Source organism: Uloborus diversus, chromosome 6 (assembly GCF_026930045.1).
Source record: "Uloborus diversus isolate 005 chromosome 6, Udiv.v.3.1, whole genome shotgun sequence".
Classification (NCBI taxonomy): Eukaryota; Metazoa; Arthropoda; class Arachnida; order Araneae; family Uloboridae; genus Uloborus; species Uloborus diversus.
The window spans coordinates 101,214,415-101,358,593 of NC_072736.1; the positions used below are offsets into that span (position 1 = coordinate 101,214,415).

A 144,179-nucleotide genomic window follows, 5' to 3' on the forward strand; every position below is an offset into this window, starting at 1 on the left:
CAGTTTTTGCTCTACTGCCCATCTGGTATAATAACCATATAAACAATATAGTTTCCCAAATATTTACCGGAACAAATTGGTAATACTTGCATAGTTGTTCACTTTATTAACCATACTTGATTGAATGGCTCTGAAGGCTATTTCAAATTCTGCATGTTAAAATATCTAACAAAATCTTTACTTCAAATCAGATTCAAAAGAGTTCATGAGAAGTGTAATTAAAATATTATTTGAACATATATTTGTTTTATTACAGGAGGTCAATCTATGAACATGCCACAATGTTACGAAAACATACCTTTAAGAAATTATCATTCTTGCCTAAAAAGAAAACAAAAGAAAATATAAATGAATTTGCTGCTGACAAATTTAAGTTTTCTTTGTCAAAGGTCACAGTCATTTTTAAAGCATTGTTTTTAAGTTTCTGAAATTTTCTTTTTTATCTTTTCGCACTTCTTTGCCTGCATCAACCGAAAATAGAAACTACTAAAATAAAACTAAAACAGAGTGAGAAACAAATGAATCTTACTGGGTTTCATCTTCACCACAGTCGTAGTATAAGAGCAGTGAAACTATATTTACAGCATTAGTACGAATCGTCGAATTTTTAAGTATGCAGTGCAGCAGCGAATCCTAAATTTGTTTCAGTGCAAGTCGGTTTTTTTCGTCAACCATTTCAGTTAAATTTTCAGGGAAATAAATAACTAAATAAATAGTAAAAAAAAAAATTTGTTTCTGGCGAGGGAAAGTTTTTTGTTATCAAAGATTGCAAACGGGTTTTGAAATATAGTTTTTATTAGTTTATTATTATTTTTTTAATTTCTTTTTTCTTTTTAGAATTTCTATGTTCTATAGTTGATTGCTCCATGTTCCTAAAAATTGCAAATTTTTCAAACATTTTGATTTTTTTTATATTTGTGTATTGATGAAAATAGCATGCAGAAAAAAAAACAAAAAAAAACGTAATATTTTAAATGTTATACCATAATACATATAGCAGTTATCAGAACATAAACTATTCATGAATTAAGAAATGTGTAATTGTAATGATAAATTTAAAAACATGTTTAAAAATGTAATATAAAAAAAAATCTGGTTGATTGACAGCAGACTAAATAAACTGTCAAAAATTATTCTAAACTAATTCTTATGGTATAAGTTATTCTTAAGTTATATTTGATTTACAGAATAATCAATCACAATTTTCGTATCAAAGCATTTTTAGTTAATTCTTTGTGAGGTATGTTCAATATATGCAAACGGGATCATACTCCACCGCAGCAACACGAGATCGCATTACCTAAAACGCCCACTTGACATATAAAACAAATTATAATGTGTCACTCTGCATTGCAAAATTAATGAAAAATCTTTCTTTCTCGGAAAAAAAGCTATAGGTTTATTTCTATTTATTTTGCCACAGCATAAGTTAAAAAATTTCTTGAAAAACTCTATTCCTTACGGAAGATAAAATCTTGTATGTTTGAGCGATTAATTTGGGATTGTGTTTCATATTTTACAGAAACATTAAGCAATTTGATCACTCACACACTCTGGTCCGGCGGAAAAGAATTCGCGTGTCTTATGGTTGAATACCGCGGTATAATCGATTTTGTTTGAGCAGAGGTATTGATGTATTTGTTTTTACGAGATTTCATTCCCATGAGCTAGACATAAACATAAAAGTCAAAAGCTTGCACAGGTTTTTATTCATTCTTACTTCTTTTGTTAACAAATAAGTGAAATTGATCGATATCATCTAGGTAAATAAATAAAAAAAATTCTTTTCCTTTTCTTGTTTTCTCGTTTATCAATTTTCTTTCTTTATAACATAAAAAACAATTGAGGTGATAACACACAGCCAATCACAGAAGATATACCAATTAGATCCTCCAAAGAGCCAATCAGAATCGTTTATACATATCTGTTTTTTAGTCGTTCTAAAAACAAAAATGAATAATTTGCAATTATATATATTTTTTTGTCAATGAAGTTCACAAATCAATTTCAAATCTGAACTTAAGCAAATAAAGAATGATATATTTTGGCATGTGAAACTTTACAAATGTATTTTTGAAGTTGTGCTCCATTCAAGTAAGGCCAGGTGAGGGAAAGTGGGTTTAAAATCAAAGTTTTTTTAAGAAAAGACCCTAAAATCAGATGATTAAATTTATTTAAGGAAATTTTTGAAGCATTTTATATATATTTGATTCATGTAGATTAAGTATGAAGTAGAACCATTTAATACTGTCAGATTGTTAATGCTCACTGATACATTTAAAAGTTTATGTTTTAATAGCTTCACTTTCCCTTATGATAGGGAAAAGTGGCACTAGTTCAGAAATTAGTGCATATTTATACAAAAATGTGCAGTACAGTGAAATTTGTATACCTTGCTTACATTTAAAGGTACAAATCCACAGAAAAATAATGTTTACCTTCTATTTAATTAAAAGAAATATTGTGCCCAGTTATGTACCATTAATTATCAATCAGATGAGAAAATACTAGAAAATTCTAGAAAAAGCTGCAGTTTTACATGATGTTCAAAACTCGCCAAATGTTGCCAAGTTTGGCAAAATTTGGGGATTTTCGCCAAATGTGGCCCAAAAATAAATAGCCAATCAGGCGCTAGCTTGCCAATTTCTCACCAACTCCTTAGACTCCGATGTTAAACTGATAGTAAAGTGGAGAAAATAGCAAGCAAGTGAAGTTTTGTAAAAGAATTAACAGAATAAACGCCGAATATATCAAGATAATAAAAAAATTAAGCACATAAAGGTTTAAAAATAGTATGTTTACAAAATGTTACATTATGATACAATCAGTTTACATTTTCACACAAACTCTTATCTTAGACTCCGATGTCCCTATTTAGGAATGGACTGTGCCAGTGACACTTAGAGAAATAATACTGACGATATTATAATTTATGTGGGAAAAGGAAACACTACTTTTATGAAATTGAAAAAGATCCAATGTCGTGGTGTCCAAAAAGTAGTTAAGACATTTTTGACAAAAATTAAAGTTAACTTATATATTGTCATAACTGCAAACAACAAATATCAATGTCACTTAAAGTACTCTATACAAACAAGAGTCAATCATTCATTGAGCGATTATTACAAAATTAAATGAATTATTAATGAGTCATTGAAAATACTTATCAAGATTTAACTTGAGATTATAGACACCGTGTATTTATTCAAAAAGAACTAATTAAAATTATTTCTATGATGAGACCAGAATTCAAAGATTAAATTATGAGTTAATACAACTATTACCAGGTGTGAGAAACATTCATTCCATTCCTCGACAGGGGAATGACAAAAAATCAAAGGACATTTTTTACTATTTTTTTTAAATAGTTCAAACCAGTTTATTTTTCTATTTTACAACATTGCATAACACTTGTTAAGAGTTAAACAACAATTTCTGTACAAATATGCATATCCTGAATAGAGCTGATTTTGCTTTAAGGTGGAGGTAGGGACACACAGGGGAATGACATTTATCATGTCAGTGTTTGTTTTAACTTATTTTACAAACATAAAAACATGTTGTTAAAGCATTCTAGCGTCAGTTTTATTTCTATACCAAGGACAAGAATTTACTAATGAGAATTATACACTTTGAGTGGTTTTATGTTTATCTGATCCTTAGATGTTATGCTACAAGTCTATACTAAAATTAAGAGCTTTTGCCAAGAATAATGATGCTAGTCGAAAGTTTATCAGCAGCTGACTCTTACATTCCACGTGCAACGAACCTATAAAAACAGTTTGTAAGCATTTAACTTGGTTACAGTTTTCTTAAACTAAAACAAAAATATTTTCCATAATCTCAATATGCATCTCAAGAAAAAAAAGGAAAATAATAATGAATAAATAAAAAAACAAGAATTAACTAAATAGCTTAATCAGAAAAGAGAAAATGTTTTTTTTTCAATCTAGACCCATTTTACCCCATGTGGCCACTTTCTTTGATCTGACTCAAATCAATTAAAAAGCCTTTTTGGGTCATTCCACAACAAATCGATCAAAAAAGTAAGATCTTCAAGCTGACCTCTTCTGATTTTTCTAAAATTTCATACAGAGATAGTGTTTGGTAATAGAAGTAGAAACCCAAATTTTTAAATTTTTAATACAAATATTCTTTGATTGGGGTTATTACAAAAAGTCGAATTTTGGTAAACGGAGTAGCTTTTGAACACACTTAACTTTTCTTCTAATTGCACTATGCAAAAACTAAATAGAATGCTACAAGTAATAGAGTGCTTTTAGAACTGTCTTTACCTTAACATGTGATTGCGTTGCAGTTTTAGACTGTTGTAAGCAAAAGCGACGCAAACTTTTAATTTTTATGCGGTCAGAAATTCTTAATTTTCTGAATGAAAATTAAATTTCGCCGAATAATCATACAGCAGACAAAGTTTGTTGAATAAGGACACTTTTGGAAGCTCATATTGGCCTCCGGTGACCTTCCATCGGGGCGCACCTTGTTGTAATCCTTTTCGTCTGTCATAACATTGTGTGCGTGAAGACTTGAGACCAGTTTTTACTCAAGTGCAGAAACTGGAAGGAGACATGAAATTGCAGAAGCAGAAAGCAACCTAGCAAAGCATTGTCAAGAAGAAGTATATAACTGTTTTTAAGTCAAGTTTGACTTCATGGATAACTTGTATAATTATTTTATGTAATATACTCATTGTACATCATATTGAATGAATTTTTCATTTTTCAAATTTTGGGTTATCAGCATGATCATGATACTTTTGGCCATACATATTTGACTTTCAATTGATGGCAATTGATTTTTGGCCACTCAGAGTAACGTTGAGGTTTTAATTATGCATGATCCCAGTGTTGTCCCAACATGAAACTTGGCACAAATAAAGAAAAAATAAAAGTTTATACAAAATATATTTTTTCAGATTTTTAAAATTATAACTTCTGGAAATACTCAAGGTCAAAGGTCAATTCAAATAACTTTCAAAATGAAAAATTGTTAAATTATGCATGATCCCAGTGTTGTCCGAACATGAGACTTGGCACAAATAAAGAAAATAATAGTGTATACAAAATATATTTTTCAGATTTTTAAAATTATAACTTTTGGAAATACTTAAGGTCAAACGTCAATTCAAATAGCCTTCAAAATGAAAAATTGTATTTTTGTATCATGTAATATATCAGTTTAAAGATCTTAATGTAAACTTTCAAAAGAAAAAAAAATCAAGTTTCTAACTTTATTTGTTCCTGAGGTGTGGTCAGGCAAATATGAACTATTGGAGCAAAACATTAAAATTTCGACCCCTTATATCTAACAAAACTACAACAGTTAGAGGGTCAAAATTTGATTTTTTTAATACCACTTAGTAAATGGGTATGAGCCTGCAAAATATTGTTATAATCTGTGTGCACTCACTTTTTAGGTGTGTGAGTTGTCATGGAATGACCCTTTTTGAGATGTATGGTTATTTTAGAAGAAGTATTCATTAATTCTGAGATAATGATAAAGATAGTCTATGGAATGAATAACGTAGCAATTCAAGGATGTGGTGAGCAAAAAGCTCAGCCTCTAGTTTTGGAAAATTTAATTAGTGTACACTCATTTTTTAAAATTAATTCGAAAGTTTTCTTGTTGCTACTTTCTTATTTGTTACCAAATTTGAATCATTAAAATGAAACTTTTCTAAAGCTATGAAACGCAGAAATGAAGCTAAGGGAATGTAACACAAAAATAAACAGGAAGTTCGGTCTTAAACTAAACAAGACAACTTTCCCGTACCAACATCGGCTTTCTAGTACTAGATCAATATTTTCTTAGTTGGCTAAAATTGCAAAGTCTGTTATCGATACTATTTTCAATATTTAAAGCTGATTTATAAAATTTAAATATACCTCTCTCATTTGAAAAAAATAAAAAGGAAAATATCTGACGATGTTTAATGACCTTTTCGTAAAAAATAGTAACGTTGCTTTCTATTCGGTTCACTTTAGATTCAGCTATTTTGTCTAAAATTCAAGCATACAGTTTCGAGAGAGGCAAATTGACGAATAGCATCACAATACTTCTATCCTCTATAATAACACAAGGAATACTTCAATGTAGGAAAACAATTTCAACAATTTCAAAAATAAGTTCGGAGTTGCAGAATGATGCAATAAGCTGCGTAAAATATTGTTTTTTTGTTCTTTTTTTTGTAAAATAAAGAGATATATTTTAAAACCATCTTGAATTGGGAATAACTCTAGTAGTTTGCTTCTAAGTCAAGCATAATTAAAAAAAAAACTGAAGTGATGCCACGTTAACGGAGATCGCTAAAAGTTATCTTAAATAACGTCATCAAAATCATTTTGACAAATAATGCGTTTTATAGTACTAAGCATGATCACTGCAAAAGGCACTTTGGCAGTATGTTAAATTGAAAAGACCAATCTCGTAACAACTTGTTCATTTATCTGATATAAGAAACAAAAGAAAAAATACTTTTAAAATTTTTCCTTTTTGCCGTGAACTTGGGCTAAAATTGTTTTGTTTGTTTTAAACAGTGCTAGGATGAAAAAATAAGTAATCATAATGGAAACGACACTGGAAGGAAAAGAAATAATGCACAGAAAATCATTTTTTAATTTAGCATGCTTACCAATTCGATAGTTGAAGTGGAGAAAATCTAGTTTCTCCAAATTTATAAACAACTTTGGTGGATTTATAAAATCGTGTTTTGTAACATACATTTTCACCATTGTTATCGAAAATTTAAATCTTGTTTTGCTCTTAATTACGAATTTCGTCTTTTGCTTCCTTATATTAAAGAAGGAAAAGTCTAAAAAGGGGTTGTCCACAATAACGTCCCGCTTTGAGAGGGGGGAAGTTCATGAAATTGGAGGGAGTTTGGGACAAGAGGGAGGGGGTAACAAGAAATGTGACACCACACATTTTTTATTTGAATATGGTTACAAAAAATAGCGCCATATTTGTCACGGGGGGGGGGAGCGGGTAGCTTGAAGTGTGACACTTTGGGACAAAGTGGAGGAGGGGTAACATTTTTTGAAAAAAAAAAGTGTGACATGTATGGACGACCCCAAAGTGAAAAACCAATTGAGAAGCAAAGGGATGTTGTGGACCTTTTAAAGGTTAGAGTTAAAGCGCGTGAAAAGTTCAAACCGTAAGCATAAGTTTTTATTGTTCATGGGTGAAACAAACTGTGCATGAGTGAAATATATTAATACTGCGGGTGATCAAATGTTCATGAGTACTCATGATGTATAGCAGCGCCTTCCTGAGCTACCCTTACCAGCTTTTGCCCCTAAAAAGATGAGAGTTTTTCCTAACAGCTGCACAATGGTTGGAGGCGAACCTAACATGGCAGCTTTGTGAAAGCTACGCAGATCCTAATCACAGCATTACGATGTTGTCAGGTTAGGATTTTTCTAACCGTAGTCATTAAGAAATTTTAAGTTTTGGTTCATTTATTAGCCTTCTACTTATAATTGCTTGAATTGCGTCTTTGCTAAGTAAATGAGCAAATAGTTGTGCATTTACACCCCTCCCGCCAAATAATAACTCTAATTGCAGCCTAACCGAAGAGCAAGATGAAAGCAAAAAAAAGGGATTTGATTGTAATTATAATTTAGAAAATGTTATGATATTAATTTAATTGAAAATTATAGGTCATTGAATAACAAACAAAAAATATTATTACAAAAGAAATTAGGAATCTCGGGGGCCATGAAGAATAAATTCCCTCCCAAAAATTAATCATTATTTAAATATTTTGTGAAAGAAAGATTTTCAGAAAAAATATTGCAAAGTATATTTTGCGAATGTTGCAAAAAAGTTGAAAAAGCGTTCTAATGTATATTTGCTCATTTTTTAAATTTAAACTACTTTTAAATGAACTTTTCCTAATGTAAAAGAATGAATATATTTCTTAGGTTTAACAACATTAGCATACATGTTTAACAATACACGATTTAGAAAATTTCTGGAAACGTTGAACACTAATATTTTTACCTATTAGTCTTAGTTATTCAATATAACTTTTATATAAATTTTATAGCATAAAATAATTTAAAAAGCGTTTTTTCAAATGCTTTTTGAACAAGCCCTAAATAATTTACACCGTAACAGCATCGATAAAAAAAATGTTCATATGTATAAATATTTAAAACATAGTCCTTTTAAAAGTTAAATAACTGTGAAAGCACTTTTTTTTGCTAGGCTTTCGCGATTTTCGTAAGCCCGTCATAATCACGAAAATTTAAACTCGTAAATATTTTTTCGTAGCGTATTTTTCAGCTTTCGATTCTGTTCATACGAAATTCGGGAAACTTTCAACTTGCAAATCACCGATATCTTCATCTTCACGAAAATTTCGGCTCGAGAAACTAACTGCTTTTACAGCAACAGCAAAATAGGGAGCATTAGCAAAATAGGTAACATTAGCAAAAAATATTTCTTTTCAAATCATTAAGAAAGTTAACAAATATATATTTTCTTCAAGTAAGGTCAGCGGTGTGGAACCTATCGCGTCATTTTCCATATCCCAGCCCGTCATAATCACGACAGTTTAAACTCGTAAGTAATTTTTCCTAGCGTATTTTTCAGCTTTCGATTCTATTCATACTAAATTCGCGAAATTTTCAACTTGCGAAATCATCGATACCTTCTTCTTTGCGAAAATAACTGCTTTTACAGCATTTCCAAAATAGGCAACATTAGCAAAGAAAAATCTCTTTAAATTACTGTTAAGAAAAGTAAACAAGCAAGTTCTCAAAATAATAGGTATTTTCTTCAAGTAAGGTCGGCCGTGTCGAGTCTATAGTATCTTCATATTCCAGCCCGTCATAATCACGAAAGTTTAAAGTCGTAAGTATTTTTTCGTAGCGTAGTTTTCAGCTTTCGATTCTGTTCATACAAAATTCTCGAAAGTTTCAACTTGCGAAATCACCGATAACTTTCATCTTCGTGAAAATAACTGCTTTTACAGCATTTCCAAAATAGGCAACATTAGCAAAGAAAAATCTCTTTAAATTACTGTTAAGAAAAGTAAACAAGCAAGTTCTCAAAATAATAGATATTTTCTTCAAGTAAGGTCGGCCGTGTCGAGTCTATAGTATCTTCATATTCCAGCCCGTCATAATCACGAAAGTTTAAAGGCGTAAGTATTTTTTCGTAGCGTATTTTTCAGCTTTCGATTCTGTTCATATTTGCGAAAGTTTCAACTTGTGAAATCACCGATAACCTTCATCTTCGTGAAAATAACTGCTTTTACAGCATTTCCAAAATAGGCAACATTAGCAAAAAAAAAAAAAAAATTAAATTACTATTACGAAAGTTAAACAAGCAACTTCTCAAAATAATAGGTATTTTCTTCAAGTAAGGACGTTGGTGTGGAATCTATCGTGTTATTCTTCATATTCCAGCCCGTCATAATCACGAAAGTTTAAACTCGTAAATATTTTTTCGTAGCGTATTTTTCAGCTTTCGATTCCATTCATACAAAATTTGCAAAATTTTCAACTTGCAAAATCAGCGATATCTCCATCTTCGCGAAATAACTGCTTTTACAGCATTACCAAAATAGGCAGCATTAGCAAAAAATATTTCTTTTTAAATTATTAAGAAAGTTAAACAAGCAACTTCTCCTAATAATAGGCATTTTCTTCAAGTAAAGTCGGCGGTGTAGAACCTATCGTGTTATTCTTCATATTCCAGTGCGTGAGTGGGAAAAATTGAACAGATGCCGCTGAGAGAATTTTTCCCACAGATTGTCTGTTTGAGGAAAATTTTGGACAGCTACTTCTGTGTTCGAAAGAGCTTATTCTCACGTCTTACGTTCTCAGCATTAATTATGGTGTTATGAGTTTGGAATATTAAAAACCTCTACAACTACGTTTTAGTTTGGAACTGTTTCTCTTCAAGTCACCAAAATCAATCATGCAGTGTTCGTTTCTTGTCTTAGCAAACGAATATGATGGATTAGAATGGCGTTATGTAATTATGTTTACTTTGTAGTTTATTCGAGGAATTAACGATTCGCAGAACCAGAGTGTCCGAAATAATGGATCGATTTTTATCGCAAGTTAGAAGCGAATACGGAAATTTCGGGATGTTGAACATTACAGGATAGCAGAAATTTTATCATAGAAATTCACCATCGACTATATTTTTGCTTGTTGTTGATGAAATGTCACATAAAATTTCACCATTCATAAGTGACAATTTTTTTTCTTTTCATTTTACTCAGACTATTTTTTAACTTACTTTCTATGTCACAACATCAGTGTTTTGCTTCCGGTTGCCAAAAAAGAATAGAAAGAAGAAAATAATAGTAATAATTAAGTTTACATAGTTCCGCTTTTTAAATCTGTCCCAAAAAGCAATGAAAAGTAATAGTTATTTTAAAACTAAAATTTTGTTATTAAATTTAACAAATTAATTTCAAAACTGAACTTGAGAAAGAATATATTTGTAAATTTTGGGCATTTTAAACTTTTTAAATAATGTAGGTTTTTGAGTTTTCTTTTATTCATGTCACGTCATCAGTTTAAAATCGTTTTTAAAACACTTTTTTTTTTGTCGCTATACTTGTTCAAAATTACTGTTAAAATCGAACATACAAACTAGCAATATTTGGAGCAAAAAGTGGTAAATAGAATACATTCTCTCTTTATGCGCAACACATTTATTAAAACTAAAGTCTGTACCGTTTTTTAAAATAAAAATAGGTATCAGGTAAATATGTTTCAAATTTCGAACAGTTTCACCTCAAATAAATTTCAAAGCGGAAAAGCTCTAAAATAATGTGTGCGAGTGTGTATGTGTTTTTTTTTAATTCTAAAGACAATTTCTATAAGCTTGGTTAAGAGTATGAAAAGTATGAAATGAAATAAGCATACGATTTCTTGATTACAGCACTCTAAAATTGCTATTAACCTTAATATCTTTATATTTTAGTAAATTCTAAAGCAGCCAATAAGTATTAAATTAAAGACTTTTAGAGAAGAGCTAGGCGGTATATAGCCTTGTACGTGTAGTTTTTACCATACTGTCTTTATTTCTTCTTCTTTCAATCTTTAATTTCATTTTATTGGCAGCTTTAGAATTATCCGGAGTAAAAGAAGATAAGATTAATGGTATAAATGAAGATGTTACAATTTTTAAGTGTTGCAATCAAGAAATCATATCCTTATTTTATTTCGTACTTTTTAGTGCAAACCAAGCTTATAGAAATGGCCTTTTTAATTAAAAAATTTTTTTTTGCACTTTATTAACAGAGTTTATCACACTTTCTCTGTACTGTTAGTTCGAGACCAAGATTTTCAACGCTGTCAAAAGCAAAAATGAATATATATATATATATATATATATATATATATATATATATATATATATATATATATATATATATATATATATATATATATATATATATATATATATATATATACATATATATATATATATATATACATATACATATATATATATATATATATAATATATATATGTATATATATATATATATATATATATATATATATATATATATATATATATATACATATATATATATATATATATATATATATATATATATATATATATATATATATATATATATATATTAGGATGGTCCTTATGGTCCTTATTTTTGAAGTTGTAAGATATTTTACACGACGCCCCCTCATCATTTTGTTCCATTATACAAATAAATGATCCATGCAAAATTTTAAGTCAATCCATGAATATTAACACGTGCCCCTAGGGCCCCCTTTTTTGAGTTTCGAAGAAAAAATTGCGGATTTTCTCATATTTATGTAAAAATAATTCTAACGTTTTATATTTAAAGTAATTTTGAACTTCAATAGATGTTGCTACTTCCAGACCAACCATTCTCTCACTTTCATTCTGTAAAATTTTACAAATTACATAGGGTACATGTACACCAATGGCCCTGGGACAGGCATACCGTTATTCGCGCTCGTTTCAAACCAAGCGGCAGGGGAACATTTCTCTCCACCAAGATGGACACAAGGGATTCTAAAGGTCATTAATGAACGGCCTAGGCCATTAATGAATGATGTTTGACAGCAACAAATTGCCTCCTCCAGGCTTTGGGGGTGTTGATTTAGAAAATTTTCTGTGTATGTAATAGGTGTGGCATATCGGGTCACTAGGTTTCCATGCTATAAATATAAGTAATGACAATTATATTTTAATTCGCTGTTCTTTAGTTATATACTTAAATGTTTATGCATTCTTATAATTTAAATTTTGAAAATTCCTCGATTACCCTACAATAAAAATAAACTCTATTTTCCATATCTAAAATATAAATTAAAAAAAATCCACATCGGAATTATGTAAAAATCTATACTTTAAACTGTCTTCTATTTCAGTACATAGTCCTTTATTATCATCAAATTCCTCTTGCAATTCACAAGATTTAGAAACCGAAATGGATACCTATCCTACACGGTAAAAACGATTCAGAAACGTTCCTGGAAAATAATGGGCAGCTGATGTGCCCAATTTCTTCCAGTAACATATCTTGGAAAAACCAGGAACGCTTTCCGCTAAAAGTCAGTAACCTTTCTGAAATTAACCTTGAAACTTCATGAAGACGTGCAAAATCTGCCCTGTTAAAGCGAGTCATATATCTAGAACCTTCTAGAAAAATTAAATAGATTTAGTGTAATTGATTAGAACTTTCCTAATTTAGCAAGAAGGCTCTATAAAAATCAGAGCGAACTATGGCCAAAGCTACGCAAGAAGGAACCAAGCATATCTCTTGCCTGCAATTCCTGCCTTGCAAAGCTGTAGCTATCCATTGACATTTTCGCTCTTATTGGGAGCTTAGTCAACCTGGACAGGCCGTAAGCATCCTTAGGCCGATACACTTAATAAACACTCTCATTCAATCTTTAAACTGGTTGCTAAACATACTCTCCACAACAGTGAAAAGTCTGCACGCGTGCAACTTGTAGCGATTCAGGAAACTTTTTTGTGATAATACTTGTTTTTACGAGGAAATAGGTGAAAACGTGTGAAATCTCGAGACGTTCCACGGAAATAACCAGTAACGTTTCGGAATTTTTTTTACAGTGTAACCTGTTGAACCTTTTTTTCTATATCTGGTTTACCACAACGCAAAAAAGCTTGACAACTATTGATATCTGCAAACATTTCATCTATGTTAGACAAATGCCATATTAGGGACAAAGATGCTGCTCATTTTTTAACAGCCTATGTAGATGCGGTAAATTTAATCCAAATAACCTAATGATCAATCGTACATCCCATAAGAGAGCAAGAGAAAATCTTCGAGAGGTAAAATCAGATTTCGTGAATTTAAATTTAGATTTTTAGTTATTTCCTGGGATACAAAGCTGCATCCAGATGTAACTAGAAAAAAATGCCGATAGGCTTACCATGATAGCTTCAGGTCCCAAAGTTGAACAGCTACTCAGAATTTCTGAGATATGATATCTTAGATGATTGCTCTTTATTGCTAACTGTTCAAGCTGTAGTGTTTTATACAGCGGCTTACAATACAGGCCGTATAAATTGTGCATGTAATTTTTTAGAGCAAAAGCTGACGGTGATATATTGCATTTGTATTTTTATCATCATGCGCTTGAAATCGTACTGCAGAGTGTCTTTAAATAAGTTCTTGCCCTTCTTAGTTCTAGACTCGATATTCCATTATTTAAGCGCTTCAAAATTCAAAAACTACACTTACCACTTAATTTCTAAAAGAAGAATTTGATGACATATTATTCTTCGTAGAAAGCGGAATTAAGAAATATTACAGAGAATTCTCATAACGTGTAATAATATTTCTTCGTGAAGTCCTCCCTCCTACAGCGATATGTTTTCGGCAACCTGGAGCTTATCTGTGAGCAAGATGGGTGGCAAAAGGAATTTATTGTTTGAATATTTATATATTTAGGAAACAATTTAAATTGACCTTACAGGAAGAGAATGCCCGTGAATGCTGTTTTACAGTTAAATTTTGTTTGAAGATATAGTTTTTCGCAGTAACCCATTCTAGGCCTTTTAAATTAATATAAAGCCTAGGGTCTAAAAAACCTGCAGCGTACAAAATGATGACAAACATGCAGCAGAAGCAGTGATTGAAAAATTCCTAAATCACTTATGGTACTTAGGGGATGAACTAGTAGCTTTGCCCGTATTGGATGAGGGAATTAACTTTGAAGATTGGAAAAGATTACTTCAAAAAAGTACTTGCTGAATAGAAAGACGTGTCTGATGACTGTATAAAAAAATTTCAGATAACAGAAGATAATTTGGAATACTTTCTTAGTAAAGATCTTCTTCTTTATAGAATCAATTACAAGTCAATAAAACTGTTTGATAAGTTACAAACACCAAAAGATGTTTTCCTATTTGATCCTGATTTATGGCAAAATGAAGGGAGCTATTTAAAGGGAAGAGATATCGTTAAAATGCTGAGAGTTGTGAATGATACAACTGAAAGAGGAGCACAATTAATCAAGGAATTTCACAATCAATTTACCAAATATGAGTCACAAAAGCAATTTAGTATTTTTTAGACAGTCTATGACTATCGGGAGAAAAAATGCACACGATTGATATACATTGAGAAAAGAGTACGATTTAAGGTAAAGTTTCTATTGCACTATTTCATTCTTATTCAATGTAAAATCTTTAGTCGATATGAAGTAATTAAAAAAATGAATTTTAGCGCTACCTCGCTGTAAAAATATTTTGCAAACATAGAAGAAAGATGTACGATGTCTGAAGTTAAAACTCGAAGATTTGTGAGAAAATTATCAAAAGTGTTAAAGTTCAACGGCCTAGGGGCACGTGTTATTATAGACCGATCGAGTTCAAATTTTGCACCGATTACTTTTTATTATAGTGTCACAAAACTAGGGGAACACACTTGTTGAATTCCGAAATTTTTTTCCCATATAAATAAGGACCCCCTAATATATATATATATATATATATATATATATATATATATATTGTACTGCCTATGCAGGAGCTGCACATTCGATAGCAAATATTTGATGTATTTATTGTTTCGTTCTTGCTATCATAATTGAAACTTATTATTTAAGTACCTATATTTTTTAAAATTCTATGAACAACCGGAGATCCGGATAAACGGACTTCGGATAAGCAAGGTTCTACTGTTATTATGAAGTTAATTGCCAAATAAAAATTAACAAACTTAATTCAAAGGGTAAAATTGTGGATTGTGAATTTTTGCAGCTTTTCCAAACCGAGTAGACCCCGTTCCCGAGGCTCTCCTTGATTCAATTTAAAAGCTCATCATTTTAAAAGCTTTTTTTCTTCACCATATAGCTTTCGTTTAATGTAAAATTAAAAGTCAGCTCAATCCAACAATTAATTGAAAAATTCACGAGTTCTCCGTTTTGCCACTTAACCTGACGACTCACAGGAATGAACCCGAAAACGAAGAGTAGTCCATTATTGTTACGACTACTTTATTATCTTGATTAAGTTTCAAAAGCCATAGCATTCTGAGAACGTCGCCATTTCCCGAATTGGTTTCCGCGTCTGACCATTTCGTGAGCGGGAATCACCTGCGTGCGTGGGCGGAATAATTCCTTCGAACGCCGAAGGGGAACGAGAATAAATATTCCTTATTCACAACTAGACGTCGACTTCAATCACAGATCTGGAGATAAATGTCATTGAGGAGCATGCGCGTGAATCTTGTATCCGATTCGAGTGGTACGTCTGGCTTCAATTTTTATGACAAGTTTAGTGAGTTTTATATCTTTGTTTTGTAACTGCAAGTGATTTTTGGGTTCAGTTTTTTTAGATAGTGGATGGGAGTACAGTGAAACCTGTGCAAGTTGATCACTTGCGGTGCAGTTCTTAAGTATTATAATTAGACAGTTGGTCAAGTTGCAGAGGCATGTTATTGTATGATATAGGACTAAAACTGTACTTGAACCAAAGAGGTCAATATGGATAGATGGTCAACTTACAAAGGTTGATATATATGATATACTACTAATTCTGTTCAGGGCTGGAATTGACTGAGCTGGCGGTGTATTTCACGTACTAATTCTGTACCTGAGAAAAGAGGCCAGTTTAGATAGATGGTCAACTTACAAAGGTTGATCTGTATGATATAGGACTAGTTCTGTATCTGACAAAAGAGGCCAATTTAGATGGATGGCCAACTTACAAAGGTTGATATGTATGATGTAGGATTAGTTCTGTACCTGACAAAAGATTTTAATTTAGATAGATGGTCAGCTCTGTGGTTGATCTGTATGATACAGGACTGATCCTTTACCCGATAGAAGAGATTAATTTAGATAGATGGTCAACTTACAGCGGTGGTGAACTTGGCAGGTGTTACTGACCAGTGAAGTTTATTCATATAAGCTAGTAGTTGGATTGGTTCCAAAATTCTCTTCAAACTGTTGCCATGATCTACCTTAGTATTGTTGGTACTCAGATAATTGCAAGAATCAGTTGTTTTATGCATACGCTGCTTGCAAATTTAGAAACGACCAACGATGCTTTACAAACAAAACTTGTTTTGGCAATATTCGATTTTAGCAATCCCAGTTTTCTTTTCTTTTCAATTGTTTTTGAAGTAGGTTCGGCCGAAGACGAATGACTGTAAGCAAGAGTGAACTATAGATTTGCAACTTAGAACTTTCAGAAACTATTTTGTGAACTGTTAGATGATGTATATAATGGTAAATGTTAAGTTAATGCCAATGCATAACAATTTCTATTTGGTAATAAACTTATGAAAATTTGTACACGTAATGAGGAAAATATGTATGCATACACTTTTATAATATATTCAGCAGCGTAACTTCAAATTTTCGGCCCACCCACAAAATCTGGCTTTGGGCCCAAGGGCTGCACGGGGGGGGGGGAGGGACACCTGTTGGCCCGGACCCGAGCCTGAAGGGGGCCCAATATTTTTAAAACTTGCGGTGAAATATAGGGGCAAACAATATGGAATGGGGCCCGGAAAAGTCATTTCTGACGGGTCTCAAAATTTCTGTGCACGCCCTGTTTGGGCCCCCCTACTAAAAATCGTATTAATCTATATTTGTAGTACAATTTTTCAAGTTTCTCGGGCTCACAATTTATTTTCAAACACACATAAACACACACACACACACACACACACACACACACATACATATATATATGTATATATAGAGAGAGAGATAAGGGGGGGGGGAGGGTTACTGAGTTTTTAGTTTACAAAGGAATCATTTTATTAGAGGCAGAAATCTGGAGAATTCGCCACAATGAGGAGAAAAAATATGAATTTAATTGTAAATATAATACTTGTACAAAAATATGGGATCGGGGGGAGTTTCTAAAATTTTAGTTTAGCAAACGGAATTTTAGACTATATTTCGAATAGTGAAGGTTCAGGGCTCTTCGTCTTAAATTTTTCGAATTTGAAGTTTTAAAAGCGTGACTGTAAGTCTTCGTTTGTAACATAATGGAAAGGGGTCAGTGACTCTCTTGCAATTATAATTGAAGTTCGAAAAACGCAACTTTAGAAGATCTTTGATGTTGAAACAACTACGCTCGGGGTTTATCCCCGGAAGTTATTCTAAATTGAACTTTTAAGAATGCAATAAGCCCCCTTGAAGAAATGGTGAGATTCGAAACTCTACCTAAAGGAATGTTTTTTAAATTTTCCAAAATAGCAATTTAGGAGGATGGAAGGCTTGGGTGTCTTATCCGTAAATTTTACGGAAGTTTTTACACTCATAATTGTGTAATACCTTTGGGGAAGGAGTTAGGGATTCTTCCGGAAATCTCAACATATTAAAGTTCCAAAAACGTAATTCTGGACAAATCTTGGTTAATTTAATGAAACGGTGTTGGGGGCACTGCCCCAGGAATTTTTATCAATGGAAATTCTAAAAATGCAGTTGTAGGTCACTTTTGAAGACGTTAGAAGAAGGGATTAAATTGGGGAGACTTTGGCCAAGAAATATTTCTATTTGGAACTCATGAAAATGCAAGTGTAGGCCACCTTTGATGACGTTAGAAGAAAGGATTAAATTGGGGACTCTGCCCCAGAATTTTTGAGATCGAAGTTCCAAAAACGCAATATTAAAAATAGGGAAAGTTTTGGGACCTTCTTTGAATTTTTCGAAACTGAAATATTTAAAATGTGATTGCTTGCTACACATTGCTGTTACATTTTTGGCTCTTCAATTTCGGAAAATTTCGGGGCTAAGTTCCATACCCTTTCATTCCTTGCCCTTACAACATCGAAAGTTTTACAAAAGTGCGCTTTTAGGATGTTATATAAAGGAAAGGGGGTGAAAGAGAAATACTTCAGGAATTTTTTGATATTGAAGCTCCCAAAACGCAATTTTAGATGATCTTCGATAATTAAAAAAAAAAAAAAAAACAATGGTTCGGAGGCTCTACCGCGGATGCAAATTTTCAAAATTGAACTCCAGACATTGAATTGCCTTTGATGACCTGACAAGAAAAATACACTGTAAAAAAATTCCGAAACGTTACTGGTTATTTCTTTGGAACGTCTCGGGATTTCACACGTTTTTACCTATTTCCCCGTAAAAACAAGCATCTTCACAAAAAAGTTTCCTGAATCGCTACAAGTTGCACGCGTGCAGACTTTTCACTGTTGTGGGAAATACATTTAGCAACCAGTTTAAAGATTGAATGAGCGTGTTTATTAAGTGTATCGATCTAAGATTGCTTATGACCTGTCCGGATTGACTAAGCTCCAAGGCGAGCGAAAAAGTCAATGGATAGCTACAACATTGCAGGCAGGAGATATGCTGGGTTCCTTCTTGCATAGCTGTGGTCACTCTGCCCTTTATGGAGCCTTCTTGGTAAATCAGGAAGGTTCCAATCAATAACAATAAACATACTTAATTTTTCTGGAAGGTTCTAGAGACATGGCTGGCTTCAACGGGGGAGATTGTGCACTTCTTCAGAAAGTTTTAAGATTAATTTCAGAAAGGTTACTGACTTTTAGCGGAAAACGTTCCTGGTTTTTCCAAGATAAGTTACTGGAAGAAATTGGGCACATCAGCTGCCTATTATTTTCCAGGAACGTTTCTGAATCGTTTTTACAGTGTAAGGTTCCGGGGCTCTTTCCCGGGATTTTTTTCAAATCATAGTTTTAAAGCCCCAAATTTTAGGCGATTTTCGTTGATATTGGAACGACAGAGGGTTCGAGTCCCTCCCCCGAATTTTTTTCTAAATGAAAGCCCTAGAAAAGTAAACGTGGATCATATTCAAATATGATAAAAAGAAGGTTTTCAGAACTCTCCCCGGAATTTTTTTACTCTTGCTCCGAAAATTCAATTTCAGACGATGATATTATAGCCCTACGGGGCCCCAAAACCAATATAAGCTTTTCAAACCAGTTGAACTTATAGAAAAAATTAATAAAATTGAATAAAAACAAAACTCAAAAATTTTTGTGCCTCTTCCGACTCCCCCTCCCCACCTACCCAATCCAGATCTTACACAAAAAACTTCTTTTGGCTGTCTTTTTCGGGACCCCTTACGGTTACGGTCAGGACTTTTTCCTTCTTTTTCAGGGATTTTGCCTTCTTTCCGCTCTTTACTCCGTGCCGTGCCAAGGTTTGGTTTTCGCACATTGAAGGTGAGGGGTGGGCCCCCTTTTTTCATAGGCCGTACTGGTCGTGGTCAAGGGCTCCTGCTATTTGGGAGTTCAATATTAGTTTAAACTGTTTTAGCAATTGGTAAAAATTGTAATGTTTGGCTACAAGAGAGAACCGAAAAAAATGTCTGGCCTGTGGCCCCCGATATCTCAATCGGGGGCCCACGACGATAAGTTCTGGGGTTCTAGGGGACCCAGAACCAATATTAGCTTTTCATACTAAGTTTGATTTACGGAATTTTTTTTATAATATTGAATAAAAACAAAGCTCAAAAATTTTCTAGTCCCTTCCGATTTCGGGACCCTCCGCGTTGCAGTGTCGTGCGGTACGTAGTTACGTCAGTGAATTTATTAACCATGGTGGTTTTTCGTATTACGTAAAATCCTCCAAAATGGAAATTATTTCTATGATCCTCAAATTGCCCTTGAATTTGGCAAAAGGTCTCCAAACATATGGTTAGAAATACATTCACCTTACTAAAATATGGGACGCACGCTCTTTTTAACACTGGTAAATATTAAAAAATGATTTATTTTTTTAGAATTACGTTCGCATGGCTCGATGTGGAATAGGGATCTACATACAATGGACTAATAAACGGAAAATCGCAATTTTTGAACTTACGTCAGTCTCGCTCTGAGATACAGATATTTGAAAAAGGAAATGTGTATCCATAAATTTCTAGGAATGTTGAAAACCTCTTTCAACACATTAGACACATACCAAATAAATAAATACTTTCATTCTAAAAATTGAAAATATAATCGAGAGCGTTAAACAAACAAACTGTGTAAAACACTGAGGCCACTGTATTTACGTTAAAAGGAACACCTTTTGAGTGCAAAAAAATTAGTTTATGAGTCAAAAGGGACTCTGCGTAAGCGACGAGAAGGAGCAATTAAAATATTAAACAGTTGAAATCGAGTTATAACCAAGGTACCAGTAAGAAAGTTAGAAAACATTCGAAAGATACTTATAAGATGTTCCCATCAATTTTTCTGAGGTTATACTCCCCGTAATCAGCTATGCACAATGTGTGTGCGATCATATACATGATATGTCATAATATGAAACTTTTTGAGGCTTGACTGTATACGCTATATGTCTAAAAAATGTTTGAGGGTATACGGCGTATATGAAATGTACCCTTTGGGAACAGCACTGCTCTTATACAGTTAGCTCTTAAGGTTATATTTCACAGGTGCATAATAAAACTGCATTTATTATTATTTTTTCCTTTTTTCCTATAAAAACGAATTTTAATAATTTGTTTTCTATAAATATTTAAATCATCAGTTTCAATGAATAGATATATCTGACTTAATGATCGATAACACACTTCACTTCTTTACTAGCTTTTACATGAACTAAAAGAAATAATGAATCTCTTTTCCCAGAAAAATCACGAAATGCGACATACTTTTCCGGGACTAAGAGAAGAGAAATAAACTGTCCCGAATCCAATTCTCCATGACTTCGATCGGTGTGAATATCGACCACTAGGGGGCAGCAGGTGCGTGGAGTCCAACGATCGCAGACATTACCATTAGCGATTTCCGCGAACTCGGGGAACAATCGCTGCTTTTTGAGGATGGAATGGAAGAGGAATTTCGAGAGAACAAAATTATTCCAAATGGTTATTCGACTATCAAGTCTCCCCTCGATATAAAGAATAAGCATTCGATTGGGATATAAAAGCAAAACTCTGGACGACAGAATTTTCAAATGGGTTGAGTCCTCACTCATGGAATGCGATGAGAATAGCATTTCATAAGCTTGGCATTCATTTGCACTTCAGAAAATGTCATATTAAGCGAGTCACTGGAAGTTTTGGATTGTAGTTAATCTTAGATCTCCAATTCAAATGTACTTATCTAAATGAAATGAATGAATACTTTTGCGCAACAAATCAACGGTAGGAAAACACAAGCTTGAAAATGCATAAATTAACAACAGGTTGCTGCTATTTTATGTTGGGCAATTTTAATGTTGTGTTTTCCTGCTATTAAATTATCTCTACATAGTATAAAATGAAATCTCCAAAAAGCGTCTGTTTGTTTAAACGCGCAAAACTCGAGAAGTATACGGCCGATTTCGCTGAAATTTTCACAGTATCTTTCCTTCAGCACCGAAAAGGTTTACAGACCGGTTCAAAAAAAAAAAGATGAGTAGTTCTTTTTTTATTCCAATTTAGGCATAATTTTCACATAAATTCATAAATATCGGGATGAAAAATTACTTGCATATATTAATATTACATTTCGTTGGAAAGGGTAGAATTTTCTGCGTTTTACGCAATTTGTTTCAATGCTCTAACTTAATTACGGCCGTAGTTATTTGCGTTTTTAGCTCGAATTTTTTAAGGCTTAGCTGAAATTTAGACACTACTTTCTTCCTTGAATCTATCAATAAAAAGTGAAGGAATTGTCCCACAGTTTTTTTTCTGGAGCCATTGGAAAAAGTGATATTGTTTACTCCAGATCCATCTTGACCTTTAGTCGAAAAACTAAGCTTCTATCTCGAAAGGAAAAAAAATACAAGCCTTTTTTAATCAAGTTCAGAAAATCTCATTTCCATTCAAAGTGTTAACCATTTTCTTTCGCATTTTAATTCCGTAAACTTATTTTATTTTGTGTTTCCATAGTTACGCTCTTTAAATCCATCTTTTTCGATTTAATTTCTGAAAAATATTTTAATATCTGTCGTCATTGTTTGGGAGGGAAATGTTGTACGATGTTTTTATTTATTTATTTATTTATTTATTTAGTTATTTATAAATTAATTTATTTATTTAAGCCTGATTGTTGAACATACGTCATTTGACGCAATTTTGATCTTCAAGGTGGACAGGGCAAAGCCGGGCAACGCAGGTAGTATTTGTTAAAACTATCAAACAAATTTAGTTTTCATTGCTTAGTAACATTTTAATCTGAGACCACATCGAAGATAAGGAAGAAAGTTTTGAGACCGCAAAGTAAATGTGGTTTTAGAATCCTACGTTTTGGTTATTTCTAACTCTAAAAAGTGCCATATCAGAATATTAATGGAAATAAACTTTTACACGTGAGCATTAGTGAAATCCCATTAAAACGAATAGCGACGCCACGAAATATCCGTTACAACGAACAAAACGTTTGGTCTCGTTTCAGATCTCGCTAAGATAATGTATAAGGAATCTCATTATAAAGAAAGGAAGTTTTTCGAAAATTCGGTACAACGAAATGTTTTTCTCAAGATCAGTTTGAATATTTTTTACTTGATACTGTTTTCGGAAATTGAAAAATGACGTCAACTTTTCTTATGGTCAGTATATGTGACGTTCATAAATTAGAATATTTTGAAATGTTCTCTGGGACTAAATGTCTCGTATAAAAGAAAACAACACTTTTTGTGAAGTTGACAAGTAAATAAAAGGTCAGAGTTCAATATTCTTCTCTTTGTTTTTTCATAAAAAATATCTTTAATTATATTCTATATCGTTAGTAACGGTAAATGTTGCAGATTTACTACGAAAAGTGTGTAGATTTGAAAAATTAACATTAAAAAAAAATTAGGTAATTTTTAGGGCAATTCCGTTACAATGAATATTCCGTTGCAAACGAAATATTTTATCGGTGGAGTTCGTTGTAACGGGATTTCACTGTATATTAAGCACAGCAGCTCAATACATATTATGTAAAAAAAAAAAGAATACACTCTTCCATTCATGCTAAAATTTGAGTAAACCCTCTTTAAGCTCATCGTTTACATTATTTAATGAAATAGGACATTAACATAAAAATAGCTGTTGACCTATAGAAACAATTAATGATCCGGTGCAAATTCAAAACAGAAGTTGCATTTACTTAAAATGGCGTCACGCTTTGAGGGGAGGGAGATTCATTAAAGTGTGACAGTTTGTGACCAGGGGCAAGGGCGTCCATATGCAAAATTTTAAGGGGGGGGGGGCTCAAAAAATTTCCCCATGGTTTAGCAGATTATTTTTCCCACGGAAACTGATTTCAGTACAGATTAGAGACATTAAAATTTGACATTTTTAATAACTTATTCATTAATGGCTCAAAAAGATATTTTTATACATTTTTGCAAAGAAAAAAGCATTAAAAGCAAGAAAGTTCTCATTTCTAAGGGGAGGGCTTGAGCCCCCCCCTTGCCCCCCCCTATATGGGCACCCTTGACCAGGGGTACAGAATGGGTAACTAGAAATGTTACATTTCACGTTTTTTTACATAAATATGCATATGAAAAACAGCATCAGATCTAAAAAGTAAAGATAAGGGGGTTTGGTGAAGTGTGGCATTTTGTGACAAAGGGAAAGAGGGTCCAATATCTTGATAAAAGTGTGATATCACTTATAGTTAGCCCCTAATATCCATTCCTCAGTTCTATGCATTATAGAAGGAGCACTATGTAACTTAAAAATATGTGAATGCAAATTTTTACCAGTTTTTTTTTTTTTTCCAATCTACTTTGCCACTAAGCTAAATTATTTACAATACTGGGAAAATTTAAATTGCGAAACATAAAGTCTACTGATTTATATATTTTTCATTTTTCCAATCGAATAAATACTGTATGGTCTGTGAGGAGCATGAAACTATACCATGACTTTGAAGGGCATACGTACAAAGATACGTTGTTTACCAAATCAGTAGCTCGCGCAAATGTAATTTCATGATTAATTTACCAAGTATGTCATTAATAACTATAGTTAGGAACAGATAGATATGAACAATCAGCAACGCAGCCAGAGGGGAGGTTTTGGGGTCTCCCCCAACCCCTGCCCTTAGTTTAACACATATTGGCAATACTAATACAGGAGATTAATACGCTTAAGGGCGCTTTTGATCATACACCCCACCCAAAGGGAATTTTCGGCTGCGTTACCCTGACTAATGGAACTCAGAATCACGTTTAAACATTTGAATAAAGAATTACTGATGGCTGATTTTTTTTTGAATCTGAAAATTACATTAAAATACACTAGAAAAACCTTGAACCGAAAAAAATGATATAAGAGAAACTTTTAGCAAAGTGCAATAAATAAACAACACTATGTTTCATCTTTACCACAGTCATAGTATCGATGCGGCGAAACCACATTTACGGATTAAATGCTAATCGTTCGTTTTCTAAACATGCGGTACAACAGCAGCGTTTCCCAAATTTCTTCGACCTCAAATCAATATTCTGTTTTTATATTTTCAGCAGATCTGTTTTAAAAAATAACTTGTAATTTTTTTTTCTTTTAGCTGGATTCATGAAATTCAGACGATTTATTTGGAATAAATATTTCAAAAAAGAATAAAATATACAATTTCTTAGTAATTCTTAGTAGAAAATAATATTTTAGTAGCATTTTTGTCTTGTTAAAAATTATTTTTTATGAAAACAATGGATTTTGAAAAAAGTTTCTTTTTTACTGCGAAACGCAGAAAATTCAATTGAAACGTCAGGTTAAACGCTTTTCTTTGAATACAAGTATTAAATATATCCCTATGTTTCAAAACTAGTTTTATCCAGCTATTTCGCTTGTAAGGATTTGCATTCTAAAATCTATAGTCATTACTTAAACCGACGATTAGCTGTAACACAACAAGACGAAATATTTTATGCACCCAAACCTGTTTTTATGCTGTGGATAGGGACCGCATGAAACAAATCGCATAAAAAAAATTGTTCGAAAATTCACGAGTAGCTATAAAAAGTTGCTTTCGCAACACAGTTACTATTATTATTTTTTCTGCGGTGGATAGGGTCCGCATGAAAAAAAAAAAAAAAAAAACTCGCGTAAAAAGTAACCCAAAACTTACAAAATAACTAAGAATTGCCTATCTTTAAAACAATTCAAAGTAAACCAAGTGATGATAATTTTGCTGAGCAGTCGGACAAAATCTCCTGACTAAGGTATTTTTTGGGAGGTCACGGTGACTTCCTATCGGGGTGCCTAAGTCGTCACTTAAAGATACTACTTCACAGTCGTTTAAAGAAAAAAAATTCGTCAATTGAGTCTCCCAATCTGATTGAAACTTTCCATATGCCGCACAAAAAAAGAAGAAAGAAAATTGCTTGCAATATATATATATATATATATATATATATATATATATATATATATATATATATATATATATATATATATATATATATATATATATATATATATATATATATATATATATATGCGCACAAAAAAAAAACAAAGGATTGTATAAAATCAGGTTTGGTATATATAACTGAATAATATTTCAGATCAGAAATTCGCTTTACTAAATCTTTTAGTTTTATTTACTTCGGTTATCTTGCAAGACTTTTCAATTATTTTCATTGAACTATATGGCATATTAGAGAAGGTAAAACCTTTATTGTTAGTCATTCATTGTCATTTAAAGCGTGAGAGTTTTTTAATAAGGCAATATCTCTTCGGATGCACTTTTAGAATTAGTAAATACTTAATTGGTAGTTGGCAATTCAGGTAGTTCGTATCACTCAAATTTTATGTAAATAGATTATATTTATTTGGTTTTCCAAATTTGCTTGAAAATTGACAAGATTGATCAAGTTAGACAGTTTTTATTTTATATGATACGTAGTGCCGTTTTCAATGACATATTTACCTTCTATAGCTCAATATGTTTTGCTCAGTAATAAAAAGAAGCATCGTTTCTTTAAAAGTATCTCTTGTGAGATACTTTCATAGGATTTCTTTTTCACCAAGAGAGTAACTATAGAAATAGTCGAATAATATTTTTGAGTACTCGCTCTTTTAAAGAGAATATTGTGTATTAGATATTTTTTAGCGATTGCACATTTGTTTAGCACTGTAGAGGAAGAGTAGATGCAGTGAGACACGAAAATGCAATTACATTTTTTATCATTAAAAATCACAGAAATTAAATTCTTTCAAATGGTACAATATTTGTCACTGTAATAGGTATTATAAAAGCTAATCTAGAAAAAACTGCGAATTAAAACAAACGAGAAAAAAAAAGTGGATGCAATTTTGTCTTACTATTCCCCTGGTAAGTGGAAACAGTGAGACACATATTTTTTGAAGTCGTGAGCTTTGGAATCTTCTTAGCTAGCTTCTTCTATTTTGGAATATTTTTATTAGGTAAAGCATGACTGATTGTTGTCGTTTGGGTTTGGTAGGAGCAAGGTTTTTCAAGGTAAATTTCATGTCATTCTGACACACACAATAGTGACATCTACTACGTAATTATTTGGGACAGAGACATTTTCGCTAGTTATCTTGAAATTTTCAGTTTCGGCACTTACATCCCAATTTTTCTCACTGCGTCAATTGAAATAAAAAAATAAAAAATAAAACTAAAAGTACTTATACGTTGATCCGCAATGAGCACCCAATCCATATCTATCCTATACTTAAAAAGTGGTAGAGCGAATATGAGAGATATTACATAAAGTAAGACTAAGATAAGCGTGTATTTTCGAAAGTCAAAAACCTGACGCTGTTAAATGGCTTTTAACCAAATTTCCACATTTAAAACAATTGTGTAAACATGTTTCATCCAATAGTTTCCTTTTCTACATTTTGCCATTGCAAAAGACTTACTTCATCTTTGCACCCAACGTCAACCTGAAAGTTTAATGAACATATTCCTATGCTTTTCAGGCCAACCCATTGTACTGTCGTAAATGGACCATCAATTCCACAATTTTATCGAGACTGGGCTTATCTGGAAAAAGATAGGTTTCCCTTGAAAGCCATAACATCAACTATGAAGTACAAAATGGAGTGGATTCCTTTGATAATTTTATTCATGGTGTCTCCCGTTTAGTATTCTAATAAGCTTTTCCCATTCATTTTTACAACTCGTCCAGCTGTACGTTGTTTGCCTCTTTGATTACTTGAAATCAAGAAACTTATTACTCCCGCTTATTCTTCTCAAAAGAATATCATCGCAAGAATACAAATGAGTTCAAAATATTTGCTGCTTTGTTCTGCACTATTGTGATAGGAAAGTTGGCCTGGAAAAAACCTCAATGTGCGAAAATGTCGTTTAAAATTTTATGCGATTTCATTTGTTAAAGATATAGCTTTCAGTTCCAAAAATGGGTTGCTATGACTTTATTTTATTTATTTCTTCGTTTCTTTCTTTTTTTTTTGCATACATTTAAAAAAAAAAAATCAGCATTGCATATTTAAAACTATAATTCACCTTTTGATTGGTTTACAAATTGCATTATGTTTAGTTTAGAATAAAAGCTTCCTAAATCCTCTACTAATCACGTATCTAACCATTCTGTAAGCTACATATTTTTTACTGTGATTTTTTATGTGTATATACATAACTGGTGTCAGCCGTAAGCACTTGACTGTTTCTTTTTTTGATTATAGTGCTCCTAAAAATAAGCACATTTTGAATAAAAAATTTAATGTTCAGATAAAATACATAAATTTAAATCTTTATTCAAAAATTCTTCAAATATTGTTTTTGTTGAAGTTAATTTTTAATTAAACAGTTTTCACTTAACTCAACTTTATGTAATTAACTTTTAAACTAATGCACGGTAGTTTTCTTATCAATACTTTATTGGAAAACTGCAGACATCGACTGAAAGCATTGTAAATTAATAGAATGGATAACCAAGGCGATTCATTGTAAAAACGTAAGAAAAAATACGTTGTCTCAGTGGCAATCTGGCAAAGTAGAAAGAGTCCCTTCCGTGATACCTCAACGATGCTCGAGGTAAACAGTTGAAATGAAAACTTTTAACGATGACATTTTTTTTTCAAGCTCAGAAACAATACATTTCTGCTTTTCTCTGTTTTGATTTTATGAAAGATTAATATTTAAAACATGAATTTTAGATGCACTATGCAGTGATATATAGGTAGGAAATATTATTTTTCCACTACTCGTTTTCAAATACGCTAAAAATTCCTGTCCATCTCGATCATTATGTGAGTTCATTACAAATTTTTCATTGCAAATTCAAAACGCAAAACGTCGTTTTTTAAATCTAGCATCTTAGTATTAGTTTTTATATTAAGCTGTGACATAACTGATAACTCATTTATTTTGATCAATTCCGCTGTTGTCCTTCACTGATTTTTGAGATTTTCAAAATAACGTCAAGACATATTCTTCATTTTTTCAATGTTTCATGTAATTTAAATCTTTATTGTATCTCAACTGCCGTCTCAGATTGTTATCTTAAATAAATCCTTTGAATTTGGAAAACAGTCTGACATGTAAAACTTTGATCAAAAGATCAAAGCATTACTTATCCCAGAAAAAAAAAAGAACCTGAAATACATTGTCTGACATCTTATTATTTAAATCAAAAGTCTTATACGAAATAGATATCTGAGATAACGATTTAATATTGATACACATCTTCTGATGCCAAAATATAAACATGTGATTTATTAAAATGTCAAAAGCATGTAACTATTACTTGACACTTGAAAAAATCGTATGACGTGCTTAACTGAAACTAAATATCTATTCATGTATATATATATCGTCTGTTGTCTGAAAAAGTTAACTGTCTCAAAAACATCTCCTTAAGGGAGAACACTTGATAGTTTTGATAGTTTTGAATGACTGGTATAAAAGAGATAAAATTTCTGCAGAGTAAAATGTTTAATAAGTCTGAAGGAAGAAAAACGTTTTTCTTACCATCTTCGGAAGATTCAATATATTTACTGTGTATAATGTATTGATTTTATTTAAACGTTTTTTGACAAAAATGTAATTATTGTTAGGCATAATATACATGAAACTATTGCTCTTAGCATATTAATTTTAATTAAGCACAGTTCTAAGTCAGAATTACATTACGTATCAACACATTGTGTTAATGATTTCATAAATAAAACTTCAAACATTCAAATACCTTTGAAATATTTTTGTTTGTTTTTCAAAAATCTTAACCAGACAAATTTTAAAAAGCTTAAGTAAATCTTTGTGGTAAGAAGCAATTTGATTATAACAGGACAGTCAGATGTTTGGCAATTTTATAGTAACTGATCAATACTATTTCTCTCAACGTATTTTCAAATACACATTTGCCTGAAAAGTTTTTTTTCCTTTTAAGCAGTAAATAACTAATTTTGTTAACTTTTTAATTTTATTATTTTGGGCGGAGCTCAGTCAAAAGTGCAGTCTAAGCTAAGTCCCCCCCCCCCCCTCCCCATTGCCGTTTTACATTGTTTCTAATTCAATAAAGATAATAACTTGATAATAATAACTTGAAATTTACTATAAATTGCATTGCATTTTGACCTTTAATATTCACTTCATTGTTATTTCCTCTTTTTGATACTTAATTTTATTTTAAAAAATCAGACTAAAAACAGTAATAACTGGAGAAAAACTTTGAACTTTTATAATACAAAACGAAGTTTTACAAATAAAAGAAGTACAAATGCATCCTTTGCATTTTTTATAATCCTCTCTTTCTCACTCGTTTTTTGTTTTATTGCTTCATATTTTTCACACCCATCGTATAAGAAGTTCAAGCTTTAAAAATGCCGAAAACTTTTTTTCCCCTACTTTCAAATGTCAAGTTTCATTTTTATTTTGCCTTGAAAGCTGAACTGTAGCATTAATTTCTTCATAATACAATTATGTTCATTGCACAAACTTGGAAGAAAAAAATCATACATTTTTTCCTAAGTTTCGAAACAAAACTAAGTATAAAACCCTTTAAATTAGTTCCCAAGTTCTCTTCCAATAGATCCTAAGAAACTTGGGCTCAAAACCAAATCATATCGTTCACACCATTACACCCACAATCCAACATTCATCTCCTCTGTAATAGAAGGCTATCGAAAACTAAATGGTTGTAATTCGTCTAATAAAGTCGTTTACCGTTCAGCTTCTAGTTATTCGACAATGACCGATTTCTATTGATGCTTTCTCTTTACTCTTTAAGCGGGCTTTTTCTCCCACCTCATTTGGAATTCCGGACACGTTCGTCTGCTGGCCTTCTCCCCTGCGATCATGAGTGTTTGAAATGCATTTCCTTCTCTTTTCCATGGTGATTTATTCGAATTCCGTTCAATTACAACATAAGTGGCATTCCTTTTTATACGATTGGTTCCGTCAGCTTAGTTACAAATAAAATGGCGTTCCATTCGGAGCGACTTACTTTATTTCGAATGATAGTCTCTGTGAAGACTTTTCTTTGTTGTTCTTTTTCTGATGAATGGGGCTGTTTAATTGAGCCAAAAGTACAACTTTTAGTCACTGAAATTGATAAAGAGCAAAAAAAAAAAAAAAGGAGCGAGAAAAATTTTAATTTTCCCAACGCTTAATTGTTAATTAATTTTTTTACATTTTCGATTTTGAAAATTAAGACGTGGTTTTTATGACGTCACAATTGATGTACTCTGGCGCATCTGTCTACCGCGTTTCCACGTTATGATAATCAAGAAGTGAATTAAATATTGCGCTCTACGCTTGCTACCAACCATATCGTTGCCAGTACACTCGAGTAAAGATGCGAATTAAATGTTATGCTCTGCTAAAAAAAATGGCAACAGGGAACGTTAGTTCATCATTTGGAATGTCATTGGCAGAAGCGTAAACAAGCGCACTGATTAAAGTAATTTTTCAAAAATCTTAAACTTGGTCATATTATTTAAAAAATGGTTAAATCCTATGTTTTTAAGCATGCTCTTTCAGAAAAAAATACTTTTAAAATTTTGGAAACGACCCCATTGAGTTAAGATTGAATGCGTAACTTATACGTCGATTTCTTCGGTTTTGTTTATAACTAACTTCTAAAGTAAATGTGCTGTCATTTTTTAAATACAATTTCAAAAGTAGAGAACATTAAAAGCTAAATTAAACCACTGAGTTATGAACTTCCTTTACAGACAACTTCTTGGAAAAAAGAAGAGTATCCCGTGCTATTTTAACGGATTTAACTGTATCGTTGTCTGTTTTCATACCTTCTTTTGTTGAACGCCCTTTGAGATATGACTTTTTGTTTCCTTTTAAGGAATTTTAAAGCAGTTTTTACATATATGAATGCTTCAATTGCCAAATCGATTAACCCCACTTTAAAAAAATCCTCATACTGCTTTAATAGTGCTTTATCAATTCTAAGCATGTGAATTTATATTAAAGTTTTGGTTCAGCACATTTCTGACCATGTGATGGTGTAAAATGTAACATGTAGGCCTATTCATTCCTACGGATAACACCATCTTCTTCATAACTCTTATCTAATTTTTGTTTTATGGAGTTAATCGATTTGGCAAGCAAGGCTGTGTTTTTTATTTATTTATTTATTTTTTTTGGCGATCAGTCCTTTTCTTTTATTGAAAAGGGTTTAAATTAATAGGTTTTAATTGTTAAGAAAAAGTCGTCTATTTTATTTTCTTAGTTTTTATGGAATTACGTTCAGTAAATTATTAAAATATTGAATGAAACCATCTTTGTATAATGTTTAATTTTTAAAAAACGTGTTCTTTTGCGTTTTAAGCGAGGAAGTTAAACTTCCTTCCTCTTTCTTAATACGTCTAAGACTTCTGCTGGTTTCTGTTGAGCTACTTTTCAAATCTGCCAAAAACATGAAGAGATCTTGGAAAAAAAAGGAAAAAAAAACTTAACGCATAGTAGACGTTAACTGTAAATGTGTACATGTGAACCAAATGACCTACGTATATTCTACTACGGGTAAGGCCGTGCGGGTACCGCTAGTATGTCAATAAAGAATGTCAACTTCTCAAATGATGGCACCTCATATCTTCGTAGTGGTTGATGACCATGTCACGACAACAACCGCAAAACTAAAACACAAAAATATTTTTTGCATAAAACGAAAAATTTAAGAGATTTTTGTTTGGAGGATGACGACGATAGTAAGTAATAAAAATTGTTGTTATTTATTATTCACATACAATTTATGATATATCGTCCTTCATGAACTTCACTTCTGATTTTTTTTAATTATTTTGAAAACATACTTTGATTGTGGAAATGCTTAGGGTAAATTTTATACATTTTATAAAGCAGTTCCGAAATTTGGATATTTTGTGCCATAGCACCTTTATTGCTGCTTAAAAATTTGTTGCGAACATAAGTAAAAAAAAATATACAAACAAATTATTGGAGATTTAGGTTCTTTGATTTTTAAAACTGAGTCAACAAAACTGCAAGGGAGTTACATAGTGGAGGGGGGCCCAAAGCGGGTAGGCCTTCGTATGCCCCCCCCCCCCATTATGTGTAAGCTGCGATGCATACGTATGTCGTGTTCACATGAACACCCTCGAGTTTTAATCAGTCCTAACGAGGCAGTAGTGAAGCGGCATGGCGCAACCAGGCTTAAAATTTAAAAAAATGATACATTTGTAAAAAATAAAAATAAAAATTAGTTTTGCAATTTGTGATTAGTCGAAGGCCAGCTTATTTGCTTGATTGTCAATAATATTACGTTAAAGTAAGAAAAACAACGTTAAAAAAAAGCACAAATTTGCCAATTACGTTGTTTTTCTTACTTTACTGTTCAGCACAAAGGTATTTATTTATCTAATATTACGTTATTCTGATACAATCCACCTACAAACTACAATAGCCATTTCATTTGTTTTTTTTTTATGTTTAAGGTTATATTTATTGAAACAAAAAACGTCCCTTTGGGTAAAGCATGTATAGGATTTAATCATATATTTATTTATAATTTCTTTACTCGTCTGCTGACTTAGATTTTCTATTTCAATAAGATAAGTATAACCAGAGCTGCCAACTTTTGAAAATCCAAAATCGTAGCAGCATTTTGCTGCGTGGCCGCTGCCACCGATTTAAACAGTGATGAATTTTCAATAGTATAAAGGACAAAAACAATGATGCTTAACTACTTTCAAGTATGATACAGAAAATACCAATATGGAATTCAAAAAAAAAAATTATATTCTTCACGGAATCTTTTTCAGTTTCTCCGCTTTTTTGCTGAAGATTTAGTGACTGGATCAGCGTCGCGATCTAAAAACTTTCGAAGAGCGATTCTGGTTGCCGTCAGCACACGTGCAGAAGTTTTATTTTCTAAACTTACCGGTTTAGTTTTCATGCTGCTTTTTTTTCTTTCTTTTCCTTTTCTTTCTTTTTTCTGTGTGTTTTTGGGATTATAAAGTAAAAAATCCGAAAATCGTAGTTTTTTGGCCCGCTTTCGTAGCATCGTGGTTTAAAGCTGTAATTCGTAGAAACTACGACTTTTTCGTAGCAGTTGTCAGCTCTGAGTATTACTTTAAGCAGTTATTTTTTAGGATGGCAATTGATTTGTCTACTATTTTAATCAGTTATTTCTTTATGTTTTATAAACAAATATGCTGACTTTAAATTGGATAAGTACAACTTTTTTATATTTTTTTCATTAATGGCAGCTAGCTATTCAGTTATTTCAACACTGTAAAAACGATTCAGAAACGTTCCTGGGAAATAATGGGCAGCTGATGTGACCAATTTCAACCAGTAACATACAAGGTTTGTCCGGAAAGTAATGGGACTGATTTTCTACCGCCGCGACTGTACTTCGGAGCGTGCACGCGCCGAGTGGATTCGGTAGAGGACATTCCTAGCTAACAAACGAGCGGCTAGGCGGTTGTCTCCGAGCACCTGGAAAGTCAGGACAGGCATTTTTGCGCGACGTGTTTCTGTGAGTGGTGCAAGCCGAAAATGCAGCGTTCGTTAGAGCACAGGTACGCGATTAAATTCTGTGTGAAACTCGGTAAATCTGCGACAGAGACGTTTGATATGATCAAGCAGGCTTACCCAGATGTTGCTTTAGCAAGAAGTGGTCTGTTTCCGTGGCACCAGGCCTTTTTGGCGGGCCGGGAAGAGGTCGCCGATGAAGACCGTGCTGGAAGACCTTCGACTTCGACAAACACCGACACTGTGACTCGTGGTGCGCAAAGTTTGGAACTCAGACCATTGACTAAGTATTCGTTTAATTGCCCAAATGTGAAATTTACCAAAATCTGCGGTTCATGACATTGTGACGGTGCATTTGAATATGCGCAAGGTGTGCGTTAAGTTGGTCCCAAACGTGCTCACCGACGACGAACAGCAACCTGACCAAGGCCGGCATGCCAACGCTTCCGCAGCCTTCCTACAGCCCAGATGTGGGCCCCCTGGCCTTTTTTTGTTTCCTCGCCTGAAAAGACCGATGAAAGGCAAGCATTTTGAGACGACAGAGAGATCCAAGCAGCATGCACCGCGGCTCTCAAAGCTATTCCGGAGAATGCTTACCGTAACCCCTTCAATGCTTGGAAATCGCGCTGGCAGCGCTGCATCGACGCAGAAGGAGCCTATTTTGAAAGTTTTTAAAGACTTGTAACAATTGGCTCAATAATTTTTTTTAATCGACTCAGTCCTATTACTTTCCGGACAAACCCTGTATCTTACAAAAACCAGGAACGTTTTCGATAAAAGTCAGTAACCTTCCTGAAATAGTGGGAAATCTTCCCTGTTAAAGACAGTTGTGAACCTTCTAGATAAATTGAATAGGTTTGATGCATTTGGTTGGAACCTTCCTGGTTTACCAAAAAAGCTACATAAGTATTAGCGCAACCATGACCAAAGCTAAGCGAATAATTGCAAACAAGAACCAAGCATATTCATTGCCTGCAATTCCAGCCTTGCAAAGCTGCAGCTATCCAGTGACTTACTTGCTCCTATCGAGAGCTTAGTCAATCCAGACGAGCCGTAACGAAACTCAAACCGATACATTTAATAAACACGCTCAGTCAACCTTTAAAACTGGTAGCAAAAAACATTTTTCACACAAGTGAAAAGTCTGTATTCGTGCATCTTTTAGCGATTCAGGAAACCCTTTTGCGAAGATACTCAATTTTGCTGTGAAATAGGTGAAAAACCTCTGAAATTTCGAAACGTTCCACGGAAATAACTAGTAATGTTTCGGAATTTTTTTACAGTGAATCATTTATAACTTCATATTTGATTGGCAAATGTACCAAATCGCAATAATTTAAGCATACCCGCTTTGTGCTCACTGGAAGGGCAAAGCGGGTTTTCAAATGTTTGTTAAGTTTGATAATAAATAAATATTGGGTTTGAAATAATACAAAAATCACTTTTTATTTTCGAATTTCAAGAACTCTGCTCTTAAATAAAACCAAAATTTTTGCGATAAAAATCCAAAAACTAAAATTTTTCTGCGTTCTGCGAAAACCTACCAGCTTTGGGCTACTCTCCCCTATGTTTATAATAAAAGTTCTGTAATATTGTGTTTGCAACAAAGTACTTATCATTCTTTTCTAGGTAGTAATACACGATTCACGCAAACATTCAAAAAATAAACGTTCTTAATGCAGCATTCAAACGATTATTATCGAAAAATAAATTTTCTTTCCATTTAATTTAAACAAATAATAAAAGAGAAGAAAAACAATCTAAATTAACTATACATAAAATTTCTCCACAATAGGAGAAAAATAACACGAAATAATCATCTTTCAAAAAATTACGATTTTTATAGATGCAGTCATTAATAATCCTTGAAAGATGGAGAAGAAAAAAAAAGCACTAAAGATATTTTTAATGATAGAAACCAGAGAGAGTTGAACTTAGAAAAGAAAGTTTATTGTTAATGAAAGAAAAGGGATTTTTATTTTTAACTCATTAATTAAATGGCGCTACTTTTGAGAAAAATAATTAACTCTGTTTGAATTTTAACAGCTGATGGTGTTTTTCATGAATAAAATTTTTATTTTTGAATTTTGCAGAAAGGATAATTGTTACTAAGTTTTTTTTTTATGCACTAATGACTTAATTGTATGTGTGCTTCGAAAGAATCCTTTGCATTGCAAACAAAAGCAAACGAGGCTGTTAATGACTTTCGTATAGCTTCACAAAAGATACCAAATAATTACAGATAAAGCTACTTTTTTTCGCAATAGTTATTATACTTTTTAATTTACACGCGTTTTTAAAAATTCAAATGTTGAATCTATCATTAATGTAACAAAACGTATAGTTTGCATTTAGATGTAGTGGGTATGGTGATGGATTGAAAGGAATATAGTATGTATATATATATATATGTATATATATATATATATATATATATATATATATATATATATATATATATATATATATATATATATATATATATGATATATATATATATATATATATATAATATATATCTATATATATATATATATATATATATATATATATATATATATATATACACACACACACACAGGGTGTATCAGTACAGCGTTTACAGACTTTCAGGGCAAATAGAGTACACCTAGACAAAGGGAATTCGCATATTTGACATTAGACACCCTCATAGACCACCCGCACCTACCAATTGCTCGGTTTATCGGTTTTAAATGCTCAGATAAATCTGAGGAAGTTGGTTTAAATACATAAAAATACAGAACAAATACATTATTATCTGCCACAATTTTGATTTGCTCTTGACAAAATTTTGGTAATTTAACATTAATAAATGTAATAAGGTTGACAAAGAGAATGCATAAAAGCTTACAATAATACAACTAAACATAAAAGGCATTAGAGATTTGTTGCTTTACAGAAGATAACGCGTGTTAAAATGTAGAAAACAACCTGAATTTAAACGGTATCAGCAATTGAAAAAAGAAAAAATATGTGTATTAGTCAACGCCTTGAAACATGAAGCCTTCATTAGCCAATAGACTGAAAATCGAGTTAAGTCTGATGCGGGTATGGTGTTGGGAAAAGGCAATTAATATGTTTTTATTGAGTGAAAGACTATGATTACGTCTGATAAGCAAATGCGATGTTAGTGGACAGAAAAAAATGTAATGTTCCGTAGAACCTAATTCCCCCCAGGAGCAATTAGCAGAATCAGAAAGGTTAAATTTGCGAAGATATTGTGGGAATGGTCCATGGCCAGAAAGGAAAATTGTCTCGAACCTACTTTTAATGCTGGGAGAAAAACGAACGGTGGGGTAGAATTCGAAGACTCTACGTCCAGTATCCGCTTCATTCCACCTAAATTGCCAGTCATCTAATGTTTGTTTTTTAATGTATGAAATTAGTGAAGATTTTGGAAGAGGAATAGATGAAGAAGAAAAATTCGGGTATCCAGCTGCAGTTCTTGCTAAGCGATCAGCCAGATCGTTGCCAGAATGCCCTTTTACCCAATGAATTAAGACAGAAGAATTACCTAATAATCACTGTTGAATATCAGAAACTGATTTATTCCGTTGAAGAGGATTTTTAATTGCTAAAAGAGAAGACTGACTATCTGAAAAAATTTGAATGGAATCAGCGTTAAGTGAATTCGCGAATTTTAATGCTTGATGAATAGCAAATAATTTTGCTTGAAAGGGAATTCACATAGCAATGCATGGTCGGAAATGCTTTCCTGATGCGATAGTGACGACGCAAAGCACAAAAAAAAAAAAAAAATAGACACAAATAAGAGGAGAAAACATGTTTATTATTTTTAACACAGTAAAAATGCTGGTAAGTTTTTGTCTGGTGTACACGATAGATGACGTTGCGTAATCCGAAGCATCAGATGACGGTGCATGCGCACATGCGGTTTTTATTGCCAGCTCGCTTTAACGTTCGATCTTCAATGCGCCGGAGATGTGAGACATGCATCACGGCCTGGGGTCATAATTTTGAACACCTACTTTGATGATGATCGTTGACTTCTTCATGTTCTTTTTCCTTAGTTTTTTTGCTGAATTAAAAATTATAAACATGTTTTCTCCTCTTATTCGTGTTCTGATTTTCTTGTGCTTTGTGTCGTCTCTATCGCGTCAGGAAAGCGCTTCCGACCATGCATTGCTATTTGATTTCCCATTGTCTAGGTGTACTCTTTCTGTCCTGAAAATCTGTAAACGCTGTACTGATACACCCTACATATACAGGGTGTTCCGTTTTAACCTGCAAGACCTTTATTTTCGCAACCGTTAGTCCTTGGTGTATTTTTCCAATTGCAAAAATGTTCAAAATCAGATGCAGAGTTAAGATATTGAAATTCTGAAGCAAAAAAGAAAAGAGTCAAAAAATATAAAATGTAACTTTTTATGCGGGTCCCAGGTCCCCTTACTTATATTTAGGGAAATAATCTCCATTGAAAGATATTACTAACAGAAAAAACTTGACACTTGTGCGACAAAAACTCATGGAGATGGTAAAAGATGAGACTGGAACTTACCTCCCTTTCAGAAAAATGACAGGTCGTCAAAGCAAGAAAAACAAGGTATTTACATTTTTTTTGTTGCAATTCAAAAATAAATGTAAATGTTATGACGTAAAACTAAAAACACATGACAAAACCTACAACAATTTCAGAAACCACACTCTATGCACAAGTATACTTTTAAACACGTGTTAACTGCTATATTTTCCCCCAAAAGACGTTATTGACGGAGAGTGAAAAGTGGTGTTATCACAAAACTTTGCGTTTCATATCTCGGTGTATATTAGTCGTAGTAATTTCAAACTTTTTGTGTTGGAATCGTTTTTCAATGGAGATTTTTTTTTCTGGAAGTATGCATCTAGGACTAACGGTTGCAAAAATAAAGGTCTTGCAGGTTGAAACGGAACACCCTGTATATATATATATATATATATATATATATATATATATATATATATATATATATATATATATATATATATATATATATGTATGTATATATATATATATATATATATATATCTATATCTATATATATATATATATATATATATATATATATATATATATATATATATATATGTATATATATACATATATATATATATATATATATATATATATATATATATACATATTTGATGTGTGAGTTCTATCAAACGTAGATTTGTGGATGGTGTCGAATCGATTAGAGCAGATAAAAACAAGTTACTTATATACATTTTTCTTGGCCTTGTGTTTAAGGATAATGAGGTTAAATAGTTTAATTACGAACCGGAGTTTTAGGTCGTAGTCCATTCATCAGGGCTGTTACATTAGAGGGAGAATGGGCTGCAAAAGTCCCGGAATTTTACAGGCTCGACTCTATCTCATTTACCTCAAATTCAGTCTGACTCCAACAACACTACTCCGCAACCTTGTCAGAAATGAAGATTCGGAATGAAAATGATCGACTCCGACTCTTCTCTTAGAATTTTAAAGCCATCGACTCCCTTTACCTCAAAAGCAGTTCAACTCTATTTTCATGACTTTGACTCCGCAGCTCTGTCACCCAGGATGTTTCTGGCCGACGGTTTATCTGAAGGTGTCTCAGGTATCTTCAGGGAATAAATACTTTGTGCTCTAAGGAAGCCTGAGACAAGTTAGGCGAAACATCAGCCAGAGACACCTTTGATGGACGGTGAGCTACAAGTCTAAAAAGAAGTCATATTATTCAAATCGAAGCTAAATCCTCGGATTTTGTACTATTGTAAACTACGCCTGGAGTGAAAATAAAATAAAATGAAAGAAACTATGAAAAATATTAGATTGAGAGAAATACTTTTCCTAATGAAGAAAGGATAATGTTTCTGTTCCGAAGAGCCCTTTAGGAATGAAACAAAAGGTTTTGCAGAAAGTAAGCATAGAAAGTTGAAGTTCCAATAAAAATCAGTCATCATAATGTGATTACCATTTCAGGTCCTTTTCAAACAGTTTTTTTTTAATTACAACTGGAAACTATTTCTAATACATAGCTTTGAAGTTATGTATTTTTGAAAACATTTTTATGATTAAATTTTTGAGCCATCTTTCCGATATTCAAGCAGTGAAATACGCTTGTTAGTTGCGTTACAAATATCTCTACTTAATTGCTACTGAATTGCTAATAAGATGATTAAGAATTTCCATTTAAGCTGCCCTTCTTGTATGTTGGCACTTTTCAACGCATGTTTAAAGCTTGGCGTGTTCCCTAGAGTTTGGAAGAATGCAAAGGTTATACTTCTTTCTAAATGTTCTGAGCTTTCGAGGACCCATATTGATAATATTCGGTGTATTAGATTGCTTCCTTACTTGAGAAAATGTCTTGAGAAGCTTTGTATGAATAGACTGAACTACCACTAAGGAAAGTTTGGTTTACTGGTTGAAGATCAATATGGTTTTACTCCTCAAAAGTCGGCTGAAGATGCTTTAATTCGTTTATGTGATGTTGTCAAGCATGGTAAGCGCAGAAATCTTGTGATCATTCTTGTCTTCCTGGATATAAAGGGCGCTTTTAACAATGCGTGGTGGCCATGTATTTTGCACTTGTTGAGAAGTTTTAAAGTTCCAAAAAACATTTACTACCTATTAAAAAGTTTCTTTCAATACCGTACTGCAGAGCTCACTTTGGATAACATTACGAAAAAGTATGGATTGGAAAAGGAATGCCCACAGGGCTCGGTTACTCGACCATTTGTCTGCAACATTATCATGAACGATTTGATTTATAATCTTTCAAAGTTTTCAAATTGTTACAAAATTGCTTTTGCAGATGACTTGCTTTTAGTTGCTCAGGGTAAAACCTTTGAGGATTTTGTGCTTTGACTCAAGAGATTCTCAACTACCTTTTTAAATGGTCAAGGATTTTTAAACTGCAGTTCAACCCTTCCAAGTCTAAAGTGATGATGATTCATAAGAAATCGAGGACTGTTGAAAGGATCAACTTGACACTTGGGAATGAACCTATTGAAGAAGTGGAGCAGATGAAGTATCTGGGTATTATCGAGAATAACAAACTGCAGTGGAAGCAGCACATTTCCTATGTGTCCAACAAGTGTGAAAAGGCCCTTTATGAAAATTTCCAAGAATATTTTTGGTGTGAAGTCTGGCGTTCTTAAGCTGGTTTACAAACAGGGCATCGTTCCGCTTTTTCCCTATGGTTTAAGAGCTTGGGGAAACACGTTGCAAAATAAAACGAATTGTAATCTGCTCAGAAGAGTTCAAAGAAGATTTCCGCTTCGGATTATTCGGGGTTACAGGACCATCAGCTACGATGCACTTTTTTTAATTTCTGGACTTCCACCAATCGATCTTGTCATTCTTAACTGTATTTCGGCCAAGCTTCTAATGTACAATTTTTGTCCCTGCAATATTTTGGATGGTAATTTACCAATTTCAAGTTTACCACATCCTTTCAGTAGGAAGTCCGTAACTGTTGTAACTTACGATAGTACCATTCTGGAGCAATATAATATAGCTTGTTTTACAGAAGGTAATAAGTTGAATGGCAAAGTTGGCCTGGTTATTGTTGTTTATGAAAACGGAATGGAGAAAGAAACCATCGAACATCTCATACCTGATGATTGCTCTGTTTTCCAGGCCGAACTCTTGTGCTTGAACCTTGCTGTGAAATACATTAAGAACTCTCAGCATACTTCTGATAATGTTAAGTACATCATTTGTACTGACCCTCTATCGTCCCTTTTATTGCTCTGCAATCCAGTACCACTGAAAGGCTTGTCGTTGAAGTACTGTCTGTTCTTTGTGCGCTTGAGGATGCTGCTGTTGTTCATTTCGCCTATGTTAGAGGTCATAGTGGCATCCTCGGCAACGAAAGAGCAGACCAACTAGCTAAAAGAGCTACAACGCGTGGAATTGACCTTTCAATGAGTATTCCTTCATCGCACTTAAAGCTAATGGCTAGTGAAAAGATATCTGTGGAATGGAACATTGAGTATTTGACCTCTTCCAATGCACGGTGAACCAGGAGGCTCATCCCTACTGTTTTTCATCGCTTAAAGTGCAGCTGTTTTTCGACCAATTTCAAATTGACTCAAGTTCTTAGTGGCCATGGGAACTTTAAGAGCTACCTCTTCAGGTTTGGCATTTTACCTAGTGAGCGTTGCAGCTGTGGCGCTGGTGAGCACAGCGTGGAACATGTTCTTCTGCACTGCAGTTTGCATGCAAGACCCAGGTCAGCTTTTAGGAAGAATTTGGATAGCCATTAGGGGTGCGACATCGATGTCGATGTTTTAGAAACCTCGATGTTTTTGTCAAAACATCGATGTTTTATTTTCGATGTTTTCGGAACATCGATGTTTTGGTTTCGATGTTTTTTCGATGTCGATGTTTTTGTATTATAATTAAAAATTATAGTAAAAGTTGCTCCAATTTTCTCGCTAGGTAATTAAATTTACGCATGGGATTGCTCCAAAAATTTAATTTATTTGCGCACATTTAAAAATATCAATTTTTCTGCGTAAAGGATGATTTTTGGAAAGATCACTACAAGATGGTAAAAGATAACTGGCGGGTGAGGAAGAGGTCAAAGCTATTGGAAGAACTCGACAATGGTAATCTGTTGCCAGTTCTTGCAGTCGATTCTAAGACTCCAATTCTTAAACTAAAGGAGAATCCTATATATTACTACGGTGAATATTATAACTGTACAAATTCAGAACTATTAAAAGTTGTGTCGAAGTATTTGATAGCGATGGCGACTTATGTTTCATCGGAAAGAGTTTTTTCTCTGCCTGGTGGAATAGTCGGCGAAAAGAGAAATGCGCTTAAACACCAAATATTGGGGGTTACTTATCGTCTACCCAGGGACGGATGCTAAAGTGTGACCCTCACCCCTCCTTCATGAATAAACTTATGGTTTTTGGTAAGAAAAATTTCTGAAACTGCTTAGGTGTTTAAAAAATACCACATCGGTCAGGGATATGGCACCTAATAGGACAAAAACCTCAACAATAAATTTTATAAACAATTAAAAGAAGAAATATGTCAAGTATTTACTTGTAAAAATAATTCAAAAACTGAAATTATTTACATTTATCCATAAAGTGTTTGAATACAATGCGAACGGATAATATTGTCGACATTTTAGGGGGGGGGGGGGGTTAAGACCCCTATGACCCTCTCCTTGTATCCGCCACTGACTAGGTGGGCACCACTGCGAGAACCTATGTATAATGAGGTTTTGAGCTAACACGACATTCAAAGTTTACATTTCTTGCACGATAATAAATCCTAAACACTGATTTAAACTAATAAACTATTTACAGCACATTTAAAAATAAACTCAGCACGACTAAAAACTGAACTATCTAAAAAGTACAACAGAAAGAAATTCTAATCTATAGAGACTCTACAGAAAAAAAAATACATTTATGGACTCAAATGTTTTATCGATTGAAGCGATGCCTGAAGTTTTGGATATGGTTTTACAAAAACTATCGTTGATTGAATTTGTTGCTTATAAAAGCAACAAATTTAACCAGACACTTCTTTATTACTTTTCATTATACTGGCTCCTGAACTCAGCGCCGCAGACTAACTGTCTCGAGAAAAGCTATTTTTACTGTCTACATATTTTAAATACATATGCTATAAATAGAAAAGTGACAGTTAATACCCCCCCCCCCCCCCAAAAAAAAAATCGAGAACTATTTACTGTTTCTCATTATGGTTTCGGTCCGGCTTTTTTTTTTTTTTTTCCAAGCATTCATTTACACTACTCAAATGCAATGAACCTTGAAACAGATTACAAAGTATTGTCGCAGATTTTGATGGGAGGAGGGGGTCATGATCCCCCCCCCCTCCTCCTTGTATACACTTCTTACGGTTTCGATCAAGTTTTTTATTTTTTCGAGCAAGCATTAAAATACTGTTGCGGGTTGGGGAACCATCGATGTTCTGAAACATCGATGTTTTGCCATCGATGTCGCACCACTATTAGCCATTCCGTTCGCTGACCTAACGTTCTCTCGGATCTTGTTAAAAGATCCAAGACTTTTGCCTTCTTTGTTGATTTTATTAACATTTTATTTTTTAAAGCATTTTTGTTAACTTATTTTTTGTTTTTTCTACTTACTTCCGTAAACCTCGGGGTATACTTTGTGGTACACCAGGATTCTATGTATAATATATATTTTTACGACATATAGGATAGTTTTTATATTTGTGTCAGGCAATATGTAACATCCTCCGTCCATTTTTGTATTTTCCTGATATATCCAGCAGAAGCCAAAAATAATCGTAATAGTAGTCCCTTCCTAGTAGAAACGCCAGTCAACAATCCCCTAAAGCTTCTACTGAGTATTGAGCAAGACATTCCGTTATTCCACAGTCCCATTAAGAACACACACACCCTACCTCTCGCCCTCATCATATAACTCTAAATCATCGGTACGCATAAAAATATATGAGATTACACTCTTTCGCCCGGAATTTTTATGGAACAATGTCGAACACGATTGTCTGGAAAAAGAAAAGGGGAATGTTCGATTACTCCTTCGACTTTCTTTTCCTCTTCTGTTCCCTCTTTTTCTTCTTTCCGTTTCCTAGGTTACGAATAAAAAAGAATCCATTAAGATAAAGCAAAGAAAAATAATTAATGGTACGGTCTAAGTAATTTTTTTCAATGCTGCTGAATCGTCGTCGGTTCTGTGTGGAGAAAAAAAAGCGCCTTTTCAATCTTCTAATTTTTTATGGTTACGATTAAGGATCAGGTCATCTGTTTCCTGATCTTTAATAAATTACAAAAAGAAATTAGTCCATTGATCTGCATGAAAGGAATGTGTGTCGTAAGTGTAAGAATAATCCCAAGTAGTGTTAAGAAAAGTAAGAAACGGAATTCAGATAGAGCACTTAGCTTGTATCAAAAATCAGTCGAGTAACACAACTTCTAGATTAAAAGGAAAGAATTATTAAGTATCTGACTCAAAAAAAAGTTTATAACTTTTTTAGCGCATAAAAAATCTTAAATTGCTTTTCGCTTGAGCTCTTATTAGCCGTTTCTGGATTTATAGTTTGTGGAATTATTTTAACCTGCTTTATTTTAGCCATTTATAAATGAGAAAGCGTTACTTTACGGAAGAACTTAAATGGTAGTGGCATTAAAACGGCTGGTTTTCGGTGTAACTTCTTCAAATATTTTCACTAAATAGTACACGTTAATGAGTGGGGGAATGTGGGGCAAAGTGAAATACAAGTAGTTAAGATAACTTATTTTTTTCAAAGTTAAAAAGTTGGAAATTTGTTCTGAAAATTACGGCACAAAAAAGAAAGAAATATATTTTTCATAATAAATTTTGCATTGAAATTTATATATATATATTTTGGCAGTACATTTGGACCTCCAAAAAAAGGTGGAAAACTCTCACTTCATGGGGCAAAGTGAAAAATAAAATATTTATCTAATGTAATATGTTCGATTCAATTATCAAAGATATTTCTTGATCAAATAATGCGTAAATAAAAAAAATAACTAAATAAATGAAATAGAAATGAAATAATAAACGAATAAAAAATAAATGAATTCTTTGTCTCTTCAGCAGCTGCAGCCGGACGTACACCACGAATAACAGAGCACCCATCCGACGTGCTGGTACGTCGACATGAGCCGGCCACTCTTAATTGCAAAGCAGAGGGCCGTCCTGAACCTGTCATCGAGTGGTACCGAGAGGGATCAGGACGAGTCAAAGACACTGCCAACAGGATGGCCCTGCCCAGCGGATCCTTGTTCTTTCTGCATGTTCTGCACAGCAAGAGGGAACAAGACACTGGAACCTATTGGTGCGTCGCTAGCAATGAGTTTGGGAGAGCGAAAAGCCGGAATGCGACCTTGGAAGTAGCTGGTAAGATCAATATATACATGTTTAAAATTGCTTGTCTTAAATTCTTCAATGAAATCAACTAGTAGTTCAATCATGTATTCAAAATTACATGAACAGATACACTTCTAACGCAAAGAAATGGATATAGCTAAAATATGTTGATATTTTTTTGTTGGGGGGCAGGGAGAGGTCATGTTTTAAACGCATATATAGGGTACCAAAAGCTTCAAGCGCATTTTATATTTGAATTTTAAAACAGAAAAAGTTGAGGTACTAACATTTCTCCCTCTTTCTCTCTCTCTCTCTTTTTTTTTTTTTTTTTGTTGCAAACACGGCATAAGGATATTTTATGCAAATCCAATTTTAATCATTATAAAGTTCCACATCAGTTTCGCTTGTGGCGTGCAAAATTCAAAGTAGATTTTCAATTTTTTGCCAAGTATTTTGCAGCGTTTCAGCAGGTATTCCGCCAACAACTTAAATGATTCGCCGTTTTAGTTCATCGATATCCAAAACTGGAGTCGAGTACACTCGGCTGTAATAGATTTGCTTTCACGGAACCATAAAACGCAATATGTTTTATCCTGTACTGTACTCGTTTGTAGACTGAATCGATCAGTAATTTTTCCCGTAAAATATTGTAGCGCCATGTACCGGCTTATGTGAAAGTTATTTAAGGTGTAAAATTTTCCTTTGTGGTCTTTCCAACACTGAGAAAAACCTGTAAGATTGCGAGTATTAATGGGTGTAACGTTACACAAATTCTGGAGTGTGTTGTATCATTGTTTTAAAAACTGAAATTGTTAGAAGAACTTTGCATCATGGTTTCTATAGAACTCGAAGCGTATGGGTAAAGATCAGAATCGGCATAGATCAGGTTAACTCTTATTAGTGAAACGAAAACTGACTTTTGTGGCCGAGCAGGGAAAGCTCTTGCCTTGCGACTTGTCAGTAAATGAACTCGAGTTGCGTGTTCGAATCCCACTCAGGTTGTTTCATCTCTTAATGCAATAAATATGTCTTGTTTGTGTGTAAACATTAATAAACAATTGATGTATATTGGTTGTGAAAAAGCACGAACTTGATAAATATTGAATAAACGAATAACAAAAAGCAAGAGCTGTAAAGAGGATTGTTATAGGGGGATTTTTTTTAAATATTTTTATAACGAAATTTCAAGTATATTGTAATCTATTCATTAATTTTTGTATTTTCAACTTAAAACGTATAGAAATAAATTATCACTTGATCATTTAATATATATGTGGATAATTTAAACCATTGAATAGTTAACTTGAAATATGTACACTTACAATTAAAAATGAGTATCCGTTCAAGAAAGCCAGATGAAAGTTAAATGTTTGCTAATGTGCAACTTTTCAAGCAATTTCTCTGTAAGCATACAGAAAATTCAGGGGTAATCTTTCGCAAGCAATAAAAGTCTTTTGTCGGATGTCTTTTCATCCATAAGCTCACTTCTTTTGCATTGAAAAAAGCTTCCCTTGTAATGCCGAAATAAGTGTATGCATTAATCTGCAATTTGTGCTTTTTGACGTTGTTATTTTTTAATTTATATCATTCATGGTTTGATACGAATACGCTTTGTTTTCTAATGATCAGTTAACGTGGTAAGTAAAACAAAAACAGTAATGAAAGTACGACATGCCTACAACGGTACCGTTCTGAATCATACGTTGCAAATTCTTACTACACATTAAAAAAACGTTTAGAACGCTACAATTGAGAAAACGCATTCTAATTTCCTGAATGTGCACTAAAATGTGTTCCGAATGTGCGCCGTTGAAAAGAAAAAGTACTTGAATGTGCGCCAAATTTGTATTGAATGTGTCCCGCTCAGAATATTTGCTAAGTCTAAACTAGGAAACACATTTGAGAACAGACTGAGAGTGCAATTGAGAACATATTAGGGACACAGTTGGGTTCACTTAGGAGTAAAATCATCGCTTTATTTCGTACGGACACAATTTCAAGAGATTTCTTTTGCTACCAGCTAGAAGAATCTCACTATGATAATCCTAAAAATTTGGTTGCGAAAAATCGCTGTCGGTTGGTATCGCAAATGCCATTGTTGGTCGATGTCTGTCCATTACTCGGCGGTGGTTGACAACTGTCCCGCGAGATTTCTATAAAATTAATATAAAAATCTGCTGGAGTAATTTAAGAAGTGTCCATAGGTGCTGCAAAAAGTGTCCCCTAAAGTGCTACGAAGTGTTCTTACAGATGGGATAGGTGTCAAAGTTCCAACACTGTTCTCAAATACGGACAAATAAGTTAAAAACAGTGACCGTGCTCAAAGAAAGCTAAAGATTAACAGCAAATACTTTTACTTTGAAATGCCCATAAGAAAGATGAATTTTACGAAAATGGAGAGAAAATATCAAAAACTTATCAAATTAAATATTTACAGGGCATTATCATCCTTTTCCATCCACTATTTGAGGGGTTTTATAAAAGGGAACCTTTTTTGACCTTAAAGATACATAATTACATTAGAAAAGTGAGAGAGACAGAGAGATAAAAGATCCTACGCTATTTTATCTCGTTCAAATTTTTATTGAAAAAAATCCTTTTAAAATTGTAATTTTTCTGAAGAAAGTTCAAACACCTGGAAGAAATTTGCATTAAGAGTTAGTAAAGCAGACTTTGAGAGTAAAGTTTAAGATGTTAATCCGTTAACCAACATATGAGGGTCAGTCAATAAATAAGAAAGCAGAGGCTATAAAACAGACTTTATTTCAACATTCTCCAAAAATACTGACCGAAATTGTTTAAACACTTATCTCTCTGGGAAATCAATCGTATAATTCCGTGCTGATAAAAGTCTTTTGGCTGCTGCTGGAAACAATTACGCACGCACTTCTTTAATACATCGTCCGAAAGAAACCGTTGTCCCCGAAGTGTCTTCTTGAGCTTCCCAAAGATGTGAGGATATGGGGATAGATCTGGAGTATAAGGGGCAAGGTTCAAGATTTCCCACTTAAATTTCCGCAAAAGTTCCTTTCTTACATTGGCTGTGTGTGGTCTAGTGTTATCGTGCAACAGGATGACAGCACGTGAAAGTTTACTGGAACCACACACAACCAATGCAAAAAAGAAATTTTTGTGGAAATATAAGTGGAAAATCTTGAACCACCTCCCTTATAGTCCTGATCTACCCCCGTCCCCATATGATCCCAGATCTTTGGGGAATTCAAGAAGGCACTTCGGGGACAACGATTTCATTCGGACGATGAAGTAAAGGAGTGCGTGCGTAATTGGTTCCAGCAGCAGCCAAGAGACTTTTATGAGCAAGGAATTACGCGACTGATTTCCCAGAAGGATATGTGTTTAAACAATTTCAGTCAGTATTTTTGGAGAGTTTCAAATAAAGTCTGTTTTATAGCCCCTGCTTCGTTATTTATTGACTGACCCTAATAGGAACAACATTTTGAATGAGCATACATGTACTTATCATCAATAAATTATATTGCTTTTGCTGTCCCTGCATGGACTTTAAAAAACAACGTTACTATGATACTATCTAAATAACGTGTATAAACTTATTTTGAATACCATTCTGTTCATTGCACATGAATTAGTAGTAATGTGACTTGAATTGAAAAGGATGCAATAAAAGTAACTAACAAATTTGAGAGAAAATGTCGTTTTCTGCCAGATATAAGAAAATTACTTAAATGAATTAGAAACTTAATAATAATTTGAATGATAAACCTTAATTAAAATGAAAAAACTAAAAATTTTTAATTACCTATAATTGGATAAAAAAGGTATAAATTTTGCTAATTGATTTCAATAAAAAAGTTTCGGTAATTAATTAAGACAGTCATAGAATAAAGACAAAACGACCGTAATTATCAAAAAAAAAGACTAAGAAGAAATAATCTTTCTTATTAAATTTTATTGGTTAATTATTCTCAATAGAAAATGCTATTAAAATAATGAGCCGTTTGATCTGAATTGGGTACTTGGGTGCAAGGTTCGTCTTTTTGTACAAATCATTCATTGTAAGAGATCTGAACACGTCACAAATCGGAAACATTGAGGCATTGCATGAGCATTTGTCAGTTGTTAAATGTTACAGTTGGCGTCATAGTCAATCTTCTGAGTATTTAAAATAAATAAATTAAAAATAAGTTATCGAAATCTTGAGGAGAATAGACGAATCTTATACAAATTAATAAATGCAAACATTACTTTTAAGATTAGAATTGCTCTACAGCAACGATACTAAACTTGCGACCCATGAGTCACATTTGAATCAGACGAGCCTTTTTGAGCGGTTCTGTAAGTGCACTCAAAATATTTGTTAAGTCTTACTATTTTTCTTTTTTTTTTTTCCTTTCTTTTTCTTTTTTTGAAAGTACACAAAAAATATTAATTTCTTTTTTGAAAGTGCACAATAAAAAAAATATATTTATTCTTTATACACGAAACCATACTTTAGTACACGCTGTAAAATACTGCATAGTGAATAAATCCGACAACATCATCTATAAAATGCACATCAATTTGCATTTTTTTATACTGTAGTTTCTGGAGAAATAGTTATCAAATTTAAATAGACCGAGAGAAAAAAAATAATAATTTCGCTGTTCGACAATATTCTGATGGTATTATTAAGCCAGTTTACCTGGCTCCCAATATGTGACACATTACGTTAGGTAAAGACGCAATATTTCGTCCCCGTTCTCATTTTCGTCCCCTTAAGTTTCTCTGCTCTAACGCTCGGTGAGTGGTAACTGATGATATTTTTTTGTTGGTTGTAGTCAAGAGCACTAGTTAGTTTTTCAAGTTCGATGCGTTTAATCCTCTGCGTTACTGTCTATAAGCACTTTTTCTCATTTTCGAAAATGTTAGCTCTTGTAATGTTATTTTTAAATGACCTTTTTTTGATATATTAGAATGCGCTTATTTAGTTCGACGTATTTGTTAGGGTTGACGTAACTATATGATCGGAGTGTTTTAACATTTTTGTATCCATCATGTAGGGTAGGAAGCCGCCATATTAGTATACATGATGTTCCTATTTTCGTCCACTAGTATTCTAGGGAAGACTAGCTGCATGACAATGATGCAGCGTGTCCTATACAGTGCTGGTAAAAAAATGCATCACCCTCGCATTTTCACAACAAGGGTATTATGTGAAAAGTTTTGGTCAAAAGATTAACGATGAATGTATGTGAAATTCTGCAAAACTTATGAAATAAACATTTAACAGCAGGAAATCCAATAATTGTTTACGTAAATCGGGGCTGTTTCTGGCCCAAGTCAAACTGCTGACCCCATACTCATTTTTTCATTTCTGAATTTGCGTGTGAGTTTAGAGAAAAAAAATTACTTAACCTCGTGTCAATTTAAGTCAAATGGCAGGATAAAGGTTTTTAAATTGTTACTTAGCAGTTTTGCCTTATGGCACGGAGCAGAATTATCCTGGAAAATAACGTTTGGAACTGGAGGAAAGTGATCCCGGATAGTAGGAAGCTATTTCTCCTCCAAAATGCCAATATACACCTGAGCGTTTACTGTTCCTTGCACAAAGTGAAGCCCACCAACTCCTTAATCAAAAATACATCCCCAAATTATCTGGGATACGGGATGCTTGACTGTGTGTTGAATGCAGTCGGGATGATATTCCTCTCCTTTGCGGCGTGGGTGATGCAATTTTTTTTTGCCACCACTGTGTGACAAAAACGTTTTTCTGAAAGCAAATGTGGGAGCATTACACTCAATGCGCCTTGTGGCAACGCAAAACGCGCTCCGCTGCGAAGAATAAAAAATAGAAAAAAGTCATTTGTGACTCTTGTTTGGAAAATTAAAAAAAATTTATCTTACATTGTTAATTAAATATTTTGCACTAAAAATGTAAAATTTGAAATGTTTTTCTTTAGTACAATTCTAAATATATGATTATTATTATTATTTGCTTCTCAAGGTTTATTGGGGTGAGAAGGTAAAAATGGTTTTTTTTTTTTTCACTTTTGGCAAAAAAAAAACATTAAAATTTTCTTTTGAAAAAACAAATTCTTTTACATGTATATTTTAACTTATATGTCATGCTTATATTTATTTGGTGGAGTTATTTTTTCTTCCGGAATAATTCATAGTAACATATGAAAGATTTTGAAAGTGAAATATCTTGTCTCAAAATATTTGGCATTCGAATCGAAAAATGCTTTGTTTCAAAATTTTGAGTTAACGACCTTATTCATTGTTGGTTGAATAATTGCTCTGGCGAAAGAAACTGACGATGACGTAAGTGTGTGAAATGGGACTTGAAAAAATAAGAAGATAAGGAACTGCTTGAAGTATTGAAAATATTTAAATGAAACATTCGCAGCTTTAACACGACACAATAAATAAATAAATAAAAATAAAATGTATAACTGAAAAACAAAATAAATAAAACGAAATGATGAGGTAAAAATTCAATTAATTTTTACTTTATTTAGTTTCAATTCTAAGTTCAAGCTCTACCAGAAGCAGCTTTTAACTATTTGCGTTTAGAAAAACTACATATATGTAGTTTGAAAAATCTTATAAATTTTTCTTTAAAAAAATACCAAAGTTCTTAAAAGATGTGATTTTTTAAAATTCTTTCCACATATTTTTTTAATACTTCTGTATTAAAATTTCCATTATCCATATTTATTATTCCTTTCCTTTCCCTTTTTAAATTTTTCGTAAAACAATTACGAAGATGATTCTTTTTAAACAGTTTTGTGTGAGGATAGGAAAAAAGATATACTGAGAGGAATGAGAAGAAATGCAAAAAAAATGGCATAACTTTTTTTTCTCAAACACAGTTCCATAAGATTCGCAAGAAAAATTAATTTCCCAATAGCTTTTCCTAATGGCTGTAATTTTCAGCGAACAAAAAGTGATTGCTCAAAATGCAAGCCTTAACGAAAAAAAAAAGATTGCTGCCAATGTATTTCTTCCCAACGGCAAACCAATTTATTGCCGCTCGATTTTTTTTTCGATGGACTGCGATAATGCAAATTGTTTTTCTTATTAATTTGGAAAAGATGAGGAAAGGATATAAAAGTTGAGAAAGCTTCTGCAGTTAATAAGTATAAGGTTTTTATACTGTTAGAAAATTGAACAAGTTTCCAAAACAGAACTTAAAATCTTTTTTCGGAGTAAATTTTACGTATGAAACCGTGTGTATGCCATTTATACCACAGTTTCAAAAAAGAAAAAAAAAGCTCAGCAATCAGCCTTTTCAGAAAATATTAAATGTGCTATAATTTATTTGATTGCAAATTTTAAGAATACGTCGGAGTGAGGAAGAGGAACGTTTCGTTTCGGTTTTAGAGAAACTAAGCTTACTAAAACCCATGTTTCTGCAATATCCCCAACAGCTAAATTACATAGAACAACACAATTTTTTTTCAGTATATTAAATGGCTGAATTATTTCAACCCGCTCTTCTGCGACAAAGTAAGTTTGTTTCAGAATTTTTAAGCAGTCACGAGTGTTTAATGTTTTTACTTGATAGATGAATGATGTTTGTTTTTTGGTTTTATTTTTCTATGCTGTTAATGCAAGCGTCCATATGCCTCGGAATCGACTTATTTATAAACTACCTTCTCGACTTTGCACAATACATTTGACACGAAAACATTGTCCAGCACATAACATTCATCATCCAGCCTCTGTCATTCATTTGAATTTTAACGTCTAGAATATTCAAATTATGGTTGCGACAAATGACATTAGTAGAAAGAAGAAACCCAACGAGTAATGCCTATCGTAGTTCGTAATTACAAAAAACATAATTTGAATTTTAGATTTCAAAATTCAATCTTTTTTTGTGTGTTTTCAGCACATTGAGGGAAAGCTGTCATCCTGAAGGATTTCTTAAGGTGGCTGGCAAGATAAAGAACAAGAGAAATCCGGGAAAGCGTAAGAGACAATACGCTAAGTGTTTTAACATTGTCTTCATCTCCTCATTTCTCTAAAAGGTGGCTGCAGCTTTGGGATTCAAGATACGCATTCAAAAGTTTTAACTCTAATTTTAAAATCTACTTTTCAGTTTAGTTTAAATTTAATCGAAGTTATGTTTTAGCTCACCTAACCATATTTGGGCATTATTATTCTTCAATTCATAAAAAATTTTTTGCAACATAAATTAAAATCATCTGATATTCCAGTTCTATTTGCTTCTGGAATTATCTAGAATATTTTAGTATATTTTAGTATATGTGTACCAGTGAAGAAATCAACACCGCACTCTCAGTTCTGAATTTATAAACATTTTCATTCTTTTGAGTAATGGTCACCTTACGGGGGCGGAGGAGAGTCAATGGGTGCTGTAAGAAAATTTAGCAAGAGTTTGTCATATTTCGTGTACCGTATAGCTGTTTAAGAACTTGAACAACTAGAAGAAAAGGGTGTAAGTCGCACCAATTAAAAATTTGGAGATAACTATAGGTTCTATAAATAGTTGAAGAAACTTCCATCCGTCTTGGGGCAAGAAATGGTACTAGCAGACCTGGTTGGTGTACTGGTACTACCTACCTTTTGTGAAACATTTCTCTAAACTATACTATACAGCATAATTTAGAAAAATGTTTCAGTAAAAGTTTACATAGGTTTAGAAATTATCACACGTTTTACTCGAATCTTAAAAAAAGTACACTTACATCTTTTTGCATCTAACTGTTTCAACCTGTTTATTGTGAAAATAAGAAATAGATACAAAACCCAAGATTATTTCTACGTTGAAAATCACGTTAATAAAGTACAACTTTTCCAATGATTGCAGAAAATGGGTTCCTTGGAGTCTCGAAACACGTCTCTACAATCACTTTCAAATTTTGTATTTTATCATCACTGCTTTTTTTTTAATTATTATTATTATTCATTGTGAATGTAATCTAATCTTATTTTTCGTTTTTTCAGTGCTTCGGGAAGACTTTCGTTTAAGTCCAAAACCTGTCCGTGCAGCGATGGGCGAGTCTGCAATTCTGGAGTGTGTTCCGCCCAGGGGCCATCCCGAACCTACAGTTCGATGGAGAAAAGATAGCGAAGTGGTGGGCGTCGGTGGCGGTCGTTTTCGTCTGGTGGGGCCTGGAAATCTAGTCATTGGAGATGTTCGTCAATCGGACGAGGGTCTATATCGATGCTTGGCGGAAAACCTAGCAGGGATGAGAGAATCACCACCGGCAGCTTTAACCGTCCACGGTAAATTTTATGAAAATTTATTCATTCATCAATTATACAGGGTGTCCGAGAAGTCTTTTACATCTTTCAAAAATTCGATAAAAAAATTAACGAGATAGAAAGCAAAATTAAATTACATTTATTACCTCATATAGTAAAGTTTTTTTAAATGCAAAAATGGCCGCAAAACTGCAAGACAAAATTCTGTGCGGGAATTTTTAAATCGAGAATTCCCAAACAGGTGGATCGGACGAGATGTTCCAATCCAGTGGCCCCATCTTTCTTTCTTTGGGGATTCGTCAAAGACATTGTGTATTCCACCAAAGTGCACAACATTTCAGATCTTAAACATCGCACTACAGCTGCAATCTCACAAGTTACAGAATCAATGCAACAACGAACTTGGTCAGAAATTGATTATAGGATTGATATTCTTCGTGCGACGAAAGAGGCCCACATCGAGGTGTATTTATACATTAAAAAAAAAAAAAAACTTTACTATATGAGGTAATAAATGTAATTTAATTTTACATGCTATCTCGTTTTTTTTTTTAACCGAATTTTTGAAATGTGTTGAAAGACTTCTCGGACACCCTGTATTTCTATTTCCGGGGTTGTAGGCCGTGTTCTACGGTCTACATGCCCGGGACGACGGCTAACAAGCCGTGACCTCTAGTGGCAAGGAAAAACCTGTGGCCAATAGAGGGTGCAATGCCAAGCAGAAATTTGCTGAATGGACAGTAACAATGAGAGGAAACTGTGGGAAGTAGTTACATTATTGACGCTAACTGTGAAAGATTAAGTTTCTATATTTATTCCTCATTTTTAATAAATCTAATTTAAACTCATTTTCATCACTTTTTCTTTTGACCTGAAGATCAAGAGATAAAACGAAATACATAGTCGTAAAGATAACATAGACATAGAAAAACATAGATGAGCGACAAACATAATCCAGAAGTCATAGAGAAATAATGGATGGAGAGAATCACTATTAGTAGCTTTAACAATCCTTGGATACTTTCGTGAAAAATATATATTTTTTTAATCAGTTTTTAATAAATCTAATTTTATTTCTCCTTTTTTATATTGCTTTATCTTTTAACTTAATGGTTAAAGGATAAAACAATAAACATAGTCGTAACCAATAAAATCACTGTCCATGAATAAAAGATAAGCATAATCGAAAACATAGCATAAACAACAACAGGAAAAAAAATGAATAATAAAAATAGATGAACCTGCTTCTTTGAAAAGCTCACTGTCTCACAGAACTCAAATCTTCGTGCCATATTTTTCTGGTTTCTGAAGTGTATGCTGTTGTAAAAGCCAGCTTCTTTCAAAGAAAACAAATCTTATTCGTCAACTGTCACACATACACTCTAATTTATAAAGTACTTTTAAAAAGGTCGACCACAGTTTTGAATTTTCAAAGTTAAAACTAAAAAATATATCAGTACTGCAACATGAAGCCGTTAACTCGTATATTAGAACTTCACATATATTTATAACAAGAATTGACTACGAATGTAAATTTGCGTACGATTATACATATACAGGGTCTCCCAAAACGACCGCATAAGCTCTGGACAGCTAGATTCCTGGTTGGGAGTAAATAAAAAGTGCCCAAAGAAGCGTTCCTGTATGATTTTTACTATGATTTATTACGTAAACTATGATACGTACCATAGTTTACGAAAAAAAATACGAAAAACAAAGTACGAAGTCACCGCCGGTGCAAGAAAAAAACACTTTATTGAATTTATCAACCGCAGTATACGTACATTACGTATAACAACAAATATGTGTAAAGATGTTTTAAACATTATCGTCTGGAAAGATATGCAGATACTTTGTCCAGTTTGTTGATATGTCCAATAAAGTGTTTTTTCCTCTCACCGGCAGTGACGTCATACGTTGTTTTGCGCATCTTTCTCGTAAACTATGTACAGAAACGCTTCTTTGGGCAGTTTTTATGTACTCCCAACGATGAATCTAGCTGTACAAAGTTTATGCGGTCGTTTTGGGGCAGCCTGAATATCCATCATATTGGAAAATGAGCTATGGTAATGTGTAATGAAAACTGTATTTTAGCATAAGGTTTCGAAAGAACCTAAAAATTAGGTTCGTAAGCTTTTTCTATCGTGAAAACTGATTTTACTACAAACAAAACAAAAAACAAATATATCTTGCAGAATAGCTAAATGTACTAATGCATGGAGATAAAACGTAACAGTCCTGTTATTTTTAATTCTATTACAAAAGTTAAAACGATTTTGGTCGAAATAGACCTTAATGTTCATTTACCTGTCCTATAAGAAATCATGTAATCATGTAATTTTGAATTGTGTTCAAGATCATTTTTTATAAAATGTTCAGCTTTGACTTGAGTCACAATTTTTTTCAATTGTATTTCTAACTGCAAAACATGTGATTTTCTTGTGTTCCACAGTGAAGCCTTTCTTCGTGAGGGAACCTGAACACGTGACTGCTCTGGCGGAAGAAGACGTTCAGTTCGAATGTCGAGTTGGTGGAGATCCTCTTCCTACCATCACGTGGAGGAGACAAGATGGAAAAATGCCAGTCGGAAGGTAACCACTAGAAGATTTTTATCATGAATTTATTTTTAGAAATCTTAAACAGATGGGAGAAAGTTATCAGACAAAGGGCTCTTTAAGAGGGCTGTGGACTTCATTAGTAATTCAGTCAAAGTTTTCATGAAAGAGTTAACCTTCCATCGGACCCTCACCTGAGGGAAACACTAAGAAGTAATTTCGTTTTATTGCTTAATTCCACATACTGTCGGCCCCGCTTAAACGAATACTGTCGGTTCTAAGAAATATTATTCGATTAAGCGGGTTATTTGATTAAGCTGGGAATTTTTTTTTTTTTAATAAGCTAAGCAAACAACAAAATAGTATAATAATTATACAAAAGTACAGATGAAAATTATAAGCAGTAACTTACAACTTGAGAAAGTATTAAATCTTTGTTTTAGCACCCTTTTTAATACATTATTTTTTGAATAAGTCCATAATAGTGAATGGCTTGCTCAAAGTGTTTTAAGAACACTTTTCTAACCCCTTTTTTCTCTCTCGTTTGCCATGTTTTCCATTAAATAGTTATCAATTTATTATCGTCTGCAATGGTTATATTTCATTGTAATATTTTATTTAATTATCGACTGTGCTAACTTTTTTTCGGTAACGGCAACTACAAAAGAAATACGATAGAATAGTGGAAATACTTTGATGGAATGTGAATGTTGTTTTTCTCGAACATTGTAGCCGAAAAATATTATTTTATATTTTTACGTCAAAAATTGTTTACTTATTTAATTTGTTTTTAATTTTTTTCTCAGCAAAAATATTTGCGAAAGATGATCAATATTATTCGATTACCCCGGGAAGTTATTCGATTAAACGGAGATCTTTAACATTGCGATAATGAGGAAATATTCGGTTCCGGGAGATTTTATTCGAAAAAGCGGGATACTCGTTTATCCGTTACCCGATTAAGCGGGGCTGACAGTATATACTTTTAGTACCCATCTCATTTTTCCTAGCATTAGTAGCAATCCGCACATCTGCTGTTGGCATCTGATAGATACGCTCGCCTGTTTACGTAAGTTTATGTTTCACTCAATTTTTCTATTTATTTTATTAATTTAGGTTTAAATGTTATTCTTTGTTTTATCGATGGTCTCTAAATACGTTTAAACGCTGTTCTACTGCAGTAAAACTTTCTGTAAAAACAGGAAATCCAATATGTTACAAAAACTTACTTGAACGGTTGCACCTATCTTTGAGATACACTGCTTCTATTATAATTCGAAGCTCAAATAAACATAAAAAATGTCTAAAATCATAATCCAAGCTCACTAGACTCCCGAGGTTCGGCTGCGAGATATGCCAAACCTTTTTTAATGGAATAGTGTATTATCAAAAACGCGCTACCTTTGAGGTTAGTAAAGAGACCACTCCCGATGTAAGGTTTGGAATTTGCATAACTTCCGCAGCAAAGATTCTATTGAACATGCTATGATGAAGTTCAATAACTAAAAGTTTAGCTGCTTATGAAACACACGAATAACAAGTCACAAAATAATGGTACTTAACAAGACTAGTCGTTGTGTCGAAGATAATTTTAGCCAAAAACATTTAATGTTAACTTCTAAGAACCACAAATACCGATGATTGATGTAAGGTGTCAAGGAGAAGATCTTTTCAAGAAAAAATAATGTTAAAACAAAATATTTCTCCTAAAAATTATAAAAGTTATATTTTTCCTAAAAGGTCGCTCTATGCATTGTTAGATCTGGCTTTTCAGTTTACTGTAGCATAATAATGAATTATGTTACTGATATCCATTTAAAGTATGTTCTATTTCACTAAAAGGACATCGATTTAAGTTTCTTGACAATAAGGTTGTTTCCATAGGTCGAGTACTTTTTTTAGTGACTGAAGTTAATAGAATGAGCAAAAAAATATAACATGGAACGAGGGAAAACTTCTATTTTCAAATCGTTTAATTTTTAATTAATTTTTTAAAAATGTCCCATTTTTCAAATAAGGCGTGGCCTTTATGACGTCAGAAGTGATAAACTTTGGTGCTCTACTCCACTGGTGAAATGAATGCTTACGCTTGCTGTCTACCGCGTTTCCTGATTATTATAATTAAGAAGCGAATTAAATATTGCGATCTACGCTAATGACATCAGTAAATGGCATTTCATCACTTGTGATGGCATGTGCAGAAGCGTCAAAAATGAAATTGAATCTGCGCACTGATTAAAATAATTGTTAAAAAATTATTAAACTTTGTCAAATCATTTTAAAAACGGTCAAGTCCTAAGTTTTTAAGCATGCTTTTTCAGAAAAAATGCTTTTAAAAATTCGGAAACAAACCCATTATCAAATTAAAAAAAACAATAGTTAGGTTGAGTACATTACTAATCCGTTGTTTTCAAAAAAAAAAGAAAAAAAACAATCTGCTTATTTTAACTATTTCTTTCTGCGAATAGGGCCCAGATTCAAGAGGACAAGAGCCTGCTAATAAAAGACGTACTTTCATCGGACGAAGGAATGTACATTTGCGAGGCTGAAAATCCCGTTGGAATCATCTCTGCATCTGTCACTCTTACTGTTCATTGTAAGTATTAGCAAAAAAACTGCTACCATTGTAAAGTTTCATAGGCTCAATATAATTTTATTGCTTGTTTTTACATTTTCGTTTCGTAGTTTTGCGACAGTATAAAATATACTTAGCGTGTAACAATGTATATACAGGGTGTCCCAAAAGGTCGTTTACAAACTTAACATGCTGGTCTGTCATATGATGAGGAACAAGATTTACATAGGAACATGTGTTCGCAAACGCAATGCTGGCGCAATACATGCACACAAAGTCAGACACTAACGGATGCAAACCATGCCGCATATCTATTACACAATGCCGATTTTACACAACATTTTAGTTTTGCAGGAAGGTTTATAGCTGTTGTTGAAATTTGCTGCCTTTAGCTGCCATACACGCGTCGCAACGACTAAGTACCGACCGTCGTAATAACGATCCATTCTGACAAGATTGCACCTATCGCTGCGTTGTCGTTGCAACGTGATTATGACAGCTGGCGGACAGTAAATTTTAGCAACTGCTTTAAGCTTTTCTTAAAAACTAAAAATTTGTGTAAAATCGTCTTTTTGTAATAGATATGCCGCATGGTTTGCATCCGTTAGTGTCTGACTTTGTGTGCATTTAGTGCGCCAGCATTGTGTTTGCGAATGTATGTTACTATGTTAATCTTGTTCATCATGATATGACAGACCAGCATGTTAAGTTTGTAAACGACCTTTTGGGACACCCTGTATATATATTTTTTATGTATTTTCAAGTTCATCAAAAATTCAATTCTAGTTAAATTAGGTGAACGTCGTGGTTTTAACTCAAAGTTTATGCCATTTTTCTTTAAAGTTCGAATGTGGAAAAAATGCTTAATTTAGTCAAACTGCTGTAAATTTTATTAATACAACAAGAGGGACAGATAGAGAGCTGTGAGTTAGAACCCTTTATTATAATGCTCACCGGCGGATACAAAAGGAGGATCTTGGGGGTCGTGACCCTCCCCCCTTCCCCTAAACCGTCGACAACAGTATCCGTCCACATTGTTCGAACAATTTATGCATAAAATGTAAACGATTACAGTATCGGTTCAATTCATTATTTGTTTTTTTTTTTTGAAAGTAAATATTTGAACTACTACTTCGTCTCACTGCTTATGAAATTAATTTGAAACGTTTATCTCCAACTAGGTGCCTTATTCCTGGCCGATTCGGTCTTTTTACTGACCTTCAAGTAGTTTCAGAATCGTACCCAAAACCGTAGGTTCGTTCATGGGAGGGGGCGGGGGGTCATTCTTCAGCATGACTCCCCTAAAATAGTTTTCTGTACTCACCCCCTGATAATGATCCACCTCCCTAATTTAGATAGTGATATACACTTCATAATATAAATATTCAACCCTCTAATTTAAATTCTGACTCTGGGCTTAAAATGCTTACAAATTTGTTTAGTCTTGAGCAAAGGAAAGTAAGAGGGGATGTGATTCAATTATTGAAGTTTATTAACATAGAGGACGTTTATGAGCTAAATTTCTCCACACATTGCCAAAGTAGGGATCATTGTTTTAGGCTTTTCAAATTCCGAGCTATAGTATTTAAATTAGGAAAATTATTACTTCAACAGGGTTGTAGGGATTTGCAATAGCTTATCATGAGCAGTTATTACTTACAATATGGTGAATAATTTTAAAAGCTTTTGATATTCATTGGGGATTGACAAATTGACTAGGAGTAGTCTAGCTGGACCCAGAACCATGTTGCTGGTCGTCACTTTTGTATTTTTATTTGTAATTTCGATTGATGAAGAAAATTGATCTGATTTTCCGAAAGAAAAAAGAACTTTAAAATACATTGAATTACGACAATGTATGTAAATCACAATGTACACTTATAAGAATAATTCAAGTTCTTCTAAGCATGGTATTAAAGGTGCATATAAGAGACGGTCATATTCTCCAGACGTTTTCCCGAACAGGTTGGATATCTGACAGATGATTTAACTGTCTGGTGAGAATAATCATAAAAACAGTTGGAACAGATGCGTAGGATTCAAAGTTACATTTGTTTGTGTTACATAACGGATACTGACATTGAATTGGACTAACAACTGTACAGATTAATCTGTAAAACTGAATAATTGTTATAAAAATTATGAGTATTAATACTTCACGGGACACATGTCAACAAAGTTTGCATTCGAATACTTCCTAAAGAGGCGAGAAATAATAGCAGCAACTTTTCAATATTTCGCGTATTTAATCCTAAATATCATGTAGGCAAATAAAATTCAAAAAGCGGTAAAGACTTTTTGAATGCAAAAAGTATCAAGAAAATTGCATGTAATAAAAGCGACAATTTAAAGCGACCTTTTTAATGTATGATTGAATCTTTGTGGAAAGTATGAAAGTAAGTTATTTTCTAGCTCGGCCTTTGTTCTTGAAAACACCCCGTGACCAGCGTGTTGGATTGAATGGTATTGCCAAGTTTGAATGTTCAGCTACAGGAAATCCACCTCCATCTGTTTTCTGGACAAAAGAAGGAAATCAGGTAAAGTTTTAAAATTCTTTTTAAAAGGTCTACTCATGTAAAAGGCATTATAAACTTTTACAAGAATTCCAGTGTCTTTCAAAGAAATTTTTTAGTTCTCCCCCACGAAAAATGTTTTAAAAAAAAACGAATTTTCGTTTTCTGTTAATAATTTCTAAGTACTGCACCAGGAGACGTTCTTAAATATTTGTACACTCAAACATGTTTTGTGCGTTCTTCTTTTGAGCTATTTTTACTTGTGTGATTTTTTTTTTTTTTTTTTTGGTGCTGTATATGGAAATTTCTACCAAATCAGAACATCATTGACGAAGTTATTTGTAAAACGAGTGTGACGTAATATATTAAATCCAAGAATGATATTTTGGATCAATTTTTTAAACGAAGTTCGCTTATTGTCAGACTACAAAGGATAATGGTTATACGTTTTGGAAAGTTTTGTATGAGCAGAATAAGAACATATATGACTATTTTTTAAATAAATGTTTGCTTGCGTATTTATAAATCAGATTTAAAAACGTTTAGCGAAACTTCAAGTAGCTGCCTTGTTTTCTACTTGAGACTTTTTTATCCGGTCCCTATTCAGAGAATTAGAGAAAACTTTTAACTGTGTTGCGAAAACTATTCTTATAGTTATTTGTGAAGTTCTGAGTGATTTTTTGTGCGGTTTTTTATGCGGTCCCTATCCATCGCATAAAAAACAGGTTTTAGTGTATTAAATCAATTTACCCATCCAACAAAAGATATTTTTTCTTTACGTTGTTTCACGATTTACACATTCAACCCAGAATAATAGCCGCCACAACACAGAATAATGAGTCTTATACCACATTTTAATAAATCAACTCATTATCTTACGTACTTCAATTTACAGCCTCATTCAGTAAATCATAGCTTCCTTTCATTGTCTGTAAGTCTGAATGCCTCGGTTGATAAATTATTTAGCACTTAAGTTTATAAAATGTATTCAACACTTAATTTTCAAATTTGATAAATTGTTGTTTACTGTATCTATAAATCAGATGAATAGATATTCGTAATGGGAGAATAATTTTAAGAGGTTACAGTAATTTTTAATTTATTTTAAATGTTCAGATAAATATTTGCCTAAATGGGTTTCGCTTTCATCAAATGAGATACTAAAAAGACAATGAAACGGCCCAAAATTTGAATTTGTGAATATAATCTGCTTATTTTCTTTTTAAATCGTCTTGCTCCTAAATCATTTGAGAACCTTTTTCAAAATGAGAAAAAAAAATAGTAATAATAATTGACCGGAAAAAAGCATAAACACTTTAAGTAGAGTGGTTTCAAAAAAATATGTTCGTATAAATTATTCTACGAATAATTTTATAATAGCAAAAAATAATTTATTGTAAACAATTGGGTCAGTGATTTAGGTATACTCTAAAAATTCAAATGAAATGCGTTTAAAGTTCAGAACCTAAGTAGGCTTTCATTGATTTTTTTAAACATGCTGGATAGCAGCACAGTACCATCTTCTGCTCTAAAACAGAAGAGAGGATCTCCTATAATTTAAACTAATTATCTCCAAATTTTCAATTTTGATACTCACATCTTCTTGTTTTTCACTGCTTTGATTATGGAGTTTTTTTTTTTTTTTTAAGCTATTATTTTTTCCGCAAAAAAAAAGAAAAATGAAAAGTAAATGGCGTCAAAAAAATAAAATTTACAAATGTATCAAAATGAGCATTAACGCTTAAATAGCATCTGTTTGTTAACTCCTTTTTTCTTCGCAAAAAATTGCATGGGTTAATAAAGTTGTGTGTAAGTTATTGGAAAAGAAATCAAAAGTTTAGCTAGTAAAAGTAACTAGTCAAAATTTATAGAAAAGAAGCAAAGATCAAAATATAATAAATTCATCCACAAACAAAGGGGTGTAAGTGTCAAAATTAAAAAAAATAGAGTTATTAGTGCAAATGAGGCAGTGGGAAGCAAAGCAATGTAAGTGTTTTAAAAATTTGGAGATAACCGGTACACGTGGTAGGTGAACCTCTCCTCTGTCTTGGGGCAAAAGATGGTGCTAGTAGCTCTGGTAGTTGCTGCTGTATAGCATGATTTAGGGAAAAAATTCAATGAATGCCTACCTAGGAGCTAATCTTTAAACGTGTTTTACTCGAAACTTAAAAATAGTCTACTAGCATCCCTTTGCTTCTCACTTCCTCAAATGGTAAGAAAACCTCTCGTCTGTTTCGGAGGAAGAGATGGTAACATTGGATCTGATAGGTGCCGCTAGACAGCATGATTTAGAAAAACTTTTTCCATGAAAGCCTACCTAGGGCTTGAACTTAGCAAACGTTTTAATTAGAATTTTAAGAAGTCATTTACGTCTTTTGATATGCTCAATGCCTCAATTAGAGTTGAGTATCAATAAGTATCAAATCGTACATGTAATCACTACAAAAAAGATCTTTAAACTAGTATTATACCTGAAGTAATAATAACTATCAAAGATAGGAAAATTTTCTAACCTTTACTTGCTAAAACCCATTGTCTTTCTCAATTTTTCAGGTTCTAATGTTCCCAGAACGTTCCTACGGCCGAGTATCAGTGACGAGAGAAGGTAGTTTGGTGATATCTGGAGTCACTAAAGAGGACAAAGGATATTACATTTGTTCTGTTCTATCAGGCATTGGATCCTCTATGGCTAAAGCATATCTTGAAGTTACAGGTACGTACATTCCTTGTCATAGCCACCATAACCTATAATAAAAACACAACACAGTGCGCCCGTGGTCATCAGACGATTCAACTCTTGATCAGATAAACAAACAGCCGGTCGAAGTCTTCTTCAACTAATATGAAGGTGTCTGTGGTTCAGGTGTCTGAGTGTGAGAATAGCCTGGTGAATTCTTGCGTTAATGGTAATTACACAAATGTAGCAATGAGTGTCTAAAGTTTTCGGTGAGATTAATAAGAGATGACTTCATAAGATAAATACCAAACGTGCTTGAGAACTAAAACCTGGTGTTCCGCGTTCAGTTGACCCCTCAACAAGAACAGCTGTCTTACACCTAAATACCATCGGTCTCTTAAACTGAGATGAGCGCAGTATGTCTTATCCCTATGGGTTATTCTGCCACAGAGTTTAGTTAAAGGTAATTTAGAACGAAGAATATTGAATGATTTCATGCATTATGTTCACATAAAAATATAAAAAGTATTAATCAGGTATGGATTGGCCTGTCAGCCGATGCTCCCTCAAGCCTGGACAGCCTTTTTTAGTTTTTTTTTTCTTTTACTTTTTATTTATTTATTTTATTTATTTATTTTTTTGGTGCAACTTCCTTATTTTTTAAAATTGTTATAGTTACTTTTTTTTTCGCTCACAAACCTGTTTGACTTTTACTTTGCTCTTTTTTTTTCTTTTCTTTGAATTCGTAAAGCTGTGTACCATCAGTTTTTTTGGGGGGGAGGGGGCATACCCCCCCCCCCCCCATTTGAAGGCCAAGGTTGGCGCCCTCTTGCGGGACCAAGTCTGCCCCTGGTATAGACTGATATAAAAGAAATTGTACGTAAAAAATTGTTGCTCTACTGAAGAATAGCTACCGGCTCAATAGTAATGTCATAATACAAAATCACGGTGAGCAATAGTTACTAAGGAGCAACACACAGTCCAAGTATATTCATTCAATGTTTTAATTTTAAGAAAAAACGTTTTTTTCTTCTTTGACATCAGCTTTCTACTCGCTAAAAAAAGTAACCGGAGGGTCTACTACGAGTTTCAAACTGTCTTCATAATGCAACAGTAAACAGTAGCGCCTAGGAACAGCAATAACTTTTAAACATTTTTCTATGGAAAAGTTGTAGTATTACGAAAATACATTTCCTTGAGAAGCATACAAAGACTCCACAAAAATATTAAACCGTTTTGAAACATAACAATAAAATTTCTTTTTGGAATTAGGCTATAAATAAAACACAAAAAATCTTAATAAGAAAATCACAAGTAACAATAGTTAGTAGGAACAACAAGAAATTTCGAATATTTTTACATTAATTCATACATAACCTTCAAAGTAAGAAAAGTGTGAATTGCGTTTTGCTCAATGTATTTGAGCATTTTAAAACTTTTAAAAAATGTTTAACAACATTACATTGTTATATTTTGGTGCAATTATAGAATAGAATTATTTGTACGCTGTTTTAGAGTACTATTTGTACCAACGTTTCGGCCTACTTTTACTGATTTTTTTCTGCACTAAATTAGCTTCACTGTTTTGTTTACAGGAAGTTAATAAAAGCAAGATGTTGGAAAATGATATGGTACTGCGTAGTGATGTTCCGGATATCCGTATCCGTATCCGCGGATATCCGAGGGAAACTAAAGATCTGTATCCGTATCCGTTACCTTTTTGACGGATCTTAAACGGATCATTTCTATTCTAAAAAATTTTAAATATTTGAATAAAAGACTCTTATTAAAGAGAGAAACTTATAAAAGAGAGAGACTTATAAAAGAGAGAGACTTATAAAAGAATAAAAAATTTGAAAAAAATTTTGAAATCCGTATCCGCAGATCTTGACACTAATGATCCGGATCCGGATCCATATCCGCGGATCTACTTTTCTAACGATCCGGCACATCACTAGTACTGCGCTTTAGGAATTAGTCTACACAAAGTGTTTATAATGTGTGACACTGATAAAGAATATTTATTTAGAAAAAGCTATTTAAGTTTCTATAAAGTGGGTGTGCCAAATAAGGTCATGTAGTCTCCCCCCCCCCGAAGGTAATTTACTAATACTGGTGTGAAATTGAAAGTCATGTAACTCTTCTCAGAACTATTAAAGGTGCACACTGCACATGAAGAGGTGTATTAACGTTGTAAAAAAGAACTATTCGGGATAAAAATAAAAATTAAGTTTGGAAAAAAAAGTTCAAAATCTGGAGTTCTTTCTTTTAAATGAATTTTCTTTATCAGTGAACGACTTTTTAAGCACACTGTACATAAACTTACCTCTTTGTTTTGACTTATCATCTCATGGTTTAAAGTCGAATTTGTTTGTACAAATATTTACCTTTTTTTTCTTTTGTATAATTCAATTAACAACTTTTAAAAAAGAAGAGAAGATTGGTGAAAGAAAGTAACTAACCATTTTTCAACTCTTTAATGAGAAGTGCGTGAGAATCTTGGCCATGTGAAATTAGTATGAAGTTAGGAGGAATATTTCCAGAAAGTAGCAAAAAAAGATGATTTCTCAAAAACAAAAAATTTCAGGTTACAAATGTTCCCTTTCAAAACTAATAAGAGATCGACATAAAAGATTTATTTAAAATTGAATCAAGTTAGTCAAAATATTAAAACATGAAAAGAAACTTTTCATTCATTTTTATTCACTTTTATTTTTAATTGTTGTAGCTGTGGGCGACTTGCCACCTCCTATCATCCTGTTGGGGCCAGCCAATCAGACATTGCCGTTGCACACTGGAGTTGTTTTGCCTTGTGAAGCATCTGGTAGTCCAACTCCTTCCATTCGTTGGCTTTTCAACTCGGGGCCCCTACCGTCCTCTGGTCCGCGTTTCAAAGTCATGGATTCAGGATCGCTCAAGATTGATGGTAAGATATGCAGAAAATCAGATTGCGAAAAACTGGGTTTTAAATCCTTTCCTTCTTTAGAACTTCAGTTAGACAAAATACTATAAAAATGATTTTATAGTGAAATTTTAAAAATAAGGATTAGAGCAGCAATGGCTCCTCATTTACATTGCAGTGTATCAAATTTAGGGCTGTATATGTGACAAGTGTATCTGGACATCACAAGTAGACTGTATCTGCCATGCTAAGTACAGAAGTCGTATTGGCACTTTTTTAAAAATCAAAATTAAGTTATTGTCAATAGGTGTTTCTTTGTAAGCAATCTTTTATTATTCGGAAGGCTCGGGGCAGAAATGTGACAAGCCGCAAGGAGTAGCTTTTCGATCAAAATTTTTGTTTCTCAGAACTAAAATTGAAATGAATATGACAATGGATTGTGTCATTTGGAGAAAAACATATCTGTTCTTAGTATTGCAGAATATAGAATGTAAACTTTCAAAAATTCTACAAATATTTTTTATAAGTTGGAAATTGGTCTACTGAAAATTCACACCATGTGGTTTATTACATTCTTGTCCTGAGTCTTTCATTTGTTGAAACCTTTGTAAATACCAACCCTTTTCATAAGCACCGATAGTCCTTCAATTTGTGACGTAGGATCATATAATTGTTTTCTTTGGTACCAGTTCGTTAGTTCAGTGTTACCACGAGTTAAAGTGCGGGATTACGTTATAAAACCAATTTTTATGAATTTTGCAGCAAATCGAACGAGAGGCTGCCTACAGTCTACTCCATGATATTGAGGGTTAAATATTAATAGTTTGTTCATAATTCAGTTGTTGAAAGTTGATTTCTAGGGTCTCCAAAAAAAAAATCAGCTAGGTTTATTCTCCAATTTACTCATATAGTGTCTATTCTTTTGTAGCTCTTCAACCAACAGATTCGGGGATCTATTCCTGTACAGCATCTAGTGAAAGTGGTGAAACTTCATGGAGTGCCTCTCTATCTGTGGAATGTAAGTAAAAAGAAATTCAAACATTTCATGCTGAAATTCGTTATTAGAGCTTAAGGACACACAATAATAAATTTTTTACTTATTTTGAATGATAAATATTTTAATAGCTTATTGTTAGTTTAGTTATTCAAATAAATGATTGTGATTGCCTGCAAAATACTGAACAGAACATTGCCTGTAAGCTGCAATATGGTTTACAATACGAAAATAGCCGATATTTTTCGCTCAGAAAATGTTTTGTTGGTAGAAATACAACTTAAACAAACCTTTGTTTTTAACCAATACTTTCATAATTTCCAAGCAGGTAGAATGAAATACACAGCATGAATGGAAAAATCATAAGTCCCCCATTTAATTCTGTTTGTTTTCAGCGCCTCGAAATCCAAACGTAATTTTTCATCGAGCTCCAGATCCCTCAACATTTCCACGTCCACCTGGTCAGCCCACTGCAGTCAACGTCACCGAAACGTCCGTCACTTTGCAGTGGCAGAGAAGTAGCAACATGGGGGCATCTCCACTCATAGGTTATAGAGGTAAGAAAAATTTCTCGTCTCCTTCTTCATAATTTATTTTAAAACTATATACATCATTTTTTAATACAGATTCATATCGATCACGACGATATTTTTTACAAAGTTTACCCCTTCACTTATTGTTTGAACAAAGTTTTTTCATTAGAACTGAATTCATGAATTTACTGCTTGTATTTTTTTTACATGCATTGCTTTTCTACTAATTGTTTTTAACTGTTAGTTTCAAGAAGAAAAAAAAACCCATACAAGTGTGATTTCTTAAGCAAGCAAATCAGTATAAACCTCTGTGAAATCAGAAATAGAGATCTTATGTATCTCAAGTTCATCTTCAAAATTTATACATAATCATTTCAAATGATGATGCGCTGAAATAAGAAATTTTTACTACAAAAGATTTAATTGTTGTGTAGCACCTGATCAATACAAAGTTTCCTTTCCGTTTTCAATTTGAGAATTTTGATGTGTTTTCAGTGGAGTACTACAGCAGTGATCTTCAAAGTGGATGGGTAGTTTCAGCCCATCATGTCTCCACGGAGAGTCACGTGGTTCAAAATCTTCGTCCGGATACACATTATCAGTTCCTGATCCGTGCTGAGAATTCTCATGGTCTTGGACTGCCGAGTCCAAGCAGCAAAGTCGTCAAAACAATAGGTACGTAGTTGTTGTCATTACATTTTGCCATTGTTTGTGGAAATTGACGCTTGCAATTAATGTGAATGAATTTGAACTGTTTGTTTCAGAAACCAAACGTACTATATTTTTTCCAAAGTTGAGTTATTGGCGGCACTCACTTCCTTTGAGATAATCGCACATTTTGAATAAAATATGACAACGTATATAAAGTACAAATTCAAATGAAAAAAGGTTAAAAAACCAGCAAACAGCTGTTTCGGCACTCTAAAATACAAGTGCCATCAACAGTGCAATTAAAAACGAAGACAGGTTCAACCCGACCAAAACACAGTCGAGGCGAACATTGGAATGAGAGACGAGTTGTAAAAGATATGAGAGCAGTTCTCGTCAATGATTTGTCTAGCACTCCCCCTTTTCCTAATGTTTGGAAGTCGGTTATTTGATTTTTTTTTTTTTTTTTTGTCTTTGACGTTTTCTCCTGAGTGCAACAGTCCTCTGTAGTTCTGACGTAACCTTGACGTCATCGTTTCCGGTACTGCTCTCATATCTTTTACAACTCGTCTCTCATTCCAATGTTCGCCTCGACTGTGTTTTGGTCGGGTTGAACCTGTCTTCGTTTTTAAATGCACTGTTGATGGCACTTGTATTTTAGAGTGCCGAAACAGCTGTTTGCTGGTTTTTTAACCTTTTTTCATTTGAATTTGTACTTTATATACGTTGTCATATTTTATTCACTATACAGTACAAAGTTTTCGACTACTTTTTATGTAATCGCACATTTTGTACGAAAACATGCCAAAAACGCAGCTGTTATTGTAAGAAGGCCTTTCCTTAAATTTTGGCTTTCGTGCAGAAACTAGTCAAACGACGGCTCTTGTCTGGTTTCTTTCTTAAATCGAGGCAGTGAGAAGCAAAGGGATGTAAGTGGACATTTTCAAGTTTTGAGTAAAACGCGTTTAAAGATAACATCCTATGTAGACTTTCATTGAAATTTTTTGAGCAATCACGATTACTTATTGTTCTCACTTGACTGTTTTTGATGTTACGCTGATTTTATTTTCCCACCAGCACCCTCTGCCAGCACCACCGTCGCGTCGACCGGCCTCACGATGCTGCTGTTGCGTCCATATCCTACACACACACACACATACACACACACGCCTACACACTCGTGCCTGCGCACAGACACAAACACACACTCCTACACACATACACATACACACACTCATGCCTGCACACAGACACAAACACATATGCCTACATACACACACACAAACGCCTACACACATACAGCACTGCATACACAACACATGCATACATACACACATATACATGCACCCACATACATGCGCCTACACAAACACACACGCGCATTCATACACACACACGCTCGTGATTGCGGAAAATATAATTTGAATTCAAGATGCCAAAAATTCAAATTAATATATTTTTTTCTAAATTATGCTGTATAGCAGCAATTACCGGGGCTATCAGTACCATCTCTTGCCCCAAGATAGAGGAGAGGTTCACCTACCATGTGTACTGATTATATCCAAATTTTTTATTTTGCCACTTACATTTCTTTGCTTCTCACTGCCTCAATCATGTAATTTTTTTTCCATGGCGCATCTTTCATTCCGATGGTGCCTCTTCTTTGAATTGCTACTTTCTGAAGCAGGATTTTCTTTTTTTTTTTTTTTTTTTTGAGACAGCAGTGGGGCGAGCGTTTTTTAGTACTCACGTTTTATCAAAATAATAAATCAAAAATGTACTTTTATCACTAAAGAGATGATAATAAATCCTCAAATTATGTATGTCTTTTTATTGCACTACAATAAAGATATATCTGACGACTGATATAACTGAACTGATATTAAAGACTCTGAAAATGCTTAATTTTTTGTGACCATCCACCAATCAGAAATATGTAACTAGACAATTTTCTTGTTTTTCTCAAACAATGCACTTGTCGTTCGACAAGTTTCTGAAATGAACGGGTTATTTTATGTTAGAGATTTTTGCTTCAAGGCATTAAACTTAGGCTATGCGCCAAAACAATAATTATGTGTCAGCAATTCGCATTTAAATGTGATGTATGAAAAAGTTTCTTTTCTTGTTTCTTTCATTTGTAGTTCTTTAAATAATGCTTTATTTTTTAACTCTAAACAAACTAATACATCAAAACTTTAAAAAAAATTCTTAAAAAATTGTTTTAAAACAAGAGATGACATTACTGTTATATTTTTCTATTTTTTTTTATAAAATCTACTGCATAAAAAACAAAATCAATCCATAAAACTTAGAAAAGTATTGAAACTACCTAGAAAAGTATCAAAACTGAGAATCATGAGAGAATGAACTGGTTTGATATTTTGCATTTCAAAAATATTTACAAGTTTTTCAAAGAATGGGCAAGTTCATTTCATTTTTAGAACTTTATTGATGCTTAATGAATCTTCAAAGCCTATGGTATTGAAAAATATGTAAAGCCCTTTATTGAACCTTCTATTTCAGAAATCCTTCACGCTCCAAGCTCCAAAATTTCCCAAAAGAATTTTTAACATCATACTAAGACTTTTCGATTAGGATTATAATGTTTTAACTAAAAGGAAACTATATATTGGTATTTTTTCTCAAAGAAATGTGAATCCCTATTGAATAATTTATGCAATGATATAAAATGTTTTCCTAAATATTAAAATTTTGGCTTTTGACTGGTTTCTGAAATAAATGATTCAATTCATATCGAATTCATATGACTTCCGGATTATATTTTTACACCGAAGTTTCGTTTATAGGTAATTTTGCTTGGTAACATGCATTTTTCTAAACTTCTACTTAAAAAAGGGATATTAGGGGGAATTTGTGTTACACCAGGAAGAAGCTCAAAACAAAGGGCTGACTACACGGATCATTTATTTTACTTAGGCTGAAAACCTGAATAAAATGGTATTCTGACCACCATCATGGCATAATTTGAAGAGCAGAGTCGTCTGCCATTCAATCAAGTGCTTTTCCAACTGTGGTGTTTTTCAGAAATTTATTTGAGCTGATGTAATTTAATTTGGCCGTATGCCGATTAAGGAGCCAAATTTAAAAGTTCTCTCATTTCTTTGCCAAAATAACCGCATTCATCTTAAGAACTTGTTTCTACCTCGCATTCAATTTAAAGCGTAGAAAACATTATTTCTGTCTTCGGAATTAAGGGATTAAAACTCATAAAACTAATATCTCGGAAAAAAAGGTAACATAAAGAAAAGAAGTAACAGATCGAAAAGAAATTTTGCATGTTTATTAAAAAGCTTGTTTGACCTCATTTTATCTCAAACCCGCACGCGCACAGGCACAACCACTATCACTGTCCTGCACTTTGTAAAAATATCGATAGATAATAGTGGAGTTTAAAGTTACATAAAATGCATGCTCACACATCCAAGGAAAACCTCAAAATTTTTTTCCTATTTTAAACTTGCATTTCTTAAAACGTTACTTTTATATCACACAGGGCTTCCATCTCACCTTCTGCCAGATTTCGATTTAGAAGAGGCCCGCACCCAACTGAGTACCATTGCTTTAGAACTCCAGGACATACGACCAATTAGTTCAACGGCTCTCAAACTTGTGTGGAAGGTAAAAATTTCATTTTCATAAATATACGTTCCTTTTTCAGGAAATAAAATTTCTTCAAATCTAAACTTTCAGTAATTCTCTTTTAACTACAATTGATTACCTTTGCCTCTATAAGGCAATTAAGAGCCATTGTCTGTAAGGATCAGGCAGGTTGTGATTGTTGGGATTTTTAATTTTCTTTATTTTCACATAGGTTGTTTCTTATCATAAATGTAATGTAAATCCGAAATTTGAGCTTTGTCTGACTCACCGTTTTTGAGAAAACAATGCTTGTTGCTTGAAGCGCCCTTATAATGACATGGATTTTTTAATTCCGTATTACTATATGGTCTTGTTAGATACTGTTACAGCTGTCAAATCGGTGACACTCGAGGGCGACGCCCACAAACTCTGTTTAAAAATGTCCGAAAATGAATTTTTTTCTATATTTCAAGGCCAATTTTCTCAAAGCGCCTTCATGATGACACCAACATTTTTAGATCATTTTCTAGCCACACTTACATACATCAAAAATATGTATCAAAATCGGTGTCACTATAAGGGCGCCAGAAGATATTGGAACTTTTATTCGATAAATTTCACAAAAACACAAATATTTAAAATCTAACTACAACTGTCGCCCTCATAGCAGAGATCTGATACTAAATTAGGTTGATTACCAACATGTTTGTCTAACATTTGCACAAAAAAAAAATCGGTGTCACTGCTATTATTTTTGGAAATATAATCGTTCGAAGTTAGTACGTTATGGCGTTTTTTTTTTTTTTTTTTTTTTTTTTTTTTTGTACTTATTTATTTAATCTTCCCCCCCCCAGATAGTTTTTTTTTAACATATTTATTTTTAATTTAATACAAAAAAGTGTATCTTTTAACATAAATAGCTTTGGGCAGCAAGAGCGTCTTTTTCTTGAATAGAAAATGCCCGTTTTAATATAGGTACAGGCGGATGTATTGTGCATAATATGTCTAGATTATCATACCAATACTCATTTTGTTTTTTCGGCCAAACAAATCTATTTATTCCGATTGTTCTTGACCTACATTTGACCTCAACTTGAAAATGGATTTTCTACGAAAGATGTATAGAGAGAAGCTCTTACAAACATCTTATATAAATGCTTCAAATTTAATGCTTCAAAATAAATGCTTCAACTAATAAATACCCCTGCATTGCCACAAGTTCAATTTAATGAAATTGGATGGACCATATCTTTACGAGCTCAGTTCAAGTTCACTTCAAAGCAGAAGCAGTATTTATAAGAACAATTTATGATTGATGAAAATACTGGGAAAAAACAACATCCCTGTCAAGTTGCACACTTGATGAGAAATGCAGTTCGTAACGGGGGAAAAACTGTTCATTGCTTCAGAGCATTGTACTATGAACCAAATCCTATCCCTTTTTTTTCGATGGTAGAAACAAAAAAACGAATGCATTCTCAATTCATCAAATGAGAATATTGAAGAAAGAGAACATTCAGAATCTGAAACTGAATTTGAGGATAACGTAGACCAAAACGAAGATAACATTAAGAATCAAAGCAACTAATTTCAGAAAGACGGTCATCTCTTATTGAAAATGCTGATTTTGTTGCACTAAAGCATGGGAAAATATGGTATCCCAGAAAAATAGTAGAAGTTGACCATTTGCAAGTTTAGGTCAAATGCATGTCAAGACCAATTGGAATAAATAAATTTGTTTGTCCGGAAAAACAAGACAAGTATTATTATATTTGTCTAGACATGTTATGCACAATAGACCCACCTGGTACCTATATCAAAACGCACATTTTCTATTCAAGAAAAAGACTTTCTTGCTGCCCAAAGCTGTTTATGTTATAAGGTACACTTCTTTGTATTAAATTAAAAATAAATATGTTCAAAAAAAAATCTGGGTGTGAAAATATTAAATAAATAAATATAAAAAGACGCCATAACGTACTAACTTGGAACGATTATATTTTCAAAAATAATAGGAGTGACACCGATTTTTTTTTGTGCAAATGTTAGACAAACATGTTGGTTATCAACCTAATGTAGTATCAGATATCTGCTATGAGGGCGACAGTTGTAATTAGATTCTAAACATTTGTGTTTTTGTTAAATTAATCGAATAAAAGCTCCAATATCTTCTGGCGCCCTTATAGTGACACCGATTTTGATACATATTTTTGATGTATGTAAATGTGGCTAGAAAATGATTTTAAAATGTTGGTGTCATCATGAAGGCGCTTTGAGAAAATTGGCCTTGAATATAGAAAAAAATTCATTTTCGGTCATTTTTAAACGGAGTTTATGGGCGTCGCCCTCGTAGTGTTACCGATTTGACAGCTGTAACAGTATCTAACAAGACCATATAGTAATTTGGAATTAAAAAATCCATGTCATTATAAGGATGCTTCAAGCAACAAGCACATTAAAATCTGCAAATTTGAGAAACACGCAAAAACGTGCCACGCCCCCTAAACAAAAAAAAATTGTTTTCTCAAAAACGGTGAGTCAGACAAAGCTCAAGTTCAGAAAGACAAAAACTTACAGCTTTAATTTCCTACAAGTGCTTTAGACTTAAGCTTTGCTCAGCGTAACATAATAACGCTGTTAGAAAATAATCTAAATTTTTATTTGAAGGTTCAAGTAATAAACGAATAAAATCACATTACAAAATATGTTATTTTAACATAGAAGTCACTTTTAATCAACTTTGAGATAAGCATGCATGCATTTTTGCATAAAGATAGACATGGAAGTAACCGCTGAACCTAAAACCTATGTAATTCATATGCGCGTGAAATTCATCTTTACAAACTTAAAATTAACGTCTGACGGTAATATCTGACAGTAAACGATATTTTCGTGTAGTGCATTTCAATTTCATATTAGTAGGTTAAATATTAATTTTAACACTATCTTACATTGTTTTAGGATTGGCAAATAAGATCTAGTTGTTCTTTCATAAAACGCTATATTGTCAGTTTTTACACAGATTATTACTGGAGATTACTGGAGTTTTTCCCAATTCTACTAGACCTCGTATTATATATCTCCCCAAAACTAACGGCACTGATTAAAAAATAATAATAAATAATAATTTTTTGGCACTGGTTCGTTGAACTGCCCGCATATATAGTTTCTTTGGAGTGAACCATAATTAAAATCTGCAACATATAAATGCAGTAAAATTGTTACTCCTGTTAAAATGATCAATGGTTTCCTAAAAAGAAAATGGTCCACCACAGTCATGCTTTCTTGCACACATCAATGACCAAAGTTGCAGAGTCAGTGTTCATATCCTTCTCCAAAAAAGAAGGTAATGCTACAAATACCTGTAATCTAACTGCTGTACCGTTCCTTGTTTTAGATTCAAGGAGCCGAAGAACACGTGGAGGGCTTCTACATTCGCTTCCGAGACTTGAGTTCTGGCTCTCGCAAGTACAATATGATGACGGTCATGAACGGCGGAGCATCCTCCTACATTCTGACGGACTTGCGCAAGTATACGGAGTACGAGCTCTTCCTGGTACCTTTTTACAAGAGCGTCGAGGGTCCTCCTTCAAATTCAAAAAGTGCCCAGACTCTAGAGGATGGTAAGAAAACGCTGTTCGAATACTTCAGACTTTTTATAAACCTGTTATTTTAAATATTACAGTCGAACCCGCTTAATGGAATAGCCATTTTGCCACGATAAAATATTCTAATATGCGGGATATTCCATTAACCAGGATCAAAATAATACATTGGTTTGGTACATTAAAAATGTATTATATTATGCGGAATATTCTTTTAACCGATACTCTAATATGAGGACTCGTCTGTATATCCGTAAATTGATGTCGTGTCTATAATATACAGAAATAATATGAGAGTTATCATTTATACGTATAAAAAATTATCATTTACAAAACATTAGTATTTTTAAGACTAAGAAGGTAATGAGAAATAATTTTCTCTCAATGTTGATTATAATTTTAACGCATTTTTAATACTTATTATTTTTTTTAAAAATTTATACATTCCACTTTTTTTAGAGTATACTTCTGTGCATATGAACCTAAACATTAAAAATGAATTGTTTCTGTGAAATTTGTTTCTGACAAAATAAAGTTTTCGTAGTCATGGATTGCAACCAAGTTTTGAAAGGTAGTCTTTTTTTCTTTTATTCTCTTTAAAATGATACATAAATATATTAAAATGGAAAAAATCAACACAACTGCTGCTCTTAGCTTTCATTAAGGGCAGAACAAAGCGTTGGGCGTTCAAATGGACTGTTATTTTTCAAGAAACGTATAAAAATTGAAGTGGAAAAAGTGACAAAGCTGGTTATAGCTTCAAGCAGTTAAATTAAAGTGAAATAGCTAATAAAATATATCCGGAATAATAGCATTAAAATTTCGTTTTTATAAAATTGTTGAACGTTTGGACAACATTAAAAAATATTCATCTTTCTAAATCTTAATCATTTTTAATGCATACCGTCGCGTCACAGCAAAAGCAATATATCTGATCCAAGGAATAACAATTAGCCTTCTGTTACTTTGTGGTGACGTTATGTAAGTGCAAAGAAGTTCGAGCATTAACCATCTCAAATTCTCGTGACTATATTTACCTTTCTGCTCGAATTTCAGTGCCTTCTGCACCTCCAGACAATCTCCGAGTAGAAATTTTGGGAGCCAACAGTGCAGCCATTTCTTGGTCTCCACCTCCTCCTCAACATATCAATGGTGGACTCAGAGGATATGTGGTACGCATAACTATATTTTAAATTGTTCTTAACAATAATATTTCATGGAGTTACTCTATTATTTATCTTCTTTTTTCATGCATAAAATTTCTATTTTACTCAGAAGTTATACAAACTCATTTCTAGACTGCAAGTAATTTTGTGGAATATATTGTCGCTTCAGAGCAACAGCAAGATATCTTAGTGTTATTCCTGGGATTAGATGTCTTACTGTTGCTCTGAGGCGACGATATATACGTACTTCATTCTATTGTATTTGTCTCATATTGCTTAATAGAATGGCACATTTAGAGTATTTTTGTGCTCTTTATTATCATATTTTTCAAGTTTTCCTGACTATGCAAAGTGAGACATTTTTAATCAAAATAGTTTTTAAAATCTTCTAACATTTTTATAATAAAGTACTTTACCAAATAAACGGCAGTTATACCTTTGTAATCAATCCATAACTGTTCAAAATTTGTGATCCATCTATATTCAAGCATAAAGTAGCCAGATTTAATATTATTTAAAATTTTCATGCACTTATCAATACGATTAATACAAAAACAAAAAGAATAACAATAATAATAATAATTATTATTATTATAACAATAATAATAATAATAATGGTGTCAATAATAATAACAAAAATAATAACAGTAATAATCAATAAAAAATAATAACAATAGTAATACAATGATAACAAGTACAATAATAGCAATAATAATTATAATAATAATAACGGTGATATTCATGATAATACCAATGATAATATGTAATAATAATAATAATAATAATAACAATGATAATAACAATAATAATATGTACTAATAATAATAATTTAAAATTCTAGTTTTCCTGATAAAAATCAATATGAATTTACAGGTTTTTACGAAAGAATTTTTTTCTTACCTCTAGCACAGTTTTTGTTTTCTCTCAGATCATCATAGTTACTGGAGAAAAGCATAAAATTAAATTACATTTAGCCAATAATAAAATCATTAGAGCGTAAACACAATAAAAACTTCCTCAACTTATCTTAAATCACATTACGGTGAATACATTTATGCTTATTATTCATACTTTGTGAATGGTAGCCATAAAAATGAATGGGAAGAAACAATTCGTTGATAGACACTTTGCACGAAGTTATCATATAAAGGCACATTTGCATAGGGGCTAACAAGCTTGAAGACAGTTTATTTTCTACTTAGTCGGTCACGTTTCATAGTAGATGCTTAGAAATTATAAAGTTTCTGCGTTTTTGTTCAAAATAATTTTATAACCGTCATTGATGGAATAAATTATAGAGGAAAAGTTGTTCACTTTAAAAAAAAACATTTCATTTTATTTCATTTCCCTCCAAGAAATGATAAATCGAGATGATTTGGGCACCACTGTGACCCCCGCACTTACTCTTTTTTTTTTTTTTTTTGGTTTATCAGCGTTAAATGACAAGGCAGGTGCAACGTTTTACACTCCAGGGTCCCCCGTACCTACCACTATTGTGGTTTAACCAGTTGGATGGGAACCTGAAAAGACAGCTCTGATTTTTTGATCCAGACCAGAAATCGAGTAATCTTTGGTCCAGCACCCCCAGAGGTACACAATTAGGGACCTCCGCCCTTCACTACCATCTAGGGTTTCTCAGGGTCCTTCCTCTTGGCCGGGGACCCCTCTCGTCCTTCAGGAACAGTTCAATCCACTTACGACTCTAGGCACCGTAGACCCAGGTACAGACCTGACTCCGGTGGCACCCATTGACTACTCACTGTCTCACTCAGTTAGCCACTGGACAGATAAAGATCTGCCCAGTCGTAAGTTCAGAGTGGTAGCACCCCCCAGAAGAATCCTTTCATTGGAGGACTTTGTGACCATGAGCTCATTTAACGTCCCCCAGTCACTATTAATGAAGACGGTGGATCTTCGACCGACTAGGATCGAACCCGGGACCCTCCGGTCACAAGTCTGATGCCCTACCGATCAGGATCCCATTGCCTCTGTCAAGTGCGACACTGCTAGACGGAGGGTAGCACCAATCTATTTTCACTTCTACAACTTCGGCATAGTACTGAAAAGAAGGAAAAGTCTTCAGTACGCCGCGCCCAATAACTGCTAGTGACTGACATCAAGACTTTCAGACCCATGGATTTTCGGAGTATCTACTCCGCATGTACTCGATGGGGTTTTGGCGATGTGTGGTAGCTGGAACCCTTCGATTCCGTTCAGCCTTTAATTCACTAGGCTCCTTTAATCATCTCGATACTTTAATCCACTAGGACTTTGCCTAACAAATTGAGATCTCCAGGCTGTCGGAGAGGCAAACAAATACTTTGGTGACTAGCTCTTTAAGAACAAAAATTGTTTTCTAGCTATGTTACTTTCAATTTTGCTATAAACTCCGAGAATAGTTTGTCTGGAGTCTAAAATTTTATGTTGGCACCTAAAATGTTACGACTTTTCTCGGTCTCTGCATCAGGAAACCCAGAGTCCTTATTCATAGATATACAAAACGAAAACTTTTAAACAAGGTTAAAAAGAAAGAAAACTAATAATTTAGTACTATTGCCTAATGTACTGAATTCATTCAAATATGGCGTTGTATGTTTTATTAGTAAATTAGAACAAGAAATTCATCTAGATTTAAATAAGCTGAGTATTCTTTCAACTAACGTCGATTTTCCACCATCAAATTGTTGTCTCTCAATTTACTCTAATGCGTATTATTACAAAAATAGTTCTTTAACATTTACAGTCATTTTACGGAAACAGGAAATGCCTTTTTAATGAAAAAATAATAATGTAATCTGAGAGAAATCATAACTCGCACTAAAGCTAACTTTAGAACTTTTCAATTACTTATTAGAATAAGTGTTTAATTAATTGTGTAAAAGGAGCTTTTGCTGATAATTTTTGCATTGTTTCAAAAAATATTATTTCACTTTACTTCTATTTTTCGAACAGATTCATATATTCGACAACAGTTCTACTCTTCATTCGAACCTCACTACCAATGGAACCACAACATCCATCGTTTTGAAGAACTTGACAGCCGGAATGACTTACAAAGTCAGAGCTGAGGCATTTACCCGAGCTGGAATAGGGCCTTCTACACCTTTAGTTGGAATGGTTATCGGTAACGTATTTTAATCTAAAATCAGATGAAATAATTATGGTTTTACATTTCTCAATAGTGTAAAAATCAATATAAAATTTCTAGCGCCATCTGCTTTTAAAATGCAACACATTTTTTATACGTGATGAGGATTAGAGGAATGTTTCTGCCGGGTTGCCTACCGAAATATGAGCCAGAAGTAGGGAGAACTCGCACCGCCATCTTGGATTTTGAGAGTGTGTTTTCAGTTTTCATTTTATATCTCAAAAGCTATTTACTTGCTGATGAAACCATTAGTTGATTGATTAAATAACATAAAACTATACCTTTTAAAAGCATTCCTATGATTTTTTGAAAAACTGCCTATTCCCCCCCTTGTTAAATTTTAGTACTCTGTGAAAGGCCAACAAATCACTTTACTTTTGAGGCTTTGGTTCAAAAACTAAAACTTTTACTTTGAAATTAAATAATTCCTCACCTTTTACAACAACAATTAAAAAAAAAACACCGTTTTGAAGATAATTTTGTACCCCATGTCCAAACTGTCATAAGTCCAAAAAAGGAGATTTTCAAGGTATTACTGTATTTTATGCAGACTCCTACTCCGCATTGAGCCATAACAACATAATTCTATTTTTAAAAATAATCTACAATTATTTACCAGTGCTATGAGAACGCCCAACCTTTGGATGCACTAGACGAAAGTTTGTACGCTCTCCTTTAGAACAATGATATGGTGACTAACGTTAGTCTGATTAAAGATTTTATGCTCTTTAATTCATCACTGACTAATTTTACTAGCAAACTAATAGTTTTTTGAGTTTTAAAACGAAAATTTTAAAAACTCACCTGAACCCAAGATGGCGGTGCGATTTTCCTCTACTTGGGATAGGCAACCTGGCAGAAACAATCACCTCTAATGGTAGTTATGAACAAAAATTATGTTTAATCTAAGAAACAGATGGGGGTAAAATTTTGCAGCGGGATCGTAGACAATAATGAGATGATGTGAAAATTTTTTTAACAACAGTGTTCCCATGTTCTACACATTTTTCTTCTCTCCAGATCCTCGCTTATCCAGCTCGTCCGATGGATCGGGCGGACTGCGTCGTCGTTCTAATGGCAGTGGGTTTGGTGCAGTGTTTCGACAACCATGGTTCATCGCTCTTCTCGGTTGCTCCGTCTTCCTTTTACTCTCCGCCTTCCTCGTTGCTGTCTTCTTCCGTAGGAGAAATGCTTGGAAAAAAGCTTTACTTCAGGCTCAGATTAATGGTAAGCTTGATTTTCAAGAACAATTCAGGGACTTTGCTAGAAAATGATGTGCAGCTAGTGTACCTAGTTTCTGCTAATAACATATCTGGCAAAAATCGGGAGATTTTCTGGCTGTAAGTCAATAATCTTCTTGAAATTAACCTGGGATCTTTCTGAATTACTCAGGAACGTTCCGAATAAAGCCAAACAAGCTTCTAAAATACACTCTGTCGCAAAAAAATATATGCACCCAGAAGAAATTGAGCTACACTCACAAAACTTGGCAGGCATGTAGTGTATGAGATAAGAAGATGATTAAAAATTCAGAGTAAAAGATAATTTTATTAAGCAGTTACTACATGCAAAAGGTTACGAGTCAGTAGGTAGTAAAGCCACCTCTGGCAGCTATACAAGCCGAAACACGAAGTGGCATCGAATCAATTAGGTCACTTATGACCCCCTGCGGAAGATCATGCTATACTCTTTGCAACTGCGTCGTTAATTCCCCTGTATCCCGGGATGGCTGCAGATGCCTTCCCAGCATGTCCCAGAAACGCTCTATTGGCGAAAGGTCTGGTAACCTGGCGGGCCATGGGAGTACGTCATATCCCTGAAGACAATGTTGAGAGAGTCGCGAAGTATATGGACGAGCATTGTCCTGCTGATAAATGGCACCTGGGCGACATGATAAAATAGTCTGAACAATCGGCGTTAAAATACTGTCAACGTATCTGTGAGCTGTTAGAGTGCCTTGGAGAACAACTGGAGGTGATCGTGTGTCTCAAGAAATCGCTCCCCACACTGTCACACCTTGTGAAATGGCTGTATGCCGCTCTACAACAAATGCCGGATCGGAGCACTAGCCGGTGCGGCTCCACACACGTGTACGGTGATCATCAGCACTGAGACTGAATCGGGATTCATCGCTGAAGATCACAAGCCTCCAGTCTGTTATTCTCCAAGCTGCCCGAGGTCGGCAAAAACCCAGTCGACACTGCCTGTGATGTGGGGTCAGTGGCAAGCGCCTTAATGGTCATCGGCTCCTTAAGCCAACTTCGGCCAGTCGTCTCTTAATGGTTTCCCTTGATACCACCGGATGCCTGGAAGGAGGTAAAGGACGCTGAATTGATGTTAGCGACGTTGTCGGTGCCGACGTGGCCGCTCTTCTGATTGCGCGGTCCTCGCGTTCATTTGTGTCCCTGGGACGCCCTGACCGTCCGTGACGGTAGACTCTCAATTCCGTGATCCACTGCTGCCAACACCGAGCAACTACCATATCACTCCGACCGAGGTGGCGGTCGATTCTCCTATTTGACCAACCTGCTTCTCTGAGCCTTATTATACGGCCCCTATCAAACTCCGTCAGCTCTTCGTACTGTCGCCGGTTACTTCTTATAGGCATCTAAAGTCACAATACAGTCTACCCAAGTCAACAGATTCGATTGAATAGCCCTACGGCACAAGTACTCATGCTTTTACACTCTCCCACGTGTGCAACTCACATGCTCACAGCGCGCTTAGCGTTGTTTCATTGGCGCTGAAATTTTAATCATTTGCATATCGGCTACCAAACTGCATTTGTGCCGAGTTTCATGATTGTGGCTCTAACTCTTCTAGGAGCATATATTTTTTTGCGACAGAGCGTATATCAGGAACTTTCAGATTTGTTAAATGTAGCTATAGCTTGGCAGCTTTCTAAATTACCAGGAAAGCTCCCAAAGCGTATATATATGGCAGAAGGTAAAGCATAATTAAAAGGAAATACTGACCAGCTAATTTGACTGCATTTACGCTCAAGCTTGAGGCTCAGTCAATCTGGACGGGCCATAGCGCAGCTGAAATTGAAACACCTTATAAAAACTGTGTCTATAAGTAAACTGGCACTAAAAATTTTATTTTCACAATAGTGAGAAATCTGCATTTATGAAACTTGTAGCGACTCAGGAGACGTTTCGCAAATACACTTGTTTCTTTGCTGGAAATTTATAAAAACCTGTGAAAACCTGAAACGTCACCCGGAAATAATCTGTAATGCTTAGAAACTTTCTTACAGTTTACATACACATCATATATCAAAACATTTTGGATTCTTCATCTTATCTATTCCAAAATTATTGGAAGAGACTAACTAAATTGTTCGGAAGGTCTTGGGAAAGACATCCGCAAAGTCTTCCGCTTCGAGGCTATATTCGATGTCTTATGGTAATGGTGCGTGAAGACAGAATGGCCAGGCAGTCAAAAATATGGTCTGGTTTTGATTGGGCTTGTAGTTTATGCTGTTCAGGTTATTTGCCGCATATCAAAATTATTAATTTCTACATCGCCGTAGTTATGAAGCAATTCCTTCGTAGCTTAGAAAATTGCCGCTTTACGAATTGTTGTTGTTATAAAATCTTATTTTTCCAGCAGTTTCTTGACTACAACTTTAGGAATCTTCTGAAGTAGTCAAGAGTAAGATCTAGTTTTTCAGGAAACCAGAAATTTTTACCTGTATTCTCCCGACATTTTATAAAAATAAAAATCATAGTAAAATATGCAAAAGTGACTCAATTATGTATTGATTCTTCAAAATTTACCAATTAGCTGAAACCCATACTTTTCAATATGTCGAAATATAAGGAATCTTGTTTGGTTATAGTTGCTTCACTTTGATTGCAACATCATCATCTTAAATGCCGTGGGCAGGTACAGGGCAGTAACTGCAAATATTTTGTTTTTCATTTTTATACACTTTTGTCACCTGTTGTACGTTAACTTTATTGTACATGCTTGCTTATTTGGTTTCCGCTTATAAAAAGGAGCAAAAAAAAGTATTATTCCAGCATTTCCCTATAGTTAGTATTGAATCCAACACACAATTCTTCAAATATCTCGAAAACTCGTTTCTGCAAATAAAGCCGTTTACCTGCCCACGTCAGTATACGAGTATACTTCATTATTCTTCTGACTTTTCTGAAATAATACTACCTTTGAATATTTGATTCTGGATAGTCAAAAGGTTTTTACTAGCTTTACTAGCTAATTTCAAAGTAAAGGCATTTCATCCCATAAGAATGAAAATTTTACTTATGATTTAGACGCTAATTTTTATTATGTCTCTCAAATGCACTTTTCTGTTATTTTGAACTTCTCGTAGAAAGAGTTCAATGACACTTTCAGACTTTGTATTGGAAATGTTTATCGACCTCATGTTTTCAAAACTGAAGAAACGCTAGCATTTTTTGAAACGTCATTCATCTTCTTGAACAAACTTAAGTTTTTCTTCTTGAGTTAAGCTCTTTTTGTGAACATAAAAAGATGTGTGCATTACTATAAAAAACTTTGAAACACGTTCACAAGGTTCGATCTCCATTGTAAACGAAAAACGGGTAACTTCCTTTCTCGCAAATATAAAGCATTTTCTTTTATTGCTCAAAATTTTATGTTTATATCAGTAAAATTTAAATGAGCATTTTTTCCCCAGTACTATTAAAAGAAAATTAGAAAGAAAAAGCTGAATATATTATTTTTAAAAATTGCATTAAATGTCAAACAGTGAAAGAAAAGAAGCTTTTAGCCATTTTAAAATGCTATGACTCGCTACTGCGCAAGCGTTTGGGACAGTATGCAGTTTACTGTCTTTGTATATCTTGGCTCAAGTGTTCTAGCGTTATTGGCTAGCTACAAGATAGTTTTCTAAAAATAAGATGAAATCTGCACCAAAGACAAATTTTGAAACTTAAGCCAATTTGAGTTTTATAAAATACCTAACGACAATGGTGTTTAACCATGAAATTCATAATCTAGTGAAATCCGCAACTTTGCTACCACATTCTATTCCGCTGCATATCACTCCTCCCTCCTATTCTTTTAATTTCTTATACTTCGTGCAAGTTAAATGATTATAATATTTTAATGAAAATGTGTTTTTAATTTAAATATAAATGTTTGTATGCAATGTATTTTTTAAGCATTTTCTTTTTTGTTTCAGTTCCCATTCACAAAAGCGATGGCATGCGGTAAGTAAATCACAGATTTGCTAAAATAATAAACATCGTGTGTTTCCACTTATTTATATGGGCTTCATATAGAATTTAATAATTATCAAGCTTAATTTCCTTAACAATTACAGTCGTGAACTTGAATTTCCCTTGGCTATGGATTTTTTGCCGAAATTTTGGCTCATCTAAATTTACATAATCTACGAGAAAACAAATCAAGCCTACTGAAGCGAAATACCGATGACGTCATAACATAATCAACACGTTATGACCTATTGGGTCAAAGAAATGTTTAGTGGTGGGGAAAAAATAGTCAATGTATTCTCTCTGTAAGCTTTTGCTACTGTCGTAATAAGTGCGTAGTAATTATCCCGTATGGTAAAACTTTACGTATCTTAATAAAAAGGTAAATAAATAAATTGAATTACAACCTCTAAAATATTTTTGGGCATCATACTTTACCCTAAACGACATATGCTAAGACGAGTTAGTATCCTCTCTGCAACCCACAAAGTATTAGTTAAATGCATTGTAAATTTTCTGATTTTAAACTACTAGCATTAGCCATTTAGTAACAAAACAGTGATGAGCAGGCTTAACAAAATCAAGTCTTAAAATGATATATTTTTAAAAATACCATGAAGTAAAGAAATATATATATATATATATATATATATATATATATATATATATATATATATATATATATATATATATATATATATATATATATATATATATATATATATATATATATATATATATATATATATATATATATATATATATATATATATATATATTTAATTTAAAACATTCCATGACGCAAAGAAAAAACTATTCAATCATAGAAAAACTTTTGTTCTGGAAAAAAAAAGAAAAGATAATATTTCTCGTGAAATAAAGAAATTTTTTTAAAAAAATTTCCCATGCACCCCGTTGTTCCCCTCACATGAAATTGGTGAACTCATCTGTCTTGAATTTTGATAATTTATGACCAATCAACTTTAAGCTCTGATCCATTTTGGGCATCCTTCCCATGGCTATTTAAAAAATCAAAAAATAAAATAAAAATCAAGGTACTAAAATATAATTTTCTTTGTTATTTTAAAAGTTATACAACTTATGGTATAAACTTTCATGAAAAACAATGCTCGTTTATTATTTTCCAGAGGTGTAAACTCCTGTGAAACTCTTTGGATTAATCAAACTTTAAACTCTTCTCATGCCAGCAAAGCTAACAGCCTTAGCGAATCGAAGTTACTTGAAAAACCAGATGCATCTATGGAGCATAATTACTACAGGTAACCATGTTCATGAAACTCTTAATAAAGTACTTAAATCACACATTATGAAGACAGCCGTTTTTTTTTATTTTCATTCAATTTATTTATAATTTAACATTTTCATCTATACTAATATTATAAAGAGAGAGGGCGGATTTTTGTGTGTTTATATGTTCGAGGTAATCTCCGGAACCACTGCACCTATTTGAAAAATTCCTTCACTATATGAAAGGTGCTTTCTTACTGAGTGACATGGCTATAATTCGAAAAAAATCCGATAAAAAGTTCTTTTTCTACTTCAATTTAGGCCCTAATTTCACATAAATTCCCGAATATGGGAGTGAAAAATTACTTGCACATATTAATATTACATATCGTTGGAAAATGAAGAATTTTCCGCATTCTACGCAATTTGTTCCAATGCTCTAACTTAACTGCAGCGGGAGTTTTTTACGTTTTTAGCTCGAACTTTTTTAGTCTTAGCTGAAATTTAGGCACTACTTTCTTCATTAACTCTATCAATAAAAAGTGAAGGAATTGTCCCACAGTTTTCTTTTTGCCACCATTGGAAAAAGTGATATTTTTTACTCCAGATCTCTCTCGACCCATGGTCGAAAATCTTTGCTTCTTTCTTCAAAGGAAAAAAGTTACAAGCGTTTTTAAGTCAAGTTAAATTTCCACGGTTACGCTTTTTGAATCTATTGTTTCTTTCCTTATTTTGCATTTAATTTCGTAACTTATTTTATTTCGTATTTCGATGGTTACGCTTTTAAAATCCATCTTTCGCATTTTAATATCTGTCGTTATTCTTTGGAAGGGTAATTTTGCATGGTGTTTTTTTTTTCTTTTATTTAAGTCTGATTGTTGAATATGTGTCACTTGACACAATTTTTAATCTCGAGATAGACCGGGCAAAGCCGAGCAACGCAGCTCGTAATATATAAAGATTTGAAAGCTACTGTTAATGTGATTTTATACTTTTTTGTTTGTTTGGCAAAATATTTATTATTGCCAAAGAAAAAACATCCGCTTCACTCGCAAAAGGGCTGGGTTCTGAAAGCGTGGTTTCTTGGCGCGATAGGCGCTGAGCAGTTCAGTCTAGGATTATTGTTTTAAAGCAACCGTAAATGCAATTCATTGTTTTGGCGATTTGTTTTGAAAGAAAAGAAACTTTTGATTTGTTTTCATCCGAGTGAAATGTACGATTTTTTTTTTCTGACGATAATTTTTTTAATGCTCCACGGGATGTTTTTTTTTTTTTTTTTCGTTAGACGGATGAATTATGATAGCGTGGTTTCTGGGCGAGTTTGGCGTAAAACAATAGAGTTGCGGAATTATTTTTACATTTGAAAAGTATTATTTGATGTCTTTTTTTGTTTATTTGGCGAAATATTTTAAATTGCAGTAAAAACCGCTTCACTTGCTAAATAGAGTTTTAAAGCAACTGCAAATCTAATTTAATGATTTGACGAAAAGTTTTAAATTCCGAAAAAACTTTAATAGTTTTTTTTTTTTTTTGAAAAGGTGTGTACGCATTTTATACAAAAAAAAAAATGATCATTTCACATCGGATGGGGAGAGGGCGTCAAATTTTTTTATTCAACGGAATTCCATTAAATTTTTAGCACGGGCATCGTTGCGCGGGTACTGCTAGTGCATAATAACTTTTCTATATTCAACAAATAAGCTTATCTAATTTCACTAGCAACAAAAGTCGTTTCAAAAGTTTCAAGCTGTTTTCATGAGAAAAATTTGAATAGTTGCTATTTTAAATGGTTTTGTCAAAAATTTGGTGAAAAGAAGCTCTTCTATAAGCAGCTATTGGTAATGAATAGCATTGAACACAAAATATCAAGATATGCTCCAACCATGTTGGAGTTAATCTTGGTGCTACTGAACGTTGTTTGAAGTAATTTCTAGATTAATTCCAAATTTACTTACGTATGGAAATCTCATGAATATAAGTTAAATTATCATTCTCAAGTAATTATATTTTCGAGACCATGTGATCTTTAAAAAGTAGGGTCTGTTGGGGTAATGTGGTCATAAAATCGTAGGTTTTCAACTTAGGTTTAAAAAAAATACTTTAAATTCTTTAAACACTTTAACTTGTTTTGCTGTTATTTTACATTGCATCATTAAAGAACACGGTACATTCGACTTTAGGGGGGAAAATATTGATTTAAGTAGTTTTATAACACTTTCATTTCCCTATGTATTTATGACCGCTTTACCCCATGGGGTGGGAGAAAGTGGTCATAGCATGGGGTAAAGTGGTCATAGTTTAAAATGGATGCAAAACCGTAACAAATAAACCAAATATTTGCATATTTTCGTTATTTTTATAGTTACAAGTATATGCACATGTATATTCGAGTATACACGAGTATAAACGTGTCGTGTAAACATGAGTAAACGCGCTCATATATGAGTAGATACATGTATACATCAGATACATGCATGGACGTGCCTACTCAAGTATATACGTGCATACATGAGTATATAAGCATGTATACGTGATTCCTTATAGGAGTGTATACGTGGGTACACTAGTATATACGTGTCACTTGTATTTACTGAGTATGTACGCTTATAAACGAACATCATATGCGTGTATGCACTTATTTCTCGAGTATATACGTGCATTACATGAGTAACATCCAGTGCGTGTCTGTACGTGCCTACTCACGTATATATATATATATGGAAGCACGAGTATATACGTATGTTTACGTGTAAATACGATGATATAGCTGTATAGATGTATATATACGTACATTTACGTGTATACACCAGTACATGTATGTATGCGTGAGTATATATGCTAATATACATGTATGCTTACAGATTGAATCCAAGCTCTTGAGCAAAAATCTAAAAGGTGTGAGAGGGGAGGATAAGAAGCAAAGAATCATAAGGAACTTATGGTCGCTGACGCACTACATGCACACAAAGCCAAAAACTGATGGATGCAAAGCAGGTCACAAATTTGTTACACAAAGATGATTTTACTTAACATTTTGGTTTTTAAGAAATATTTAGGGCAGTTGTTAAACGTTACGGCCTGTAGTAGCTCTAATACACGCATCGCAACATAGATGCAGCGAATGAAGAAAGTCTTTCAAAGTGCATCGTAATTGCAACAGAGTGCTTTGTGATTGTGACGCATTTATTACAACTGCAGGCAGCGAATTTCATCAATCGCTTTAAAACTTTCTTAAGACTTAAAATGTTGTGTAAAATTGTCTTTGTGCAATATATAAATTTGTAACCTATTTTGCATCCATCAGTTTCTGGCTTTTCGTGCATGTAGTGCGTCAGCATTGTAATGTGACCATATGTTCCTACTGATTCTCGCTTCTTATCCTCCTCTCTAACACCTTTTATTACTTTGCTCAAGAGTTTAAACTCACCCTGTACACTTGTATATTATATGCTTGTATGAAAGTGTCTTCTTGAGTATGTACGCGAATATACGTTTCTACCTGAGTATATAAGTGTTCGTATATATACGAGTATGAGCGAGCATATACGTGTATAGTCGAATGAATATCTGTATTGATAAAAAGTATTTGCAGATACCCACATACGTATTTATCGGAACATTTGAGTACGTCTATATACTTGCCTACACGAGTATATATGTGTATGCATACGCATATACTCGTATATTTAACCCCGTTTACTGTAAAAACAATGCATATTAAGTGAAATTAATATTTAATTTTTATCTGCCTTATACTAAAATATTAAATGACATTAGAAGAACAATATTCGTTAAGCCTAATATTATGACCACTTTACCCCATCTTACTTAAACTGTTCTAAAAAATTATCTAAAATAGATCCAGCTTACTGCTAATGAGTAAGAGTTCTTGAGACATGTAGGAAGCTTCCTGTGATGTCAATCTGTTCATAATTCTAACAAGCAAAATTTCTCAGGGAAATTAAAAGAGGTGTTTCTATTTTTAAATTTTTCATATTCATAAAAAATATTTTTTTTTTACCAAATAAATTTTTGTCAGTTATAAAATTGTGCATTCAAAATGTAGTTTCTAACTGCCCTACCCTAAAATAAAATTTACACATTCATTCGAACATTTGTTTCTAAGCTATAGCTATTTATTTAACGTATGACCACTTTCCCCCACCAGACCCTACATTACTAATATTTTATTAATGAAGAAGCAGAGAAAACTTAGTTGTATGCTAAACATCTTAAATCCCGCCTTCTTTCAATATGCAAGTAAGGAATTCCAAATAACATCACCAATTTCAGAGAAACTCCATAGGAAGAAATTAAAAAATGCAGTCAAAAATCATTTTTTCGGCTAAAATTTTAAGCTTTTATTTGCTCCTTGTTTTTGTTAGAATTAATTTCATCCTGTTTGTGTAAAAGAAGGACTCGTTTGAGAAATGCAATCGATAAAGAAAAAGCAAAAAACATGCATTACGTTGCAAAAAGTTTACAGTTAAAACTATATTTATTTCTTTTCCTGAGAAATTGACATACAGTAAAATCTTATTGCAGCGAATACCAATACAACGAAATATCTGTTTCAACAGTACTGAACAGCGAAATGTTCAGTACCATTTTATTTTCAATACATTGTTTGAATTCCATTACGACGAACAAAATCTGTTGTCCCTTGAAATTCGTTGCAATAGGATTTAACTTCTCATGCTTGCTCCGAAATTCATTGCAGGAATTTTTTTGACTGAAGGTAGTTCCCAGAAAAGATGATGAAATTTGAGTTTTTGTGACTTCTGTCATATTTTTGAAATTAAACTACTATATTTTTGTATATTTTCCCTGATACATTTGTACACGGACTGGGAAAATCAAAAATACAAGAACTGAAAGACTACTACAAGATTTTAGTAACTCGTATTTTGTCAACAGATTTCTTGAAAAGATTGATCTTTTATGTAATATGTATATTCATTATATAAATATTAATATTTTGCAGTGTGTGTGCACCTGACTACGCTGAAGTGGACACGCATAGCATGGCAACTTTCTACAAGCGAGAAGCTCCTTGCAGCACTCTAGCACCGTACGCCACAACCACTCTCATCAGCAAGCAAGGATCGGTAAGTTCATTTTTTGTGTGAAAGAATTAAATTATATGATTCAAATATTTTAAGCAGTTTAAAATGATGTACATATAGTAGAGGCAAAACTAACCTGGCAGCGTCCTAATGCTGCGGATAGGATCTGCGCAGCCTTTACAATGCTACCAGGTTAGCTTTGCCCCAACTACAGAAGTAAAGGGACGTAAATGCCAAGATTAAGGACTTAGAGATAACCTGTAAAAATGGGATGGAAGAAACTCTCATCTGTTTTTAAGGCAGGAGATAGTACTTTAGCTTGACCACGTATATATCGTGGATGAACTAAAAGCGGAAACTGAACGCTTCATTTTGTTATAGTCAGGTTCAGTGGAAACGCTCAAGCAGAAAAATGTTTATTGCTCTCGCAATCTCGCTAACCCAACCTATTACAAAATGAAGTCAATCGTTTCCACTTCCAGTTCATCCACCGTCTATCCGTTATCAAGCTTTAAAAGACCTAGTAAGTGTTACTATACAGCATGGCTTCGAAAACAATTTCGTGAAAGCCTATTTATAGTCTGAACTTTTCTCGTGTTTTAGTTAAAACTTAAAAAAGTCTTCTTACATATCCCTTTGTTTCTCACTGCCTTAAGCATTGAAAAACGTCTTGAATGAGGCATAGACATTGTCCAGAAGGGAAATATTATTCTTTCCCATGAATTCAGGTGTTAACTGATCGTCTGGTGTCACATTTTCAGATTTTTCCGCAATGCTTCATAAAAAAAGGTACTCATGACGATTTTCCCCAAGACATTCCTTAGACAATGCCCATTTTTTTAAATTTCAAATATGAAGAAGGAAATTTGGACAAATTTTATCAGACATATTTTATAATGAAAAATAGTAATAATGCCTATTTTGAAAGAAAAAATGCCTTTGTGTTAATAATTAAGACTTATTGCTTCTTAAATTTCATAATTTTGAGCTTTAATTTTATGATCCACTGTTAATTTCACTTTTCATCTTATTCGACTGATTATCAAAAAGAGTTGATGTTTTATATTCAAAATGTATTTACTTATTTACCTATTTGTTGTACGGCAGGTTTATGAAAGCAAGAGTAGCAGCTCTGAACTGAGTAAAAAGTCAGAATTCGGTCCGAGACTCACAGAAGGTAATTTATATTCTTTTATCATTTCTTCAAATGAGATCCTTATCAAATCAAAACGAGTTAAACATGTTCATGTGCAAAGATTTTTTTGCAAGTTCTTTTTTTTTTATTGTAATTTTTAAATAATTATTTTCAGATGATGTTTTCGAACATTTTCTAAATAAAGCTCAAGCTTGCGCTGTGAATTACTCCAATGGTAAGTAAAATTCGTCATTCTTTTTGCTAAGAGATAAATTTAAAAGAAACTTATAATACCTTTTCGCTCAACAAAAATAACACTATCAGTTTTACACTCCTAGAAAAAATATACTTCACGGAACTAAATTCCGTAGAATATCAATAACATCGTTTCTCACAGACAATTCAAAATAATCGATTGATACTATTTGAATCTATAAATCGAAAGTCTTAACTTACCAAGATATAGAGAAAATTAATCAAGTCTGAAATGGCCATATCAATTTATTTATTGATTTAAAATATTGCAAAATTTCAGACTGAACCTATCGGTATTTGTTTAAACAAACCAAAAAAAAAAAATATTTTTATTTTTTGAAAAAATTCTAGCGTAATTTTTAATCATATCCTTTCTTCATTAATTCTAGGTTAGAGTTAACTTGCAAGATACTATTTCAGATAAGTAAAAATAACTATGATCATTACTGTTGTATCTATGACCAGAACAAAACTTTTGTGCAAATTTGAATTTTGGGGCTGCTTTGCAAAATGTCTCACAATTTCTCGTCAAAGGTTCCGTAACTCAACTTTCAGACTTTTCGGGGGGTTTCGTAGATATGTTGCTTGCAGTAACACCTTGGACCTGGCGATGGGACCTAATATTCCTAACATCGAAATTCAATTCACAAATTAATACAGTAAAAATTCTCACACCATAAACCATCATCAATAATACTGTATCAATAATCAAATTTATTATATTAAGTAACATTTCGTACAAAACACATCAAACACTACGTTACATTTTAATACAGTAAAATATCATCAAGTTACTACGTAGATTTTTCTCATTTTTTGCCTTGACCAATGGGAGAGAAGATAATCTGACGTCACCTCTAATTGACTGAATTCCATTTTGCATGTAATGAACTTTTATAAGATTTTCTACTCAGTCTTTGATCATTTTTTTATTTTATACATATCTATTCTGATAATATCATTTTTTACTTTTACTTAATTTTTGCAAATACATACTATCCTAACCAGTGACTCTGACGCCAATTGGTTAAATGTTTGAGTTTATTTTACTTGTAGGTATTTTAAGATGAAAAATGAAAAATAACCAGAGCTTTAAACTCGCGTCAAAATATTCATTAATTCGTCACAATCATCATCAAACAATGGTTATGCAGCCCTTTGAAGTTGGAAATCACTGGGTGCTGAAACATTTAACTCTTTTCATTTCAAGGCATAAAATAATATCGAACACACACACAATGGCGGCTCAAAAACGATTTTCCTGTAAGAACAGTTTTGGCGCTTAGAAAAAAAAACATTTTTTAAACCAAATACGTATTGAGGACGGTGATGGTTTAGATATTCTTATCAGTCTAGTAATGCAGCTAGCTAAGGACTCCTAAACTAAAAACTGAACGATTGTGATATTGAGAGGGCATGTGTATATGCTCAGTCGCAATAAGTCTAAAATAACAAATATAGTCTAAAAGTATTGCTCAGAAGCAGTTAAGTTGCAAAAAGCAATAAAATTTATTTAATTCTTTAAGGAAATAAATGCATGAATCATCATACATAGTATAATAGCGTATGATCGAGTAACGCTCCTGACATCATCAATAATGAAACTCTCTCCAGGTGTGCTAATTTGACAATATGTTTTTGGTAATGTTTGATATGCAGGGAAAGGCTTTTTTTTTTTTGACGAGGCTGAACTGGATCCAGTATCTTAACTGTTTTACTGGGAAGACTGTCAGTTTAGAAGAATGAAAACGAAAAAGTGATAAAGAGTGAACGCTATCTATTGGAGTTTAGGGTTAATTCACTGGAGTTAGGGTTAAAATTTCAACTATAAAAATATCACCAAACAGTCAGTTGCTTTATTCAGATGTAGGAGAATTTTTCACATGTCATACCTTGACGGACGATTTTCTAGTAAATTAATAATTCAGAAAAAAAACAATCACCAGACAATGGAAAATATGTACGTACTTGCTACAGAGATTTACAGTAAGTTAGTCGACAGCTCAATGTCGATTTTTTTTCCATTTTTAGAAGACTATGGATACCAAAGCCGTCAACTGAAGAATAAATTTATGCCAGGGCCGTCCAATAAAGGAGGTTGCACCGTAGTTAATTGGACGGATTTCGCACCACCTCCGCCAGAAAATCCCCCAGGGGAAATAACTATGCGAAATTTGTCACCAGTCAACCCTTATCAAGCACAGGTAAATTGATTTTGTATGATTAGAGTAAAATCCGTTAGAATACTTTTACATTAAAATAATTAAAAACGTACTAATTATTGTGGTTAGAAAGTAATTTATGCATAGGGACACGTATTTTTATGTAATAATTCTCATTAACGAAGCATGGTATCGTTCGCAGAGTTAACATTGTTTACATTAAACCAAAATTCTGTAATTTAGTTTATAAACTATGAAATTCACATTTACTAATATGAAACGAAAATTAAGCCAATTTTTAAATTTGTCTCCATCTTGTCGGTATAGCATTGTTGTATACAGAACAAATTCGGCAGCAAACATTTATAGCAAATAAGTATTTATTCTAACCTCTTATTCATTACAGTTTTTAACTCAATTTATTTTGTTTCAAGAATGAATGATAGAAATAGTAATCATTTTACAGAACATTACTATTCAATATCACTTGGTATCAATACAAATAACACTTTTAAGCAGTTAAAAGCCGTATGCTACTTTGGTTTTGCATCAAATCAAGAGTGAATATCTTTCCACTATAAAGCGAGATGTCAGTATTATACTATTTAATAGAAGATTTGTCGAAGATTGAAATTTGCATCTATTATAATTAATGTTTTCAGCACATTTAGACATTTATTTCACTTTTAAATCACATTTTCTGAATGTTTTATGACTTCGTCCCAAGTTACGTTGCCTGATTTTCTCAACTTTTAATCATTTTTCAAAAGGTTCATCGAAACAGCTTTCTGCAATCTCTAGTTATTAGGAAGCCTCATTTTTAAATTTTAAATTAAAAATTGAAATACTATAGCTAAAATATTTTTTTTTTCATTCTTTTCTACAGAGTTACCAAGGAAATTTCACAATCAGGCCTAACCTTCCTACCAATAATAGCCCATGGAGTACGTTAGGAAGGAACAACTTGGATATGGAAAGGGCTGTAGCAGCCACGTTTGGTGGATTGAAAGGGCCACCACAAAGGACACTTCCTCAAAATTCCACAAAGAATGAGCAATCGCCAAATAATAGTAGACGAACGAGCCAGAACGGGATGGTGCCAGGTATACTTTATGTCTCTAGATATACACATACACAATGTCCGACAAATCCCAGTTGACCGGGGGACTAAAAAATACTATAGAGACAAGTTCGTTTGGAAAAAGAAATTAGAAACGGTATTACACTGAACTTTAAAATAAACTCTGAGAAATAACTTATCTGGCGACTAAATTTTCTCCCTGGCCTCCTAAAATTCTGAAAATTTTGTCGGTCTCTGCATTTCCATTAATGCAAGTCTCTAAAACGCTAGAAACTATACATGCTATGATCATGCGCTGTAACAGTAACATCAGCATTTGTTTTTACCAGGAATCTTGTCCAATTCCGTTCTGACATATCAGTAATAAATAAGGGCCGACGAACTTGACATTAATAGATTAAAGTGCTTAGACTCTGAACCCATAAATATGAGTTCAAAGTCTCTAGACAGACGCAATTTTTTAGTACTTTTCATATGTTATATTTTGTTTAATCCATTTGCACGGATGTGACATTTTTCGCATATATTTGTACTTTATTCTCGAAATTCCAAACTTCGGTTTTTAATTTTTATATATTTGAAAGGAAGGAATATTTATGTCTGATAAAACAAAGTAGCAACTTTCAAAAAAAAAAATTGCAAAATAATTATTTGTATGTGTTGCAGTTGTGGCTGTACGGTCACGTATACATAAAATGACGCATAAATGGTTTTATAATGATTCAAATATATAAAATGAAAAGCCAAACTTTGAAATTCCGGTAATAAAGTGCTAATATGTAGGCACTTAAAATTTTCACATCCGTAGAAAATGGGTTGAATAATTTTCCAAGGTAAAAAGTTTATACTATCGTCCCTATTTTTCTGTTAGCCTTCATGCGTGGTTTTTTAGTAATTTTCAGTCGTAGCCATTCATAAATGAAGAATTTTTGATGTGTATGTCTTGTGAGAAATGTCTAGCAACATATAACAATAGTAAGGCGGCTTGCAACAATCAAGAGAGTTACACTTTTATGTATGGCAATTCTTCAACGATTTCGGGAGAACAAATGTACCGTAAACCATTTGTTACTCCACTCATGTATTAGTACGTTACTTTGGTCAAAGTTACTACGTAACTAGACACTTTTGTAGTTGTCACCATGCTCGTTGTCACGAAACGATCTACATGTGCAAGTACATTTAAGCGACTAAGTGTTAGACGCAACGTAAAACTTGGTAATGCTTACGACATAGACTACGTCATAGTTAACATGGCTCACGAATTTCACGTGACACACATGAGCTTAGGCTGCAAAGGCAAAAATATATTTTAAAAAACTAATCATCCATATATGAGATACTATTTTTTTAAAGTAATAATTTCTGTCTAATGTTTTTTCTAGGTTTCCCTTTTCCATTTTTTCTAAAACAAGGAATAGATCATCCTGCCTATTCTGGTATAGCTGCCCTGCATGATCATCCATCAGCTGATGATGAAGGTGAAGATATTGAGCTCAGCAGTAAGAGAAAACATCTTTTTTTCCCCCTTCGAAGTCTTTTAAAATTTCTTAGAATACCTAAACTAAATCAATGATGTAAATACGTTTATAATTTCTATTCGTACATATTATTTCTATTTATAGATATTATTTCTATTCTTCAAGGTTTATATTTGAAAAAATCTGATTCCAGGTCTCCCAATCGATTCAAAAGTGCATCCCATTGGAAAATCTGGAATATTATTTTTTCAAATATAAACCTTGAAGTGGTTACTACTGAAGCACTATTAAGCATTGGCCACTTTTGGTATGTTTACCTTAAATGCCAATTTAATAACATTTCATTACATATTTCACCGGCATATACTGTTTACTTCAAATCAATACCTAGGTAACAGCCACATTTTAATTGTTGTTCAAAACACTTTTCAAAGACTTGAAATTTGATCCCTGTTTCATTGCATGTGCTTTATGAAGAAAATGAACTTTATTTTCATGTAATGCAATTAAAATTTGAAAAATTCCAGAAGAATCATGATTTATTAAATTAAAAACTTCAAATATGCCATATCCAGACGTATCTTCTGAGATATGTGTGTTAGGAAGCAAAAAGTATCATTTATCTTTTTGCTCAGTAACAGACTTACCTCAGAAGATACGTTTGGAGATTAACATATTTGTGGTCTTTGTAAGGTATTTTACTTAACAACTGATACATTTATCGGAATGGAATTATTCTTCAGCTAACGACATAGAAACAGCAACTCAAATTTTTCTGAAGTGCATACCACTTCAGTTTAATTTGAGTGATGTATCCTTTTTACAACGTCAATCACTAAAACGTGTCCAGAGATTTTTTTTTTTTTTTTTTTTTTGTATTTTTAAAAACTTGTAAAAGGGTTTAGCTCGCACAGAAGGCTATCTCAGAAGTTCGTGCATAGGAAGCGCTGTTTAATGGTATCTCTGTCAATAGTTATAAGATATGGTAAAGAGAATAAATTCATTTTTATCTATAACAAAGTGAAAGAAACACGAATTCAAAATCCATCGAATAACTAATTACAGTGAAGGTCATTCAGTGTAATTTTGAGCCACAGGTTTCTCTATTTGAAACTGCCCCACTCATATTTTGATAGTTCTGTTGTATTTATCGTCAAAAAACGGAAGAAAACCCAATAAACTATTGTACAGTACCCCTAAACTAATAAATAATAACTATTGAATCAATCTAAAATGAGCTGTTAGTCTGGTTTAAAGCTACCCTAACATTTATGGCAACTTTGACCAACTTCAAAAAGGGATGTAACATAAATTACTTCAATCAAAGCAGTGCAATTTTAATCCAACAAACCAAAATTTCTATTGCTTGAAAACTCCCATTTTTCACATCACAACCTCAAGAGATTTCCAACGTTTATAGTATTGCGTCAAAGACTATTCTAATGTAGGAAGAGCACCTTCAACAACTTCAAAAATAGATTCCGAACCGAAACTTTAAAACTACACTTTGGAACACTTTGTTTCAGAAAAAGTGATCCTAATATTTGAATGTGCGCTATGAAGTATTCTGAATAAGCTCCGTCAGAAGGAAAGTTTTCCGAATGTGTTCTGGATACTGAACCTCTAGTGCCAACACACGAGTCCAGGCAGCAGATGGTTCGTCAACACATTTGAAAACATGTTTTGTCACATTTGGGCACACTTGTAAAATCATTACTTTCTTCGTTGCAATGAGAATGGCTAGATGAAAATTGGTTGGTTGTACTATATACTGTATGTATACACTATTAAATTAAATGACGTTATTTTTACTGTAAATTTTGTTATATTTTTTCAATACTCTCACTCATAAACTTAATTGAAAGAACTTTGTGCTACGAAATTGTGGCGTAAGCACACGTCTGTCGTCACAAACAGACCTATCAAAATATTCTGTGCACGTGTGTGCACAGAAAGTATTAGTAAACATTGATGTCGATTTCAGAATTTTCATCTGTAACTGTTTTGGTTTGGCTTGGAATAATTTAACGCAAGTTACTTATTTCTATTACTGTTCATTACATTATACTTAAACATTTGAAAATTGATTTAGCTCTCGCAGATCGTTGAGCTCCATATTTTTTGTACATTAATGCGTTAGCATTTGTATATTAAGCACTTGTACATCTCTGAGCATTCACATTTTGTTTTAAATAAACTTTTATTCATGATACTGTTTAAGTTGTAGAAGAATCTAAATAACTAAATTTAAAAATCATACAATTTTAATCCAGATGTTTGACCATTGATTATGCTTGGAACAAGGATCCCTAACCTTTATTGTTATTTGTTACACTTTATAAATTTCTGAAAATCGAGTTTCACAATTTAAATTTAACACAAATGCATAGTAAAGCAAAGAAAAAAAAAATGCTGTTTCAATTTCTACTCTGAGTTCGAAATATATGCAAAAAGTTATATCAGCTATGTTGATTTGATTTCTGAAACTACTAAAGCTTATATAGGCTTGTATAAATGTATGTGTGTTTCAGTACATATATCGGGCCTGGAATTGTTCAAAAAAAGGACTGGGAAACAAAATGTTTAAAATCACCGGTTTAGAAGATAATTCTGAGAAATTTCCTTTTTTTTTTTGCCTTATTTAAATAAATTTTTCAATTTGCTGTTCGACACGTTAATAAAAAATTTTATGTTTTGAAAAATGTACAACTTGATGAACTAAAATTAAATAACATATGATGAAAATTTTGACGAAAAACGTGTAATTATTGGATAAGCAAAAAGTTCATTCTGTTGTAGATATTAAAGGAATATTTCAATATTATGCATATATTTCATGCAAACTATTTAACACTATAAAAGAGAGGCTCAGGGGGCCACGAACTGGAATGCTCAGAATTTCAGGGCTTTTAATTTAAAAACAAATTTAATTTTAGCTTTAGTAACGCAATTTTAGGACATATTTTTAATGTTTGGGCAAAGGTGTAGGGATACCTTCCCGAGATATTTGTTGGAGTTGATGTTTTGAAAATAACGTTTAAGCTGTCTTTGAGTGATGTAAAGGTGAGAAAACGAAGGGTGGGGGTTTAAAAATGACTTAAACTGGAGTTTTAAAATTGCAATTTTAGATTGGTCTTTAGTAAACTATAAGGGTAAGAGTTTCCATGAATGATCCCTTCCGAAAACGATTCAGAGGTGAAGAATTAAGAACATTTTTAGGGGACTTAAGGGGATATCCAACCTCAATGTTTCAAATTTTAATTTTAAAAGTATAGTTTTAAGCTGAACTTGAAGACGTTAGGAGACTCGTAAAATCTCGCCGTAAATTAAAAAAAAAAACTGATATCTTAAAAACATTTCAGCTATATTTGATGATAAAAGGGAAGGGAGGAGGGATGGGGGTCTAATTCTACAGAAATATTTTCCAAGAGAATTTAGTGTTAAAGGGGACATATATTATTTGTGTTCAACTGATAAAGTTTATAAATGTAAAAAATAGCTTTAAATAAATTTTTATGGAATTTTACAATAGAATCGACTTGCATGTAAAAACGAGGATTCTGCAATACAACTGTCCAGCAATATGATATAAATTTTAAAATCTGTACATGAGTCAAATAAATTAATTAAAACATATTGAGTAAATGACTGTTAAGTAGTAAAACTGTAAACGATTTCTGTAGATACATTTCAAGATTTCCTTTTTTTGAAAAGAAATGAACATACTTTTGTTCAAGCTCGAGTTATGTAAGACTTTTTGCTGACGTCGTTTGTATTTAAATTTCCAGACATTTGAAACTGAAATTCATTTTTTTCGTATTTTTAAAAGCTTTGAAACAATGAACCTACCGCACTAAATTTAATTAAACGTTCGACTGAAACAAAATAAGTCAAATTTGACCAACACTGAATTAATTAAACTTTTGCCCAAAGACGATGAGAATTCCGATATACTACTTTCAGCAATGGGATGTAAATTTTAAAATGTGTATTTATGTCAATTAGGTTAATTTTAAAAATATTTTGCTTTACGACAAGATGTGTTTAGTAAACTGCAAAATAGGAGTTCAGAGGTTCTAAGTGCATCAGTTTAAAATGTGTTTTAATTTTTAACTGCATTAGGGATCTTATTTCTTCCTTGAGACAATTTAACTTTTTAAGCAGCACTCTGTTTTTCAAAGTATAATTAAGCGAATTTGACCAGGAATTTCTGTGAACTCGTGTTTTTATTTAAAGAAAATTGCACTATTGAAAAAATTCAAGTGCAACTGAAACTTTTTAAGTTGAAGTGGCCCATTCAACTCAAACATAATTCGATCCAATCGAATAAGATTGTATCTACCAATAGCACAGCCAAAATGTGCATTGCCTCATCCAGTTGAAATTTTGCACTGCGCTACTGGTAGATAGCATTCCATCGAGTTGAACACAATCGAGTTGAATGTGACATTAAAAAAAAAGGCAAGTTACGTTTAATAACTTTTGATCAACCTAATAATCGAATTTTCACAAAATTTTATTCCAGAAGTAATTTTCCCAAACAATCATACTGAAATAACAATTTAGAAACAGTACCTAGTGAAATGTGTGTCGCTCAACTTTTCACCAAGTGGGCGTCCATTCATAACATGATTTCAGGGGTACATTCAACCAACATAATTGATGATTTGATTCGAACGAATTTTATCAACCAAAAGTGAAGCCAGAAATTTCCTTTACTCCACCCAGAAGAAAATGTCGCTACGTGTCTGGTAGATACTATTCGATCGAATCGAACATAATCGAGAAAAATATGCTTCTTAGTCGTCATTGAAATTTACACCGATTTAGCTCAAAAAAAGAAAAAGTGAAAACGCTTCTTTTGGAACCTCTGTGCACACCGAAAACGGAGGTGCACAACCAGACTCCACTCAGTTTACACACAAAATTTTAACTTATTACGGCATACAGTTTTTCAGTTATGCGAGATACATTAAAACCACGGGTGAATTTGTGCTTGGTCTTACTGGAACGCCGTTACTTTTCAAGAAAAATAATTCCGCTTCCACACAAAACTGGCCAAAAATCGTCATTCAATCATTTATCATTAGCGTTTCTGGTACTGAAACATTTACGAATTCACCTCTGATACATACGTACTTACTGACGTCACGAGAAAACTCGTGATTATGAATTCAGTAATTATCAAAAATGGGCATTTCGATTGCCCGTACATTCATATGCACTTGCAGACGGGTCGAAAACATTAAACATACATCTGGAAATGAGTTAAATGGAATTTTTTGACCTAATTCAAATTAAATTGGTTTTCTTTAATTTAATGCATTTACTCCTATACTTTGCACAAGGAAGAAAAACTAAATACTAACTAATTGGTAATTCCATCTTTGCAGTGAAGTTTCACAGAAATGATTAGTTGTTAAAGAATTTCATTGCATTTCAATGGTATAAAAAACACTGATTTCTTTAATGGTCATTGATCATAAACCGAGCAGTAGAACTACTGAGTAGCTAAGTAGTAGGAACGTAAACAAATTAGATTTATAGTCAGTAATAAAAAAGTTTTTGTTCTTGAGGAACTTTTTTTTAAATTAATTTATGTAACCATTTGTTTTTGACACATTTTTGTTTACTTTTAACACTATTGATTGGATTTGAAAATTTATTTATGGAAATTTATATTTCAAACTTAGTTGTCATTTCTGTAGTAAATATGATTTTGTACTACAATTTCCTGCTACTTTTTTTGCTCGTTTGTCATTTTGCTGTAAACTATTGGTTTTGAGATGCTATTAGATTTTAAATTTTCATACTAATAATGCAGATTAATAATCATATTCGTTTAAAATCTAAACCCATCATCAAGCCTGCAGTCGCAACAAAAATGAATTTAGTGAGTATTTTTTCTTTTTATAAGCTTCTTTTATACTTGGGTAGCACACATTCTGGGAGGCTATTAGTGATCGGTAATTGTCCCGAAACATATCTTAAAAACTGTACTAAAACGTGTGCCGCAAAATGTTTAGCGCAAGTGTTCGAAAACCATTCTTTTACACTATCCATGAAATGTCTAAAAAGTGCGTTAAAAAGTATATACATGTTCCGAACAGTGTTTCTAGAAGTGTTTTGAAAACTGACCGGAAAAAGTGTTCTAAAAAAGGGGACAAGTGTACGTGTTCAAAAGGTATCATGACATGTGTTCACAGAACGGTTCTAATAACTATTACAAAAATAGTGTTCTTAAAAAGGGGACAAGTGTACATGTGCAAATAGTGTTCAAAAAGTGTTTGATTATTTGCAGTGTATTGAATGGTATAATGAGCTGTGTACAATAATGCCAACTTTTTGTTCCGTAAAATAAAGAGTAGAAACATTATTTCATTACCTTGTCGGGAAAGTGCAACAATGGGGCTTCTGCTTTTTTTTTAAAGGCAAATAAAATAAACGAGGCGCAACCAGTGGCTCGAAACGTTACTCTGAATGTTACTTACTGACATACAGTTGGCTCTCTGTTTAACGACTTTCAAGGGACCACAAAAAATCGTTCTTAAATAGAAAGCGTTCTTAAATAGAACGCTTTTAACACTACAGTGGACCATCTGAGACCGTGAAAAGCCGTCGTTAAATAGAGAAAGTCGTTAAACGGAGAGCCAACTGTATCTATGCCTTAGAGCCAGGAGGACTTCAGCCACATTATGTTAATTTTACAGAAGAGAGTAAAAACTTTTTTCTGGCGCAAAAGGATCGGATACGTGCTCTTTCAACTCTGGTAAAAAATTAAAAAAAAAAAATTTTAAAGACTTATATTCGCATGGCTCGGTACAGAATAGGCTTCTACATACCAATGCAATAATAAACGATAAACTGCAATTTTTGGACTTACTCCAGTCTGGTTCTGAGGTACAGATATTCCTACAAGAAAAAATGTAAGTTTCTTTTTCTTAAGCAATCACGATTGCTTGTTGTTTTCACTTGACCATCCTTGATGTTTGGTTCCTTTTTAAACCCCACCATCCTCTGCAGGTGCGACTCCTCCCGGTAGCCGCTTCTCCTGGTCGGTGGCGTCCATGTCCTACACGCAGGCACGCTCATACACACACATACACACAGGTCTACGCACACACACAAGCCTACACATATACATACACAACTGTACACACGTAACCAGCCAAGAGGAGAGACAGGAGCCGTTTATATAATAAACAAGAGATTAGGGTAGTAACCAATAAGTAGGGTCCTGTCGCAACTCGTGATTACGAAAAACATAACTTGAATTCAAAATTTCAGAATTCAAATTAATTATAAACAAAATCAATTTTTTTTTTTGTTACTTAGTGTATAGTTAAGGATTCCCGTTTTCTAGATCTGTACATTCATCGGACGAGCATTACGGATTCCCTTCAAGCTGGAACAGTCCGCGATGATAACCCGAATGTTCGCCCGTGCACCAATGAATACAGTAATAACTACTTCATCGCTGAATACAATGCAGGTGAGTTCGTCTGTTAGATTTTACATACAAAAGGATTTTAGAATTTTTTGTTCAAAAATTAAATACTTCGCCATCAAAGGAAGGTACTCGATCCTTTGTTTTTAAACTACTTCAACTAAATTTCCGACTAACGTTTACTATATTGCCGTGCCAAGCGCAAAAATCGTATCTGCAGCTGCGCTCAAAATAAGAAAGTGCACTTTAAAGTTTTATGCCTCCATATATTTTGTTCAGATTGCACTTTTACAATAATAATAATAATAATAATAATAATAATAATAATAATAATAATAATAATAATAATAATAATAATAATAATAATAATAATTCTCATTCACAAATGACCATGAGAGGTAAAATTTGTTATGAAGAATCATGTCGGGGCAATAACTCAGTTTTGATGAAAATTGCAGATACGACTTTTGTGCTTAACACAGCAGAATATTACTCCGATTAATAAAAAAAATAAAACAATCTATAACGCAAATAAAATTAATGCAAAAAACATGTATGTACTACCTAATTTAAAAACTTGAACTAAAATATTGTTGTGGAGAGTGGTCTGGAAGTGAGCGTATTCCCACTTTATTTTCAGCATCATGTTAGTTACGGTTGAATGTTTCTTATATAGAGTTACCTTGAAGTCTTAAGAGTCATAAACACCGGAGAACATTATCCATGTCGCAACAAAGATAAAATCTGCTTCAGATTCTCGCAGATGTTATAGAAATTCGGAGATGTTTTGCAACAAAACATCTTCAAGATCATGGTAATAAATGCAGCTGTGTTACGACATGAATGGTGTTATGCCGATGTTTATGACTCTTGAGACTTCTGGGTAGATGTGTGTAACAAGCAATTAAACGTAGCTAACATTCCGTTGAAAATAAGCAGGGTTATGTCAACTTTCGAACCAATCTGTATAATTACTAGAAATTTACTTCGTTGCATTGATATTCGTAGTCAAGGGTGCCCTTAACTGAGGGAAGTAAGTCTCAATTTGCCGAATGAAACTCAAATTGCGCCGAATGATGATAATTTTGCCGAACAGAACTCAACATCCTGCCAAATGAGGAAAATTTTAGCGAATCATCGGACAAAACTTGCCGAATAAGAAAACGTTTGGGAGGTCACAGTGACCTCTCCTCGGGGCACTCCTGTTCATTGTAACGTGGTTTCAGTGTATGACGAAATATTTTTACTTGTGATGTACAGTATATGATTTACTGTATAATACATAATTTTACTTCAGGTCGGGCCCAAACAACGTTGAGGAATCGATGTTCGCGGCCCCCGAGTGCTCACAGCAATGAAGGAAATAATACCGGTACACTTCCCGGGCCAAACAGATCAGCTCCATCCTCTCAGCAACAAAAGCAGAAAAGGAAAGACAGCGGGACGGAAGAGCGAGAGCAAAACGGCAAGTGAATTTGATTCATTCGCAGTTTCTTTTTGTGACGCAGAAATCGATGGTCAGAATTAAATTTGAATTAAGGATAACTCTTGTGAAAATAGTCGGGAAATGTGGGGCAAAGTGAAAAGGTAAAATATTTGCTGTTTGCAGCGTTGCCTATCTAACAATATTTCAACTACCTTTTTAGACATATAGAAAATAAATCAAGATAAAACGATCAAGAAAAAAAATGATACATAAGTCATTTTTTAAATTTGATATTGTAATATTTTGTGATTTATCAAAAATAATTTTTGGTACTATAAAATGATACATTTTTCGTTATTAACATTTTAAATATTGATTGAAATCTACTGTTTTCCAGTGCAGTACTTATTTATAATCATTAATGATTAGTATTATCAATGCTAATTATTAATATATTATCATGCTTATAAATAAATAATAAATATATTATAATGTTTTTTGATTTGAAACGTAATGCAATTTTTCAAGTACACTCGGGGCAAAGTGAAACAGTTCGTTTCATTTACTTATTCATTCATTTATAAAATCAATTAAGTATTCATTTATTAACTAATTCATATGCATTCCTTCATGCATTAATTCACTTATCCATTCATTCATTCATTCATTCATTCATTTTCTTATTCCTACATTATTTTACTCACAAATGTTTTTTTTTATACATGTTCATTATTTAATTAGTTTATTTATTAGCTTATCGCTTCCTTATTTATTCTTTTATTCGCTGATTTATTTTTTCGATGATTCATTTGATAAGAATATTTCCAATAACCAAATAGAAAATATTTCATTATAAAATATTTAATTTTTCACTTTGGAAGAAAAAGGTGAAAAAATGTCCCTCCCCACCCCCTTTTTTAAGGTAAAAATTTACTGCCGAAAATAAAAATAATAATATTTCAACGCAACACATTGTTCTTTTTATATGTACTACAATTTTCAAACCAAATTTCCATATTGTTCATTTTGAAAAAAAGCAAGTTAACTTCTTCACTTTACCCCACATTTCCTTACAAATCATGTGAATTAAATTTATCAAGTTTAATAATTACCCCCAAATAATCATTTTTATGGGTTCTCCATTTATTTTTGTTCACAAAGTCTCAATGGTTTCTAAATAAATCGTTCATTAAGGGTTTACGAATATTTTAACCGCTTTGCTAGAGGAAGGTAGTCGGATTCTGTGCATTAAGGCGATGGGGTTATTTCCTTCAGTCAAAAGTAGTACTTTAAGTCAGTGAAATTGATAGAAAAAGCAAAAAAATAACATGGAGACATTTAACGAGAAAAAAGTTTCATTTTCCCAACGCTTAGTTTTTAATAAATTTTTCAAAATCTCCGCTTTTGAAAATAAGGCGTGGTTTTTATGACGTCCCAAAAGATGTAATTTGGCGCATCTGTCGACTGCGTTTCCACGTTATGAAAATAAAGAAGCGAATTAAATATTGCGCTCTGTGGATGGCATTTGATCATTTGTGATGTCATCGGCAGAAGCATAAACAATAAAAGCGCACTGATTAAAATAAATTTTTTAAAATATTAAACTTAGTCAAATTATTGAAAAAATGATCACATTCTATGTTTTTGAGCATGCTCTTTCAGAAAAAAATGCTTTTAAAATTTCGGAAATGACCCCATTCTGCGCACTTATTCTCCTATCATATTCAGGGGAGATTAAAGACTCTTTGTGAAGAAGACGACATTATGCTTGCTTATGTTATCTGGATGTGTGATAATATTTTCGCTTATTGTTTCTTATAACAATATTCATGCTAAAATTGAATTTAATTAATTCACAGTTAAATGAATAATCAATAAAAATATGATTAACTGAAGGTAGTTATTAAAATGAACTTTTGAAAAATTCAAAAGTACCGGATATAATTTGTACTATTTTCGCGAGAATGACAAATTAATGTTTGACATGTGAACTAATATATATAGTTGGACTTCTTATTGCGATTTTTTATGCCAAAATCCTTCTGTGAGTTATATGCGTGGAAATATTTCTGCTCATCAAAGCTGATATTAAAATTGCAACTTTTCAATTGATTCCAAACCACACACTGTATGAGGAAAAAGTTTCGTGAAAATTTTAGTATTTCATTGTTTAATACTGTTTGTGCTTTTTAAAACAGTTTCTGTATACATTAAAAAAATATATATTTTTAAATAGATGTACTTATTAACTTTTAGTTGATTACAACATACTTTTTATATTTAGCCTCTTGAAAATACATATTTTATAATGGTGTATCTGAAAAATACGCGCTACCTTCCCTGTTAGTATAGACGCCTGATGGAAGATTAAATATAAGGTCTGCTTTAGGAACTTTTTTGGGTGCCAGCTTTACTTTATCTTACAAATTCGCAAAGTCATGGTCCCAAAATATTTTAAAATAAAAATTTAGCATAGAAATTTCCGGCATCGATGAAAATGAAATTTTCTTTCTCTCGCAGACGACATTCCATCATATAATAAGCCTTCTTTTCCATCTTGTTCGTCAACAGCACCCAGTCAAGGTAGAAGACGACGCGAAGAAGTTCTGTCTCCCCTCAAAACCCTTTCTGATAAGTACTCGAGCAATTCAACGCAAAGCAAACAGGTGAGTAATAACCGTCTTCATAACACACTTTGTTTCAATTTACAATAACTCTTCCATAGAAGTGTTTTTTTTTTTTTTTTTTTTTTTTTTTTTGAGATATAGAACTTTAGGTTCAAATAAAACACCATTAAATGCTATAAATTGCCATGAATTTGGCTTAATTCGAAAGATGATTCTTTGCCATTTTTATTAAAATGTGATTTCTGGAATATGGCCACGTCGGCTGACTTGGAGAACATCTAATCAGGAAGTCCAATTTTCTATCACTTTTTGCAGCAATGGGAGCCGTATGTGAGTGATATGAGGCGAATGTTCTTGTCCAAGGCGTCAATCGTCTGTGGCTTATCGGTGTAGACCTGAGACTTCACACAGTCCCAGAAAAAATAGTCCAGTATAGTTAAATCGCATGATCTCGCAGGCCAACTCACGGGTCCATGAAGCGAAATTATCCGTTCATCGAAAGTTTCTTTCAATAAATCAATTGTGACACGCGCTATCTGGCGTGTTGCACCGTCCTGTTGTCTATTCATGATGAAATGGCAAACCAAACTAAACACAAAATAAGTGACAACTATCAAAATGGCCCACAGATCAAACAGTGTTCCCGACTTAAAGTTCTATACCTCTAAAAAAAATACCCTTTAGTACATTTCGTTTTTATTTGCGTGAAATTACTTGTAAATGACATCTGTTTGTTATTTCAGTCCTCAGATGAAAGGTGAAAGAAGTTGTATGCAAATATTGGTAAGCTGTTTTAAATCTATTATAAAAATTACACACGGGAACAGTCATTTTGGTGCCCGCGTATTTGAAGTTGATTTCATATGAATTTGGTGCACTGGGTTCAAATATGACATCAGTTTTTCCCCAGGAACTCACATTTCTAAGATACAGCATTGAAATATGGGTGACATGGGTTAAAGTTACATATAGAGATCAAATAAAAAAACAAAACATGGAATTTTTATTCCTATTGTATTACACAAATAATTAGAACTCAGTTATCAAACAGACCAATTAAGTTTTTAACCATGTGTCCCCAATTTTTAAGAGTAAGGAAAAGTCTAAAATTGTAGTAGTCTATTTTTTAAGAAACTAGAAAATCGCCTGTCAAGGTATGACGGGTGAAAATTGCTCCTACATTTGAACGAAGCTATTGCCTGTTTGGGGATAGTTTGATGGTTGAAATTGTAACCGTAACTCCAGTGGATTGACCCTGAACTCCAGTAGGTAGCGATCATTGTTGATCAATTTTTCGTTTCTTCATTCCCCTGAAATGACAGTCTTAGCAGTAAAATACAGAGTGTCCGAGAAAGATCCGTACAACTTCAAAAAATTATTGAAAAAGAAACAATAGGGTTACAGCGAAACTAATTAGTACATTAGATAGAGTAACTCGAAAAGTTTTTTTGCGTATCGGATTTTGTTTCGGTAAATCACGCAACACGTTGAGCTTTCTTCACGCGATCCGCCATTGAAGTAACTAAAATGCTTTAATATTCCTTTGAGTGACATGTAGCGCGATATATGGTCAGAAACATATTGCAGAAAAAAACTTTTTGAGTTATTCTATCAAATGTACTAATTAGTTTCGCTGTAACCCTATTGTTTCTTTTTCAATAAATTTTTGAAGTTGTACGGATCTTTCTCGGACACCCTGTAGTTAAGTTACCGGATCGAGTTCAGCCTTGTCAAAATAAAGCCTTTCCCTGCATGTTAAACATGACCAAAACATACTATCAAATTATCATGCCGTGGCGCGAGTTTCATTGTTGAAACTCGCGGGTTACTTGATCATGGGCAATTATATATATGAGGATTGAAAAAAAATTCAGGTGCTCTCATTTATTTATTTACCTTATTTTACAAGTATGGGATACTCTTCTTCTAAGCAAATATTTCGAATAAATGGTTTAACACCTCAACAGCCCTGAAACCACTTTTTCTGGTTCGCCATTGATGCTTATGTGTATAAAGTTTGATTGCAGAGGACCCCCAAAAAATTTTTGTTTAGGGTCCTCCACTATATTAGTCAGGCCCTGAAAATATTATGCACAAAGATCCAACTCGTCGCAGATCATTCGAAGCGAATATATGCAAAACAAGAACTCACAAATTGTTGAAGCGATATTACTACACTTGCCAGATCCACTCCATGTGGTGAATTTTCCTGAACGCAACTGGACTGCAGACTGACAATAGGGCAAGTATGCTAGAAGCAATCCTTGTTTCTGAAACCTATACTTGTTTCAGAAGTGCGCAAGATGGAATTAAAACTGCTCATTTTGGGTAAAACAGCAGCACTTATCTGAAAAAGTAGAACTGCTAGAGAAAAATAATTTCATATTTCGATTCAGAGCCCCAAACTTATAAACTTATCTAAAATCAGTTCGCAAACTCTTGGCACCAAAGAAAAAACATATCATTTTGTTCCACTGTGTGTATTAAAAAAAAAAAAAAAAAGATAAAAAATACGAGCGGAACAAACTTGCGCCTGAGAGATATTTCAAAATGATGCACTTTAGTTGATTTTTTAATCCATTTTCACGGGTGAGACATTTTTACGCATATACAGTCCAACTGATTTAACGAGAATCCTGATTTAGCTAGGAAATCAGAAACACTTGGTCGGTACAACGTTAAGTCTATGGGAGCGTAAATCACATTTAACGAGCAAACCCCGTTTAAAGCGAGCAATAGTTTTGTTATTCGTAAATTTTCTATTGACTTCCAGCTCAGCTTACTTTTTTTTTTTAATTTGTGGAGCAAAGAAACGTATTAAAATTATATATGTTTGTATATGTGTATTCCTCAAAAACAATGATATAAGAAAGAGACATCAAGACAGTTCAAAGCAAAGCAACCAACTTATCTGGCACCGAACAGTGATCAAAAGGAAGAAGAAAAAGCAACTATGATGAATTTTTTTGATTTTTTTTCAGGAACTCGCTTTTTAAGAGCACTCGGTGGTAACGAGCAAATATCGTGGTTCCTTTGCGCTTGCTATAAGCGAGTTAGACTGTATTTGCAATTTATTCCCGAAATTTTAAATTTTTGTCGTTCAATTGTGATATAGTGATCTGGTATTAGAAATTTCCCTGCCTTGTTCATTTTATATATTATGGTAACAACTTATTCCGTATAGCAACTATATATATATAGCCCTGATCACCTCTAACTCTAAATCTCACTCTAATGATATTTGCTCTAAAGGATAGGACGCACACATAACCAAAAAAACACTGAAATATTTTTTTCCTGTTCCAGAATTCTGTTAACATGGCGAAATGAACAAGCAGTTCTGTGGACTTACGAACGTTTTCTGCTGGTCATCGTCATTATCTGTCTCATGTTGTGTCTTCGTTGTGATTTATGTGTGTGTCGTCTTGCGCGCCAAATGCAAAAGGAACTCCTTCCTCCTGCTGAACGTCAAGGCAAATAACAAACATATCCAGACTTATGAGTGAAACATTCACATACCGTTTTACAACTTTCGGGTTCGATGCTGTTCTAAACACTGAACTATTCGATGGCTTTTTATTGATTTTTTCGTTAAAAACTTTCACTTCAACTTCAACAACATGTTTGAATTCGGATTTCAAGGTTGCTAATCTATTTTCAATAACAATTTTGCCACTTTTTTTTCAATCATAAAATTTCTTATTTTATGCAATGTAACGAAAATGAAATAGAATTTTAAATTTTGCTTTGTGTTGCGAAAATTAAGAGCGCTTAACTAATGTCTTCGGAAAATAATCTTTTAAATAAACATTTTTTCCCTCGTTACACGACAGGAAATAATAATTTTTTTTTAAACTTCTTCGAAAAAAAGGGAGTAATCTATTAATTATTAAAGACAATATGTTGCAATATTTGACAGCACAATATCTGCAATGAAATATTTACCAATATCATTCGTTCAAAGAACAAAATGGCAAAACCTAAAAGACGAAGAGTTGTGTGGTGAGAAAATGTTTCTTCAGTGAACAAATTTTAAAAGCACAAAATTTCATAGTTGAAAAAAAAAATTTTTGTTACCCACAACAAATTAATAGTTCGTCAGTTTAGTACTTAAAAATTTGATTTAAGCCATCGAACAGTTTTGATGACGAACACATTCTTAACGCAGCATTGAAATATCGTACACTTTTTCTGCGCATGCTCTTCTTCGATGTGTAGCTTAGATGAGTGGAAAACATGAAGAGAAAAAAAAATATTGAAAAACAAAGTTGTACAATGTTTGCAGATGATAAACTGAAATATTCCCAGCAATATTATTCTTAGAAAATTAGAATATAGTAAATACTTAGAACTACTTCATAAATTTTAAGTTTTCTTTTACATACAGTAGATTTCAAAAAGCATAAAGGCATATCATTATTCTTTTTTTAGTATTAATACACACATTTCATCGTGCTGATTTTTAGAAATAGTTAACCAGTGAAGAAAAATTAAGAAAAGCATTGTAAAGTTTAAACTACAAATGAGGCATTCAGAGCTAAAATGGATCAATCCATTTCTATTTACTCCACTTTAGCTCTGAACACATCATTTATGAACGCAACATTTTATTGCCAAAATCTACTACATTCAGAACTAAATTGAATCAAGTCAAAATAAATTTGAACCACTTAAGTTCTGAATGCTTCATGAAACGAAAATCTAAACTGTGTAAATTCGATATTGAATATTATAACTAACTGAATTGGAAATGCAAAGCAGGACAAAAATCTTCTGAAGCTCACGTGGGGGAAATAATCGTGGAAAAAAAAGTCCTTTGTTATTAAATTAATTGTAAAAAGTTTTTATTCCTTTTTATTTCTGCTAAAACTAAAATACAAGCCCGAAATGGAGCAAAATTTATGCAACATATCACTGAGATTCTTCACAAGAAGAAACGCTTTACTAATGTCTCTGTAAATAAACGATTTTGCTGAATGTTCTTTTTTATCATCTGCATACCTTACAAAGAACGTTTATGGACACTGTCTGCTGCTCTCTTTTGTCGAACCCTTTCATCGTTCTAGTGTTCGGTCGCACTTTCCTTCAAAGCAATAGCAGTTGTGATGCCCTTCCCATAAAGTGTCGTTCCGTCAGGAGTGCAAAAGATGCAAACTGCAGGTGTGCTGCTTGCAATATTACTTTATACTGATAGCATCTTATTTCAAAAGCAATGGTAGCACCAGCTGAATGACATCTATGGAATAGTCTAATCTAAAATTCCATAGGTGTCATAAAAAAGGAAAGAGTTATGCATCGACGAACTGCTGTAAAATTTTGACGTTTCCCAACTTTAGTTCCTTGGCGGTTAATGAAAATCACCGTCATTATCCTGATCATGTTGACTCCGGTTCATATTAAAAAGTTCAATTTCTGACTCAAAATATCCAAAAATCTAGTAGTTGACAAAAGCATCAACGAACAAGTAAAATATTGAAATTTTGACAGTTCCCAGTTTATAGTTCCTTGGCGGTAAATGACAATCTCCCTTATTATCCTTATCATATTGACTGCTGTTCTCATTAAAAAATTGAATTTCTGACTTAAAATATCCAAAAATCTTGTAGTTCGTAGACGCATCAACGAACAACAGTAAAATATTGAAAATTTGTCATTTCCCAGCTTATAGTTCCTTGGCGGTTAATGAAAATCACCCTTATTATCCTGATCATATTGACTCCGATTCATATTAAAAAGTTTAATTTCTGACTCAAAATATCCAAAACTCTAGTAGTTCGCAAAAGCATCAACGAACAAATAAAATATTGAAATTTTGGCATTTCCCAGTTTATATTTCCTTTTCAGTTAATGAAAATCACCCTTGTTATAGTGATCATGTTGAATCTGGTTTATAATTAAAAGCAAAATTTTTGATTCAATATCCTAAAAATCTAGTATTGTAGAAACACTGACTAATAAGAGTAAAAATTAAAGTTTTGAGATGTTTCAAGTTATAGTTCCTTGTTGATTAATGAAAATCGCCCTTATTATTCTGATCATATTGACTCTGGTTCAGATTTAAAAAAAAAAAAATAAATTTTTATTCCAAATTATCTGAGAATGCATACGAGTGTTTACCGTGATTTAAAATGGTGAATATCTATCTTAAAGGTCTTGAAATAGTCAAACACTTTTTGTTTTCTTTATTCCGAAGATGCTTTTACATTATCAGTACTTGCATAAATTTTTCTTCAGTACACTTGTGTAATAAATTCTTTTCCCTCACAAAAACAAATGCATCAGCCATTGTGAGTTTGCATCTTTTGCCCTTCATTAATGTCAAATATGTCTATTTATAGATTATTTCGTTTAACTCTAGAAGTATGTAATTGATCGTGAAGTTTTTCCACTAAAAAAATTTACCACTGCATTGCATTTTACTAAATTTAATTGTTCTTGAAAATATTGAGTCTTCAGTATTTGTTTTTGAATTGAATTTGATTCAAGGACTTTACGAAAACAAAAAAGAATCACGCAGGAGAATTTTGAAAAATTACTTTTATGGTACTGATCTGATTTTTTTAGGGCGTTAATGTATTTACTTTTGAGGTTTTTTCAATTCGAAAAACGTTATTGGATAAGTAAAAGAAGTTTCGAGAAAATTGTTCACTCCTTTTTTTTCTTTTATATTTAACATTTCGTTAGCATCTACAGAAGCTATTATTTTTTAATTCTCTAGAAACTAATGTATCTTGTTTTCGAAATCATTTCTGAAAAATATTTTAAAAATATTTTTCTAATGGTGTACGAACCATTTTATTAAATTCATTTTTTTTTATATTCATATCATCAATTAAATTTTAACGAACATTAAAATTCTTTTGGGGGCCACTATTGAATAATACTTTGAGTTTACTGAAGTTTCAAAAGGATTTGTTTTAGTAATTTTATCGATGATTGAATAATTTATATTCCTGATTCATAAATATCCCAGGTTGTAAATATAATAACGCCGTACTTCAAAGATAACCAATGCTATAAAACGAGCAGTAAAAATTGGCAAATATTTCATACGATTTTTCTTTCCTTTAATTTTCAAAATTTATCCTTATTTGAGAAAGAGTTGAAATCAGATCATGTAATCGTAAATACTGATTGATTGATTGATTAGTTTGCTCTCATTTCTGAAAAAAAATATGTTAAAGCGAAGTTTGTTAGCAAAAAAAGTTTCACGATCAATTCATGATCAAATACTCTTTTAATTAAATGAAGAAAAATATTTAAAAGTTGCAGTTTACTAAGCGAAGCACTTCCAAGAATTAGAGACTAGTTAATAAATTCAAATCCATTTCCTAAACAACATCAGTTTCAATTAAAGAATTTTATTGTGCATTAAAGCATTGAATATCTCATCATCACAGATTGTGCGCTAGCTAAATATACATTTCATTGAAAACAAAAAAGCCAATGAGAGATTGAAAAAGCGTTTAAATATTTAGCAACTAATACAATCTATAACTTCCCCCAAAAAGTAGCGAGAAGAATTTATTGTTTTACTTTAACTCGTTTATTGAATCATTGTAATAATGTACAGGTTGTTTATAAAGTTTTGCACTCTCCATTAGACTTATAACACAATTTTTTAATGTATTTTTAATCTATATTTTGATCCTTATCTTTTTATCTCAAAAACTTTTTTTTCCCAACGTTAATACATTACTACGTGAGCACCTTTGGTATTTATGAGAAGATTAAGATGAACTTTGATTTCCCGCCAGGCACTAACGCAGCTAGAACTTACCATTCCGGGGGTGAATGTTTGGTCTTAGCAGTCCTTATATGCAACAGTCTGTCATTTTAAAAGTGAGAATATGTGCAAAAACCAAAAGTATACAGTTAATATGGCCAATTGAATAATTTATTTTAATGTGCCTGTATTGGGGACTAGTATACAAACACTTTATTACTGACAAACCTCCCACAGTTAAAAAAAAATGTACTGATTTGTTTCTTTCATAAACAAAATTTTCATTTTCTGATGTTAGCGTTACATGCATCACTTTGCTATACAAGAAAACCTCTGTACTTACAAGAAAAAATTGAAATAAGGATAAAAAAAAATTTTAAAAAAGAAAAAATATATGTATAAATCTGATTTTTTTTATCAGGAAAATTCCAATTTTAATTTCGGCGGATTTTATTTAAATATTTTTCCCGAAAAATTTTGCTTTTTTTCTTAAATAAAAAAGCTGTACTACGAGTACACTCATTATAAAATGTTAGCAAGTACATTAAAAATAAAAGTATACACGTAAAATTCAATTTGAATGCAGGATAAATAAGCAAAACCACATTTCAACTATGAAAAAAGTTCGATACGAAACGCACACAGAACAAACCTTATCACATTGTCACATAATGTATATGGAAAAGATTGCTTCAGACATTTTTTAAAAACAGCTTATTAGTTTATGTTCAATTCCTTTGAACAAATGCGACACTTTTACGCATATATTTGCACTTCATACCCAGAATTTTAAAATTTCCTTTTTGATTTTTATATATTCGAAAAAAAAAGAAACCATTCTGCATCATAATATAAAATACCACCTTTCTATAAAGTTTTCTTGTATTTAAAAATGATTTGTACGTGTTATGGGTGTTTTTATGTTACACCCGCAACAAGCACAAATCAATATTTTTCAAGTACAAAAAAAAAACCCGTTTTGAGAAATGTTAAACTTCATATTATGATGCATAATGGTCCCTTATATTCAAATATATAAAAATTAAAGAGCAAAGTTAAAAATTCTGAGAATAAAGTGCAAATATATGCATACAAATGTCACATCCGTACAATTGGATTGAGCATTTTGCTCTTCCTCAAACTAAAACTGATTAAGAATATGTTTTATGCGATTACATAGTAACTTGGAGAAGTTTGCAATGAAGTAAAAGAGCCGGAGTATAACTGCAAGATTTTAAACACTTTTCTTCCTCTTGGCGGTTCCTAAGTTCAGTTCATGATGAAATCAAAACTGCGGTGCAACAATAAATGTTGATTTTAACACACTTTTTTACCTTTTCCCTTCTAACTATAACTTTAAAGGCAGAGGTAAATTTCAATTATGACCCCAGTGGATATAGAAGCAGAATAGATAACATATTATAAACCATAAAACCATAATTTGTGGAAATTATTTGAAAATAAATTTTGACTTTTAGCCGGGGAGCTAAACGACAAAAATCAATGGAAAACTGCAAATTATGATAAGAAGATGCCACTTGGTAGGAATGTTGTTTATGACTATCAAATGAAATTACGACCCAGAGGCACTTTCAAAAACCGTTTAAAACCAAGATGGCGGCGTTTTTCAAAATGGCTACCAATATTAGAGTTTTTTAATATATGTCGTACAAAGGAGATTTTTATATTGAATTATAGGTTTTTCAGGTCACAGATTTCATTTTGTATGTTGAAAATAAGCTAAATGTTCATTTTGGTGCTTTTTTTTTAAATATAATTTTATTACTTACAAAAGAGATTACGTGCTTTTCAAAGTACCAATATAAAAGCTTGTCCCCAAATGTGTCCAGCCTTGAAAGCGCTACGCAATACTTGTTGCTGGCAAACTTTCAAGTGGCCTGTTTTTTTTATCATAAACCATTTTTTCCTTGCATCATTTACAGTGTCGCTATTACTAGTGGAAAAGAACAGTAGTACTACAGTTTACCTTTCAAAATTATCAAAAATTTCGCTCAGTATAGAACTTTGAGGTTGTGAAATAAATAAAATGCCACAGTTTCCTCTTTAAATATCACCCTTGCCTCCCAAGTGGATTTTATGGTCTTCCCAGTCAATCTAGGAATGCTGTCACAAAACCTATGAAGGCATGAAATCCAGGTAAAGCCTTTCTTTTCCTTTTTTTTCCGATAGCTTCATATATGGCAAGCACTGTAATGGATTTGCAGTTGATTCCTGTTCCAAAAGCAATCCAAAGTTTACCTAGACTTAATGTTGACAAGGAAAAAAAAGTAAGATATTGCAAAGACTAACACATCTGCATCAACAATGCACACGACAATGTTTCTGAAACGGTTTTCTACCATGTCTTGAAGATGCACTATCATTCTTGAGCTTGTTTCTTCTGGGCCAGGGCAAGTAACATCAATGAGGGAAGTTTTTGCAGTACTATTTCCTGTAATGTCATCACCTATAGTCGTTAGAACCTGCACATTTTTTGTGGTACTTACAGCTAAACGTACCTAACAGAGAAAAGAACCCTTCTTTGTTATTTGAATTTCTTAAAAATCCTGGCCAATTTTTAGGCAAAGTACCGTGTGAAAGCACTTGTCACTTATTCCTGCTCCCCACTTCTCTCTAGTTTGACCTTTAATCGTTGGTGTAACATATATGCCCCAAATAAAATCAATTCTCTGGCATTGGAAAGTCTCAATATCTTTACAAACGTAAAGTTTAAATATGTTTTCGTAGTAATCAACAAATGTTTTAGAGATTTGTGGCTTTAAATTACGCACGCCCGTTTTCAATCCATCTGAAAAGACCTTTATGATGCAGAGATTGAACTGCCATCAGAGCTACATCGATCATTTATTTTGGGAGTTTAAGATAAGAAAATCTAATAGATTATTCTCAGCAATAAGTATTGACCAAGCACACCAACAAAATAATGCAATTGTAAAAGGAGATGACGATGCAATAGGATTGACACAGGATCCATCCGCACTTAGGCGTTAGATGGTTCCTAGACCACAAATAAGCCGATTAATAATAGAAGAGTTTAAGTTTGATATTAAGCTAAAACATGAAGAAAATAGTCGACTCCATCTTGAGCAGTACCACTCATTTCAAATTAAACATTTTACTGAGGTTCGATCTCTTTATAGCACTTTGAAAGAACTTGGAAATCCATTTTTGGAAAATGACCAGAACCTTATCGTAATCGATAGCAGGATTATTGTGCACAGTGATGTCAATTCCTTTTTATGTACATTTTTTTTTTCATCTTTTGCTCCGCTGAAAATCTCATGGCTTTTAGTGTTTTTTTTTTGCCCCCCCCCCCCCCCCTTACTCAACTTATAAACCTCAACCGTCACCACTGCTGTTAGGTACGTTAGCTGTAAGTACCATAACAAATGTACAGGTTCTAACGACTTTCGATGAAGACATTAAAGGAAATAGTAGAGCAAAAACTTCCCCCATTGATGTTACTTGCCCTGGCCCAGAAGAAACAAGCTCAAGAATGATAGTGCATCTTCAAGACATGGTAGAAAACCGTTTCAATAATATTGTCGTGTGCATTGTTGATGCAGATGTGTTAATTTTTGCAATATCTTACTTTTTTTCCTTGTCAACATTAAGTCTGGATAAACATTGGATTGCTTTTGGAACAGGAAACAACAGCAAATGCATTACAGTTCATGCCATATATGAAGCTATTGGAAAAAAAAGGAAAAGAAAAGCTTTACCCGGATTTCATGCCTTCATAGGTTTTGTGACAGCATGCCTATAGCTTTACTGGGACGTTCAAAAAATCAACTTGAAAGGCATGGATGATATTAAAGAAGCAACTGTGGCGTTTTTATTTACTTCGCAACCTGAAAGGTACGTAGTAGTACTACTGTGCTGTTCCACTAGTAATAGCGTAATTGTAAATGAAGCAAGGAAAGAGTTGAATATGACTAAAAATTGGCCACTTGAAAGCTTGCCACCAACAAAGTATTGCTTAGTGCTTTCCAGGCTGAACACATTTTGGAACAAGCTCACAAACATATTATACGTGCACCATCTCCCAGTGAATAGGGTTGGATGGCAGCTGAAATGGTCAGAGTTAATGGAAATTTCTGATTCGTGCACTTAGTTCATTAAGTGCACCTGCAAAATCTGCAAAAACAAGTGTAGCTGCAGAAGTGCTGGTCTGTCCTGCACACTACTATGCAAAAATTACTGCGAAGAATAAAGCAGCGTTTGACTAACGAATTAGTACTAATATTTTTGTATATATTTGAATTTGATATTTTTCCTATTTTTATATTGGTACTTTGAAAAGCACGTAATCTCTTTTGTAAGTAATAAAATTATACGTGAAATACACCGCCAGCTCAGTCATTTTCAGCCGAGGACTGCAGTTTCGTGCTTATTAGCACTCATCAGCCCGACATAGGAAAGTGACTGAGCTGGAGATGGAAAACCTCTTAAGGAAGCCAAGAGTGCCAAACAAACTGGTAGCTAACACAGAATTAGCACTGACCAGACGAGTGACCGAAGCAATGGTTCGGTTCAACTCGAAAATGACTGAGCTGGCGGTGTATTTCACGTATTTCTGCCTTAGCCCTGGCTATAGGGCGGTAACTTACTGAATAAAATTATACTTTAAAAAAAGAACCAAATTGGAGATTTAGCTTATTTTCAACATAAAAAATGAAATCTGTGACTTGAAAAACCTATAATTCGATACAAAAACTTCTTTTGTACGACATACATTAAAAAAAATCTAATATGGGTAGCCATTTTCAAAAACGCCGCCATCTTGGATTTAAACGTTTTTTGAAAATGCCTCTGGGTCTTAATTTCATTTTATAGTCATAAACAACATTCCTACCAAGTGGTATCTTCTGATCATAATTTGTAGTTTTCCATCGGTTAGCTCCCCAGCTATTTTACCTATAGAACACTATTTGTGAAGCTGAAACTTGTACTTTTTTATTACCTCTTCAAAATCTAAATACTCAAAAGAAGAGGCTTTAGAGGTAATGGCTTTGAATCATGAAATTCATCGATATCAATTTGATTTATATCTAATTTTTATTCAACTTTCCTATAACATATTTACCAATTTTAACATATCATATAAATTGTTTCATGATTTACACGAAATTTACAAACTGTAAAAAGTCTTCGAAATTGTCCTTAGAACGATGTTAACCTTATAACTTAACTAACCTTAGTGCAAGTAGATTAAAAATTATATGTAGCAGTTTATGTTACATAACTGTGCTGAACCATATCAACAAAAAGAAAGGTATTAGTCTTAGGATTGAAATTAAATAATCAAAAAGTGAATAAAATGATTTCGATGTAAAGTCAGTTTATTGAGGGATTCCACAATATCTATCGTTTGTCTAAGTGATATTGATTCAATTTTTTCTGGCACCAAACTGGAAGAATGATCAATTTTTCTACAACAAAAACTCAAATTGGTAGCCGTATTTCCCTTGGTTAACCTTAACATGCTTAGTATTTCTTAAATTCGCTGAAACTGTTGATATCGAAGGATTCTTTATTAAAATAAAGACTGAAGAATGTTGCACCAAAAATATAATTTACAGGTGATCGTTTGTGTAATTTAATGTTTTATTCTTTGATTTTGATAGGAATGTATTCCACACGCTTTTCACTGATATCAAGACTGTTTTCGGAAATTAATTTTATTTTTCCTTGCTAGTCTTTCCTTGACTAGTTACCTCTCTGTTTGAAACAATACAGTGAAATATTTGGACTTGCAATATTCGTTCTTGTTTCAAACATTTCCAATACATAGAATTCTTTTCATACTTGTGGGTCGTAATAATCCTTAAAACGGAATTCACTAAAAAAAATGATCAAAATAATTTTATAATTACTAAAATAATGATAATGCTTTTATAAATAGTAGGACTGTGGTGGGACAACAAACTAAAAGATTTTGAAGATGATATATTTGCTATACTATATCATTTGTTTTTGTATAATTGTTACTACTTATTTGTTCCTTTTTATCTACTGTATATAGTGCACAAATAACTGCAAAGCAGAATTGTATTGGAGTAAACACATTTTGTTCATATCGTAAAATTAGTCCATAAAGCATCCTAGCAGCCAAAATTAGGAATGTTTAAAAAAAGACAAAGCAAAAGCATTTTACCGCTAAGTTTTAACTTAGCGCATTCACAAAATTCGTACTATAATACACAGTAACTGATTTCAAAAGCAGTTTTTTTTTTATTGGAAACTATAAGCTCGATAATGACTACCCGGTATTAAAACTAAGCAAAAGAATGATTGAGGTCCAAATATTTCACAATTTGTTGCTTTCAGGTTCTCACTGCGTTTGTTAAACGCGATCAATCTATGCAAAAAGAAAGCAGATTGGAATCAAGTATGTTGGAATTCATCCATCAGTGTTGTGGAACCGCATTTTACTTTTTCAACTTTTAACTTTGTAAACTTATTTTATGTATATATGTATATGAGAGAAATTATTTTTATACCTGATGTGTAAAATTGACAATAAAACTTCAGTGTCTGATATAGTATTTGTTTGATTATTTTTTTCATCCCATACTTTGCATCGGCCACGATGTTATCACTGCAAAATCCATTACGTTTTACAACTAAGTAGAAAAACTCTCTTTCTCTCTCACTCTAGAATAGTTATTATAAATGAAACCATAACAAAGTAATAATTTTATTCACCATGCCATTTGCAAAGAAGGGAATTCGAAAAGTTAAGAATGGAATTCAACATTTAAATTCAAAAAATAATGAAACTCTCCAATCACCTCCGTCAATACATAGCTGTTAATAATGAAAACAATCAAGGGGATGGGAAGGGGTGTTAAGAAATTCATCCAGAATGCTGAATTTTTTTTATTCTATGTAAATGCGTTCTAGTTTTTAGTTAAATAATTGCAAACTGACAAATAAAGCATAGAAGGAAGAGTTACGCGTTTTAGTTGGTATATATTTATTTTAATTTATATTTTACCAGAAAATGTTTACATATTACTTTTGTTTGTGAAATTGTTTTTTTTTTTTTTTTAATAATCCTTATCAATAATTCATGGAAACGATATTTTTAGTAAGCCCTGGTTCAGAAACGCTGATGAACTTCGAGGAATTCATAAATCTAAAGTAGCTTAACTTGACTGTAAATATGTTTCTTTCTCGGTAGGACATTATATGCAGTGAAACTTGGTTACGTTGGTGGACTAAGTTCCATTTCGCAGAGCAGCGCGGCATGAAAATTGTCCAGAAACTTTTCGTGTCAATTTTCAGAAACCTGAATTACAAAAATAACCCCCGTTTTCTGGAGCTTCCTCCTCTCCCCTTTGTACTTTTCGTACAGTTTTCTAGAAAAATTTTTGATTTGAAAAGGAAGGATGTATTATCTTAATGCATGAAATATATCGCCAGCTCATTCATTCCAGCCGAGGACTGCAGTTTCGTGCATGTGACAGAGCTGGAGGTAGAAAACCTATTAGGGAAACAAAGAGTGCCAAACTGGTAGCTAATATAGAATTAGCACTGTCCAGACGAGTGACCGAAGCAATGGTTCGGTCCAACTCGAAGATTGGAGGCAAAGCCTTAGCCCTGGCTATAGGGCGGTAACTTACCGAAAATATTATCTAAATGGTTACATTTCTTCTGAATGGGTAGATAATATAACAGATCTTCAGTAAAAAAAAAAGTCTGCTGTGTAGGTTAAAAACAGGGCTGTGGAGTCGGGGTCGGAATGATTTTGAGGTGAAGGAGTCGGAGTCATTGGAAAAAATTGCCGACTCTGACTCCAGGCTTCTTTTTTCTCTCTCTAATTTTCATTGACTCTTTATATTTTAAAAAATGACTACAAATTGGTTAGATTTATGTATAAAGACCTACTAGTAAGAAAACAACTGCCATTGGCAACTAGCTGACTTCTTTATTTATCGAGCTTTTACTTTCTGTAATAATAGCTAGAGCTACCTTAGAGTGATTCAAAAAAACTTTTTTTCAACTGGAGTCCAGTACACCCCGTATTTTTTTTAGACTTACAAATAGTATTATGCTGTAAAAGTTTTCGCTTCTTACTCAAATTTTAAGAGGGTGCTCAATGACCCTCAGCCGTAGCATAAAAACGGTCACAAATTTAGAAACATTTAATTTCCCCAGCTGTTTTTTTTTTTTTTTTGTAAATAATTATTTTATTGCAATGTATGTGCATATTACTCGTGTATATTATAATATGTAACATTGGTTTTTTAGTTCAATGTACTTTTTAACCCCCCTCCCCATACTGATGAAGATTGGGGGAGGGTGTTGAGCACCCTCTTTCAGTTGAAATAGGAAGCAAAAATTCTTCCAGTATCCACTAGTCTAAAAATATTGAGGGGTGTCCTGATATCTAGGAAAAACTTTTTTTTCATGTATTTTTGAACCACCCTAAGCTACCTTTGCCGATCGCTAGTTTGCTTGTTTTTATAATTTTCTTTAATTATTAGCAACTATCAGCAAAGGTTTTGTTCCCTAATATTTTGCAAGTGGAAACAGTTTTTGAATCGGAATTAATACTTTCAAATAATAGTAACAATATATTTTTTTACTTTGATCTTAATCATGAAATAGTAAAAGAAATGTATCCCTTAGGCAAGCCGGGGCTCGTAGCCTGACTGGAAACTTTTGAGGGGGCGGCAAATTCAAGTAAGTTTTGGTGCGAAAGCGCTAGTCCACAAGGTCCAATAAAATATAACACATGTTTTTTAATTCTAAAGACTATTCTATAACTTAGTTCTAATTAAAATGCATGAATTAAATTCAGTATATGATTTCTTGGTTACAATGCTCAATAGAAGTTAATCTTAAAAACTTTATATTAAGGTTAATTCTAAAGCAGCCAATAAAATTTAAGTGCAAAATTGAGAGAAGAAATATAAGTACAAGTTCAACGCTATTTGTGCAAAGCTGTATAACACCGCATTTTGCGTAACATTTGCTCCAGACGCATATGTTACCCATCCTCTTACATAGTTCCCTATTTTCATTGACATTTTATAGAGGAAATATAATTTATGATATGTTGGAGCACGGCTGAAAGCGGAATTTAATGGGGCCATGGTTGGGAAAATATTTCAGAATTAACGTCTTTTATAAACTCTTGAATTAACTGGGGGTTTCCCCCCTTCCCAGATGGATGTCCCCCGAGGGCTTTGCAAGGAAGCTTCTGTCTCTAAAGTTACAACTTTAAAAAATGGAATTCACGTGATTTGATGAAAGTTAATTAGTTAAACATTAAAAAGTGAGTAAATTAACCCTTCTCATTAAAAAAAAATGCAGTTTTTGGAAAATTTTACTTTAAAATTCGTAACTATTGAAAATTTGATTTTCGAATTGAATTTCCGATGCTGTATGCATTTTTGGTTTGCAATAAAATACTACTCGAAAGTTTCATTAAAAATAACTAATGTTCCAATCACTGTTTAGGGTTTTTTCCGCCTTCCCATGAGGGGAAAAAAAATTAAAAAAAAGAAAACAGCCGGAGTCGCCGTTGGAGTCGGACGTTTCAAAATCTAGGAGTCAGAATCGGAGTCGGCCATTTTTCCTCCGACTCCGCAGCCCTAGTTAAAAGTACTTTGTAATTATATCTAAGATTTAAAATTCAATTAAATGCTTATCTTTTTATAGTAAACTAGCAAAAATACCTGGCGTTGCCTGGATCAGTAATAATTGTGAGAAACAATCGCTACTTTCATTCGTTTTCTGTTCTTACTGAAAGAACTCAAAACACCCCACTTTTATGTGACTCACCCATAAAAGTAAAATAGCAATAAATATAAAGACCGAAATAGTATTCAAACAAAGAACACGAGGACAACAGAAAGTACAAGAATGGATGACTAAAAGTTGAAGTGGAAGTACATTCTTCCCGCGCTCTAATAGCGCCCTCTATTCCGTAATGGGGGAGATGCAACACAGTTAGAAACAAAAGCACATTTATGCAAAAAAATTTGAAGAATTTCCAAAACATGAAATTTTAATTTTTTATAAAGACTTATCAGTTATTTTTTTCATTTTATTATTTTTTGAACATAGTCTAAAGCTTTTTCTATATGGCTATTGAAACAAAAAAGGTGGCTTTAAAGAAAGTAGCCATCCGTAATCCCACTATGCTTGCTTTAGTTGTTTTGGGAAATTTTAATTAATGTGGATTCTTGATGCGATTTAAAATGTTACCAAATTTGCGGTAATCGTTTTGGGATACCTTAGATAATGCTTCCCCTCCCTACTTTGTAAAACTGTCTGTTACTAATTTTCGTCAAAAAGATATTGTCGTCAAATACTGAGACATTTTTGGTGATCATAAAATGATGCTAAACATTTTCTTCCGAAATAAGTTGCAAAAATTGGCCAGTGTTTGAAATTGTGAACAAAGACAAACTAATGAAATTTTGTGCTGTTTATAGATTTGTCTAATTTAGTTAGCGGATTATTTTACATTTTAACAAAAAAGTTTTAAATATTTAGTCGCGATATTTTGGTTACATAGTGAAATTAAAGCAGAGAAACATTATTACGTAGTCTTTGGCTGCAACGTGTTGGAAAGTTTTACTTTATTTAATAGCACAAAATTTCAGATAAATACACGTAGATGCTTAAAATACACTGCTCAAAATAATTAAAGAATATTGTAAGTCTTGTACAAAAAAAGGTATTAGCAAACATTTTTTTGCATGGAATTGAAGAAGGGAGTCACAAATACAAATGTTTCTCAATGTCAAACATCGGGGGTTTGGGGGACAAGCCCCCTCCCCCCGAAACGTTAGTCTCAAAAAAAAAAAAAGAAAAGAGTAAAAGAAGAGCGGAAAAAAAGAAAGAAAAAGAAAAAAAAATCAAAACGACTTTTTTCTGAGTAACAAAGGTCAAAAATTCACTTCGCTCCCCCCCCCCCCAATGCCATTGAAAATCTGCTCCATATGTGACCCTCAAGCATAAAGACGTCTCCCTCTGCTGCGACAATTTTTTGATAATTGAGTGAAATTTGACACTTCGCTTTAGAAATGAGATTGATTTGTTAAATCCACGTATATGCAGCCTTTCTTTGTCATAGATACTGCAAATTGTTAAATATATTTAATTGAATGAGCCGCGCAGTGGGAATATTGCATACAGTCGAATCTGTATATTTCGAATTTTACATTAAAGAAAAAAATCGAGATAAAGAGTTTTGAAATACGGGGGCTTGAATAACTTTTTATAGAAATTTGAAAAATGATGGTGAAAATTTGAAATCGATACTAAAGACAATATGGGCTCTTGATTAAAATTCCTCTTTATTAGTTTTGTTAGGTATTTATTATATTATTACATTATTGAGTGCTTTATTGCGAATTTAAGGAATCATTTAGACAGTAAAAGAAACTTTAAGCATATCTTTTTCAAGAAAAAGTCTTTTATTGCTTTTTGGTCCCTGATTTTTTTTTTTTTTTTTTTTTTTTTGGATTCATTATTTATCCTCTTGAGGTTAGCAAGTAAAGCACTTGGCCAGTATTCTACAATTTTCCTTTTTTCATCACTTGAAAAAAACTTACACTTTCTTTTCACTCCTATCATTTCGGTTTTCTAAGGAATCGCAATTTTAAGAAAGAGAGCAACCAAAGAACAGTACTAATCCAGATAACAGCGATGGCTTTTAACTTGAAGGACCTTTAACCATGAACTTGAAATGTTCATCTTACATATGTCAAACCTGTGAATTTCACCCCTTTACTCTTCTTCCAAGAAAGTTCGGATTAAAAAGTAGAAAATAAAAAAGACTTCTGTTTATAATACCCGCTGTTGCTCTCTCAAAAAGATATTTATGTAAATTCTAAAGCAGCTAATAAAATTAAAAATAAAGACTTGAAAGGAGAACTGATGGTATGATGTTGAGTGAATAACTTTATACCGCCAATATTTCTTCCCTAACTTTTTTATTCAAATTTTATTAACTGCTTTAGAATTAGCATAAATGTAAATACATAAAAAGCAACATATAAATATAACGATATGAAAAGCAATTTCATTTTTTGCGGGTTATAATTCAAGAAGTATTTTTTTATTTTGTTTCATACTTTTAGTGCAAACCAAGTTAGTAAAAATAGTCTTTATAAGTAATAAATAAATACCTTTGTGCCGAGGAATAACAGGAAATATCCAACGTTGTTTAGCACAAAAAAACAGACTTCAGAATACACGTGTTTCGAGGTTTCAAGGAACCCCTTTTTCAATTCAAAGGTGCGAGCTTCTAGATGTAAACAGGGGCGGCAAATAGGAAGGGCAAGAGGGGGCGATCGCACCCCCGAATTTTTGAGCAGAATGATAAAAAATGGTTAAATTCAATTTTTGTAAATCGCACATCAATGTTCATTTTAAAACAATCTCTCTCGTTCTCAGTAATATTTGATGAAACTCGACACATTTCCTGGCACATGCAAGTGTTTTCCGTTACTTAAAAGATAATTTAGGAATTCATGAAGCATTTTCTGGCCTTTTCGGTACAGAAAAAAACTGACGAAAGACGACGGTGAGATTTAACTAAAGAAGTAATTTTCCTATATAGGCTAACTACTTCATTTTGTGTGTCCAGTGTAACGATCTGGCCAGGATCTATAAATTTTGGGCCCCCTGCAACAAAATCCGTAGGGCTTCTCCCAGAGGCCAGCAGTGTATTTGCAATGTTAATAAGCCTGAGTGCCTGTCCCCCCCCCCCCCTTTTTTTTCAATTTCTTGGGCCGTTGGACCCTTTAAGGACGAGCACCCTCCCCCCGTCACTGAGGGATCTACAGGAACGCAGATCCGGGCCTGAAACTGGAACGATGCTTTCTACAGTATCAGAGGCCCGTGCAATTAAGTGGTATGCATGATTTTCAAAAGAAAATTGCATGGTACTTAGCATTGATTGTTACGCTTATATGGTCTTCCATAGTTTCAATAGTTAAAACTATAAAGCATTTCTCAATAATTTCAAAGCAGTGATTTGACGCCTGGCAAAATTATTGCAAAACGATTCTTTAAATGATGAGAAAGCTGGTGCCATTTAGCATGAATGGCTTCGTTTAATTTGTTTATATTGTGGAAAGTTTTTGAACAGTATTTTACTCTATCAAGACATCTTCAATCCGTTACCTTTATTTTCAGACAATTCAAGCTTCAGTTCAGTTTACAATTGAAACTGTTAATGGTTTTAGCTTGGATGTTTATTTCAACCAAGTGTGCAACTTTCCAAAAAAAAAAAAAAAAACACAATTTAGAATATGTGACAGAAATCCACATCATATGATGAAAAGTTAAACAATGATTCAATTTTTTGTATGAAATATTTGATTTAGTTTTTAATGAAATTAACCCAAGATTTGATGATGAACATTTTTCTGTATTGTTGACTTTATATTATTTGGATTGGATGTTGAAAACGAAAAATAAAATATTTCAATGAGGCAAGAAGCATTGTTTTGTTGATAGAAACTAGATTATTCAATGAGGGAAAATGAAGCTATTCACAATTTTTACAGTTGCCTGGGTGATTTTAAAGAGCAAGATCTGAAAAGTGTATTTTCGTGCATAACTTTGTTACCTCAATTAGTTTTTAACTCAGTTCAGTTAGTCAAGAAAGATCATTTTTACGTCTCAGGAGGTTCGAGAATTATTTTCGAGGCAAAATGGGTCAATTTTTTTTTTAGTTTTTTAAATTTAAATCTTTAGCCGTACTGGGGCAAAAGAGCAAGGTCCTGGGCATTGATGGATTAGTGAATGATTTCCTGTTCTTCTGAATTCCGAAAAGCATGCAATAAAAATTCACTAAAATGTAAAAACTGTAGTATCAAGGTGTTTAATATAAAATGAGTTAAAATTTTGTCATAAATTTTAATTCATTTTAGAATAAGTTATCATGTTTTCAAACATTATTTTTTGTTAATATTAGTCCCGTTCTATGACTACCTCTTGTTAGCCAGTGTGTGTTTTGTACCATACTGAGATAACTTATATTTAGGAAACTCGACCCCCCAAATGAAATGCTGAAATGCCGCCCCTGGATGTAAAGACACATACATCTAGAAGCTCACACCTTTGAATTGAAAAAGGGGTTCCTTGAAACCTCGAAACACGTGTATTCTGAAATGTTCATTTGTGCTAAACAACGTTGAATATTTCCTGTTATAGTCTTTATAGTCTGACCATCGATGAGATTGAAAGTCAAACATCCAGTTTACAGGCGGAAATGGAAGTATCTATTTATTAGCTTTCAGGGATGCCAGCTTTTGTAGATGTGTGTTAGCCTCTAAATTAAGCAGTCACACTGAAATGAACGGAACACGCTCATCAGATATTTGATTTCCCCCTGATTTGGATAGACTGGTTTTGACAAGCCCTTGCTAGAAAATTTCACTTTAAATTAAATGGAGGGAAAAGAAAAAAAAAGTTGAATTTTCCACAACATTAAAAAAATAAAAAATTCTTTGCTTTTGTTTTGTTTGACACAAGTATCGAAATTGGGGCACCCCATTTCAAAGTATGTAAGATTCACCTCCCTCTTATTTTTTTCAAATACTAAAAAAAATTACATATATATACATACATATATATACATATACACACACACACACACATATATATATATATATCATATATATATATATATATATATATATATATATATATATATATATATATATATATATATATATATATATATATATATATATATATATATATATAGAAAAGAAGATCCCCCCCTAAAGTCGGGTCTAGCTATGCCTCTGTCAAACATGGCAGTACTCAAATTTGAGTTGAGTTGAGACGTCGAAGATGACGTGTTAGTTGCAACTGATGAGATTTCGCTCTAAACTTATTGTAAGACAAAGCAGAAAAGAAGGATCGATATTCAGTAAGCGCAATGTTTCAATGAGTGTGATGTCTCAACAAAGTCATTTAACGGAATCAGAAACTTCTACAGACATTGGTAGGCTAGAGGGGAGCCAAACACAAGCCGTGGCAGCAGAAGCCTTTGGAGTTTTGCAAAGCGTGATTTCTAGGATATGGAAACGCTTTTTAGAGACTGAATATGCTGTTCGAAGATCAGGGCAAGGTTGTAGACAGCAACAATGCTCAATGAAGACCGTGATTTAGCTTTAATGGCTCGGAGACACCAAAGTCTGAATGCTACTCTACTACAACGACACCTTTGCTAGCGTACTGGCACCACAGTTTTGATACAAACTGTCCTAAATCGCCATCACGCTGTAAGTCTGTATGCTCGTTGACCAATGGTATGTGTCGCATTAGCTGCAAGGCGCCGTCGCGCCGCAGAAAGTGGGTAACAGAGCATGTGATTTGGAAAAGAACTGAATGGAGCAATATTTTTTTCTCTGACGAGTCCCTTCTCCTCATCCTGATAATCAGTGTTGCCAACTTAGCCCTTTAGGGGCTAGATCTAGCCCTTTTTCGGCTCGTTCAGCCCTGAAAAAAAAAATTTAGCACCTAGCCCCAAATCTAGCCTTTTTTCCTCTAAATATATATATTTTTTTAATTTTAAAAATACATCTATAATTTAAAAATATGTCTCAAATATTTCGATTTGAATCTGATTTTGCCAGGTTGGATGAAACGTCGCCGATTGGGCGAAAGGGGGGGGGGGATCAGGGCTTTTTTTTCTCAAGGCTAAAGGCTATGTAAGTCGGAAAAATGATTTCAAAAAAAAAAAAAAAAAAAGTAGGGAAGAAAGAGAGAGAAATATTTTGAAAGCGTGTTCTTCAAAACCAGTTAACTTTATTTAAGAAGATTTTTTTTAATCTGATAATTTTTAATTAACATTACTTTGAATAAATACACTACTTAAGTTAAAAAAAAATATTCATATTTATGTCTCTAATATGCTTCCCATTAACTAAACTTGAAATCCGAAACTTATATTTTTTACACGTAATAAACATAATTGAATACTTTGGAAAATCATTTTCATTCAGGTGATGTCGTAAACAGGAGGGGGAAGACCTTTATGTGTGTTATGTGTAAAAGTTATGTGTGTTCAAAAACAACTCCGTCTACCAAAGTTAGATTTTTGTAATGACCCCCTAACAAAGAATATTTGTATTAAAAATCTAAAATTTTGGGTTTTTACTTTTATTACCAAACACTACCTTTGTATAAAATTTAAAAAAAATTGGAAAGGGTCAACTTGAAAATCTTGCTTTTTTGATCGATTTGATATGGAATGACACTATATTTAAAAAAAAAAAGTAATAGTTTGAAAATATTTTTAAACTTCCAAAGAAAAAACCATCTTTCAAAAATTCCTGTAGTACGGGGCAAAAACTAAAACAAATTTTTTTCCCCGTGAACTCATTTCCCATGCAGCTTTCGAAAAGATACCTGAAAAAAGTTTTAAATGGTTTGCAAAGGAGCAACCAGTTCCCCAAGAATAATGGAAAAGGACGACGGGGGGTGTCCGGGGAAGTGCTGGCCCAGCTAATTCTTGGAAAGGGTCATCAGCTTTTCTTCCGGAAATACTGGGATCGCTTTGAACACGAAGCAGGTACATTGTACAACACAAAAGCTAACATTTGTCCCAATTATTGTTGAACTAGAGGTTCTTGGAATTTGGAGGCTCGTTTGCAGGGAGTTTTGTATTCCTGCACTTTTCCCAGAGCCAGTCCCTCGAATTTTTCGGAACATTCGTGCGGTTTATTGCTGTGTTTTTTCTTTATCTTGATGTTATTTTCGTATAGTTATTTGTATTTCCGTTTCATGCAAGTACTCGTATATATTTAATTAGAAATACATCATAAGAAAATGGATTTCCCATTAAAAAAATGTACCAGCTATACGCAAAAGTATAAAAAACAATGGGAGGAAGACCCCAACTACAAAAAGTGGCTGAGACCCGTGCCGGGAAATGACAAGAAGGCGATGTGTGTCTATTGTAAAATAGAGTTCACTGCTAAGCTATATGAGATAAAACGGCATTTCGAAACCAAACGTCATAAAGACCGGTGTAAACCGTTTTCGTTTGGATCTGGACAAACTACACTTTCTGTTGAGAAAGTGGATGAAGGGAAAAAAGCATTGGAAAAGGCACACCATGCAGAAGTTCTTCTGAGTTTATTCATAGCAGAACATACAGCTATTTTGCCTGTTGACCATCTGAGTGAATTATGCAAAAAAGCTTTTTCGGATTCCAAAGCCGCCCCTGGAATCAAACTACACCGTACAAAATGCGGTGAAATTATCAAAAATGTGTTGGCGCCGCATTTTAAAACGACTTTGATTAAAGACATTGGAAATAATAAGTTCAGTTTAATAATTGATGAATCAACTGATATCTCAGTTCACAAATATTTAGGGTTTGTCATAAAATACTTTAGTGCTTCAGTAAATGACATGGTGTCTACTTTCTTTTCCTTGGCTGATTTGGAAACATGTGATGCCAGGGGAATCGCAAATGCAGTTGTCAACACCATAAAGGAGTCAAGTTTGGACATAAAGAATTTAGTGGGGCTTGGAACTGATAATGCCAGTGTTATGGTCGGCGTAAATGCTGGCGTATATGAGATATTGAGAGAAGAACACAAACTGCATCATCTAGTATTAGTAAGATGCGTCTGCCATTCTTTACAATTAGCTGTTGCCCACGCTTCTGAGGAGACGATCCCCAGAAACATTGAATTTCTTCTCAGAGAAACGTATAAATGGTTTTCTCACTCGTCTACAAGGCGTGAAGAATATTCAACAATCTTCAGCACTATAAACTGTGGGATGCAGCCCTTAAAAATACTAAAAATCTGTACCACTAGGTGGTTGTCAATAGAACCAGTAATACAACGCATTTTAAGCCAGTGGAATGAATTGAAACTGTTCTTCGAAATAGCACGTTCAAAACATAACTGCTATACAGCTGAAATGTTGTTTAGTATGTACTCCGATCCCACAAATAAAGCATACCTTATATACATAAAATCTGTACTTGTACAGGTAAAGAGTACATTGAAAATTTTCGAAAGTAAATCAAGTGACCCAACCAGATTGCTCGATTCCTTAATTAATTTGCTGGAATCTCTTTGTTCCCAAGTGGTAACGCCAGGCAGATGTCCCACTTTTGATGTTTTGAAAGGAAAAGTTGCGCACTTTTTGGATCCTTCACCATATTCAGGTTACTCATTTGAAACCTTTCTCGAATCGTCGGACATTTCCGGAAAAGAAGGGATTAAAAAACGCTGTTTGGATTTTACTGTGAAATTGATAAATGAGTTGCAGCAACGGATACCAGAAAATGTAGAAGTTCTGCAACACATGAACATTATGAGTGTTACTGCAGCGTTGAAGCCCAGCAAAGGTCTGGAAATAGTTAAATTAGCGCAACATTTTGTTTCGGATTCTGAAACAATTGACAAGATTATTTACCAATGGAAAAACCTCCATAGAAACCAATGGGAAAATACTACAGATACCATCAAATTTTGGGTAGAAGTTGCACAGTTCAGGGATGCTTCAAATGAAAATCCGTATTCTGATCTTGTTTATTTAGCATTTTCTATCCTATCACTGCCTCACTCAAACGCTGATGTTGAACGAGTGTTTAGCAAAATGAGTTTAGTTAAAAACAAATTGCGAAACAAAATGAATTTAGACACGTTGAATTCGATTTTGCACATTCGAGAAGGTCTTACTGTTTTTTCAAAACATTGCTTTGATTATGATATTCCAGATGAAGTTTTAAAACAGATTGGAACGACAGACATTTACAAATTTAAACTACACAAACCATGTGAACCAAAAGCTTCTACATCAACCCCCCAACCAGCAGCTGCAGAGTGTAACATTGGCCAATACGGGAGTGATGAAGACGAGGACGATTGGTTTTAAATATGTTTTGGAGATGCACCAAATTCATATTTTGCCGAAAACCGAATATTTTGTTTTAAATTTTTTAACTTAAATTTTATGCCAATTTAGAATAGAAAATATCAATCTTTTTGGGAAATGTAAATGCATTTATATTTTTTCATTTACATCTAAAATTAATGTAAATCAAGCATAATTATTTAATTTAAAATAAATCGTTTCCGAAGCAAACACCATTTAATGTAAAGAGCTAAGTTGATGTTTATCTGCAATTCTGCATAAATTAATTATTTTCTTTCCTTATATATGATTTGGTATCCGATAATCATGATAATATATAATATAATGAAATATAATGGTCATAAAAAAGGATCTTGCATTTACCATAATAATAATAATCCAAGTCACTAAAATATCATTAAATTGCAATTTTCAAGTGATTTTCTGACCTTTGGCAACTAATAAAGTGTATCATATCATTCATGGCCCCACTGTGGTATGTAATTAATGTACTGTAAAATTTAATAACCAAGGGTTTTCCTGCTTTTTTTTTTCTTTTCTGCGTATTTTATGTAAAAAAAAAAAGCAGTTGAGCAATAAATTGACTTTATACATGTGTTTTACTACTTCTAAATATTATGAATTTTTTTCTGGATACCAAATCATATTTAAAAGAGCTTGTTATTGTAGCACGAATGTAATGTATCATAAGATGTAAGAAAAACTGAAAAGCAACAAAATTTAACATCGGGGAGTTTTCTCCTGTAATTTACTTTGAATGTGATAAAATTAATAAGTTAACAATTTGAAATAGTGTGGTACTACATTTTAACTTTCATTCAATTTTTGAAAAAATATGTTTGTTTACTCATTATTGAATATTTAAATTCGTATTAGTATTTAAATTTGTATCAAATTTTTATTTAAATATTCGGTTTCCGAATATTGAAGTTCTCGGCCGAACGGAATATTCAGTTAATATGGTGGAATATGCAGTAAACCGAAGATTTCTCATTTCTAAAAAAAAAAAAAAAGCTATTCTCAGCAATTATGTCGATATTCAAGGTATATTGCTTCTCCAATAAAAATAAATTCTCCAAGTAATAAGTTTTAAACTTTTCTTGTATGTATCAAAACTTACACTTTTATTTACTGATTCTGTCATAAAAAATTTCTCTAGAAATTTTGCACTAAATTTTTTAAAACGTTTTCTTTGAATTTTATTGCAGATGAGAATCGGGGATGAAGTTTAAATTTAAATTACAATTTAGACACTTTTTCTTAAAAAAACCTATGAAATGTATAAACATCATTCACATTATAAAATAATATTTGGTTATTATTCTCACACCGCCGGAGAAACGTTTTATAAAACGTTGTTTTGGTTTCGTTTACAACAGACGGCTAGAAGTGAAAGTAGAAGTATTTATTTACTCTCGTTTCCCATAAAAGGTTTCGTTCGCGTAGCGCTACCGGTAAAATCCCGATTGAACACATCATCGAACGTTTGATACGCGGTTACTTGTGCAGACGAATAACGCTTAAGTAAAAGTACTTATTCTTGGTTAAAAATGTCCTGTGGTTCAATCAACCCTCCCAAAATAATTTATCGAAAAGCATATTCTCCTAGTGAAAAAAAAATTAACTTGAATTTTAACAACTTGAATTCAAATTATGTTTTTCGAAATCACGAGTGTGTGTATGTAGGCGTGTGTGTTTGTGTGTGTGGGGGGGGGGTATGTGTTTGTGTGTAGGGGATATGTGTATGTGTGTGTAGGCATGTGTGTTTGTGTCTGTGTGCTGACATAAGTGTGTGATGGGTAGTTGTGCGTATGAATGTGTGGGAAGTTGTGTGTATGTGTGTGTATGTTTTTGTGTGTGTCTGTATGTGTAGGCGTCTGTATGTATGCATGAATGTGTGCGTAGTTGTGTATGTATGTGTGTAGGTTTTTGTGTGTGTGTATGTGTATATGTATGCTTGTGTATAGGTGTATGTGTGTGTAAATGTATGTTTGTGTGTATGTGTGCGTGTGTGTAGTTGTGTATGTATGCGCGTGTGTGTAGGACATGGATGCAACCTGGAGACGGCTTTCGCTAGAGGAGCAGCATCGTTAGGAGCCCGTCGACGGTGATGGTGCGGAGGGTGGCGGTGGAAAAATAAAATGATAGGACATCAAAGCAGTCAAGTGAGAACAATAAGCAATCGCGATTGCTCAAAAAAAAGTCGGGAAAATCTTTTGTTACAAAAATATGTAAGAATAATTTTAAAGGCGGCTAAAGCACATTCCATTTTTACCAAAAATATAAAAAGACCTCTATAAAGGAATATTAAGGACAAATAACATCTCTAAATTTTTGCAACAGAAGGAGCTATAAATCTAGCCCCTTTCTGCTAAATCTAGCCCTTTTTATTGTTTGATTTAGCCCCATTCCTTGAGACGAGTTGGCAACACTGCTGATAATGGCAGATTTTCGTCAGGAGGGAACTTAGCATTAGAAACAATCTATCCTTCATGCAGGAAAGTGTCAGATTTGTTGGTGGCGGTGAGATGGTATACGCTGGCATCTCCATTGATAGTCGCACTTATCTGCATATCATTTCAAATGGAACTCTGACTGGTTGTAGAAGTAGGGATGATATCCTCAGACCTATTGTAGTCCCTTACGCTGTAGCAATTGGAGATGACTTCATGGTAATGGACGACAATTGCAGACCACATCATTCTAACTTGGTGAATGATTTCCTTTTGGGGGAAGGAATCATACGAATGAAATGGCCAGCTAGTTCTCTAGATATGAACCCAATAGAGCATGTTTGGGACATTCTAGGCAACCAGTTTCTGGACTCTTACCACTTCCATTAACTCTCCAAGAACAGGAAAAATCTCTTCAGGAGGAGTGGAGCAGAATACCCCAGGCCCCCATTAATAGCCTCGTTGATTCCATGCCTCAGAGGTGTTTTACATTACTGGTCGTCCGGGATTATCATACCCCTTACTAAAAGCCATTTTCTTTTAAGAAAACCAACTTTTTTATTTGTTTTTCTCATATGCACAAAGTGTGTGTTTTTCCTTTTGTACCCAAAAGTTAAAAGAAAAGTATTTTTTTCTGCCAAACAAATGTAATTTTTTGTCTCACATTAATTTACTACATCTGTAGATAATGTATCAATCATCCAAAATGTTATCCAGGTGCAAGATAAACCTAAAACGGCAATATCCTTTAGTTGTTTTGAGCAGTGTACAACATTACAGTAATATTAATAAAATCATAATGCGAAAGGTGAGTTTGTTTTTGAAACCAAATTTTATCTAACCGTGGTGTCATTAAAAAGAAATCACTGTTCTATGTAGGGGCGCCCTGACTCTAATGCCATAGTGATGACAATTTGCAGGTTCAAATCTTTCAACACCAATTTGCATTTTATTTTACGCTCAAAAATATCTTGGCGCCCCCCAAAGATCGTAAACCACATCAGTAAAGTCATATTTTACAAGTACAGTAATATTGGACACTCGTAAAATTTTTTATTTTTCAACTATCAATATTTTCCTCTTTTTCTTCTGAACAACGCATTAACATCCGACTTTTGCATCAACTGATGAGAAAAAAATAGTACTTTGATATTTTTCATTAGAATTGCAGAATTCTGTAATTTGTCCCCAAAGGAGCTCCGAAAGTTGTTGCTTTTACACAACTGCAGCACGTCTTTTAATTAAAGCATCGTAAACTGAACAAAGAAAACTTGTTACAAGTTTTAAATTTTCATTTTCTTTTCAATGTTTGGTTTGAGTTTGAGGATTCCGAATAAATGTCTTTTGAACAATTCAAGGTAAAGACTTCTTTTACGGTTTTAGTGTTTTTTAAATGGAGTTAAGTTGTTCATTGCGAAATGACGGGTAAATAAGCCACATGACATTGAATTTTGCCATAAGATCAGAGAAATATTTTGTCTGCAGCCAAAAAATTTCTCCCGACTCCAAAGGAACATTTTGTCAGACTCTGCAAGCATATTGTGCGAGGAGTACCAAAAGTAGTTAACTGAAAATTTCGAGAAAAAAAAGTTGTGCTTTTGTTGATAATATTTGTTCAACAGAAGACAAAACTTATAGTAGTTTGATAATGTTTAAATAAAATCTTCACATTCCCCCAAAATTGTGGAAAAAAAAAGAGTTTCTCTCCAGGCAGTATGCAGGGGAAAAAAAGAATTGTAGTAATCCACTTTTAGCATTTATCCGGTATAGTTATTTAATCTTTTCCCTTTGACATAATGTTCTTTATCGCACAATTAAATTCAGGTTTACCCAAATCTTGATTAAAAATTCAAACTCGGAAAACAAACTAAAAACACAATAGAAATGAAATACTTTATTAATCACCATTGTATACCAAAGATGACGAGTACAAAAAATCATACATACATGTATATTTACACACAAGCTGTAGAGAAAAATGCATAATCACAAATGTCGAGCATACTAATAGAGATGAATTACTTTAGCCCGATGTATCGTTTCGATTGTCTGGTCCTTCATCCGATGAATGAGGAAATTTAAGGAATAATTATACATAGGGAAACATTTTTTAAGTAAAAATATTGAGAAAAATGAGATAAAATTAAACAATATGTTGGAATTTATTAAAATATTCTCACAAAATTAGTCCCATTTACTGTCTTCAAACGGTAATTATAATATAACAGTAAATAAACAGTCTATTATACTGGAAACTTCATATTATATGAGCAAATTGCTGATGTTTATTAAAATTTCAAGTAGAACTATTAAAAGAAGAAGTAAAAATGGCTTGAGTCACTGACCGAAGAAAACAAATTCATTAACAAATGAAATTTAAATGCATCTCATTAACATTTTAAAAGTACACATATAATTATAATAATAAAACCCTTTAAAATTTCTTGCATTGTAAAAGTAGCAAATTAGTATGGATGGTTGAAAATTACAAAAACAATCAAATTAATCTTCTAAAGTAACTATGAAGTTGGTGGCTAAAATAAAGTATGACCAATGCTAAATTTGTAAAAGGAGTTATGAAGAGTTGAAACCAGATGTGCTTCAACTAATGAAACAAATCCAGTACTGTTACCAGTGGTCTATTGTATTATAATTGATGCTTAAAATGTCTTTTCTTTTTGACAATAAAATTTTATTAAGTAAAAAAAGAGAATATTTTTTTTCTTTTTTTGTGCAGTTAGTTTAATCGTTTTGGCAAATCATAAGGAATACATTCAGATATTCATATGAAAATTGTTGCATAAAAAACTTAAAAATTTGGCATTATGTTGGAAAAAGCAAAAACCATGCTTATAAAAGCAAGTATAAAAATTTTAGCTTAAAAAATATGAAAATTGGAAAAATCTTTTCAAATCTGAAAAGGTAATTTTGTTCCACAATGAATTTTTAAAAAAGTGGTGAAGTAAGAGCAATAAAACACATATCCTTATAAAAATTGGCTAAGTGTTTAAAAAATGTGCTATTTAACAAGTGTTTCTGCTAAGTACAATAAAGCTGCCCCTACAATAAAAAGAAACAATAAATATAAAAACAATACAAAAGTAAAAATTGGCATGGTTCTCAAACCAAAGAATGTTATGGAAGATATGTAAAAAGAATACAATGTATAAAACAATAAAGGCGATAAAATGATTCACCTGATTGAAGAATTATTTGCCTAGTAGTTCATTTCCAATGTTCATTATATTAATTTAAAAAGAAAAATTCCCTTTCCTAAAAAATTAGTTTGAATCTATACCAAACAATTTAAAAAAATCTTCATTTAGAGCAGATTACTATAAGAAAACTGAACATCGTCCAATATTGATTCATTATTCATTATCTCGATCGTTATCATTAAAAAATTCAAAATCACAAAGGGGAAAATGTCACAATTTACTGCAGCAATGCAAAATTGAATCCCTCAATTAAAAAATTTCAGTTAGCACAATGTATTAAATTCTTTTAAAAACACTTGATGGAAAATAAATTCTAATAACTTATATTCACAAAAACTACAATCCACCATAATTTAAGAAGATTCTTGTTTGACTGTGCATAGATTTAATCTTAATACTGAAGTCACAACGCCTTAATCCATGCAC

General features: G+C 33.0%; 1 protein-coding gene across 1 annotated transcript; it reads left to right on the forward strand.

Moving 5' to 3' along the window:
- The first annotated feature begins 42,440 nt into the window (after positions 1-42,440).
- LOC129224893 (roundabout homolog 2-like) lies at positions 42,441-112,211 on the forward strand. Its single transcript, XM_054859438.1, has 28 exons — positions 42,441-42,564; positions 45,932-46,231; positions 55,136-55,417; positions 57,849-57,987; positions 60,420-60,547; positions 62,939-63,063; positions 65,593-65,752; positions 68,445-68,642; positions 69,547-69,636; positions 70,008-70,169; positions 70,641-70,820; positions 74,308-74,432; positions 77,791-78,016; positions 79,055-79,170; positions 82,117-82,288; positions 83,333-83,539; positions 87,489-87,516; positions 88,671-88,802; positions 93,755-93,878; positions 94,944-95,013; positions 95,147-95,206; positions 97,258-97,430; positions 98,511-98,577; positions 99,855-99,971; positions 107,314-107,442; positions 108,695-108,862; positions 111,344-111,489; positions 112,194-112,211. The coding sequence occupies exons 1-28, from the start codon at positions 42,441-42,443 to the stop codon at positions 112,209-112,211; spliced, it is 3,966 nt and encodes a 1,321-aa protein (XP_054715413.1).
- Positions 112,212-144,179: the final 31,968 nt, after the last annotated feature.

What these genes read in the sequence shown, in the direction of transcription:
- LOC129224893 (XM_054859438.1), top strand. Translation starts at nt 42,441, where the DNA reads ATGGGAACTTTAAGAGCTACCTCTTCAGGTTTGGCATTTTACCTAGTG. An exon ending in TCCACTCATAGGTTATAGAG is followed by an intron (nt 70,170 to 70,640) that starts GTAAGAAAAATT and finishes ATGTGTTTTCAG; the next exon opens with TGGAGTACTACAGCAGTGAT. An exon ending in CTCTCAAACTTGTGTGGAAG is followed by an intron (nt 74,433 to 77,790) that starts GTAAAAATTTCA and finishes TCCTTGTTTTAG; the next exon opens with ATTCAAGGAGCCGAAGAACA.